Genomic DNA, 113,537 nt, shown 5'->3' with positions numbered 1-113,537 from the left:
ATGAAATAGTATATATATATATATGATATATGTAATATATATTATGATTATTAGCTCATGCTCACATGAACATACATCGAGGGGTAGTAGGTTAATTTGAAAATAGTACAAATTTTAAAAAAGTTATTGTACTATACCTTTTTTTTCAATCAAGTTCTTTACATTTTATAAAATTTTTTAAATTTTATAAAATGTTTGAATAAATCTTTCGATTTAATAAAAATGTAATCACTGTCAAATCTATAGTCTATTGTCTTTTTTTACCAACATGGTATATAACCTGACTAGCTAACATGGCCACTTGGCAGAACAAGATTTTGGCGTTGATAACTAGATCTTGATTTTGTTTTTCAAAAAAATGAGAAAAGTGGTAGAAAGAGAAAAGAGATTTTTTGAGAAAACTAAATCAATTAATTAGAGAGAGAGAGGCGTGAGGAACTGAAATTAGGTTTTTCCTTTTTTTCAAGTTTAGTCGACGTCAGATAATGGACAACACCACTGATAGGTGACGACGATGGTTGGATTCTACGTAGACCATAGAAAGAGATGGAGAGGGAAGGTGAGGATAGAGAGAGGGAGAAGAAGAGAAAGAAGAAAATGAGAAGGCTTATATAACCTCCACAAAATGACATAGTTTTAAGGAGGGTGAGAGAAAAAAAAAAAAAAAGAAAAATTCACATTAGCTACCACATGGTCACATTATTTATATGTCGTGTGTACTAACAAAACCAGTTAGCTAATGGTGATTAATTTTCCGTTAGAACTAAGGGTTTTTTTATTTCAAAATAAAAATATAAGAATTTATTTGAATATAATAAAAGTTGATAGGTTTAGTTGAATAAATGGGTATAATGCATGAGCTTTTTTAGGATTTCAGTCTTTGGAAATCAAACATATCAAGATTTCCTGTAATACCTTATCTCACTTCAAATGTGAATATAATTGTTAAGATTTTTATAAAGATTTAAATCAATCACTACTAGCAATTTAAGTTTTAATTTTTAAAAGTCACATAGTTTAGGCTCAAAAACTTTGTTGGGTTAGTGATGCTTGAATTTAGATTATTATAATTAATATTAAAGCATGTGTTAGTTTGATGTGAGCTTTTACATTGTGCTGGTGAGTTTTTGATCTTATAGAGTGGTCTTTGATTGTGATTGTAATTGTAATGTGTAGCTTTGATAAAAATATCAATAATTCGAGTGAGTGGGATTATGATATCTATCTCATACTAAATGTGAATATAATTGTTAAGATTTATATAAAAGTATAAGTCAGTTATTACTAACAACTTGAATTTAAATTTTTAAAAGTAAGTGGTTTGAGTTTGAAAAGTTGTTAAGTTAGTGATTTTTAAACTCAAATCATTACATTTTCTTAATGCACTGATAATGCATAGTGCTTGTACACTACCATGTAACCAAATGTTGACACTTTGTTAAATAAATAAATGCAAAAGTTGGGGACCTTAGAAAATAAATACTCATAATTTTAAAAAGGGCTACAACAAATAAAAATTGATTAAGGTCCTAATTAACATGAAATTTACCGTAACATCTTTATTTCTTTGTTTTTCTTTTTGAGGTATGAATCTTGAATATTATAGTAGCAATGTCTTTCAAGTCTAGATTGAGGCGGACGTGTTGCTGTTTCCATGATTAGAGAAGACAAATCGGTTTTTATTATTAGAGGTGAAGATTATGGGAAAATATGCCAGCATTTGTTTAGGTAGGGGCGTGTCGGAGGGAACTGCCCAACACTTTCAACATAATACGGCTTGGATTGCGCCCGAGGATTCATTTTTGTTGACTTTCCAATCTTTCATTTCTATTTTCTACGATTTGTCGGGTAAACTTCTATAACAAACCACCCCCCCACTATATCTTTCAACTACAAAAATCCCCTTCCGGTTTTAAGACACTTTTCTTTGTTGACCATCTCTATATGTTACCGTTAATCAATAATTAATTAATGCATAATTTTTTTAAAAAAAATTAATTAATGTGTAATTCTAGAAAGACATGATTGCTATAGTGAAATGTTAGCAAGTCTCTTTAGGACATTTAGTAACAATGTGTACTTTTTTAAATTATTATATTAAATAATATTTTTTTTCAATATATTGAAATTCATTTCAATAATTATCAACTACTATATTTAATTAATTAAACTTAAAAAGTACTTTTAGAAATATGATGTGGAGCCAATTAACTTTAATGTTTCTACTTGTGTGAGAGCATTGAACTAAGGGAGTCTACTTAAGTGCATAGTTATATGCGGATAGAATTAAGTAAAATAATTACGGGGAAATGGAAGTATTGAAGGGAAGTTTGAATAATCTTCAACGACAAGAAGGACATGGAATTTCGTACTCGGTTCATCTAGATTGGTTAAAACTAGACTTTGGTTATGCTGACGATTGCTTATAACATCCTCCTCCGTCTTCGCACGTCGATATCAATATTTCATGTCCCCTTCTATCCCACCTATGTTATGTAAATGCACCATGTATATGCATGTGCAACAGCGTTTTACTTATCTCCCACGTTAACTCCAAAACTATAACTTTAATTTATATTATAATAAAATTTTTATCTTTTATGCGGTGATATCTTTTTAGAATTAAATATTGATGCTTAATGATTTTTAATGTGAAAAGGTAAAAGAAAAAGGAATAAATTTATAATGTAAAAATAAATGTTTTACTTGCTTAAAAATGAAAAGTGTACTTCATTTTGGTATCTCCAACAGAAAATATGGCCGAAAACAAAATTGAGACACGTTCAATATTAGTCCATCCCAATGTTCATTCTGGTTCACATATAGACTACTTGTCGAATGGGCTTTAGGATTTATGTTCAATATGGATTAACAAGCTCCAAGCATCAGGCCCAAGGTGGTGGACCAAATAACAATTACACCTTTAAAAGTCAAGGCCCAACCCAAGTGGGCCATTTTTAGGTACATTGGGCTGGCTTATTTTTAAATTCTTCCTGTTTTTAGGTTGATATTTTATTGTTTATTTAGCATGTTAAATTGTTTAATGTCAAATAAATGATTGTTTAACTAATTTCCTGTGATGGAGTTTTATTTAAAGTATGTAGAGATATATTTCAAATTAATTTTTTAGAGTGTAGAGTAATTCAGGACTCCATCAAGATATTGAGAGAGCTCCCTAATTTTATTCCAATATTAAATTAATTCAATTCAAATAATCATTAGTGATAAAATAAAGGGTTAGGTTTAAATAATATGGGTCAATAAAAAAACAAAAAACAATAGGATAGAAAAATAATTGCAAAAATTAAATCCTTGTACTTTTACACAAAGGCGTAATCTTTTCTAGGATTATAATTATTTGACCCATTAGTGCTTTTATAAAAAAAAAATCTATTTAAATAGAGCCATTCTAATCTACTAGAAAAAGAAACTAAAATAACGTATAGCAGATTTTATGTAAAATTGTTGTAGAATAAAGAAAATTAAAAAAATTATAATTTTTATTAAATAAAATAATAAAAAAACTTAACTTTATTTCACCAAATATAAAGTTTTTATATATTATTGAAAGATAAATATTTGTTATTACAAATTAACACTTTTTTAAATAGTTTTATATTTATAATCTCCTCTAAAATCTTAGATGAGTTTCTCGAACAAATTAAAAGTTTTAAAATTTTAAAAACTAAACACGTTACTTCTATTGAACTTTTGTATTAAAAAAACTCTTTCTTAAATTAGACCAGATACGCGTTAAGTTACAAAAGTATAATGAGAAGCTTATGTTGGGAATTGACGTTGTAAAAAGTTGTAAAACAAATTCAAAGGAGCTAAAACTTTGATTATAAAAATTAATGTTTAAAAAACCAAAAGTGAATTATCCAAAAAAAAAAGAAAAAGAAAAGAAACAAAACTGAACCTTCTTGTTTAAACATTCTAAATGAAATGTAAGAAGTTGTTCATCAATTTGTGACAGAAATTTATGAAAACAAAGAAAAATTCTATCCAAAATAATTATGCTTGTGCATCAAGTTTGGGTTTGGTCATGGGTGTTAAGCTACTCCACTCCTCATTAATCTCATCTCATTGCTTTTCTTCTTTCTTTCTTTTGACAAAATCACAAGTAATAAAGGGCAAACTTAGATGTCAAAACCAAATGTAATTCTTTATTGTTATTTATTGATTGAGTCGTGGTCTCACGTACCCGAAATGATTTTTATTTTTTATTTTAGGTCAAGAAAATCCCAAATGATTTTCTTTTCCAGTACAACCAATAATAATTCCCTCTTGTTTTTTCCTCCATAGAAACATGAATATTTCAACCTTATTCTTGTCAATCTCTCTCTCACCCTTCTCAATGGCAACAACGTTCATTATCCACCAAAACCTTTTGGCTACGTATCGTAGGTCCTGCTAGTGAAAAGTCATTGACTCGATCCGTATATAAAACAATGATCCTCCTAAATGCTAATATATAGAATTGTTAGCTAGCCAATTGAGACGTCTCTTGTGAGATTTTTGCTACGAAATTTGATCTGATGATCATTTTCTGGGGGGCTGACATGGCTGCTGCCTTCACGAACTCACTATGATTGAGGTGACTGTGCTTTGGTTATACAGTTGTTGGATAAAACACATTTGGTCATCTCTTTGTACTAAAGGCATAATAAAAATAAATATATAAAAGAAGAAGAAAGGTTGTTGTCACCATCCCCACGTGATATTATAATATTAAGGGGTGTTTAGTACGAGCTCCATTGAGTAACCGAGGGACCCTCTCAAAAAGCTCTGGATTGTTTAGATCTCAAGTTTGTCTCTCCTCTTGTCCTGCCACACCCATCATAAGCAAAATACGGATATGGAGACGAAATTCGCGGCTGTAATTTCTAATATATATATATATATAATTAAAATCACGTGATATGTGACTATTTTTATATATATATTTTTTAAAAAAATTATAAAAAATAACTCTCTTCATAATCTCAATTCAAAATAATTTTTTTATAAATGAGCTCCATACAAAAAACGTTTCTGAAAATAAATCTACCCATAATTTTAACTATTTTTAGTCAAAAAATTAAAATTAAGATAAAATTACTTTTAATGAAATCGACTCATTTATTTGGCTTCACTCCTCAACCTGAAACCTATTAATGGGTCAAGTATGTTTACAAAGTGTATAACTCCTCAGTTCTCATCGACACTATACATCTCCCTACAAAAAATTCTCTAGTAAGCATTCCTCGTTGGTTCAACTTTTGAGCATTTTTTATAGTGGTAGAAGCATTTTGGAGTGATTATTTTTGCATAAAGGTAGTTCACATACTGAGCAATGTGAGGAAGTTCACATTACGTGGAGAAAGGTATAATATATTTTTATTTTTATTTTTAACCATGTGGAGAAATGTTTTTAGGACTATTTTTATTCTTTATGTTTTTCATTTTTGGTTTTTGAGCATAAACATCGGCATATTACTTGTTCATATTGATATTCTAGTTGTTTGAAATTGTTGAATATAAACATGAAGTTGGTATTGTTAGTGTCTTTGGGGTCGAAAGGTGACAAGGCATGCGTGATTGGTTGATATGTATGCGTTATCACCTTTTGATAGGAATTGGGTTTAGGGTTTAGGTATTGCGTGATTGAGGACTTGCGTAAGTGGTTGACACTTTATGCATAACTGGATTTTGGCATGGTGTCACTTAGGGTGTGCGTGATTCTGTTAGGCACTGCGTTTAGGGTTTAGTATTGTATGACTAGTTGATAGGTCATTGCATGAATGGTTGATAGGTCATTGCGTGAATATGGTTCAAGCATGGCATCACTTAATGTGTGCGTGATTGGTTTAGTTCCTCTTAGCATTGTGTGACTTGTTGATAGATCATTACGTGATTTAACGTAAGTAATTGCATGACTTCTTGATAAGGTATTGTGTGACTGTTATCTATATGAAAGTGTGCGAGTGTTATAATTGCATGAAATTTATCTGTATGGCATTGCATGATAGACATTGCGTTCATTCTATATTATTTTGAGTCAATTGTAATGCTTTAATATGTATATGTTGATTTACTTAATAATCCATGCTCGACACGTGCATTAATTATTCTATTTCAAGGTTGTCTAAAAACAGTTAAAATTATCGTGAAAGTAATTTTTGGAGTGATCTTATGAGGAGGGCTATTTCTCAGAAATTCCTTTTGTTTTTTTAATCTATAATGATCATATTAATTAAAATGAAAATGTTATATGTTTTATGTTGCAGATGGCCAAAACAGGAACAAAGTAGGATAATGTGGAATCTTTGATTTGTGTGCCGAGACACCAATGGGGATTCAACACTGGTATTTACATCCACTGTAAATGGTCACATCTGCATGTGATATGTGAGATGCTGTGTGAAGTAAATGAGTTGAAAGCCTTGAAGAGAACATGCTTTGGGCATATGATGGATGTTGAATAAGATAAGAGTTTATTCTACGTCAGTCTCATGCACAATCTAATGCTACGTAGAATCAATGAACCCAGCGCCATCGGAGGTGACTTAGGGTTTGCCATAGGCAAAACGAAAACTCGATTCTCGAAGAAGGAGTTTTGCCTAGTGACAGGACTGAAGTTTGGTACCCTATTGACCCTTATGGTCAATCCCTACAAGACCGTCCCAAAAGGAATTCACCAGCGATATTGGGGACAAAGGAACGAGGTGAAGATACAACAAGTTATAAAGATTTTTAAGGGAGAGCAGTTTCAGTAGGATGGAGATGCAACCAAGATGACCCCAATCTTGATCGCGAGCAATGTTTTATTTGGTCAAGATTATAGACGATTAGTGATTCTATGGCTGTTGTCGCTAGTCGAGAACATCGACAACTGAAATATGTTCTCGTGGGACACATACATTTGGAGTTTGACTGTCGATTACTTGATGAGGGGTTTCGAACCTCCAGCAGTGGGAGTAGCAAAGAAGAAACGTTACCACCTTTACGGATATATATGGGCGTTTCAAGTAGTGTGTTAGACCCTAATGTTTTTCATTATTTTTTTCACATAATATTTTATGAGGTGAGTAAAATGTTTTACAATTGATGTGTAGTTTTAGGCGTTGGAAGCAATTCTTGATATCCAAAGCTTGTTTGGAAGGCAGCACCAGTCTAGACAGGTTTGCTCAAGAATGCTGAAATGGCATTATGACGAGAGGCCTATAGGCTTCCACGTCAATATTGCAGGTTTAGAGAGAGAAGGCAATGTGAGTAAAGAAACCATATTGTTTTTATTTTATTTAATTTTATTTTTTTTCATAGGGTAGCTAAGGTTCAACCTAATGGCAATGTATGTTTTGGTGCAGTTGCGTGAAGTCGGGACCTTGAAGCCAACTGCAAAAGAGATATTGATCGCATATTGGGTCGACATTGAAGTCAATATCTCCGAAAGGCAGCAATACGTTCCATTATGGAAGCTGGAGGATCGGTTAGAATTCGGTCCCTAACAAAGGAGGAAAATAATGGACCGCAAATAAAAAAGTATGGTAAGACGAGGCGTTAAGCAAAGTTGCACCACGGACTAAGAGATCCATGCCCAGTTCGTTGCTACTTAGGCTCTTAGTGCTGCTGAGGGGCCTGATTCTCCTCTTGCTGCTTCTCATGCTACTTTTCCTACTGCTCCTCTTACTACTCCTGATGTTGTTTCTCCTCATGCTGCTCTCGATGTTGTTTTTTTTATTGTTCCTCATGTTGCTACTCTTGCTGTTTTTGTCATGACTCCTTAAGTTGCTCCTCTTTTTATTTCTACTACTGACTTTCATGATGCTCCTCATGCTTAAGCGTGCAACCTGCCACTACGTCCTCATAAGACTACAAGCTTTTAAGCGAGAGATGCAACAGATGCAGACACAGTGAAAGAAAGACCTACAGCTAATGCAGACGAAGATGCAGATGGACATGCAAATACAGATGCAGTCATTACGGATAAAGATTGTGTGAGACATGCAGATGCATATGCATGCAATGTAGTTGGAGATCCAACAGGCAATGTAGTTGGAGATCTAGTGGGCAATGCAGTCAATGCATTTATGTATCCAATAGTCACTACAAGGGCTAGAGGATTGGATTGTCAGTCTGTCAATCGACTGTTATGAGGTATGAACTTCTATCTTTTTTCATTGCACGAGTTATAACATGTACGATGTGTATACTGTTTTAATGTGTTTGATTTTTTTCACTATGTAGAATCAATCTAGGGGTGAAGAGGATGGTGTGCATAATAAAGAGGGTAGCAGTACTAAGGTTGATTTTAATGAGGCAGGTGGCATAAATCAGGTAATTGCATCTATTGGCATAAATTAGGTAATTGCATCTACTCCAAGCTTACTTCCTACTGCCCTGATTGAAGACCATCCTACCAGTAGTCCAACTATAACTTCCCCACATCCTACTCCTATCTCAATTCCACTAGAAGCCCCTCAGCATTGTCAACGCACACCTTTTCTTGAGGCTCCACCTCCACCTCAGGTCGAAAAGGCACCTCTTCCTATGAGTAGTTCAACTACAACTTCCCCGCATCCTGTTAATGTCCTAAGTCCACTAAAGGCCCCTTAACATGGTCAGATCACAACTTCTCCTGATGCTCCACCTTCACCTCAAGTCAAAGATCCAAGTGTGAGCATTGCCAGCAAATACCTTCAAAGCTCATACATTAACCCCGTTATGAGTCTAACGTAGAGGGAATGATGATTTAAAGGAGAAATATGAGTCCTTCATGAAAAATGAGCAAGTTAGGTAAAATAGTAACAGTACACGATATTAAGGTTAACGGTTCTAGATTATTGATTCAATAGACCTGTTGACGTGGGTATTATATATATGCAGGTTTAACACTTTGAGCATTGAAGGGCAGGGGGGCCTTGATTTTTTCCAGTGATTGGAGATGTCGAGTGAGTTGTTAGATAACCAACACATTGACACATGCATTAGCGTCATGTGTAAGTGAGCATGCGAGCAACATCCATAACTTTACAATTAGAGAATATGCATTGTTGACAGCTACTTTTATGTAAGTATATTTTAATGAGTTGTAATTATTAAAATGTATTTGGTGTGTATTAGTTCATGGCATCAAACTATTGTGCGCAACTTAATTGACAGCTTATTTTGTTAGGTCTAAGCAAAGAAATGTGACCTCTCTCAACCGATAAAATACTCGAGCTGATTGAGGCGATTTTGCTAGAATATGTACTTGAATAAGCGAGGGATGAGAGTCCTCCGTGGGGTTTACCATGGTACGAGGTTGACTCAATTCTCGTACATTGCTTTTTCTACAATCACTGAGTGGTAGTACATATCAACTTACTGAAATGGAGTATGACATTAGTTGACTTATTGTACAGTCAGACAGATGCAATGAAATCCAACTTGCATGATACGCAAATGGATCCACTAACAGCATTGTTTTCCATTATATGCACCGGGCCGAGTACTTTGTCAGCTCGTGTAGTCAAAAGCGACCTTTTATGTGGATGAGGTATAAGTTAAATGTAAAAACCCCAAAACAGCAAGATTCACACAGTTGCGGGGATTGGGTTATCACTTCATTGCAGTGGTTGATTAGTTTAGAGGATTATACCTTGAAGGCATATGCCATAGGCGGCCTTAGAAAAAGTTTTACCCCAGATATTTTTGCAAATAGCGTGATTTGTTAATTTTTTTTAATTTGTTTATTCTTTTTCCTAATATGTAAAGTAACATTGTTGTGTATCATCTCCAAATTATTCTTTGTCGAATCATTTACAAATTATTATTTTTGTATCATTTAACAAAGAGAAAGCAATAAGAACAATTCGGTATTTATTGATGTGCTAAACAGATAGGTCCAATAATAACATTGTTTTTTTCTTATTTATATCTTAAATTCTATTAATATTTTATGCAATTTACATGCCAGAGTTTATGAGTTTGCATATGTCAACCTTGTGCCTTTATGGATTGTATGACATGTTGATGTGAAATGTGTCATGACCCAGTACTCCCCTCGAGCCCGTGACAACCGCCGTGGTGTCCCGATATACACTCGTTATCCGGAATGCCAATCGGAACCCCACAAGACTTTAATATCAGTTTCTCATTTTTCCTGTGAGTGACCGTTGCCAAATATCATGTTTTAAAATATTTTAACTATTTCCAACTTAAAACAATAAAAAAATGATTTTTGTCTCACAGGGGTATTTTTGTCACTTTTCTCTAAAAATTTTGAAACCAGCTAAAAATATAGTATGCGAGTACAAAATACATAATTCATAATAAAAAATAAGTTTAAACGTCTAAAACCTTCATTTAAAATAAAATTATGATTATTTAAATAAAATAAAAAAAATAAAAGAAATATTCAATAAAATATTCTATTTTCTTATTAAACACTATTTTTAGAGTTATACGTAAATAATTTTTACAGCGTAAAAGCAAAAAAAATTCATACATACTGTAATACAGTAAGCTAGAGTATTTAATTTAATTTACAATAACTAGTGGGCCCCCGAATAACTAAAAGTAAGGGAGATTGTGAATCTACAGTTTGGAGGATGCAAACCCAATGGTAACCTCGGAGAAATTAGCTATCTACAGCCTATTTTGAGCCTGAAATGGGTGGAAATGAGGGTGGTGAGATTATATAATCCCAATGAGTAAACAAACATCATCAAAAATATCTAAAGTTGAGTAAATGGAGACGAATAAAATATTCCATCGCAATATGTATTTTATAACATAAATATTCATTTCATTTAAATAATCAACATGGCTTATGAGTATCTTAAAAGCTTGGCTCCTGCCAAAATCATTCTCGAGAATACCTTGGTCGAGGCATTTAACCGAGTCCACCAAGGCTGTTAAAAAGTTTTGTATACACATAAACATATTTTTAGTTTGAAAAACACAGTCGTTCTTTGGCGTTAGCAGAGTTCATCATCACAAGGTGGTTCAACGTGACATGAACTCTAACCATACCTCAGGAGATACCCTATGCGCCTCTCCGACCGAGGTATATATATAAACAGATTCTGTGCCCCTCTAATAGGCTGGTCCACAGAACCCGCCCACTACAGCAAGCTAAACCCACCATACAATAAAATTTTGACAGTATGACATGACTAATATTATATTACCCAGCCTGTAAATGTAAAACAGAACAATTCATACAGTTCACAAACCACAATTTCAGCCAATCATGCCAACACATTATCATAAGCCATCAATTAGAATCATAAATTACAACACATCAAGTGGTCTCCAGTTACTCTATTTTCAAAGCCATCATTCAATTTCAAGACAATTTATAAAATCTTTTTATTTAAACACATTTTGTTTATAAAACCTAAAAATTAACCATTTAAACTCATTTTCCATAAAATTCACAAAAATCGAATAAAAAGACCACTTTAGATAATTAAAATGATGATAAGGTTATTCACTATTTCGGAAGTCGAATTTTTAGAGTACTTCGACTATCAATCCTCGGGTATAATTTCTTTGCCTTTATCAGAGGATTCATCACCTAGACATAATGCAAAATCAAGCAATTTACCACATTGGTGCTAAATTGTTATAAAACTATATGGATGCATGAAATGGAATGCAAATTGTTCGAATTATCGTCCAAACACGGTGTTCTACACAAATTCAATTGTGTACCTAAATAAAACAGTATTGGCTTAATTCGATCTATCACTCGATTAATTGGTCAATATGTCCAATTTAACTCCAATTAACTCCCTTTTTCTTTCAATTCTCCAAACCGTCAAATACAAGTCAAATAGCATAAAATTTAGCAAAATTATCTTCACATTTTTTCTTGGAAATTTCAGTCATGGTGAGTGCATCAACACTATGATTTTTCCTACTCGATTTTCTCACCATAATTCATCATTTCCTCATCAATTCACTTGAAATAAAATCAAAATCATCATCAATATTTCACATGGAGAATTCGACCAATGATGGGTGATTGGAGAAAATGAAATTTTCTTGTTGGTTTTTCATGCTGCACATCATGAACTAACTAAAAACATTAAAATATCTTAAAATCTAACCAAATCAAGCATCAAAACTCGTCCCCCCATGTTCGGCCAGCAAGAGACCCATCATGAAACCATGTGATTCAACCATGGAAAATGCTAAAGAATGTATGGGAAAGGTAGATCACAAGCTAGAATTGAAAAATCTTACCTTTTTTCACTTGTTTTCTTGAATTTTCACACTTTTCCCTTGAATTTTTCCACCTAGGGTTTTTGTTTTTCTTTTCTTCCTTTGTTCTTCCTTTTGCCGGTCATAATGAAGAGAAATAAGCTGATTTTGTGCTGATTTTAAAGCTAAATAATAAATGGATATAAACTTGACACATGTCACCATTCCATTGGTCCATGTGTCATACTTACCCATTAAGTAATCTCTCTCCACTACTTAAATTTTCTCAATTATCCATGATAATATTGGGTAAAATCCATGTGCTGGACAAGTGTTGGGTGGTGTAAAATTACAATTTTACCCTTGAGGTGGCAAAATGACTATTTTACCCCTATGCTTAAAAAAATATCGAAATTAAAATTTTTCACTTCTCAAACTCAAATTATGTTCTAAATAGTCAATCTTGATCAAAAACTTCTTCCAACATTCACATCTTAATCTCGGGTGGCAAAATGACCATTTTGCCCCTAGATCATGAAAATTCCAATTTGACTCCAAATCGATCCTCGAACTCCGTATCACCATTTTAAGTCATTCTGAGGTTTTAAAATTCTCAAGTTTATCTTAAAATCTCTATTTGGTCCAGTTCGAGACTTAATTCAACTTAGTTGCACCACTAGATACACTACTGACTTTTGACAATTTTTCGAGACTTTTCAAGTATGCAAGCATATTGTCAATCACATGAATGACATGGCACGTATTTTATAAGATCGGGCTTGACAAAATGCATGACATAGGCATGTAACACAATACCTGCACTAGTCGATACCGTGGGGGGGGTCACAAGTTGATATGGCATTGCGTGAATGGGGTATAGTTATAGCGTGACATATGCATTGTGTGAATGGTGTGTATGAAATCACATGACTAGTTGATATGAAATTGCGTGACTAGTTAATATGAAATAACATGACTATTTGATATGGTATTGCATGGCTTCAGGTATGATACTGCGTGACTCACTTATCGTGTGTCATGTTCATTGAAATAGGGTAAGGCAATTATGATGGACAATATCAAACTATAACCCAACCCTAAAAACCATCAAAACATAATATCCAGTTGAATACCCTAAACCCTCAACTAGAAGTATAAGTAAACACATGAAAGTTAAACCACATATAGCAAAAAAAAAAAACCGATAAACCACAAATTGTTTAGCAAACAAATTATAGTATCCCTAAACTAGTTAATAATTTGTTCATCCTTAATCACAAAATGTCAATCTTCATTTACTATGCTTAACTCAGCTCGAACCAATGACAACTGACTTCCCTTTTCTCTGAGAGTCTTATTAGAGAAACTCATCTTTGTTTGTTTCTTTAGGCTACGCTTCTTGTAACATCCTGTACTCTCGTTAACCATCAATAAGACCCTATCGATAAAATGAAGAGTCACTTGATGTAAATTAAGGGTAAAAAAACGGTTACGAGTGAAAAAAATATTTTAAAATAAAATATTATTTTATGAATAAAATAATATTAAAATATTAATATTTTATATATTATTGGAATTAGTCATGAAAAGTGATTATATGATTGATCTAAGTGGGGGAGAAGAAATAGGAAAGAATTTCGAAGAAAAACGATGATAATTGTGCCTGCGTGATTTTATTAAATCGAGTTAGCGCGGGTAAGTAAATATTTAAAATATTATAGTGACACCGCGTTGAAGCGCAATTTCAATATTCTGGTTGTACGCGTGTAAAGAAAGAGAGATAGATGGAAATTAGAATTTTTAAATGCATCGAAAAGATCGAATTTTAAGTGCCGAATTTTATTCCCTTTAATTATTAAAATTTACATGTAAGTCCTCAATTTCATTTTATTTACTACACAACCCTTCAACTTTCGTATTTTAAATTCGATCTTTTCGATACATTTAAAAATTCTAATTTCCATCTATCTCTCTTCCTTTACACGCGTACAACCAGAATATCGAAATTGCGCTTCAACGCGGTATCACCATAATATTTTAAATATTTACTTACCTACGCTAACTCAATTTATTAAAATCACGTAGGCACAATTATCATCGTTTTTCTTCGAAATTCTTTCTTATTTCTTCTCCCCCACTTAGATCAATCATATAATCCTTTTTCATGACTAATTCCAATAATAGATAAAATATTAATATTTTAATATTATTTTATTCATAAAATAATATTTTATTTTAAAATATTCTTTTCACTCGTAACCGCTTTTTGACCCTTAATTTACATCAAGTGACTCTTCGTTTTATCGATAGGGTCTTATTGATAGTTAAACGAGAGTACGGGGTGTTACAATCTCCCCTACTTAAAATGAATTCGTCCTCGAATTCAATTCAACGTACGGCGAATAATTAGAATTGTAAAATTCTTCTACATCACTTTCATCGGATATTCTTAATATAGGATCTCGGTCTTATGAATTTTATCAATTTCCAATCTTTATAAAAAACTCAACAATGTCATAATACATTTAATTATAAGTACCACACTGCTTGAATTAAATCAATATTATTCTTCATCTTATAAAGAGAAATTAAATATATCATTAATCCCAATCACACCTCAATCAAATTATTCTTAAATTATCGATTATGCATGTTTCATAACATGAATATTCAGTTTATTCAATTAATCAACATGGCTTATATATCTCACAAAACTTGGCTCTTGCCAAAATCATTCTCGCGGGTACCTTCGTCAAAGTATACCACTGAGACCGCCAAGACTGTTCAATGTCTTATACCCATAAACATGTTTTCACATCTGACACACAGCCGTTCCTTGACGTTGGCTGAGTCTCACTCTCACGCGGTAGTCCACGTGAAGCGCACTCAAATCTTTACCTCAAGAGATACTTCATCCAACATCTCCCCTCGGAGGTAAATATATAACTGAGTTACCGTGCTCCTCTCATAGGCAGTCCACGGAAACCCCCACCACTGTAGTGACTATGGATTATTTTATCTACCACCTCATTTATAAAATACTTATCAACATGACATGGCAATTTATCGCAATCTAGCCTATCAAGGCTGAATACATAGTATATATAATTTTTGATGCAAATACCAACTTTGCCATTCATGCTCACATATTGCTATAAGCCCTATAATTTAAAACACAATTTATAACACAAGCAGGCAGTCTCCAATTACTCTAATTTCAAAACCATTATTCAATTTTTCAGAAAATTTATAAAATTATTTTATAAAATCATAATTTTTCCTAAAACATAGCAATTTACCATTTAAACCCATTTTCTATAAAATCACACAATTGTATAAAACTACTCTAGATAATTAAGACGATAATAAGTTTACTCACAGTTCTAGGAGTCGATGTACTCCTAATCCCAGTCTTCAAGTACAATCTCTATACTTTTACCAGTGTAATTTACTTACCACCTATCCACAATGTACAATACATAATTCATCACATTAATGCTTGACCATTATAAAATCAATTCAGGCTTGGTGTATATGCATGATATGATATGCAACTTATCCGACTACCGCTTAAATGTGGTGTTGATCTAATTCAGCCTATTACCCGATTAAATGACAATTGTGTCCGATTTGGCTCCAAATTGCTCCATTTCATTTATAATACCTCAATTCACCAAACATTATTCAAATAACACCAATTTCAGCATCAAAACCTTCCCATTTCTTCATGAAAAAATTCAGCCATTACAGTGCACTAACACCGTGATTTTTCCAACTTAATTTTCTCACCATTATTCATCATTTTCTAAGCCATTTCTCTTGAAATAATAATAATCCATCACCCACACACATCAAGGAAGATTCGGCCAATGAATATTCATGGGGAAAATGGATTCTTTTCTTATTATTTTGCTTTTAAATATGCTAAACTAACTAAAAATACTAACATATCTTAAAATCAATTCAATCCAACATCTTTCTCTCTCCTTACCTATTTTGACCAGCCATGAATTCATCATGAAAACATGTAATTTAACCATGGAAATTAAGGAAAAATGTATGGGTAAGGTAAATCACTAGCAAAATCATAGAAATTTTACCTTTGCTTGATCAAATCCTTGAATTCCAATACTTTCTCTTTGATTTTTTCCACCTAGGGTTTGTTCTTCCTTGGTTTCTCTTCTCTTCTATATCACTTGACCGGCCCCTCTTTTTTTTTTGTTCTCTCTCCCTTGTGTTCTTAAGTCGGCCCCTACCATCATTTAACTTAAAAAAAATATTACATTTTGGCCTCCTTATCCCACACATGGGCGGCTGCCCATGTGATCTTTTATAATAATTTTTTTATTATTGTTGTTACTATTTATTTTATTCCCTTTAATTATTAAAATTTACATGTAAGTCCTCAATTTCATTTTATTTACTACACAACCCTTCAACTTTCGTATTTTAAAATTCGATCTTTTCGATGCATTTAAAAATTTTAATTTCCAACTATCTCTCTTCCTTTACACGCGTACAACCAAAATATCGAAATTACGCTTCAAAGCAGTGTCACCATAATATTTTAAATATTTACTTACCCGCGCTAACTTGATTTAATAAAATCACGCAGGCACAATTATCATCGTTTTTCTTCGAAATTCTTTCTTATTTTTTTCCCTCCCTTAGATCAATCATATAATCCTTTTTCATGACTAATTCCAATAATAGATCAAATATTAATATTTTAATATTATTTTATTCATAAAATAATATTTTATTTTAAAATATTCTTTTCACTCGTAACCGCTTTTTGACCCTTAATTTACATCAAGTGACTCTTCGTTTTATCGATAGGGTCTTATTGATGGTTAAACGAGAGTACGGGGTGTTACACTTCTGCTGCCTAATTTTTATGTATATGTTCTTTACATTTGAAAATTCTTAATATTCTGTATCCTTAATTCCAATGTTTACATTCTATCAGTTTGGCTGGTGAGTTTCTCATCAATTCTCATAAGCATATTATTTATCATATCAATCAAAACAGGATCTGGAATAATTCTAGATGGATCAGTGGATGGAGTATCATGGGTAGGATGAACTGGGCTACTTTCGAAAGAGTTGAATGACTCATCAACACTAATCTCATATCCCCTTTTCAAGAGCCATCCAATATAAAGAATACAAGGCCTGTGACTGGTCCAATCAACTAGATATCTATTACTCCAGATCTTCTTAACAAAAGCTTATATGATGTTTCCATATGTTAGATTCGTCTCATCCCGTAGGGTGACTCTTATCATTCTGCTGATCATATATTGTGCAATAGTCACACCCAACTAGGTTCTAATTGATTCCATCATCCACAAGTCCTCAACACTAATATGTTTTAAATGATTGATCCTTCCTTGTAATGTGGATACTAGAAAATTATGTACCAACCTAGCTTTTGCGGATTACAAATGACAAGCATAACATGAATTTGTCGTGAATGGTTCTATTCTTCTTGTCACTATGGCCCATATGCAGGACAACTCATAAAATGGGAGAAATTTGTCATGTCCCTTTCTGTACTCCATTTTCAGGAGCTTCCCAATGAGAGACCTTGACCTTTATAGACTCGTGGATAAAAGTACACGCGATATCCCTGATCAAGGGTAATTTTGTCATTTTCTTAGTAAGCCCCTAAAAGTAAGTTTCAAATAATATTAAGGCCTAAGTAGGCATAAGGCATAAATGAATCATGAAAATATGGGTAAAATGACAAGGAAACAAAAATTTTGATGATTTTCACGATAGGGGTAAAATGGTCATTTTTCACCTCGGGTTAGAATTTTTAAGTTTTCATGAACCCGAGTATTTCTAGACCATTATGGACCTTGTCCTAGTGTCAAAAGAGTAAAAAGATTGCATAAAGGATTGGAATAGAACAAACTAATTTGTGAAAGGGCATTTTCGTAATTTAAGTGAAGTGGATAAGCATGGGCTATAAATATCTTGTTCTTCCAGCAGCTTCTTCATTTTCCAGCAGCTTTTCTCCTTCTTCTTCCTCTCATATCATGTTGTTTTCATCCTCCATGAAAGTTTGATATGAAAGCTCCATAACCTCCCTTAAAATAACTCCACTTTTCATGCCTTGGTGCACTCCTTTCATAAACCCTTGTGCTCTTCCACTCTCTCACTTTGAAACCCTTGCAAAATTTTATTTTCATACTCTCTCTCACTAGTTAGGTGTTTTAAAGAGAGAAAGAGGAAGCTTTAATAATAACTTGAAAGTTGTTGGGAAGAATTTCAAATACAAGCTACCAAGGTGAGTAGTACATTAGAATTGAGTTTTTATGTTGAAAATGATTAGTGGTTAGACTTGGGGGTGATTTGGTAGTTGGGGTTGTTCTTTCACTTTAGAGTGATTAAGATAGTGAACTTAGATAGCCACTTAAATGGCAATTTGAAAGCTAGCTAAAAGAAAGCTTTTAGAATTTATAAGTATGTGGCTTGAATTAATGGTGATGCTAATGTGATAATAGGTTCCAATGAAGCCCCATCGCCCCATTTGGACAATTAGAGAAGTAGAGTCGACTAAAGGTTCAACAAGATACCAGTGAGTGAACTTGCATTTCAAAATTTGTTTTGGGAATATAAACTTATTTGCACAATAGACTTGAAGGATTTTATCCAACTTTCCTTAAAAACAAGTGCATTGGGAACAAGCCTTTGATAAATTGATTTTATGTTGTGACATGCGGTTGTTATGGATTCATGCACTATTACATTATGTTGGTATATATATAGATATATATATATTGTGCATGATAGTTGATATTGTGTAATGATTATTGTGAGACCCTGTCAAGCTCGATTAAAAGACGGTATTGTACCAAGTGGTACAACTAATTTAAATCGAGTCTCAAACTAGTTCAAGTAAATATTCTAAGAGGAAATTGAAAATTTTGAAACCCACAGAATGGCTTAGAATAGTGATTCGGAGTTCAAGGTCCAGTTTGGAGACCATCAGGAAAATTAACCGATTAGGGACAAAACGGTCATTTTATCATTTGATGATTAAATGGAGATTTCTAGCCAAGATTTGATCACATTTGACCAAGAATAATTATATGAAATATAATTATGATTATTGGAGTATAAAATGATGTTTAGCAGTGAAAAATTGTGATTCCCAGTATTTTTGGAGCACAAGGGTAAAATGGTAATTTTGCCATTAGAGGACTAAACAGGAATCTTTATAAAATGATTTTTTTGCCCCATTTGGTTAATATTGATCAATATTAGTGTTATTTGAGGTTGAAAAGTAGAAATAATGTGATTTTCGTATATTTCAGAGTATAGGGGCAAAACGTAATTTTTTTGTCCCAAGGGCAAATTGGTAAATTTTTCACCCCAGCACTTGTCAAGACCAAGGGATTTTAAATGTGGTAGGATTGGATAAATACCCGAATATTTGTGGTGGAAAATTAAGAAGAAAAAGTCAAAAAGTTAAAAATTGAGCCAATAAGCATGTGACACGTGGCATGCTTGATTATTTTATTATTTTGTATAGAAATCAGCCCATTAAATCCCCAATTCCCTCACCATATTCGGCCTAGACATCCAGCAACAAGAAAAAAGGAAGAACAAAAGGAAAAACAAGAAAACCTAGGTGGAAATTCAAAGAAAAAGTGAAGAAATCAAGGAAACAAGCTAGGTAAGTTAAAATTTCTTTAATTCTCCTTGATACCTAGCTTACCCATGCTTTTGTTCTTGATTTCCATGGTTGAATATTGAGTTATCATGATGAATTCAATTCTGAAAAATGGGTATGGAAGAGGAATTGTTGTTGGAATAATTTGATTTTAGACTATGTTAGTGTTTAGGGATAGTTAAGCATGGTTATGAATAAAAACACAAAAGAAATAATCAATTTTTCTAGGGTTCCTTGTTAGTAGAACCATGAGGGCTGAATATCAATGGGCGATTATTTTTATTTCAAGGAAAATGGCTTGGAAATATGATGAATTAAGGTGAACGGTTATGTAGAAAAAAAATTTCGGTGCTAGTGCACCAAATGACCGAATTTTTCTATAAGGAACTGTGAGGGTTCTAATGCTGAATTTGACTTTATTTAAATGGTATGTGGTAAACTAAGGTATTAGAGGAGAAATGGATTAATTTGGAGGTGATTTGGACATAATCGTCAATTAATCGGGTGATCGATCGAATTTAATCGATACCGCGATTAAGCAGTAATTGGACGTATCTTTGCATTTACGTATCAAACATTAGTAATTTAAATTAGTTTATATCAATTTAGGGACAATATAGTAAATTCCTCGACTTTGTTATTTGTCAAGGTAGTGAGACGTCCGAAAAAGACAAAGGAATTGCGCTTGAGGGCTATTAGTCCGAGTGCACTCGAAATTCGAATTTTCGATACTGGTGAGTGGATTTGCATTTCAAACTTGTTTTGGAAAATATGAAAGATTCTATCCAACTTGTCTTAGAAAATGTACCTTGGGAACAAGCTTTTAGTACAATGATTTTATATTGTGAAAATGTGCTATACAATGGTTTATGTGTTATCACAATATGATAAAATGCATGATATGCATTTGATGCTTCTTTGCATGTTGATTTGGACCTGGCTATGTGCGAGTAGGAGTGCACATAAGCCGTTGCTGACCCGGCTATGTGCGAGTAGGAGTGCACACAAGCTATTGCTGACCCGGCTATGTGTGAGTGAGAGTGCACATAAGTCGTTGCTGACCTGGCTATATGCGCATAAGCCGTTGCATATGAGATGATGATGATGGGATGGTGTGCATGTTGATGATGGGTATATGGTTGAAAATGCAAATATGTAAGCGTTTGTTTTGTTGAAATTTAGAAGTTTACATGTGTTACATGTTGTTATTGTTATTTTAGCAAGATGACTTGTTTTAAGGGAAAAAGGGTTTGGAATAATAGTTATATGAAAATGGCCTTATTTTCAACCGGTGCATCATGATTGTCAAATTTCCTAGCTGAGATTGCTTATTCCCTTCTAATATTCACTCATTGAGTATTGTACTCACGTTTTATAAAAAATCATGTTTTTAGATCAGGTGACTGTTGGATCCAAGATCGAGGAGTCTCCGTAGTGCATCTCCTAGGTATGTGTTTGGCATTCGATAGTAATCCCTTTTATTGTAAATGTCTCCGCTGAAAGTCATGGGTCCTTTTGTATTGTAAATACAATCTAACAATGTGAATATGTGTATGCAATGTAAATTGCTAAATACATGATTGGTATAGTGCATGTATATTATTATCGATAATGCCATTGTGTTTTGGCTATGTTCACACTCGGGAAAAGGTGTGTGTGTATGCATGATATGATAAATTTGTTAAGCAAAGGTAAATGGATAGGCTTGCTTGGGCTTAATGAGCTATGCTCATTGAGCTCTTGCGCCGGTCATGGCCCGAGAAATTAGGTCGTGACAATTATAACCGTGTGTGTGCACAATGTGGGGGAATGCACATGCCGGCAATGGTGATGGTGAGGGAAATGGATGATGATAGTGTCCGTGTACATGATGTGGGGGGATGTACACGATGACACTGATTGTGCACGATGTGGAGGGATGCACACGATGACTTCGGCTATGTGCACAATGTGAGGGGATGCACATGAGCTAGATGTGATGACAGTGGTATTGGTATTTATCCATGTATGTATATGTATATATGTCTAGAGAGTGAAAACTCATGTATATGGTTTATGGTTGAAATGCATATGAATTTGGCATGTTGAACTTTGAAAATCTTTATGTGTTTTATGTTAAAGTTTTCACTCTCCAAATCCTTTGTTGAGCATGGACCCTTTTCATAAAGTGATTTACTCATGAGGGGTTTTAATAAGAACTAAAACAAATTACATTGTTTTGAAAAATGAATGCATCATGATTTCGTTAAACATTCCTTAATGTTTGTTTGTTCCCTTCTTGTTCACCCACTGGGTTTATACTCACCGTTTTCAACTTCATGTTTTCAGATCAAGAGGCAGTCGGTAATTAGGTCGAGGTGACCTCATAGATTCGACTATTGGTAGGTGTCTCAGCATTCAATAGCTATACATTTACCCCGAGTCTCTCCCCTAGAAGTTGAGTCTTCTTTTTGAGATGTATAGACAACCCTGATGTAAATTATTAAGATACATGTTATAGACAATGTATATATATATACTTGATCAATATGCCACTATGAGTTGGCAATGTTTAGTATTACTTTGATTCAAAGTTATGAAATATGACTTCAGTAATTTTGATGGAGTAATGAACAGATCATGTAAATAGGCTTGCTTGAGCTTAGTGGGCTATGTCCATTAGGCCGATGCGCTTGTCATGGCCCGAAATTTGGGTCGTGACACCCAATGTCGAAAGCAGACACTGTAAACTCTATTCCTTCCAAAAACACGTTCAAAACATATGGATTAAAATGACGAAGATTTTCAAATTCATTTTTACTCTTGCACATGCTGGAGTAAAATTCCCTAACAAAAGTCGAGCTATAATCCATATTTGGAAAAGTACTTAGACCTTTAAGTTTACTCATGTCAAAAAACATATTTAAGTCATGCTCAAGGTCTACATATTCATTAAAGCTTTTCCAAGCTACCACTTTTTAACACGACATGATGGCATTCTTTGTTACCCTATACCAAGCAGCATCTGTGTTGTTCCTAAACCGTGAGGACAAGGACGGAGCATTACCTTGTTCAATGGAAAAATCTATTGATACGATAGGCAATTTAAGTGCCAATTTCCATTTCTTCCTCGAGCGTAAAAGAGAGTATTCATCATCACTCCTAATTTCGTGGACATTCTTAATGACATTGGGTGTGCAAGAATATACAACCATTGATTTTGATTATGTAAGAGGGTTCGGGTTTGGGGGTTGAACTTACAACTAGAGAGAGGTTTGAGAGATTTTCATTGAATTATGGATTAGGGTTTTTCTGTATTAAAAATTAGGGTATGCTACATTTTGATTATTGATATGTTAACCCGTTAGCCCACGATTTAGGGTTGATGTCAGCTTTCTCGCCCCTCTCGCTTCTAAAAATTTTTCACCTTTCAAATTCCCCCTTTCAATTTTAAACTAAGTAACGATCATTACTTCAGATAGTGTATCGCATGATTGGATTTCATACAAGACAAGTGAATCAGGCTATACGTGATTTGTTGTTCAAGCATTGTGTGACCCTTTATTAGGCATCGCGTTACCTCATATTAGGCACGTTACTCGTTCAAATAGTTTGATGTCCTATTAGAAATTATGTGACTAGTTATTATGTATAGCAATCCAACTCTCAAGATAGTTAATGGTGTTTAAAGAATTGTGTATTGTGTGAACCAACGTCTTCAACTGCATTACGTGACTAAGCCCATATCTTGTTGGCCTCCATCTATGATTGGAAAGCAAGATCAATGGTAAACTGTAAAGTTGAATTTTACACAACCAAACCAAGTATTTTGCTAAAAATATCGTGATGAGTAAACATACAATGATAAAATGTATCTACACTTTCTAAGCTATGTGACACACTAAAGAAGCCAAGAATATCAAAAGTTCACCTCCTTATTGACAGATTGACCCATCATGTCTATCTTAAAACAAATTTCCCTTATCATTTAAGCCATATGAAATTTATTGTGATTTTATTTAATTGTTTACAAAAATAAACAAATTATGAAAGAGTACAACGCATTTAATGATCCCACAATATTATCTTCAGAGGCATACATCTTGATGTTGGCTGTTGCCAGACGTCAGAATATCATCTCCAGACTCGGTCAAACTCAAGTTCAAATAGTATTCTTCAATGCAAAACTCGATGGCAGGTTGGAAACAATCCCTGACAACTGACGTTTGAGGAGCCACTATCTTCGGGGTATGACACGCAACATGTTCTTAGAGTTTCTAATCCGCATTAGATAGCTATTTTGTGTGTGCTTGGTTTGTTTACAAATTGAACATGCCTTGGGTCATTGTTGTCGTCGTTAAGCCATCGGTTGAGTAAATGACTTTTTTGGATTTGTCGATGGACCTACAATCAGAGTTTGACAATTTTGTCTATTATAACCATACCTTTTGCATTGTGAACATCTATGTCGTCGACTGCCTTCCCCTGCTGATGGAATCCGTTTCCTACTAAGTTTTCCCACTTGACCTCACCAAGTTGGTGGTAAAACAACAATTTGTTGAATGCCATGGGGGATGTCCCACTCACTAGGATGCCCAATCGGGGGAATGGGAACCTCATATACCTCCACCCAAGATCGAGTCTTGTAATAGTCTAAGCAAAGTTCAATGGTTGCATGTTTGCACTTACTACTAGGATAATGAAATCACAGTTGACGAACAATTTAAAATTTCAATTCATCATGTACAAAATAAGAAAACATGAATATTCATACCTTATTCCTACAATGGCATGAGTGCAGGGGAATAGATCGGCCTAGAAATCACCGCATGAACATGTCTTGATGGACAGGTTGATGACTCTGTCCTTATTCCTACCTATAACTTGGAACTTCACTCGATCGATTAGTTGTGTGAAAAAGTGACATGCTTCATTGAACCATGTGTTCAATAGATTGGTAGCCCAAACGTTGAGGGACGTGGTCAAATTCAATGCTTCATTGTGCCGGTAATGGAACCAATGTTGGAACATGCCTCTGATGCACTCGATCAAGATGGTGATTGGCATTTTGTTGCTTGTCTTAGACATAAGTTAATACACTCCGCAATGTCGGATATCATGAGCTTGTAACACCTTACCGGTGGCATTGCACGTGCCCATCTCTCAGGCTGTAATATCATAAGGTGGTCGTTAGTAGGTTTGCAAAGCTGTTTTAGCTGATTCATATGTTTGTTAAAATCAATGAGCTTGCAGTAGTTGACGACTAAGGTGAAAATCTTAGCAATATCTTCGCGCTTGAACCTATTTTTAACGTTTTTTCCTAAGTGGTAATTACATAGACCGTGGTGTGCGTCGTCGTACACTTTCTCAATTGTATTCTTAATGCCAAGACGCTAATAAAAAATGAACATTGCATTTTTAGGACAACCAATCGCACGACGCAATTGGGAAAAAACCACGACCAAAACTCTTTGTCCTCCATGTGGCCAATGCCAAACATAACTGGATATATTTGCTCATTCGCATATTTGCATACCACAACAAATAGAATACCCTTAAATCTGCCTTTTAGATGTGTGGAATTGATAGCAATTACAAGCCGTATTACAGTACTAAACCCCCAGATACATGCCCTGAACCCTTAGAAACAATATTTCAATTGTTGTTCCCCATCCATAGCAACAGCTATGACAACATCGAAATTTTTACATTCCAACATGTGGAAATACGAGGGAAAGAGTTTGAATGACTCCTCCGAGGGACCAAAAATAAGACTTTCTGTATACTCCTTGTTGTCGATTCTATAGACTCAAGTATACGTATCGAACAAGTAATATAATGATGAAGTAGAGTATCATTCCCACGGAGATTTGTACCTAAATTTTTACTAAGTACTAAAATCTTATAACAAATCAATCTTATTTAAGTAATCAAAATTTATAGAAAATTAATTAAAACAAAATTAAAATAAACACTAAATTAACTAATAAACTAAATAAGTTGAGAAAAGTAGTACATTAAAAACCTAAGATTATGGGTTCATTCAACATTTTATCTAAGACTAGCTTTTCTTATTATTTATCTTTCTTGAGTGGTTTTACTAACCTAAAATCCAAAGTTATGGATAAGTCTCCATTGAGTTGCTTGTACAAATACCGAACTTAATTAGTTCACTAGATGTTTATAGGAATTAATTAAATTAAGTTCATTAAGCAAGTGTCCTAATGTGGCTATGTATGGCAATAAGCGTATGTCTACCCAAATTGTGAACCAGATCATCTAAGTGACGTGAACATACATTATTCAAACCTTAGCCCAATCTAAAATCTCTCTGTCGAGTCTCAATTAGATTCACAAATCAGTTAATTGTTGGCCAAGCAATCAAAAACATTAAGAACATATTTGAATAAACAAAACTACACTCATTCATGATAAATAAAAAATAAACTAATATTCAAACTACATGTTCAAATCCACCACAATCCTAGAAAGATAATTTAGTTCAAATAACAAATAAAAACAACATCTAAAGAAATTTAGCCATGAATCCAAGTAAAAAAAATAAGAAAAACACAAAAGTAGAGAAAGAAACTAATTATTGAAGCTTTATGATCTCCATTCTCTCTCAAATTCTCTTGTTTTCTTGCTTAGTTCTTAGCTCCAAATCTCCAGAATAATTGCTTGCTGCCTCTTCCCTAAAACTTATGAAAAAGGTTTCTTAAACAAGCTCTAAGTTACCTAATTTTCAATATCCTGTCAAATTTTTATTTTTGGAAAATCGTTTAATGCCGCGACCTTAATTTCTTGGTGCTGCGGTGCTCGTTTTTTTGCTACAGTATCACTATAGTACTACTTCTCTAGCGCTGCAGCGTTGAGCTTTTGGGAAAATTGTATGGTGAGCTTCCTTCCTCTCGCGCTACAGCCTTGTTCTCCCAACATTATGACGGTCTATCAACTTTGAATGTGATTTTCACACTCATCTAGCTTGAAATGGAAAAGTGGTCAACATAAAAATTGTATCTTTATCTCTTAAATTTCAAATAGCTTAAGAATCATGTCAATTGGACTTTTGGATTGAAAGATATGTTCCCAATATTGCATCATGTTTAGTCCATGCGTACTACAACAGTACTCTGATTTTAATAAATATTTTGACCACGATCCAATTTGAACTAGGTGAAGTGGTAAACATAAAAGTTGTAGCTCTTCCTCTTAGAAGTCTAGTGGTTAAAGAATCACTTCATTTGGAGTTCTATAGATAGTGATATGGTCAAAATAACGTAACATATACGAATAAAATTATCACCATACTTGCACGAATTTTAATCAAATGAGCCATTTTCATCAAATTTCCTACAAAAGCAATAAAAGAAACCAGCAATAACTACTCTCAACATAATTTAAAACAAAATAACATAAAATTTAACTAAAATAGCTTAAATTAACTACTCAACATGTACTTAAACTTAAACTAAAAAAACACCTAAAGTATTAAAATTCGAATCCAAAATCTCAAAGATCTAACTACTTAAGCCTTCAAAATGTGTTAAAATAACTCTATATAATAGAGTTATCACTCCTTTGCTTGATAGGCCTTACTATATAGGCATTGCAATCCCCACTTGCGATTCATCTATTCCATTATTTTCCTTGGTCTTAATGGGGTTATATTGTTTCCTTGCAGCCTAAGGGAAATAAGCTCACCAATTAACCTCGCACTCGCAGTTCGGTACCCACTTTGCAATTCATTAACAGTACACGTGTGTACCTTCTAGAACATCCAAACTTGCCAATATTCTCCCTCAAGTAACTTTGTTGTACGCAAAGCAAACTTACATGCTTTCTTTTTACAAGCAACTTTCAAACGAGCATGACATTTAACTCTAATATCAAAATGCTCTTTTAGTGCCAACATGCTCAAATCGCATTTCAATTTGGCCTTCGATGGAAATACTTTTCTGCAATATAAGTGGTTGTTCATTGATCTAGACTCCTCAGTCGTAACCGTTTGGAAAGATATCATATGTACCCTCGAAATAATCCATTGATGAGATACCCCTGTATTTACCTCTTTTGATCACTGTTATTAGGGGAATGAATCCAGTTCTTAAGTGCGATGGGGTTGTCGTAAATAGGGTCGGCACCCTCAACATCTTCTAATTCAATAGTTGTGGCATGGTCATCACACTGAACAACTTCTAACACAATAGTTGTGGCATGTTCTATACTATCATCTAGATGATTGCAATCTAGAATGTCGTTGTGCTCACCCCTATCGTCATTTGAATAGTCATCATGTCGACCAACGTAATCATCTTTGCAATCATCCTCCAACTCATCATTTCAATCAGCAATGTCGTCTTCTTCAACATCATCTTCAAACTGATCAGATCCATCATCATCACTCACAACCATCATAGTGTCGTATGCGAATGGCAAGGGACCCACTACATTTCTGAGCCATGGTTGCGTTTGTTGCAAAGTACCAAGCATTTTGTTTGCTGCACATTTTGATCAAAATTGTGTAAACATCATGTGCAGACACCTCATGTATGTATCGGGCTACTCAAACTCATGTGCATACATCAATGGTGATTGTCATTGTTGTTTGTTAAGAAATGCATGGTATGGTATGTCAGAATAATTAACATTCTGTTGTAGGTGATTACTATGTTGGACACCATGTTCATGTGGAATATCATTTGCATTTCGTGCCTTAACTATCATAAACATAACAATTGCTCTTTCATCTAGTAGAATACTTGCTACATCTTTATCGTCCTTGATAACTATGCACGAAACCCTATGGCATGACTAAGCAATGCATGTAGCTCGATTTTGTTATTATGTGAGTTGACCTTAACAACCTTTTCAACCAGCTTCACTAGGCTCAAAAATGACAAATGACTTCCAACACTCCTCACCCGTGTCTCACCACCCTTGTAAGTGTCATTGACCCAATGACCACCATATGTAATAATAAGCTTCACATTTGGCAGACCACTGAAATTTAACAAAAAATAAGTGTCACAATCAGTCAATTTATGAAAAATTACCTCTCAATGCATAAAAACCACTTACGCAATGCCTAAGTCACAGAATAACATAAAGTCAGTCTCGCAATGTCTAATACACATTCACGCAATGCCTAAAAACTAATGAAGAAATGCCTCAAAATAAGAGATGCATTGCACAAGTCACGCATCGCCAATCTCGTAATACCTAATAATAAATCACTCAATGCCTAATATCCATTCATGTTACGCCAAAATAACCAGTCACGTATTGGCCCAACGTCACGCAATACATAACAACAAGTCACAGAATACATAACAACTAGTCACGCAATGCTTACAAAGTAGTCAAGAAATGTCTCAAAATAAGATATGCATTGCACAATTCATGCAGCGCCTATAAGTCAGTCTCGCAATACCTAATAATAAGTTACGCAATGCCTAATATCCACTCACGTTATGCCAAAATAACTAGTCATGCATTGGCCCTGCATCACGCAATACATAAAAATCAGTCATGCAATACATAACAACCAGACACGCAATGCTTAATATCCATTCATACAATGCATAATATCCATTCACTTAATCCTTATAAATAAAATAATATTCTAACTTTTGTCATCATACCTTTGCTTCTTTTATATAAATAGAAAATTAAGAAATTAGGATAAGTAAACAAGTTATTCAACATAATAGAAATTAAAGGTAGTAACTCATTTTATAGAAAATATGTGATAAATCAATATTTTTATTCATTAGCTGAAAAAAAACAGATGATACAATATATGAACCATGGTTCATTTTTTCCTAATCTTTTCTACTATTTCATAAATTTCAGCTAGAATCTTGTTATTACCCACGATTTTTGTCTCCAAGACTTCTATCCTAAGTAGCACTTTATCCATCAACCCACGCATGTCCTTTACCATGTTCTCATTTTGGTCCATCAACTTGACCAAATATGCTACAACATTGTCAAGGATCTCTTCCTCTATAGCAGTAACCCTTTTTCTAGTTTCGCCTCTAGAACATTTGGAAGCCATGAGAATGTTGAGATTTTCCCTCAGATGATTTTGATTAAAATGGATAATGGTTCCCTCTATTTATAAGCATGAATGCTAATTCTTGAAAGGATGTTCAACGGTTTTAGGCTTATTTTCTGATAAATATGGTTAGTTCGTAAATCGATGCATTAAGTGCTTTAAAGAGAATTTCAGAGTTCTGTGTTAGTTGAATCGACTGATTTTATGCACCGATATAAGTGGAATTAAGGAGGCTGAATTGGTTATTAAGTATTACTAATTCTCTTCTAATTTTATAGAATTTGTTATTAATGGGATTGAATTAGTAGATATTCAACTTCAGCATTAGGTAGATAAAGCAATGCAATTACTAAAAATCAGTCACGCAATGCCTACAAACTAGTCAAGCAATTCCTAAAACCTCGTCACGCAATTCCTAAAATCTAGTCTCACAATGCCTTTTATCTAGTCCCATATTGTCTAATATTCAAACATGTAATTCTAAATAAATAAGTTACGATTCCTAATAATCAGTCATGCAATACCTAATATTTAGTCACACACCTTAATATCCAGTAATGCAATGCCTAACAAATATTTGCAAATCACCTATAAACTGATTGATTTTGCTATTCCCAGGTAGATTTAAGTTTTCAAAGTTATATAGTTTACCCATCACCTTTTGTGTTCTATGAATATAAAAAAAATCAAAGAAATCATAACAAATACCTTGATGTCATTTGTGTACTTTGGGATGGTGAAAAAGTTGGATGGTGATATAGACCTCAATGGCGTTGGAGAGCTGAAAGGCGAGATATAGACCCTGAAGGTATTAGAGAGTTGGACGGTGAGATAGCTAAATCGAGATTTAATTTTAAAATTTTTATCTGAATGGCCGAAGAGGAGAAAGAAACTAAGACCACTTAATTTGGATTAAATGGTTTAAAGGGTATTTTTGTTAAGTCATGCCAAAAACTATCTAAAAATAGTTAAAATTATAGTGAAGGTCATTTTTGAAGTGAGTTTATTAGAAGGGTTATTTCTCACAATTTCTTCATTCAAAAATATCCTTATTATAATCTTAATTATTTTTAGCCAATTTTTGGCATGACTTAACAACAATGCCCTTTAAACAATTTCAAACAAATTAAAACGATTTTGGTTTTTTCTATCCCGCCATTTAGACAAAAATTTTAAAATTAAATCTTGATTTTTCTCTTTAGCCAAATACTGTCTATCTCGCCATCCCAAAGAGCAAGATGATATTAAGGTATGTGTTTTAGGTTCTTGGGTTTATTGGTTTATGCATAGAACCTCAAAGTTAAAGAGATGAAATTGATTATACATATCTGTAAATTAGAACACTGTATGACTTTGGCAACTTAAACCTGGCGTGAGTAGACAAATTAATTAGTTATTAGGTATTGCATATTGGTTTTTAGACGTTGTGTCACTAGTTTTTAGGTATTACGTGACTTAATCATTACGTATATGGATTTTAGATATTGCGTAACTAATTTTTAACTATTACGTGACTGATTTTGAGGCAATCCCTAAGTCACACAATGACTTAAAACTAGTAACGCAATGCCTTACCTATTAGTCAAGCAATGCCTTACTAACCAGTCATGTAATGTCTAACAATCAATCACACAATGCCATATCAACCAGTCATGCAATGCTATATCAACAAGTCACGCAATACTTAAAAACTAGTCACGTAATACATAAAAATTAGTTACGTAATGCCTAAAAACCATCAAAACTATTGAATTTCATTTAACAAAATCAACAACTTCAAACAATACACTATATTCCATTTAACAACATAATCAACGAATATGCCTACTTGGCGAAGAATACTCAAAATGCTTAAAAGTTTTTCTTCATGTATCAAAAATCACTCTAAAATACTTAAAAATACTCAAAACGCCCAAAGATTTTTCTTCATATATCAAAAACTATTTCAAAATGCTCAAAATGCTTAAAGATTTTTCTTTTTGGCAAGTAATACTCCAAAGATTAATGGTCTTGCGAGGAAAGCTCAAAGAATATGAATCAGTTTGGAGCACAAATCTAAACATATGAGTTGATTTCATTAAGGATAATTTTGTTCAAAATTAATTTCTCTTGATTAAAAATAATTAAAATTATAAAGAGACTTATTTTAAAAAACACTTTATGTACAAGAGGTATTTTTAAAAAGAACCCTTTTTCTTCGTCTATGTAATAATGTAAATCAATTTTATTCGATGATTCGTACATCTCACTTACTCAAATGATAATTGATATTTATGTGAAAAAACCTAAATCAAAAATGCAAATTAACTTGATTAATTGAGTATTGTCATATGTGAGATATTTTATTCAACCGTCTCAATTAAAGGCTTTGATGAGGCAAAAGTTATTGTGCTTGGCACATTTACGATTCAGAAAGGCTAACATTACCAAAAACTGTGATGAGCAACACAGATGTTTACAATGTATTGATAGCAGTTTGTTTTTGTTTTTCTTCCTTGGCACATTAGGTGCTTAATTAGTTAAGCTCAATAAAAGCAAAGCAGCAGCATATAGAAAGTATACAAGTTGAGACAACACATGTTAGCCCAACCATATCATTCGAAAGGAGCTGGCCAACCATTTGCGTCGATGATTATGAATCTTATGATCATAAATCCATCGAATTGGCATTGTCTCGATGGACAGCTGCCTCATTCAGTTAGCACCTGAGTAAAGATGGGCCTCATCTTTTGAAGATGGTCAGTTAGCAGCATTAAAGTGAATTCGTTGCTCTTATCTCTATTTTACATTTTTACACCATCTTTCCAGTCATTCCCCTATATATACCGCTTCCTCCCTTACCTAATTAATAATATATATAGACACCAACTATTGGCGTAGCAATTGGAGAGGAAAAAGATGACGATTATCTAAACTCATATACCTTCGTTGAATTACAAATAATTTTACATGTAAACAAATGAATAACAACTTGGCTTCAAATCTGCAATTGAAAATAAAATGCAAGACACGATACCAAATCAGATGTTGGTTCACTTTGAAAAAGAAATGCAATCAACATTAGACTTTCCTGTTAATAAACATTCAGTCGTTCAAAAACGGGACCCACAATTTTCACGTAGATTTCATGACGATGGCCAAAACCCCAAGCTCCGTGCACAAGGTATCCAATTGTCCAGTAGAGAGAAGACCGCAAAGCCTGCAATTGAATGCTTGAATTTATTTATAAAATTAATTTTTACCCGATATCCCCGCCAACGTTTAACGAAGCTGCCTACAAATTTAGTGTCTGGCAGACATAAACCTGAACATACTTTGGGATATTTTCTGTTTTTTGTGGCATAGGAAAAACAAGTGCAGCCCTCGTTCGGACACGTTGTCTTTAGTACATGAGTTTCGACACTGTTAGGTCGAGACAAAGTGGCACGTGAGATTTTCCATTTTCGAGCGCTTAGAGGTGTGTGTTGGGGGCCCACAGCTTTTGCCAGCTCGCCACAACTTTCGGGCAATCATTTTTTGTGGGTCACAGCCTCACAGTGTGTCCTTAGGCGTCAATTACATTCATGTCCTTTCGGCTGCCCACTGTCCAGTTACAACATATTTCTTCATCAAAACGCGTCCACATCTTTTGCATACCAACACTGCCCCTCCTTTGTTTTTCATTTTGAAAAAAAACAAAACAAGTCTTACCTATCTATTAAATCAATCAATATTTATACGTATAAATCGACAATCTAAAATGTAAGATGTTAAAAAAAATTTTGACGATGGAAATGATCGTATTTTTTCATTATATTTTTATATTATCATATTAAATAATTTTTATTGATTATATAATTTTAATTATAATAATAAATTAATATCAGATATAAAAATACAATTCTAATTTTATTGAATCACTTTCATTGAAATTTAATTCACTTGATTTAAAATTCTTTGCTCATTATATTTTTAAATAATCTTAGTAAATATTTGTATTCATATATGATTATTATTTAAAAATAAATAAAAATATAAATATATGTGCAATGTACGTGACAACAAACACTTGTTTGTGAGTGTATGTGTGTGTGTGTATATATAAGTATTGAATATTGGTAAAATTTTTGTTGATAAAAATGGATATTTTTGTGCATTATATTTTAAAATTATCAATTTAAATTTTTTGTTATAAATATTAATCAGATTTATCTTATTTATAAATAAGAAATTTAATTACATTGAATAACTTTCATTGAAAAAATAATTTCTTAATTCTAATAGTATTGAATAATTTATAAATTAATATTACAAAATTTCATTTATTTATATTCCAAATTTTCTATCACAAAAACATTTGTACTTATATGCATAACTATCATTTAAAATAAATAAAGAAAAAATTGAACAAGTATTCATGTGCAAAACACATGACAAATAAACTAATTTATATAAAAGTATGGATGTTAGTAATATTTTTAATTGATGTAAAACTTATTCATTATATTTGTAGATTATCCTTTTAAATATCTTTATCACAAATAATAATAAGATTTGTCTAATTTGTGAACATACAAAAATTCTAATTGCATTAAATGACTTCTATTAAAAATGAAGTAGTTCTTGATTAATATTATGAAATTTATAATTATTTATACTTTGAAAACGTTTGTATTTGTATATAGTTATTATTTAAAAATAGATTAAAACAATTGAATGTCACAAGAGATATTAGTACATATAAAACCATGGATACGTACAACTTTTGATGGAAAAAGACATCTTCTTTGACTATATATCTAAATTATTATTTTGAATAATTTTTGTTGATTATAAATTTTTAATCATAATTATAAATTCATATAATAAATTTATCTTATGTATAGATAATAATTTTAATTTAATTAAATCACTTTGAGGGAAAATGGTCAACTTGGTTTAAAGTGTTTGTGCATTATATTTCTAAATTGTAGGCATATTAAATTAAAAAATAAAAATTAATTTCAAATATAATGAAAATTAAATTTAATTAAGATATATATTAAATTATCGCTGCTTTATATCAAACCTATCATAAAATTTGGTCAATTTTATGTCCCTCCATAACCAATACCGATATTGATATTTAATTCCTTAATTTGTGTAGAAATTTGGTGGTAGTCGTGTATTTGAGTTCAGTTTAAGTGAGATTGAATACCCATAACCTTAATATTGGATGATAAAATAAGAGTTGATTTTCAAACAGTTTTCTTTTATGGGGAAGAAAAGATTCCCTCAAATTAAAGAAGGAAAAACAAAGAAATGGAAACATTTCAAATAGCAGGGAAAAACAGGGCAGCAAACCAAGGGGCATTGCAGTCCACATGAAAAGAAATAGTTGGATTGATTTTCAATGCTAAAACCTACCAACCGCAGCATGCCCTACCAACGCTGATCAACGTCTCTTTCTCTGTCTCTGTCTCTCTCTCTCTTTCTCAAGCCTTATAACGTGCCAATAATTATATTTATTTTTGTTGGAAAAAAGATATTAAAAAATATACCAAAGGAACAAAACTCCATTTGTTTTTTAATTTCCTTCCCTTAGCAGTTTGGGTATTTTTGAGTGATGAGAAAGACCTCAGATCACGTAATATATTGTTATCTGTTTTTCTACGTATTTTTCAACCTTTGATTTTTACCCAACAGTTGATTTGGTATCTTCTGTATCCTCGTAACTTCTTTTCTTTTCTTTCAGTCATCCATTTCTTTGAAATTATTAAGAAAACAATTCCACCTCCTTTTTTTAGGAAAATTTCGTTTTGCTTTTATCTCTCTAACCTGCAGAACAAAAGACTCTGTTATCTCGGCTTGGCTTTTCTTCTTTCTTTCTTTTTTCTTTACGTTGTTTTGGAAAATAATTCCATTTTTCATTATAATATTAAAAAAAAAAAGAGAGTGAGAGGAGGGACTTTCATGGCCATATCCAAATGTGAATGTGGTAGCTTTTTCCTTCTATCTTGTTTGTAACTCTTCCTCTCATCAATTTCTTTAAATAAAACTCCTATTCAAGACTCAGCCTTTCTTCTAATTTCTAAGCTTGCAAACTTCAAAAAATTGACCATTTCATGGTTCCAAGCTTGTAGCTTTTTCTCTTTTTGGACAAAGTCCTTGTAACCCATTTCTTCCTTTCTCTTGATCTATCAAAGAAGAAAAGAAAATGTTTGGTACCCAAAGCAAAAGGGACCTTGCCTTGGAATTGCAAGCACAATTTCCAATCTTGAGGCCAAGCATCCATGCAAGAAGAGCAAATCTGACAGTTAAATTCCAAGACCTTTATGGGTTCACAGTAGAAGGCAATGTGGATGATGTTAACGTGTTGAATGAGGTCAGAGAAAAGGTAAGGGAACAAGGGCGTGTTTGGTGGGCACTTGAAGCAAGCAAAGGGGCTAATTGGTATCTGCAGCAACAGGTTTCTTCAATATCTGAAGGAATTGTGTTGAAATCTTCGCTCAAATTGTCAGCTTTGGCTAATTCTATTACACTGAAGAAGCTTATTAGGAAAGGTATTCCCCCTGTGCTTAGGCCGAAGGTTTGGTTTTCGCTTTCGGGTGCCGCCAAGAAGAAGTCTACGGTGCCTGAAAGCTATTATAATGATTTGACAAAGGCGGTAGAGGGTAAGGTTACAGCTGCTACAAGGCAGATTGATCATGTAAGTTGCTGCATTGGGGGCGTTGTGCATTTGCTTGATTGAACTTTTGGTGGTTCTTTTTTCTGCTCTCTAATTTTTATTTGGATCTTTGTTTAGACTGTTGGTTTTTTTAACCTGATCTTTCTCTGGGCTTTTTCTAGAGGTTTGGTTAATTTTGAACAATGAATTTGGAATTGAAAGTATATTTCTGACAATGGACCCGAATGCAAGGATGATTTCTTAGGTTAATGTTGGGGTTTTGAGATATAATTCACCTAATATTCTTTTCTATTGACGAACTTAAAAGAAGTACTCCTGTTTGAGTAATCACCCCATCAAAAGGTTTTCTTCCGTTGACAAAAGGGTTTCTTTTGTAATGAAATCTCAAGAGGTTGGAATTGAAAACATATACTGTTGATAATGCAGAATTGGAAGTTATATCAATGGTTGTAAATGTTTTATTAAATTTGAAGATCTGTGTTGGAAGTATTTTAGCAATTTCAGTTTTCCTTGTTTTTCAGCAGCAATTGCATATAAGTTAATGAGTAGTTTATGAATGGAGACATGGAGTTATGCCTGGACAAAGATCAAAGATTTACCCAATGCACTTGGTAATATCTTGGGGGTGAAGCTCTCAGTGCTCTGAGGACCCAGACCCAAAATTTCAATACAACCTCAACAGAAGGGTAGTTTTATCATGCTCATTTCTTTCAGCCTAGAGCATGTGAACTTTTCTCCTTAGATTTGTGCAGGCAAGGTTGTGCTCTGCCGATTTGAACCTTTTGAAACCAAAACAGAAGAATTGACAATATGTCTTTGATAAAGTACTTGTGAAAATTCCATGAATGTGAAGATCTGACACCAATGTTGATTGGTTATAAACTAGAGTTCTGATGTTTGAGCATAGAGTTAAGTAGATGAGCAATTAAAATTTAAGTTACTGTGTGTTGAGTTGTAGTTTCTATTCTAGTTTTCGTGCTTATTTCTGTTAAATTATGCGATTTGGCTTGAACCTTCCTCATATATACCCGCAGGACCTTCCGCGAACCTTCCCTGGTCACCCATGGTTGGACACTCCAGAGGGCCATGCTGCTCTCCGACGTGTGCTTGTGGGGTATTCTTTTCGTGATTCTGATGTAGGCTACTGTCAGGTGAGTTCATCAACACTTGTGCGTGTCTTGCAGAATTTTTTATCAGCCTCTTTAGTAACATGGGAATAAAACGTTATATATTATACAAGTACACATGTCACTTCTTTATTTATTGTGTAAAAGATGCCATTTACTAGTTGTTTTTCCCCTTAAGGATTTCTCTTCCTTTTCTGTGAGCGGGTCTTGGGTTCAATTATGCATGTATTAGTTTGTATTTTTCAATCTATGATGATAGTTAACATGTTACAAGGCAATACTCTTATTTTATGGTTTCAACAAAGTGAAGAATGCCTTATTCTATAAAAATTCTGCATTTGATTTTGGCAACAAAGCTAGAATGGTTTCACAGTTTAGCATAGCCAAAGTTGTTATTTATTTAAGCTTGATAAGTAAATCTTGCTTTTGCATTTTATGTCTAGCTGCCATAACTGACTTAAGAGGAAAATAAAACTTTTCCATTTCTGTGGTTCTGTCTATTTCCTTAGTATTTCTCTTTATTTATAGTGACTTAAGCTTGAACCCTAATCAAATTTGATAACTTCACAGGTTTCTTTGATTACATTTGGTTACTAATCATTTGTATCCAATTTGACGTGGAATATTTAACATCTAACATGAGATATATAACGTGTGCTGAACTATGTGGATTTTTAGTGCATGCTGTGATTCGTTTCTTCTTTTTCCTTATTCCCTTTTATTTTTTATGATATCAATTAAATAGAAAGTACAAATTGAGGTACATTTCCCCTCATGGATAATTTGTTCAAGTCACTGAAATAAATGTCCCTAATATTGCTGACTTCAACTGCTAGTACTTCTTTCTTTGATTTTTTGACTAATCACCTTTTTTAATTTTTTGTCTAATTCTATTTTTATTAAAGAAAAAATGTGTTCTTCGTGTAGGGCTTAAATTATGTTGCAGCACTGTTATTGCTTGTTATGAAAACAGAGGAAGATGCATTTTGGATGCTTGCTGTCCTCCTTGAAAATGTTTTAGTTAATGACTGTTACACAAATAACTTATCTGGATGCCATGTTGAGCAAAGGGTTTTTAAAGATTTGCTTGCTAAGAAGTGCCCAAGGTATTCGTTTGAGAATTAAACTGTCTTATCTTTCTTTCTTTCTTGTTTAATAAATTAAACTGTTTTAGTTATATGTTATAGCCAGGGTTTATCTTATTAAAAAATGGAGAAACAAAATTGCAGGATTGCTGCTCATTTGGAAGCATTGGAGTTTGATGTCTCCCTTGTTGCTACTGAGTGGTTCCTGTGCCTCTTTTCTAAAAGCTTGCCTTCAGAGGTTTGAACAATACTTTGTTAGCACCTCCCTCCTGCTGGCATCTTTCATTTTCTCTTTGTAGATGGTGTCAATTTTATATGAGGTTGCTTTCTGACTATTTTATTTTTCTTTTCGTTGGGCTATTTGTCCAGACAACTCTGCGGGTGTGGGATGTCCTTTTCTATGAGGGGGCAAAGGTTCTTTTTCATGTAGCTTTGGCTATATTTAAGGTGCAAATGTCATTGCCATTTGGCTCTTCACATTCCTGGTCAAGTTGGAAAATTTCTTCAATGCTTGTTCTTAAATTCGCCTGGTTGTTAAAACAATACCACCAGAGGTAATTGAAGCTTGAATTTGCTTGTGCAGATGAAGGAAGAGGAGTTGCTTCTAACACATCAGGTTGGTGACGTTATTAACATATTACAGAAACATACTCATCATCTTTTTGATCCTGATGAGTTATTGACGGTAAGACAAGTCATCATTTGTCCCTCCTTTTTTCTTCTCTTGTATAACTTTGCATGCCTGTTTCCTCACTTTCTGCAGAGAAACGAATCAAAGAGTAAGAGACCTAGTTCCGGACATAAAATTGGATAACAGTTCATTTAAATTTGTTTTATCTAGGCATTTCAAGGAATTGGCATATGGATTATAAAGATAATTTGAATCAATAATATTTTGTTTTTTCTTTTAAGAAAGAAATAAATTATCACATGGAATGAAGATTTCTGTAACTTAGGAGAGAAAAGATTTGAACATGGTAGATTTGATTTCCTTGTTGCCACCACATCCCTTAGTTAGCCCCATTCTTGCCTCCTTGGTCTGGTTTGGTTCAAGAGTATGGACTTGGTGTATGAATCTGAATAATTCTTCCACCACAAACTTTGAAAGGTGACCTGAACTGTATCTCTACAGGTTGCATTTGATAAGATTGGTTTTATGACAACGAACACAATATCAAAGGAAAGGAAAAAGCAAGAACCGGCAGTAATGAAAGAGCTTGATCAGAGATTGAGAAGACTAAACTCTCTGAGAACGGATGATGACAAGCAACAATTGGTTTGAGAAGACCAAGTTGTACATCAAAATATGGAACTGTTGCCCTTAATGTAGAAGAATATGAATTGAATGCCTTATTTATTGTGTGTCTCAAGGAGCAGGCAAAGAGAGTCTCTCTGTTGTTTTCCAGGATGTTGTGGGTGATAAAATGTAAATTTTGAACCCATAGCATCTACGCAGCTCAAGTTACTTTGCAAAATCAATCAGGGAACTGTTGAATTTTCCCGGCCCATTGATTTTAATGGCCATTGGCTGCTTCCTCGGAATGTTTCCAGCTCCAGGGCTACTTTAAAACAGTTTCTGACCTGTTTTTCCTTCTCTATTAAAAAATTTAAAAATGATTGCAAGCAGCTCCATTGCCTACTATTCCTAGTAAAGAAAACGAGGAAGTATTTTCCTTGCTTTGCTTGTCACAAGTATGGAGCAAGGGAGAAGAAATTCTCCAATAGAATGTCAGCATCTCTTGGAAATCAATCCTTGCTGTGTAACACATCAAACTTCTTAAAGGAACTGTGAAAATACTTTAAAATGTGAGTATTTGGTTTCACTAATTTTGATGGTAAGCTTAATTAAAAACATTAGTACCTCAATTTGATTCAAGTTTTGAAGAGGGAACAACTTCTTGGGTTTCAAGCAACCAAAAATAAAGATCGGAGACCTTATTTATTGGGATTATTCGATTCTGAGCCGAATACGAGATCAACCAAGTTGACAATTGAATCAGTAAAATTCAATGTCACCTCATCAACTTGGTCGAACTAATTTTGTCAATATCTAAAACAAATAATCACTTTACATCACCTATTTTTCTCACTTAATTTGATCAATGAATAGACAAGGTCGGATCATTTGATTTCGGATTCGAATCACCTCGAATTCTTTTCAAATTATATTGTTTTCAAATTCTTTTTCTCATTGTGGATTCAATTGTTTCAAGTTCAAATCTTTAAGTCGAACAAAATTTTACAAGTTTTCGAGTTTGAATTTATCTTGTCACCTCTTGTTTGTAAATTGTGATATATGAAAACAATAGTTCCAAGAATTGATTTCCAAGTCTCAAAAGAAATTAAAAATTTATGTAATGGTAGGGGAGATGAAAAGAAATTTGTTAATTTGAAGCACGGCCCTAACATGCTTTATTAAAGAATAATTTTTTTTTTTAAAAAAAAAGTTTCATTAAAGAATAAACTATCAAGTTTATTACTCAAACTGGAGGATCCGATCTTGGGTAAAGTTTAAAAAGAGTAGTTATTGTCCCATGAAAACACCAAAGAGCAAAACTCAGTAGAGTTTTTCACCATTTCATGATTCATTCTCGCTTTTTGACTTCCTGAAACAAAAGCCATTTTGTTCCAAGTTTTAAAATACTTTAAATAGATAACAATATGCATTACTCTTTACAGCGTAGTGTTACATTTAAACCATTTGATATGTTGTTTGTACAGCGAAAATATTAAACAGGAAAGTGGCCTTCCATGTGCTTTCCATGGATACTTCCTTCAGATTCAAATCCATCCTTCACTTCAGGAACACCGTCAAATATGCTAGAAATACCTCCACACGCGTTAACGTCTTTGGAGAAGTCACCATAGCAATCATGTGTCTCCTCCATAAGATAATTATATCCATCTTCTTCTTCATTTCCTACCATCTCTTCTTCCCCATTATATTTATATGCATACGCATGACCATGCTCTTGTGCTATTGCCCTGTGCCAGCCCGTCCAATCATTGCGACTCCAAAGATAAAGCGGTGGTGCCTTCACATTCCATTGCTCCAACTGCCTGTCATGTACGTCAACTGACCCTGGCAGGTAAAATGACTGCAAAGAAGCAAATGCATAATAAGCCATGTAATAAGTTCATTTACATCCAACTTCAGTGACAAGTAGCATCAAGGTAACGATAAATTTTATTAACCTTGCCAGATAGAACTCTGTCATCCTCCCAAATCAAATCATATGCTTCTGTTTCATCAAGTCTGTTAAAAGACAAAAGCAACAAAGAGGGAGAGAAAGAGCAACATTACCTTATGATTACATTTGAAATAATAAATGATATAGGAGAAGCCCTAACCTTCTGGTTTCCTTCGGAACAATAAGAATAATAAGCTTTGGTTTGAACTTAAGAGCCTTGTTAATGAACTTGTTAGCACGAGATGCTTTGACCCCAAAAGGAGGGTTAAGCCCCATAATCTACTCGAAACAGGAATGTCAAAGAGAGAAAGAGAGAAGTGAAGCTCATGCATATCAGTTTTGGTTCTTGAAAATCTCGCCGAGTTGTTTAAGTCTTTTAAGTTTCTTACCAGTTTAGAACCATCAGGTAATTCGTCCAAGTTAACGCTCATCCAATCTCTCTTTTCAAAATTAAAATCATTCTGCCAAAAAGACGGATCAGTGAACCCTTAAATGACATACCCTGGCAGTACTAGAGAAGAAAACAGAAAAGAGAAAGAGAAGAAAATTGGATAGCAATAACCAGGTAAGCTTTTAACTCTTTCAGATGTTAACATAAATGGAAGTAAAACAACACAAATTAATGATGATTAAATAACATCAAGGTAAAAAATTTGGCATTTAAGAAAATATGTCCTGAATGATCAGATAAATCTGTTTGATATTCGAAACAGGCACCATTGTAAGAAGCCAATGGGTGACCACAAGAAATGCTCAACCCAGCACATATCTTAGTCATCGTTCTTGCAGAAACTGGGAGGCAACTCAAAGCAGGCATCATTCACACTGTTGCAATGCAACCATTTCCATAAGTTAAAATTTTACCATTCAATTTACAGCTTGTCCTACATCATCAGAATCCTTTACAATCAGACCATATCAGGAGTTCTGTAGTTTATTTCATACCATTCATCTGAACTCCCACCTTTCCGTTTAGAGTTAACAATGATAGTAACAACTGCATTGCAAAATGGCCCATATTGATGGCATAGTGCTCATTACTAATGCAGTAGATGAAAATATATGCTAAAAATAAGGGTGTATTCAACTACTGTGAGTACAAAAAATTACAAACTAGTAAAACTACAATTACTACAGTAATATGAGAAATGTTACAGGGTGTTAATGCTTGAAATCCTTTGGTTTAGATGATAGAGTAACAACTCATTCACATTAGAGATCTCCAGTTAATATTTTGGGAAATGTGAGGTTTCGTTATATTGCTTATAAACCAACACAAATGAAGCAATAGGCGTTCAACGATTGTTGATAAAATATTTTGAAATAAAATAAAAATTATAGGTCAATCTGTATAACAAAGAGAAACAATTCTTAAAGAAAAATATATTACACATAGAAGGAATTTATCGAGACCTTATGTTTTTAATTCAACCCTTTTGGCTTGACATGAGAACCTTACTTGACATTGAACACTTCAAAGAGCTATAATTTCTGCTAAATTCTTTACAGAAGCACATTTTCCCAGTAAAGGCAAAAAGATTGGTGCAAACAGAAAAAGAAACTGGAAAAACAATATATATGATTGACAAATTGGAGATAGAGAAAAGGAAACTGGTTTGCCTTTCATCAAAAAGATTTTCAAACTTAGTTTGAGAATAAAATGATATTCACCTGCGTAAAGGACAAGGAAATTTATATTTTTCTGCAGCATGAATATTTTTATCAGATGGATAAACAATGCTAAATAGAAACAGTCCATCATGAAATTCAAGTTGCAACTGAGCCTTCAAAATTTATAAAAAACAAACAACACATACTAAGAAGCAGTATCAATTCATTTTTCAAAAGGACCTCAGATGAAAGAAAGACTAACAGTACCTTAGGCTGAAAAAGATCATAATTTTTGAATGAGCATGACTTCCCCACTTTCTCTAGCTTCTCTCTTAATAAACAACTGAAATCATTGGAACCACAGCAGAAGTCCACTATCTGTTCATGTAGGGTTCATGTGTAAATAAGATGACTATGATGTTAATTGATATTAAACATAATATATACAAATGGAAATCTAGAAATTAGAAAGAAGAATCAATGCCAAGTCAACATGTGGAGGGAAACAACAGAACAACAAAAATAAGTGAAACAGGATGAGGCTTCTTAAGCAATTCATAAGACAGTCAAATATATCCCAATTAAGCTTGTGCTAAAGGAATGACAATTCAGGTAATCTGAAATTTTTTTAATTTCAAATCAGTGGCATCTTTTACCTATTACTATTCTATTTCCGACTTTAGATGTGTTGCCAAATTCCCAATAGTGGCAAGTGTGAATCAGAAGATACGCAAGTGAATTTCTAATCAAAGTCATTGCATTCCCAATTTCAGATTCCAGTGGACGATGGTTACACATTACTTAATCCAGCATAAATTATTCTCCCCAAGTATTCTAAAACTACAGAATGCCTATGAGCAGAGATATTCCAAACTCTTCAAGAACTTTGAGATCCCTGCCGCTCTAAACTAGTTTTGAAACTAAAGGGAAAAGATGAAGCACAATCATAACAATGGGATAATTCCATGAATTGCTTCAGGTGAACATGTTGAAGCATGCAAAACAATACACATTGACTGTTATAGATACAAGGTGCAAGATCACAGTTAAATTTTCTATTAAGCTTTTAAGCACAGTGCATATGTACCCATTATCTTATGCTTTTTCACTAGAACATCATACATTACATGCGATGATGAAGAAATTTCTTAAAGTGAACTAAAGCAAAAAGGAGAAGAATAGTCTTACAGTGTCACCATCTTGCACATACCAATGGAGCCTACCAACTACCTGCAGAATAAGCAAGTGCTATTAGCTCAATGCTATATATCAACCAAACATTTAGATATTCATGGAGCAAGTGCAGCACTGAACTACAATACATTTATATAATAAATGTAAGTGAAAACATTCAGAAGTAGATTTATAATGAACTAATTCTCTAGGCCATTGATAGAACTACAATCATTGTTCGTGGACTCTCCCACTTTTCTCTTTTCCAGTTGGAAGGGAAAACGTTAAATTGCACCTTTAACTTTAAGTATAAAGGGCCTTGTAAAATCAGTATGATAACTATAAAATCATGGGAGAGACAAAAAACAGCAACAACACTTACTTTCCTATCATATTGTATTTGTGATTAGTCTCTAAGAACTTCATCAACTCAATGCCACATTTATTCATCAGTACAATTTAAGTCTTCAAGTAAGCTTCGACTACTTATAAGTCCGACTGTTTTGTGTTGTTTTCTTCAGGGTTTTGGAAAAAATGTGACCGGAACTTTAATTAGTAGGCAACATACATTCTAACAATGAGTGAATTTCTTAGAAGAAAGTCAACTCTAAATCTACTTCAATTGCTTAGAAATAAGCAGAAAGATAAGCATTAATACCTCTTTAAGCTTCTCCACTTTTGTGAAATGGCGACCAAAAGATGTATACCGCATTCCATGGAGAAAAGGTCCAAGATAGACAGCAAGATTCTCCTATAAAATGTAACAGATAAGCATTTAGCTTGGCAAAAAGGTCTTTTTTTGGTAAATCTAATACAAGCATTATCCACAATGTTTAGACATTTTGTAAGTGAACGTATTCACAGCATACACTTAGCACATAGCTTGCTAAAATATATAAGCATCTCAAAACCACAAGGATTCTTCCTATAAATGGTCAGAATTTTTGTCAACACAAACAAGTTATTTGAAAGGACTTGTAGAAGTCCTGACAAGAAATTATTCAAGGGATGTTAAATTAACCAATTAGGCATGTGAGTAACCAAGTTATTCATTTATATTAAAAGTAAACTTAATTATCATATACAGATAGTAAAACCCACAGCTCTCAGCATCAGACTGCTTTTCTCTTTACCATTTTGCTTGGAATGTTCAGTCGTAGATATGTGCCAGACAACCAAAGATGCATCACATGATAAAGGAACAAAGTCTTGAGTCCATGCTAGAAAAACTATTCAATCTGACCACTTGGAACAGAGATTGAAGTTCTTTACAATTCAAGAAGCAAGCACCTATAAAATCCTAACATGAAAATAAGCAACCCAAAGTTTCCAGCATCAAAGTTAAATTGAAAGTGCAAGCCCTAAACACAAATAGCTAAAACTACAGAAAAAATGGCTTAAAACCTTCCACTTGAATATCTGCTTGAGAACCTCAGGACCGCAAACAGTTTTTGCATCCTCAAGAGAATCCCCTGCTTCTAACTTCTGTAAGGCAGTTCTAACAGCCTATTACAATGGTGACAAATTTACAGGAATGTCAAGAAAAAGAATCTAGCTATTTCAGACTACTTTATCAGCCACACTTAACAAGAAGTTAGTAAGATATACCCTCACTGAGGCTTCCACCCTACCCCATGTAATGGTCTTGTCCACTACATTCCTAAAGCCACCTGCATCTGCAGTGGAAAATTGCTGATGTCTTTTCATGAATTCTTCAGCATTAAATGAAGAATCAGCATCTTTCATTAGAGCCAAAATTCTGTTAACACAGAAAAATGTGAATCCAAAACCAGAAATGATGTCAGCATCATGAATTTTTGGGTGAAAAAATGAAGACTATGGTTCAGATTATAAAGCGAGAAAATTACCCATCCTCTATTTCTGCATCAATTAAAGGCCTTGTGCTTTCCGCTTTCTTCATCACAGGCATATTTTGATTGGTATTCTTGATTTTACAGCCAGTTTCATTTGCCTGCTTGGACATACTTGCATGGAATTGCAACTTCACCTTCAAGTTACCTTTTGGACAGGATAGCTTGTCTTTCTCTCTTGCAAGAGACCTATCAAAGTCAGAGCTGGAATCCTGCTTCAAGAACTTTCTACCAGTGATACATGTATTTGGTTTGTTCAAAGAAGAAAATTCTTGTCCGGAATGATGTTTCTCAGTTCTTTTACTAGAAACACCAGCTTGAATAACACCATAGGCCTTTGGAACCAGCTTTGGCTTCTTCAAAAGATTTCTACTTGTTGCAAAATCTTCATAAACCTCACTTCTCTTTGAGGCCAAATTCTTTCCTCTATAAGATAGCAGCGCCAGGTTGTGTTTCTTTTCTTTGACTTTAACATCAGGAAATACCAAGTGGTCTCTGCTTGGAGTCCCAAGCTCTCTGATGATCTTATGCTCCCTTGTCAGCAGATTTAGAAGCAATAAGGCCATTGATAAATAATCCATAAGTTGGGTAACAAGTTATCGGAAAAACTAAAAGAAAAAAAAATAACCTTACATGCAGTATATTAGAATCCTGTTGTATGGCAAGAGACCATCCCACGCCCTTGGCAAAATATTTTTACACATGTTATATTCAAAGCAAATATTCCTGAAGACAAACAAAAGCATCACATATGTCAACCTTCCTTTGTAGGCATCAAGTCTTGATAGAAGAGGTTCCAGAAAACTACAAAAAGTTGCTAGAGAGTGTGTACTTGGGTAAACATTTCCTGTGGTACACCTTAGGGCAACGCCTACATACAGCAAACTGCAAATCATGAACCTCTACATCTTCACTTTGCTTACAAGCAAAGCATTTATGGATAGGACAGGTAAATGCATGCCCTGAAGCAATTTTCTCTTTAAGTGTTTCTGCTTCAGCTTCATTGTCAGCATGCAGCAATTTTGCAACACATTTTGGATGATAAAAATGCCCACAGGTTGCAGATATACATGCAAAAACCTTGAAGAAAACCCCAAAAAAAATTGATTGATGATAGTCCAAATTAAAACTGCAGTTATTAACACACATAAATATCTACTTTAAAATGATTGCAGAGTGGATGGTGGTAAAATGGTTTAATTAGACAAAAGAATCCACTAAGCATACGATTGCAATGATCAAACGTAACTACAGAAATGTAGTATATGAAATACGAAGTAGTCAATGGTGAAAACAACAAAAGGTCCGGGGTAATCCAAGAGCAAGACTTTTAAATAATGTTGTAACAATCTTTTGGTTCCCAAAGCTCACTAACTTACCTCTTGACCAGAAGAATTGTTGGAGGAGCCTAGTTCACCACAAGCATAACACTGATGCTGCTTATATAGACAATTTTTGCACAAGAAGGACAGAACAGCCTACAGACATACGAAGCATGGCAATAATATATAAGTAACTAGAAATTGGAGCAAAGGAACCTGCAAATCACATAATTTATGAAAACAAAGATATTCATACATCAACTTGAGCATTATTGACAAAGCCAAGAGAGTCACAGAAAGAATCAATCCCATCAGCTTTTGTTGGGTGAAATGACCTCAGGCACCTTCCTTCACAACTATATCAAAACCAACCAAACAAAAAAAACCAAAGTAAATTAAAAAATCAATACATCAGCAAGCAACAACAGTGGAAGAGAAGCAGATCTTGATACCAAAAGGACCCATGTAAACATGTTAGGTACCACTTGAATCTAAAAGCCTTAGTTATTGGTTTCTTGGGTCTTCCATGTATATATGCCTCTTTTACATTCCAAAACTATCCAATGTTGGACAATCAAACTCACATGTGAACCTCAACAAAAGACAAACCTAGGAAAATTAATGTTTTCTAAGATTATTAACTAGAAAAAAATATGACACATTATAATAAGAAAAAAATTGCTCAAGCTGTTACTCGTGCACTGACAACATGGCACATCAAATAGCGGAAGCCATCTAAACAACCAATAGACAAACTGCAAGCACATGAATGAGTCTCTCTTATTGTTTTCTGGCTTTTGAACCTCAGTTTCAGTGATCTTCAAAACGAGATGAAAGTCCAGCTCAAGATCAGAAATAACATTTTTCACTTGGAAGCCATTATCCATCAATTTGTAAGAAGCAAATTTTAATGTTCCATCAACATTAAATGCAAATGAAAGGAATTTCCTCAACAAATAAATTTGGGATTACAATGGAAGGAAACTTGTAAAAGAAATAAATTAAAAAAACTTGCCTAATAAATTAAATGTTCATTACTCTTTGTACTGAAAAAAAATGTACTCTATAATTTCATGAAAATATGCATATAATTTAGACATACCTTACATCTTCATGACTTAAAAGTCAATCTATACTTTTCATCTTCATAATAAAACCAAAATATTTGGTTGTCTATGAATTATCACCTATCAAAGCTAGTGATGAACATCAGTCAGATCATGCCTTTCTTTCTAGAATTTTCCAGTATTCTCCTTGCTTTCAACACTATTTTAGATCAAAAGGGCTGATCTATTGGTTCAAATTCTACTACCAACCCAAAATCTTATAAAAGAAGTGTTTTGATTTACATTTAAATAAGCCATCTGGTATTCCAAGTGAATCTAAAAATTTGCTAGCTTCTCAAGGAACTACAAAGCCACCGGCTACTAACTATGAATGATGTGTACATACACCACTAAAAAGAAGCCAGTTAGAGGTCAGAAAAACTTAAAAAAACAAAAAAACAAAAAACAAAAATGTTCACCATAAAGATTTCCAGAACCATAAAGTTAGGGCATACCAAAGAACATTGCCACCATTATCACAAATTGCACAGACAGGATCAAAAATGGACTTCCCTACACCATCAAATTCTTCACCTATGACATCATCATCATCATGATCCTCATCTACATCTCCATCAACTATAAAGTTATTTTTCTTAGGTGTATGGACATCCTGTTAAATCATGCCCAAGTCTTTGGGTAAAGTGGGGAAAAGAAAAAAATACAAGACTCAAAATAAAGGGTAAAAGCATGTAACAGAGATAGTGCACAAGGTAAGAATAACGTGTTGGCAGACCTGATGAAAAGTTATATTGGTCTGAGGCACCTGCGAAAAATTAAGCACATTCTGTTCCAAATAAATTGTTGATTAGTTTCTAAGTATCAGGTTGCTCACATACACACTTATTAGAGCATGAGAATCAGATTGACATTATTTGCGCATGTTGGCAACTCTATATGTGCTTTCAGAGGCTGCAGATACAGGCAGACCTCTAATATGAATAACAGTATACAATCATGTTACAATTAACTTGGCAAATTGATTATGAAAAAAGATAGTTTCGAGTAGCTAACAAGTTCTGGTTGTTAGCATGTAAAGGGTAAAGTGGGGAAAGGGAAAAATACAAGACTCAAAATAAAGGGGAAAATGCTTGTAATAGAAATAGTGCACAAGGTAAGGATAACGTGTTGGCAGACCTGATGAAAAGTTATATTTGTCTGAGGCACCTCCAAAAAATTAAGCACATTCTGCTCCAGATAAATTGTTGATTAGTTTCTATATATCAGGTTGTTCATATGCATACTTATTAGAGCACGCGAATCAGATTAAAATTATTTGTGCATGCTGGCAACTCTACATATGCTTTCAGAGGCTGCAGATACAGGAAGACCACTAATATGAATAACAATATACAATCAGGTTAGAAGTAACTTGCTAAATTGGTTAAGAAAAAAGATAGTTTCAGAGTTGCTAACAAGTTTTGGTTGGCAAAGTGTAAAATGCAGTTGTCATTTAAAATGTAAACAAAGATTGGGTGGTTATAGGTAGCAACTTAGCCTCACCAAAAGTGAGTTATCTAACAAGATAAGAAATTCCAAAGAAGAACCAGCTTTATTCATCCTACTTGAATTGAATCCTAAATCTTATTTATATGGCAACTATTACTGGAGTAATAGAATTGCATATTGAACCACACTTCTATCAATGGTAAATTTCACCAGGAAAAACAAATTCCTTAGCTCAGCTAAAATAGATGCCACAGAACTGACAGCAACTAAATATGTTTCCGAGGTCTTTCCGTTCATACAAAGTGAAACTCTTAGTCCTTGACACGGCTAAAAATATTTAGGTTATGATGTCCTAGACAAATATTATCATGTTTGTTTCAGAAGTTACAGCTATTCAAGACAAGTAGCCAATAAAAGGGAAAAAATAAAGCAGAGAGAGAGAGAGAGAAACTGATCTGATAATTGATGAGATTTTGCAATTTGAAACTAAAGGCTTATTTCTTTTTGGTCAAAATCATAACTTTAGGCCCAAGAACTACCATATTCAATCTTAAGCTATATACCCAATTGATGACTCAAAAGACAAGTACGAGATTTTCATTCATGTGTGTGCTTATTACATGCATATATGAATTTATACAGATTAATTTAGAGTGTAATTGTGTATATAAACCTAATGAGAGATCATTGTCGTGACATGAGTAGAGAGATATGCCCATAGTAGCACGAACCTGAGACTTGGCCAAGTTTTTATCCCTTTTCACAGCTTCACCAATTAATAGCTTGTGACACAAGAGGTCACCCTCGGAAGGTTCAAACTCATAAAAGCTGTACGTCACCCAAAAAAATATTAATATGAACAAAATTGCACACAACTTCAAACCACCTTTTGTGAAAATAACTAGCTAAAAATTAAAAAAAAAAACAAAATTAAAACTTTGTGCGCACAAAGAGAACAACAGAACCATTTAGAGAGGAGCGACCTGAAGACTTTTTGCAAGTGGTTCCATACAGATTTTGCTGATACCTCTGTGTTCTTTTTCATGAAATGCATCCAATGAATGGTGATCAGGATTGTCCTAACCGTACTTTGGAAACTCTTCCTAGGCTTTTGGAGTGTTATCCATCTCTTGTTCTTGGAAAGCACGAAAATTTCAGGCAGCACATAGGATAGCTCAAATTTCCATGCAACAACTTGCTTGTAAATCTTCTGAAGCCCATTGTCAGCGTCTCCGTGTATGAAAACTTGGGTTTTAAGGTCATCTATGACCTCATTTTCACTCCATTGGAGAGGCAAAACAGCAAATGAAATTGGTGCACCATTTTGATCGACGAAGTCATATTCCGAGACATGAATATCTGGAAAAATCTCACCTTCTTCGTCAGATGATGCCATTATACTTATCTGGGAAAAAGACAAAGAAAAAAACTGCATTAACTTCATTAAAAATACATTTAACTACATAAAAAAATAAGATTGTAGCTGCAACTTGAACATTAAGGCGCCATTAGTGCTAGTTTTTTAGCTTGATTAAATATGAGAAAATAGTCAAAATAGCACAAATTCATCTCTTATATACAAAGTAAAATCACCTGTTGTGTCATTCAGAAAAAATAAATATATTTTTCTAACAGTCTAAAAATATTAGTTACTTTTGCATCTAATTGCACTTTCTGCTTTTCGCTTCCATAATCAAGAAGTAAACAACAAAATTAACAACCAAACAAAACCTCAGCTAAATCAAAGACTAGTCTTTTAAAATAGTTAAAAGATAATTTAACACAAAAGGTAAAATATATTAAATCCATAAACTATTCCATTGTACCCCATCAAAGTATGTAACTAGAAAAAAAAAACACCATAACATATATTGATAGAAATACTATTATTTTCCTAGAAATTAAAGGTGAAGAAAAGCTGCTCTCTTGAGTTCCAAACAAAGCTTAAACCCTCAAAAACCCTTACTCATTTTCCTTTTAACTTTCTTAACAACCAAAAGAAAAAGGCAATGCTTGGTAAACACAAACAAAAAAAGGAAGGAAATGATTACAAAAACCTTATAATTATCCTAAGAAAAACAAGAGCGTAGTAATGAGGGTTTGAAATGAGAGGAGTTCAAAAGAGAGAGAGAGAAACGTTCGATTTTCAGTGAAAAATGAAACCCTAAAAAACTTGTTTGGAGAGGGAGACAATTGGGGTAAATGCAGGAGAAGTGGAAGGTGGCAAGATGAACGCTGAGTTGCTGTGAGTGCATTCATAGGTGGTAGGACTGGGAGAAAGAAAAAGCTGGGAACTCAACCGTTTTTGGCAAGTACGGAGTTGTTATCTTCTACGGAAAAAGCTTAGGTTTTTATCATGCTGTGTCTTGCTCTTATTGGTTTTCTTATAGCTGATCCCATTACTTTCATGACACGTGTCACTGAATTTCATCAAGGGCTGTGGTAACGCGCATGAAAATTCCATGACCTTGAAAATTTATCCGACTTTAATAAAATGTATAGTATTACACAAAAAAAACCAAATTCTAAGAAATTTTAAAATATTGTCGTACCAACTTTAGAACGTACTATCCAGGCAATATATATATATATATATATATATATATATATATANATATATATATATATATATATTAATGTTTTGAGAAAAATAGCTAACTGGCCAAATTATTCATTTTTAAATTTAGATAAAATGTTTTAATTTGTAACATAGAGCACTTCACCAAAAGAAAGAACATAATTAAGTATACCAATTTATTTTATTATAAAAGCACAAGTAAGGTATCTGTTTCTCAAAGTTTCAAAATTTTTAATTTAGGTAAAAAGTTCATTCAAGTTTTTAGATAAAACTATAAATAATTCATTAAAAAAGTGTTATTTATAAATATTTATAAATAATTTTAGGATACTTTTACATGAAATTTAGCTGACAATGTTATAATAAAATGAAGGAGGTTGTCTTGATATAAAAAAAAAAAAAAGTGAAAATAGGTACGGCACGGAAGGAATCCGTTTCCGTTTGGACAAAAAAATAATTAATCCAACCATTAAAACCCAAAATCTCAGCCGGAAACGGAAAATCATCCTCCGAGACTCACCATTTCCCAAATGCCCCCATCTCCACCTCATTCCTCCTCCTGGACCATCTCCGCCGACCTCGACGACATCGACCTCGACGCTTCCGACTTCACCGCCTCCGTCCCTCTCAAAAAGGTCCCCAACGGAGACATCTTCGAGGCCTCTCGTGCCGGCGACGTCGACCGTCTCCGTTACCTCCTCGAGTCCGGTGTCAACGTTAACGCCCGTGATAACTGGGACTCCGTTGCCTTGTATTACGCTTGCTTAGCTGGCCACTTGGATGCCGCCCGTATGTTACTGGAGAATGGAGCCATCTGCTCCGAACATACCTTTGATGGGGACAGGTGTCACTACGCTGCTTTGAACTTGAAGGTTCGGAAACTTCTCAAGGCTTTCGAGGCCCGTCCTCCGCCTCTTGGGCCGTTGCAGGGTGCCCTTAGGGATACTTTCTTGAGCTGTGGGGCTAATCAGGCTTATCTCGACCAGGCTGCTGAGAGTGGATTACATTTTGAAGTTTCAGGTCAATTTACCCTTTCTTTTCAAATTTATTTTTTGCTTATTGTTAATTTTTGATATGGGACTATTTGGAGCAAGCTAGTGGTATTTAATTAAACTTGATTATTGATCTTATTTAGTGGTGAAAGGTAGCTTGGCTAACTTAGTAGTATTTCTGTTTTTTAAAGTTGGAATTGCTTGAAATCAGAGCATGCGATTAGTATGGACTCAACGTTTGGGAATTAAAGTTAAAAAATCAAATTGAATTAAGGTTGCATCAGTAATTTTAACAAATGAAGTGATTTAAGAAGGAAATCTAACAAACTTTGCACTAAGAGTTTTGTTCAAGTCTTACCATTTTGTGGTGTGATGGTGCCTACACATTTAGGTGTGGAAATTATGATTTATAGTGTTTGGATCGATGGAGGAGAAGAGAAGGGAAAGGCTTGATAAGATAGAAGTGATTTGTAAAGCAAAGGCTTGATAAGATAGAAGTGATTTGTAAAGTGAAAGACAATTCTTTCTACTTAATTTGGATTGGATAGAAGTTGATTCTGAGAAATGAGATAATGAAATGACAATGGAATTTTTTTTTTTTGTCAGTATATTATTCATGACTTTTAGGGATGTATATATAAAACTACTAGGAGTTGAATAGCATGCACTATTTCTCATTACTAATTATTGAAAGATTTTCAAAATTGTGGATAAGAGTTGCTCCTCTGTTCTTGATTTTGCTAAGTAAGAGTAATTTCATCATTTCACTCATCTTCTCTTTATTTCTGTCAATTCAAAGATGATGTTATAATGCAGAAGAGAGAAGATTGGTTTAAGGTCATCTGCTACTAAAAACTAGCATCAAGAGTGCATTACTGATACATTGAGGTTCCCCCTTTTTGATTTACCAGAAATTCATGTCTGACCTCTGGCTGCTGAGATTAGAAAATGATTGCAAATTATATGGTGATTGATGGTAACTGACTAATGAAGAGTCATGGGGTACATATCCAGAAAAATAAGGAAAGTCTTAGGCACTGATGGTCTTACATAAGTTCTATCAGCTTGTTGTTAGTTATTTCGAGTCAAATCTTTAAATTAATTTGAACAATGGTGCTTTTAGATTATTTTTCTTTTTAATGAGCGTGCAGCCATAAATGGCTCAGAATTTCGTTATATTTATCCTTAGAGTCAATCTATTTCCTTAATGATGTGAGTGTGACAGCTAGCTTTGAAAGAGCACTTTGCTTCTCATAATTTGCTTTTCAATCATTTGGGAAGGCTTTGCAACTATGAATATCAGAAAACAGTAGAACACTGTAATATTTGATGAAATCTTAAGTATGAAACTTGAAGTGGTTGCTTTTGTGCTTTATTGGGCCCAAAAATATCAGCCAAACTTTTGGTTGCTAGTATTTTGCTTCTAAGAACAATATGCATATATGAATCTGAGACCTAACATGTAATATTCAATTAGGTCTTGCATCAAATGGGGCATCAAGTTCCTATCAGTTCCCCCCAGATGTTGTATTTTTTGTGCAAGGCAGACCCATTGAAGCTCATAGAGTTATTTTAAGTGCCCGGTCACCATTTTTTAAGAGAAAATTTGAAACAGATTGGAAAGATCGCAGTGAAGTGCGATTTTCAAGAGAAAAGTTGTCTTATCCTGCTCTATACAGCCTCATCCACTTCTTTTATTCTGACAGACTAGAGGTTGCTGTAGATGATATGGAAGATCTTGTGAGAATTTGTAAAGTATGCAAATGTGATTCGTTACAAAGGGTTCTAGAGAAAGAACTGATTCACCAAAAATATGCTGAATACAAAGCACTGAGAGACGTGGACAACTCTCAAAAACGGTTTATTTTACAGGGCCTGTCCCTCCCTGAGGAAGACCGGCTTCCTGCTGCCTTGCATCGGGTCCTTCAAATTTCCCTGGCAAAGTCTCCCAAGGAATGCAACCTAGACAATGGTGTTGATACATTACAGTATTATGTTGGTGCAATGCAGATAAGTGACTCTCTGGATGATCTTGCAGATGTTTGTGTTAGAGTTGACAAAAGGATTTTTCGTTGCCATCAAGTTGTTTTAGCATCAAGATCAGAATATTTTAATGCAAGATTATCTCGTATGAAAGATTTTCATGAATGGAAAGATGAGTTAACTAGTGATACCCTTCCGTTTCTGGAAGAACATGACTTGAGTGCTGAGGCATTTGAGAAAATGATTGAGTATATGTAAGGTTTTTTTTTTTCTTTAACTTTTTATGTTTTTCTTCATTATTGTAGCTTAATTTTGGATTTCTTTTTATTATAATGCTGAAACTATATCTGAATTGGTCCTGTGGTTGGAACATTACTGCTACTGGAGTAGGTCTCTAAGCTGTCTAGGGTCACAGATCATGTCAGTAAAGTAATGAGAGATTATTACCAAAAAAAGTAATAATCTCTTACCTAATATTCTTTGCAGCATGATCAAGCATGCTTTAGTTCTTTGAACCGTTATGTATAATGTGGTTAGTCAGCTTTAATAACTTGTCATGGAACTTATTATAGCTCCATAACTGCTTCAGGTACACTGATGGTTTGACAGATATAGATCCAGATCAGGTATTATATATTTTTTTTATTGTTTGTGGCTCGTGGACATTAGCTGAATGGTACCTAATATTAATTATTCTAATTGACCAGGCAGAGGAAATGTTTGATGCTGCTTCTCGGTATCTATTATTTCCTCTTAAGCGTGCTGTAGCTGATGTACTGCTCCCACACCTAGAGATGGTCTCACCAGCAGAATTGTGCCATTGGCTAATATTGTCTGACATGTATGGTATATCTACCTTATTTTCCTTCAAAATCTGAAGTAAGAGATCAATTCTTATCTGATTAAAAATCATTTAAATTAGATAGCTAATATTAGATTAGATACATTTTCTGGTCTTGGTAATGAAATTTAAACTTGTGTGTTATTATTAGAATGATTCATTGATTGTTGAATGAAACTTTGGGAGTTGCAGACTCTTGATGGACTTGCAGCTTTTACTTAGACTGTGTAATGTGTTGACACTCACTTTGCAGTTTGTAGGCTATTTAGATTTCGATATTATCTCATAGAGGCGATATCTTATCTGCCTCATTAAGTTGGTGATGCATGGGAACTCACTCAGTAGGCAGAATTGAATCGAAAGATTTTATAATGAATTCGAAACCATTTTGAAGTAGTATCTTTTATTATAACTTTTGCAATAATGCCATTATTAGCCTTGGACTAGTAGTTGTGACCACAAAGCTTTTTCATTTCAATTCACATGTGTAGGTATGGTGTTCTGAAGATAAGAGAGTCTTGTCTAGATACCATTGCTTGTAACTTTGAGACATTTGCTGACATATGTGAGTTCCGAGCAATGCTTTTGACACTGCCGCCACCATCTGGAGATTCCTCACTCCGGACAACTGTTCCAAGTGCCCCAGGAGCTGCAATTAATACAGACCAAGCAAATCTTCTGGATGATCTTCGGGAAAAATGGCTTGAAGCAGAAGGTGCTGAGCTTGACAAGAGAGATGAGAGCGCTTTACTCTTTGATAAGCGCCTAGAGATGCTTATGCTTGTAGCAGAACAAGAAAAATCTGTTCCCTCTGCCGAAGATGGCGAAGATTGCATTATTTGAGCTTTATACTTTTCATCCCTGCTTTGTTTCAAATGAACAACACATAAATGTTAAGCATAGACATTTTTTTCCCTTAGACATATAAATGTCTCATTTGTAGCCTGGCTATATCCAAAAACAAAAAGATCTCTGGGTGTTTTTGTTACCTCATTTGCTCAAATACTATAGTATCGATGATAGCACTGACAAGACTTTCTTGTATACTTTTTCTCAAATGCATAGTTTTGATGATAGCATACACAAGACCTTGTATATTCTTGTACCATCCACTTTCTTAAATGATTGAATGGGAACAGATAAGTGGATAATGTCATCTCCTAAGATCTCCATGATGTAATATTTGGGAGATTGAAATGATAATTTAGTGGATATAAAGTGGTTTTATGTGAAAACAGGAGTCCATTTGGTCTTCTCATGAAATACACAAAGCACCTGGCAACACTTTTGCACAACCATATTGACATGTTGTTTTGCAAGAGAGGAGTAAAATGAAATTCTTCTTAGGAGGGAGAATTTCAACAAGTACGAAGTTCAAGATGAAGATTTCTTCCACCAAATTACAAGAACGAGTCAAGTGACTCTTATCTTCAACAAATCCGACTGCTAATCAAAGCTGTACAAGTGATAAGTGAGAAGCAAAGCAAAGACTTTTGAACACTATTTCTTTTACCAAAAACCAAAGTTGTAACATCTCGACAATTTACATAATTTCTATGCATGAAATCTGTGTATACCGCTATACAAGGAGCACGGCTTCAATTGAAATTTGTCATCAAGATTAATACAAAGAAGGCTGTCGTTATAATGCTTTCTTCTCCTCTTGCATTATTCAGAATAATCAATTCAATGCAAAGAATATTTCTAACAGCAGGTAAATTTACAGTCCCATTTCCTTTTCTCCTGTGGTCTACGAAAAGCAATATGCAGGAACAAGGCCTCTTTTAGTTCCACTTCTCTAATAAACCAAAAAGAATTACAAAGCTGCCTATGCTGATTATTCATTACCATCCTTTTCTTCAATCTTTGGAGATTGTTCTTCGCTTCCATTATCTTTGGGAATTTCCTCATTTTTGACATGGGGGGATAGAGCAGTATCTGAGACTGAATCGTCAATAGCCAAACTGGAGACTTCACCAGCAAGAGCTGTCTCATTCTCACCTTCCTTTGGTGACACACAGGATTCATCAGGAACCTCACCATCTTCAGACTCTGCTACCTGCTGCTGTAGGCTCCAGTACATGATGCTGGCAGTCAAAGTAAGCATCATTTTCTGGTTTACCTGTTACGATTATGCAACAGATATTGAAGTTAGAAGTTACATTAAGCAAAGCAATATGCCAACCTCACAACAATACCAGAGGTCACGTTTATCCAGTTCAGGCATAAAAAATTCAGGTCAGCTCAGTAGCATTCATCTCAAGGGTTTGCTAGGCAAAAATGGGAAATTCAAGCATCTATAGACAACAATTTACTTGAGTTTTGTATATGATTGACTTAAGTTGATATCAACCCAATGAGGGACAAAGTATGTCTAACCAGTTTATCAGTCTAGGTTAGAAATTGTTCTCAATATTTGGCCGTTCTTTTATGTAAGGAATAATGTCATATGGAACCTGTACTAGTTTAATATTATTTTATTTTTCCTTTCCTTCTTCTGAAAATCATTTTATTTCAATAGAAGATTGACTTTCAAATCTCTTCAATATTATCACCAATGTTAAAATCACTCCATTTTCTGCAATATTAACTATCGCTTGTTTGTTTCCATAACTTCGTGTAAAGAAAATCATGTTGATCTGACCACAAGCAAAAAACAGACTCAAGATATGGCAAATCATTGATAACATTAAAATCAGAAATGATTCTAAGAAGGGATTAGGGATGTTGAATTTCAGAACAAAAATTACCTCTATGACATCCTCGGGCAACAAGAAAATGGAGCATCCAAGCTTCCGTGCGACACTGATTATATAGGTTGCATTCAACTTCTTATCTTCATCTACAATGTCAATAACAATAAAATGATACATCTCTTCCATTGCATTTATGTACATAGTATCATCTATCTGTTCATATGGGTTCAACTTGAACAAAGTTTCCTGTGTGAAGTCCGTAGCTTTCCCAATAAAATCATCACCATGAATTAAAATTGCCAATGGAACAGTAAAGATAAAAGTTAAGGTTCAAAGCAGGATTAATGCTATTTTAGTGATTTTTTATTGAGGAATCTAAGGAATTTCACAAGAGGAACCTAAGTTCTATCCTAATTATATGTTCTCTGTAAAAAGCAAAAAAGCACTTGGCAGGTACTTCATTTTATTGCTCACGTGCCATATAACACTATGGCCAACCAAGCTTCAAAGGAAAAAGACAGACTTTATATAATAATAAAATATTGCCATACCAGTTTCTCCCTTGGTAACAAGACTCCAGTTAACCACCCTTGGTTCCACTGCACTAAGAAGCTCAAGGAAGAATATACCATTTGAAAGATTTTTATCCTAAAAGCAAGACTCAACAAAAACCAGAGTGTTAGTATATGTGTTACGATCAAAATTTTAACATATGGTTTCATTTCATTCCTTGTGTACCTTGAAGCTGTCCATTTGAGAGGTTCTACCTGCCTTCTTCACTTTATTGTTAGCCCAGTTCAGAATGTCAGCATCTGTAATTTCTTTACCTTGAGAGTGAGATCTCAAGTTTTTCAGGAGTTGAAGCATAGAAAACCTCATGAGTTGCCACAAAAATGCTGGAAGTGATGAAGAAAAACAAGTAAATGAGAAGAGTGAAGTCATTTTACAGAACATAATGGAGAAACATAGAGCTTGGAGCCATATCAAGGCTTATATATGTGCCACTCAGATCAGTAAGATCATATTACAACTCCGAAACTAAAAATTTCTTGGCATATACATCCATTTAAAAGCCATAGGAATGTATAACAGTGCTCTATATTCAAAAAACAAAATAACAGACCTCATCTTTACCAAAAAAAGAAAAAGAATAATAACAGCTCTCACTGAGTTGGATAACAGACTGCATAGAAATAAACTTGAGAAATAACAAGTGAAGTTGATCAAGTGTTTGCATTGTAGATGTGCTCTCAGCATGTAAGAAGGGAAAAAAAGAGAGAGAGGATCATGTAAAATGATTATGCCATTCTGATTACATAAATGCATTCCTTAAGTGCAGCTTTTCCAACCAGTGAAAGTTACCTGTCAATTTCTAGCCACTAAAGCACTTGATGGACATCACAGGCTTTCAGCATTTAAAATTATAAATCAACTTAGTTGAGAAATCACTACAAAAGAATTGACTTGAAGATATGAAAAAGACACCTGAGAAAAAGAGATTATAACATATATTAAATGCACATGATACCCTGTTTTGCGGTGAAATTTCCTTACTTCACACTAGAGACAGCATAGAAAACATAAAAAGTGTGCCTCTTGAACCAGATATCCCATTAACAATAAGGAATAGATGGCAGAAGTTCTATGGAAAATGTAAGATAGAAGATCTTACCTAATATAAGTTTCTTGTTTCCTTGCACAACATCATTGCCAGCTACATTCACAAGTGAGAAGTTTAACTCTTTCCCAATCTTTATAACTTGATTGCAATTCTCAACCTTTTTAAAAGGCATCTTTATAGGAGGCTTATTTGCATGCTTCCAGTTAACTGATCCAGGAGAAATTTTGTCTAAAACCTCCAGCAGAACCCATCTGCAGGCACAAAAAGGTGAACACCAAACAAGATTCATCAACTGCTTGTTACTGCTGGGACAGCCAAAATTGTGAAAGAGAAAAGAGCACATTACCCATTTCTAACATCTTCAAAAAGATTGTTGACATACATGGCAACTCCAAGACTGTTAATCCACAGTCGAAAGCATCTCTCTTCACGAGAAGTTTGTGCATCATCAGTCATCATCTCAGCAAAGGACATCTTTTTGCTGTCAGTGGTCAAACCATTCCTGCAGGAGGTATTATATGCTAGTTAAACTAATTTGGACAATCATAAGTACATGTCCCAAGGAGACACCCCAGTGGTTAGAACTTGAGACTCCATCTTAGAGATCTTGCGATCAAATCCTGGGATGGGAAGGGTGGGGTTTATGGGACGAAGAGAGCTACCTCTTATTGTGTAGCCCAAGAACACATTTAACCCAAGAAAAAAGCAATTATAAGTATATGATTGAGTTAGCTTTTCCCACATGCATATGCAAAAAAACCCAGACAATAAATATTACTAAATTACCAAGACTCAGAAGAAAAGAACAGTTAAATTTAAACAAGGCACTGATCAGTTCACTGACAAGTTGACAAAATCAATGAAAATGAACAGGGAAAAGTTAATATGAACAATTATGAAAACTCAATATCACAGAATTTTTTCAGACAGAAAGCATAAATTATTTCTCACCTGTGCTGGAATATTTGTGCAACAAATGCTAGATTGAGATTTGGTGAGCCCTCAACAATGTCCTTAGGGGTGAGATATCTTTTGCAATCCAACTTCTCTGCCTGCTGAAGAACCATGTTTGCTCTTTCTGTTGGATCTTTTGTATCCAAAGTTGAGGGGGTACTGTGTTCAGGGGCAAGTGCATTAAGCAGGTATGCATATGCCTCTCCATCCTACGAATGAATAGGTTTATGATAGATCAGTCACACTAGAAAACTGAAAATAATATAGACAATTCGCAATATATACTTTATACATTAACAACTACTTATTATCAGACTACAAGTAACCATGAATTAAATCCTCATGCATATGAGGAGGCATCGTCTGTCAATATATTAAAGTTTGAGACACTGAAAGATATTTAAACATTATCCTGAAATTTTTCACCATTTCATGGAACTTAAGGCCCAAAACTAAAATTTAGTGCAGCACTGAAAACCATGATAGGAATTATCTTTTGTATAAATTGACATGCCATAACTAGAATCAAGAAACTGATGAGTTTTCTCACCTTCAAATCTGAAGAGAAGTTTGTAACCTGCTTTTCATATCCAACTTTCTTCAGATGAAAATTCATCCATTTCAGCAAAACCTTTTCAGGTGGTAAACCCAAAAGCTCCTCCACATCCTACAAAATTTATAGAAAAGCAAAATAAAATTTGTTTCTGACATGCAAAACAGAACTTATCCACTATCTGTTATGATCAAAATATAGAAAGGAAGCAAAACTGATTAAGATTCTCTGACATTGCTATCATCCACCAATTCCACAAGTTGAGGAGTTTTCTTCAGATTGAGATCTGCTAGTAGTTGAATCTGATGTCATCGCCATGTTAACATTATCAGCAATATAATTAATAATGTATCAGTTGAAACATCTATAGATGTAGAAAACTGATATGATCAGTATGGTTTCCATGAATTACAAACACAAGATAAATGAGTTTGAAGGAAGTTTGAGTTGAATACCTTTATAATTTGGGAAATCAATCCAAGTACAAGATGGGGCTACAAAATAAAAAAATCACCAAAAGTAACAGACGATAGAAAAAGTTAAAACCTTCTGCAAATCTGTAATAAAAAGCAAGTATAACACCTATATTGGTACTAGGAAGGAGCATTACTTACTCTTCCTTCAACAAGGTCTTGCGTGCCAATATTAACCACAGTGCAACCAATAGCTTTTGCAGAATTAAGGCAAAGAGTGTGATTCTCATTCCTCTCCCAGGGATTAAGAACTTTTTTTGTGTTAATAGCTCGCTCATCTATGGTCCCAGGAACAGCTACATTGATAAGCTTACTGCATGAAAGCAACCAAAAGCATCAACAAACATCAAATCAGGAATCAAGACAAATGAATAAAGCATTGCCAAGAAGGTCTTGCACCAACCAAAGAAGAACTCCATTTTTAGCAAGATCAAATAAAGCATTTGTGGCTGGATCAATTGGAAGAAAATTTTTCAAGAATTTATCTTCTGCCAGGTAGCTGTTAATATGGGCAACATAGGAGGCCTTCTCGGATTCATTAATAGCATGGTGAACAGTGGTTGTTGTTGCCTTGAGAAATGAAGATTTTGAACCCCCTGATTTTGCAGTTGCACGACCTTGCAAATCTAAAAATGCCTGCCAATTCACCAAATCCAACAGATTGCCACTAAGCAAGAAATATGGAGAACATATGCAGAAAAAGTGAAAACACATACAACAGGTGTCCTTACACAAATGCATCGGAAATATTAATTCACAACATTTGACTTATTGAAATTTTCTTTATCATTAGCAAGGCTATATACTGGAAAAATAGGGAAGCCCTGATATTGGAAACTGAAAAGACTCACCCGTAAGAAGGCCTCAAAATCAATTTCTTCACCCATGTCATTATTTGACTCTCCCAAGATAGTCTTAATCTCATCCTCATTGAACATTTCACTGAAAGCCTTCAACTTTGCAAAAACCGGTGGCAAATCACCCCCAGTAACACGACCATTTTGAGTCCTTACAGAGAGAAACTAAAAGCAACAAAAAAGAATATCCATGTCACAGGTCAAACATAGATTGCTAATTCACTTTATAATCTTGTAAATAAGATACCGTATAGTTGTTTCTCCTAGTTTCATAAGTACATTTGAATACAAAAGCAAACATTATTTTGAAGAATTAAAAATCAGTAATTATTTTTAGAACAGACTGCAAGATTCCACTTCCGAACAGAGGAATTACGTCAGAATTGATGTTACATTTACACCCCCAAGAAAAGAAATGGAGAAAAGCAAAAATAAAGCCAAAAGAAGGAGAAAATGAAGGTTATACCTTTGATTTGAGGGTGCGGAGCTCGACTTGAGTGAACTGGCTTTGAAGCCAAGGATCAGAAACAATTACACCTTGATAACTAGACATTGCTTGTCTTGGTTTTTGGGCCAAATTCTACCCCCTAATCACACAAAAAAACAAAGATTATTACACGTTCACAATACAAACTACTTAAGCCAATGAAAGTTCAAGAAAACCAAATCCAATGAATGCAGAAATGAGGAGAAACCCAATTGAGAAACATTATTTACGTTTGAAATTAACGTGCATGCATACATATATAATTCAATAGGAAAATTACACGATCAACCAAACTAGGAAGTATTAACCCAAAAGAAAGACAATCATATTTATCAAAACAGAGATTAAAAAGAAAAAGAAGATGACCCAAGTAGGAAAAACAAAGAATGGTAAAAGACAGAATTACGAGGAAAACGAACCTAAAGAGAAACAAAGAGAAGGGATAGAACAGCTAAGATTGAAGGGTGGTTGCCTCGTTCATATGTTTCTCTTGTTTGTTCGTCGTAGGCTCCTGACAGTTGTTTGAGAGAGAGGCGTTTGGGATATGTTGCGAGTAAATTAAGTGAAGGAGAATGAGGATGAGAGAAAAGCGTGTTGCCCCCAGAGAACCCGCGAACACTGCCGATTGCAAATGTGAATGAGAGAGAGAAACAGAGAAAGCCAAAGGCTATATTCAAACAGAGGATGGGCTTCTCTTTTCTTTTCTTTTTTTCTCTTTCAAAAATGAATAAATCAAAAGGTTTTAAAATAGCTCTTTTTTCTATTATTTATTTTTCGAAAGAAACGTTTATATATAATAAATATATATGAAAATTAAGAATGTTGAAAAGTTTTTTAATCGGTGAAAATGAATATTTTTGCGTATATTAAATAAATAATTTTTTAATCATAAATATTAATAAAATCTATCCAATATGAAAATAAAAATCCTAATTACTTTGAATGATTTTCACTAAAATATATAATATATTTTTAATTTTAATAATACGAAGTAATTCATAAATTAATATTACAAAAAATATATTTCTAAATTTCAAACATTACATTTTAAAGATATATATATATAAACATATAATTTTTATTTTAATAAATAAAAAATAAATATTGACGTAGGAGACATATACTAACAAATGCAAGTTACATTGGAAAGGATGCAAGATTTGCCAATAGTGGCTGATGTCGTGGCTTATATTGATTGGTGATTCGTCATTTAGTTCCCGTATAGGAGAGCGTCAATCCCTCCCCTTTGCTACATTAGTATTTATATGATACGTGCGTTGCACACAGACTTCTTTTTAGTTATTTTTTTTTTCTTTTTATTTTTCTTCTTCTTTTCTTTTTCTCTTTTTTCTCTTCTTCTTTTCTTTTTTTCTTTCTTCTTAACCCTCCACGTGGCTAAAGGAGGAAGCTCCTTTGGGGCTTCCTTTTACTTATATTATAGATTTTGTCTTCTCTTTTTAATAATTCAATTTCATATGCTACCTTTTGGAACCAACCAGTCAATTTGAGTTTCCATATACTTTAATCGATTTTTGAATTCTAAGTATTATGCCATAACAACAATAAATGAATATTTGCCGCCCTATGGCCACGGGCCACAAGCTGTGTAATGAATACGCATAGAATTTAACACAAAACTAACACTATGAGCGAATATATATCAAAACAAAAATGGGAAAACAAGTGCATTGGTCGGTGCCCTGCTGACCTGCTTAGCCCACCTTGGAGCATTTCGGATTTGACTAGCTCTCCCGAACCTTTTCTAGCTCTCCCAAACCTTTTTTGTTGTCGGTCCATTATATTTTAATTTACAAAGACTATATATATATATATATATATATATATTTAAGCGTTTCATAACTTTTCATAAGATTTTAATTTAAAACTTATGAAATAAAACAAAATTTATTCAAATTCTTGGGGTATTTCTTTTATGCACGATGTAAATGGAAGAAATGAGAAATTTTTTTTGTTTTATTTTATTTTATTCTTGGGGTTTGGTGTTAACTTAACCAATGTACTGTATTCATTGTAGATATACCGAGGAGTATGTGGCCAAAATAAGAGTGGAGATAGGAAAAGATTATCTGTTGGACTGTCCTGAAACACCAAACGTTACCCCGTAATTTGTTCCTTAACGAGACTGTGGCCCCAAGTTAGTCAAACTGGGCCGAAACAGGCCGAACCCAAGTTAATCAAACTGGGCCAAAACAGACAAAAACAGGGAAAAAATTCTACCAATGGCCCATGCAGGTCTCGAACCTGCGACCTTCGCGTTATTAGCACGACGCTCTAACCAACTGAGCTAATAGGCCTTTGGTTAAGTGTTCGAAAATTTATATAAATATCGTTTATATTTTAGGAAGTCGTAAGTTGCCTCTCCATTTTTCCATCACAGTACTTACATACTAGCAGGGGCTACCTTAATTGTCATCATAAATAATGTTGCTCTACAAGAATAAGCAACTGATACTCAGCTGCAAGTTTTTTTGACCTTTTTAATTTGTTTGTCACCGGTGGCCAAACTCGTGAAAATATTAGTTGCAGTGCAGCGTAATTATTTTGAGTGGTCCTTGTAATGAGTATATCAGCATGATTTTCGAGGGCAGTGTCAGCGGAACACAGAGAGCCCCCTCCCCACTTCTTATCTTAAAGTCCATGTGATGTATACCTTTTCCCTTGCTCTTTTCTTCATTTACCAGTCGTTTTGTTTCCCTTTACTTTTTAATCTTTATAGATTTTAGCCCATTAATAATGATACCACCAAAATTTGGGTTTCAACTTTCCAACCTCGTAATTGAACTCATCCACCTCGGAGAAGATGCTACTACTACTACTTGGCATTTCAATGGAACTTGAAAGTATTGCTATTACTGCAGGAGTTAGCACCAGCAGCGGAACAAATCTTGGTGCACCAACTTAGCCATATGGTTTACCCCTGTGTGGCTGGATAGTGAGACTGCTTATTGCCTCGATGGAGTTCCATTAATGACAATACTAGGAAATTGGGCAACTAAGAACTCGAATTTTGCGTGTTACTCAGTGTTTATATAGGAGATAAGCTTGCTAAGCTCTCACCAAATTGCTCGATATGCAAAAGAGATTGTTCATTTTAACAGCTATGCTACCATGAACAACTAGTTTAGATGGGGCAAGAAAGCAAAAGTTAAATACAGTAACAAGTATGATCAAGTGAAAACGGGAATTCCAGCAAGAGGCCATTTAAATTGAAATAGTAATTATAACACAAAACTCACATTCTTAAGACATAATCTCAATAAGATATAAATCAAAAAATGGTTTTAAAAATCAAAGTAAATTGAGAAACCAGATATGCTCCCCATGTGAAGATAAATTAGGCTCAATGGAGTCCTCTTTTAGAAGAGCAGGACCACCCCACCCAAGACTGCCAAAACCAGCTGACTCCCAATGCCCAAGTTCATAATCCTGTGAGATGATGAGTTTGAAGGTGAAGACTTGGGTGAAGACCCACTTTCTTTGGATTTTGCTGCTGGAGTATCTGCAGCTGGGCTAAGATCAGGAGCTGGGGCTGGAGCAGGAGTTGGAGGTATGTCAGTTCCAAAGATTGCCTCAGGAAGAAGGACCTTATCGACTTGATATATTGCAACAGGATCAGTTGAATGTACAGCGCTGGTAATTTTGGTTTTGCTCCATCCTGAATCAAGGTGCACGGTGCCAGAATTATCTGTGAAATTCAAAGTGTACTGGCCACCAGCAAGTGTACTAACAGGACCTTTAGCACTGAGGTCATTGAAGTCTGCCAGGGCATAGAATTTTGGCAAGGCATGGAAAAGGAACAGTGATTTAAGCTGGTCATCACTGATATTGGATAAAGAAGGCTTCTTAAGAGCCTTGAAGGCATTGTCTTTCGGTACGAAAATTGTAATGCCTTGTTCAGTGTTGTTGGCTTGGTTTTGGAAGGTTTCAATGACTTTAGTGGACTCCAGGTAGTCAAGGAAAGTGTGAAATGGACCAGCCACAGAGAGTAAATAAGTGAGGTTCACATATGCCGGTGCTGGTGCTGGTGCAGGTGTCGGAGTTGGGGTCATTGCGGCAGGAGCCGGCGGACTAGCAGCTTGACCATACGCCAAGGAGGAGCATAAGAGCAATACAGAACAACAAAACATAAAAATCCTGGAGAACTCCATCTTTTTCCAGAAATTTGGCTTGGCTTCAGTAATGACCACTCCCCAAATTCCTACAAGAACCAAATTTTACAAGTTTACATTGCAGCTAAACAAGAAGAAACCCATGGCAATAACCCAATAAATCAACATTCTGAACAAAAAACTAATAAAAATTCTCTAAGTTCAAAACCTCATTTCACAATCTAGATCAGAATCTTAGCGATCCATTTTCTGTATAAATAAGAAATACATTGTAAATAAAGCCAAAATCTACAACTTTCTGCAAGAATGGAAAGTAATGAAAAACAGATCTTGACTAGCTCATCCAGCAAAGCAAATAATGAGAACACTCGTTAACCATAATAAGACAAAAAGCTTAAAACTGGATCTAAGACAATGCAATTACAGATGACATGGAAATGTGGAGAATAAGAAAAATAAAAGAGAATTCAAAAATATGATCCATTTCATGTTCTTGAGCTCCTTCAGACAAAGCACAACTTACCAAATCCCCAAGTGATCAAATTTCAGACCCAAAACCCAGATCAAAATCTAATTTTTCAGTTTGCATTACACCTTGACTTACATTGGCCTGAATTCAAGTTAACTTCTGGCAGGGTACTTCACACCAGAAGTTTCCCAGACAAGCAAAGTAAAGTAACCTCTTCAAGAACAAAAAAAAAAGAAAAGAAATGAAAAGAGAAACAAAGAAACCACAGCCACATAACGTACATCAACAAAAAGCAAACAAAGATCTAGATTTAACTAACCATTCATTTTACTTGAAAGAAAATGGATCAGTAGAAGTCTTAAAGGACGGAACTTTAACAAAAGCAAATTCCAATGAGGGCTGACAGATGAAGGATACTAACCTGACTAAGAGGAATTCAGAGAGAAAGTTTAGTGCTTGGGGTACCAATGCAGCTGATTGGAATAAGCAGGGACAGACTATATAAAGGTTGGATTTTTTTCCTTGTAAGATATGAACCAAAAGAAAAAAACAAAGTGAGTGTGGGGTTGTACCAGCTGTTGGTGTTTAAAGGAGGGCTGTAGAGGGTAAGAAAATAGTAGGTGCAAGAGATTAACAAAACAAAATACTACTAAAAATGATAAAAATAAAATATTAAAAAATTAAATTACACCTGGGATGGGTGGATAATGGGGATGGTACTTCCTTAGAGGAAAAATAATGTATTTTTTATTGGACAAGTCTTTCAACGAAAGAGGACCGTGTATGGTAGCCTTTCTTAATCACTTTTCAACTAATTAGTTATCTAATCCTTGAGACACCAACCATGTGCTCTTCACCATCCTTTACATAATCCTTCAGCTTCTCATCAAAGGTTTTCCTATTATCATACATTGGTCTTGCTAATATGTATTAACTAAACCAAAATTAATCAAAAAATAGATGGTTGTAATTAAACTTGGGGCCAGAGATTAATAAACTCTTTTTTTAGAATAAAAATTCTTTAAAGAAAGAAAACAAAGATTTTTGTTCTTAGTTATCCTTCACATGTGTAATCTAATAAGTTTATGGCATGTTTAGCCACTTGTGTAAGTTCAAATAATCTCATCAGTTAATGTAATATTTTTCTGTTATGTGTCACATTTTGCTTCATCGATAATAATATTAACAAGTTTTGTTAATAGTGTTATGGGTTTAGAAAGATTAATATATGAATTTAGAAATTAGATATTACATTGAACATTCTTTTAATGCATATAGATATTTTTTTAAAAGTATAATGGTTAAATGTACATAAAATAGGAGAAGGTTTGATAACGAACAAATATAATTAAAAATTAAATGATTGAGGTCTAAAGTTTGAATTTTTTTAAACTTCTTCATTCATATGAAAACAAAAAATTATGTATCAAAATCATCCATGTCATGTTTATTGAAATTATCAAACATATTTAATTGAAATTGGATTTGAACTCTCTCTGTTGAAAACCAACAAAGTAATACAATACACCAAAAAAAATTGTGGGTAAATAAGTTATTATAAAAGTAAAAGTCTTTTGGTCTTTATATATTACAATGGTGAAATTGGTGACTCCACGCAGCCCACCTATCTTGGGTGGGTAAAAGAGACAAAAATAAGGGAAAAAAAAAGATTAAAAAAAAAACACTTTCTGGTATTACCAACCAAACGAACATGAAATAATATTTGTGGCATTCACTGTAGGCGGAGGCGGGGGTTAACTTGAATGCACATTGAAATGTATGGAAAGGGAAAGGAGAAGAAGCCCTGAAACAAAGAAGCGAAAATATCAAAGGAGTGGAAAATAAGAAATGAAAAGAAACAAAGGTGTGAGAAACCAGGGAGAAACGAGGTGGGTGGAGGTGGAGGAGGGGTCCACCATGAGATTAGAGCCAACCAGCATTGGCTGTCGGATCGTTGCTGCCACGAGAAGAAGCCAGCCCATTGCCCACTGTTGTATTGCCTCTGCGTTCCATTCCATTCTGACTCTTTCCAATCATGAGCCAAACCTGGGCACCCACCTCCAATATTCCTATACAGCTGATTCTCGACGCCCGAACGCCACCGTTTTTTTCCTGACCCTGGCCTCTCGCCCACGCTAAGCATAATTAGTAATTACCAAAAACCTAAAAAAGAAAAGAAAGTGTATATATCTCTAGAATAGAAGAATTAGACGTTTTCTTGCCACGCTGGAAAATAGATGCTGCATGCCACGCCGGGTACTTAGGAATATAATAAAATATATTAAATGAATTTTTTAAATATATGTTTAAATAAATTTTACTCACAGATTTTTCAGGTGTATTTATTAAGGCCTAGTATATAAAATACTTATTTTAACATATTAATACATTGAAAACCACCACTTAATTGTTAATTATTGTGCTGAATGTGAGAAAATCAATGTAAACGACACCTTAACAACTGTTAACAGAGGGTCATTAACCAGATCCATTTGTAATTGCTTGTAATAATTAAACATCATTACAGAATTAATAATACTTGTTAGTTACAGGATTCATAATTTTCCTTTCTTTGTTTTCACTTTTTAGAAAAAAAAAAAAGCTTTCGGTAATATATATTCATAATTCCTTTAATATTAGAAAATATATGTGTTGGTTATAATTAACATCATTACTAGAATTTTTTTTAGGGCCGGTGGTTAGAGAGGTCAAGATCTTTGAAAGAGCACATTCCACAGATTAATGGACATAATCATATATAGTATAAATTAAAAAAATTCATAATTATTTTTTTATTTCTTTTGAAATTGTACTCAATGAAAAATTAAATAATTAAATTGTTCAATCAAGAATTCCGATTTTTGAAAAGCCTCAGCACCTACCATATATTAGTAAATTCTAATATTTCTTTGACACATTTGGCATGGTATTAATAACGTTATAATGTATTTATATTTTATGCATCCCAATAATGCTTATAAAAGAAATATCTTGGGCTAATTGTTAACAAATGCTTGAAGCCCTGATGAATGCTAGCACGCACGTGAAAATTCATTGAAATCTGCGGTCAAATTTGAGTTAGAATTTGTTTATTACTCCTTTTACGCAATTGATTACGGATAAGTAAATTAAAGATTTTACTTGGAGAAGTGGGATTTGTCGTTTTACAGAGGGAATTAGGTGCAATGGCAATATCAAATTCTGTCCAAAAATTAATGCTTGTGTTTAAGATTTGAATTTCGGCACATGAACCTTGTTTTACAATAATCTAATCCTTGGATTAACTCTAAATCAGCAGCGTATGGATTATCAGCTAATCCATTTGATTATAGAGACCGACATCCTTTTCATGATATATCCCAATCAATAACAAGATTTGCATCATTTCGTTAGTCGTGAAAGTGCAGTTGAAAGGGTTCAATCAGAAATATGCTTCTTTAAGTTAATTTTAACTTTGCGATATACCAACCGATTAGTCATATTCTAAAACTTTTAATTAAAAAACAAAATAGGTGCAGCTGTTTTCAGGGTCATATTGATTAAGGACTCTAAACAACTATGCCGACAATTCACATTATGAATCACTCAAAAAAACTAACATCAAATAAAAAAAAATCTTACAATCGTATAGTTTTTATCATTAAAAAGAAAATTTAATAACCAATGATTTAATGATAAAGTGTATGCATGATATATTTCTCGTTCCAAAAACTAATTAGTTAGAATTTTGACTTTCCCTGAAATTGTACTTGGATAGAAAGTATTTCAGAAGCTGAATGCATGATAAAAATATATCTATATGTAAAAAGCATGCATGGAAGCTTCTATAACTAGTTGGTGTAAACAAAGTCCAGCAGGAGGCAAAGAAAAGAGGTGGGACGTTGAGAGGTTAGCATCAAATAACTATTGGCTAGAGAGTAGCAGCTGCCATTGCCCTTTCAAGCAGATCCCTTGCTTAAATGTTTCGGGTCTTGACTTCACAAACTTTGCTTAATTCCGAGAGAGAAATAAAAGTGTTGTCAATTGATTCGGTCAAAACTCAAAATAACTTGCCATGTCCTTCACCTAACTCTATCTTTTCAATCATATCTTCATAATATATTTTTTTCTAAGAAATAAGAGACTGTCCAAACTCCAAGGCTTCTGGCTTTCTTTGGGAGCACTATATCATAAGTACAAGTTTGTTCAAGTAGAATACATGATCTTGAGTCAACGGTTTCAGCTCTATTAATATTTTTAAGACTTTAAACAATGATATCCCTGTTATTGAAACAACTCCCTAATTGACGGCACAAACAATGTCAACACTTACCCAAAGAACAAAAATGTGGGGAGCCACCCTTCACATTGTTCCATAAGAGGGACAATTGAATTTCATAATTATTAGGCCAAAGAGCCTTGACTATGTCCTCAAAAGTCATGCCTCAAAATTTTCCTCAAGGACTTGCTTAGCTGATGGGTGTGAGCACAGCTCATTTCATACCAATATATGCAATTCTATTTGCAATAGCTGTTCCCAGCTCCTGCTTTTGTTTCGTGTAAAAGGACAAAAAGCCTCCTCCAAAATTCAGTTCAATCTCTTTAGGAATGCCCCTCTCCTAAATTCTGTAATCAGGTCAGAGTTATTCGCAGTAGTTTCAGCCATGATACTTTAGTTGTGCAGTTTCATTCCCATGCATGTATTAGATGAGGAATCGTAAGCTTTCTACTTTCTAGCATTAGCAGCAAGAAGATTCGGATAAATAGGAGACTTAGCAGCTAGAAGATTCGTATAGTGTCTGGTTAAGCACTTCAAAAAATAAAGTAAACAGACTGTTTCACTCTAACATCAATTAAGTAAAAGTTTGTGAAAAATTTATGAACGTTAGCGCTACACACTCTATTCCGTTAATCTTTTAGAAAGACAATAATAGTTCCGTGACAAAATGATATTAAAGTGAAGTTGACTTGATTCGCGTCAAGCACCTAGTTGGCAACGAAAACGTTGTCTTTGTACACTTTATCAAGTTAATCTTTTGAAAAAAAGCAATGATCCTATGATTGATTAATCTCTTATCTGGTTTCAAAAAGAGGATAATGACTTTTGAGAGAGGATAATGGTCCTGTGACAAGTAGGATCTAGCTCATTACTTACGCTGCTTACTGGTATTTTGTATTTTACCATCTGAATGGTATATAAATCAACAACACTGAATTTAGGGCAGTTTGATGATAAAAAAGGAAAAAAAATCATTGACTCACTCCCTGTTTTTATATATGCACATAGAAGAATTGAACAAGAACAATACCTAGACATCATTATCAAAATGTCCCTAAGAAATGCTAACTCTGCTCTTAATTAATAAAGCTTTGCCAAGTGAAACCTTTCTCTCACTTGCCTTTGTCATGGGAACTGGTCTAGGCAGAAAAGAAGTGGTTAAGATAACCGGGAAACTAGCAGTTGAAAATGTCTGAAAGGGGATAAAACTTATAGCAAATATATAATGGCATAAGAACATCTGGTGCATAAAGGGTGCTAGAGCTCATCAGGTTCTTCTCTGTTTACGGACCAGAAGCCCACTCTTTGCGTATGTCAAACGTATAGTTGATTTCCAAGTAGCACTTGTTATCATCATCAAGAAACTGAAACATAGAGAAACAGTAAGTAACTAGCTGTAACAACTTGATTTTGAACTAGAAAGCATATTAATAAAATGTACAATGCAAAGGGTACAGATGCAACAAGGATATTATACTAGAAAGCTAGGACAATGATATCTACATCAAGTAATTAATCTGCAGTTCAGCAAGGGCCATATATCTTGCTAAAGGTAGCTCAACAATGATCAATTAAATGAACGAATTCATGGGCTACATGTACCTTATAATAACCTAAGCAAGTTAGAGATGATTGACCATCATTCATATGAAGGTATGTAGAATAACTGAAAGCTTGAAAATTATGGATTTCTAGTGAAAGAAACAAATAAAAACTATGAATACAGTAACAAGTTTAAGATAAAAATGTTTAAAGTAACCTAGAAAATGCAAGAATTTGAAGAATACTCAGAACGACCTCTGAACAGGTTGAGAAATCATTGAAAAGAACAAGCTTTTGGCTTAAAACAGTATCCACAAGCCAAAAACAAGAACAGGGTTGGGATTCAGTGTACACCTTCACCGATGCACTATTATGATTCCTCTATTTACTGTTATTCAGCCCCAAAGTAAGAAACCTTTTACTGTTTACATCAGACCTCATTCATGCCTGAGAACTCACTTCACAAGGGTAGTGCTTCTCTTTCTTCTTTTTGCCCCTCCCATTCGGAGATGATTTAATAAAACCAAAAGGTGACAGCACTTGACACCGATTAATTAAATTTGTAAGTAAGTTCAAGGAAGAAAACTATGCAAAAGCTTCAAATGGAAAGAGAGGCCCAAATTGTGGATGTTCAAAAAGATACATTCTACATAAATACTCAAGCAGAGCAAACATTTGCCTTCTGTTCTGTGTATTTCATCCGTTGGAAAGGTAACTAGTATCTTCGGCTGAACCTAATTAAGTATAGCATCATAATCATTAACCTCTAAATTCAGAGCCTCCATGCACGGGAAGAATGTTAACGGCATAATGAAATGAGGTTTAAGCAATTTGTAGGAGGACGTAGAACGTACAGGTAAGAGATAAAACTTAGGTGAACAAACCTTTGATTTTGCAGTATATGATCCTCTAGCAAAAAAACCAGAAGGGGCTGTCTCTTCAGGCATTTCATGTGTATAAGGCTCTAGCTGAGGGCTAAAGGTTCCAATCATCTCTTTTGTGCTGAAAACTGGAAAAAGATTCATTTTAAGGCAGACTTTCAAGTGTTTTTACCTTCAAATTTTTTTGCTAGAATTATGATTTAGGAGGCTTACCCTTGACACCTGTTTTCCAAACAGTATTGGTGTACCTGAGCCCAGATACAATGTTGTTTCCAACTTGGAAGGAGAATTTCAAGCGATAATGGCTACCTTCTTTCAGTGTAAACCATAAGCCCTGAGGGTTTCCATCTTCTGGAATTGAAAGAACTATATCAGTCCTATCAGGAGACACGATTGACACGCTAAGGAACTTTACTTCTGGTTCAAGTGTTTCTGCAATGAAAGGGAGAAAACTATAGTCAAATAAATGCAAGGTCTGCTTAGGAAAGACTTTTCATTACTAGTTCCTTCAAAGAACGAAACTAGATGACGATTATATTTGAAACTACAGAATTCTCAATAATGACAGTTTAATATATATGAATAAAGGGGCACACCATGCAGAAAAGCAACAAAGTCTCAACATATATATAATGCTACCACCACCATGGTAGGAACTGCTAGATTAGAAAATATCTGTTGAAGTTGGCAAACTGCTTAAAATCTAGTGATTGACAAAGTTCTTGTCATCTTGCACAAGAAGTACTGCTTAGAAATTCCATTTGATAACGTTGTTTTCTCCTGACTTGGTAAACAATTAAGCTATCATGATCCGTTTCACTGACGAAAATTTCCTTCTTACAGAAGCAATCCTCTGGCAGGTAATTTTCCAACTCAGAGGAGTAACCATATCTGAGCATGTGCAGTGACCTGAGTTTTGGTGGGTGGTTTTTGCTAAGGCAAATTCCATAATTGTACAAAAATCCAGATTCAAACAACTCAGGATGCTTCCGAAGGAGAGTCTTAATTTTGAACAGGTTAATTCTATTGATTTTTGTTCATGTCAAATCTGCTGATTCTTTAGATCAGCTTATATATATACTAACATTAGAATTGAAAGGAAATGCAGAATTATATTCAATATCATGGACCTGCTTCATATTAAATTAGTTCACATAAACAGCTATTAAGAGCCAGTTGGGAAAAAGATAGTTGCCATTTATCGAGAGTCAGAACAATAGAATGTGAACAACTTGATCTGACCTTTCTTCTTAACATGTGATGTCAATGGAAGACTATACCAAGCAAAATAAAAAAAAGTAGCAGTTTGAAATATGTTTCTCATTTCAATTAGATTATGTGGAAATGTTTGACATTTGAAATTTTATTATCATTACAAAATACTTGATCATGGAACTGACTTGACAATGAAAGCTAAAAAAGAAATTGATTGAAAGAGAGGGTAAATAAATTAAAAAAAAAAATCAAATCTGCTAGGCTACAGATTTAGTTGGTTAAAGAATATCAGTACCTCCAATGTTGTCAATATCCACACTTCCAAGAAGCTGCTCTTTCCACTTCCTTAAGCTCTCATCATCCTACACTCACACAATGATTATCAACATACGTGTGTGTGTGTGTATATAATGATAAACTCTATGCATGTCCATGACTCAATTAACCCATTATTGTTGAAAACAGACCTTGTCTTTCTCAAGCTGTTCTTTGAGAGTGCACTGTGGACCCAACTGAATTGAGGTGCGATGCTCATCATCATTATCATCATCCTCAGTTGCATAGAAGGAGGATTCGCTCATCTGTCTGCTGCCTATTTTCCCTCCTCCATCATCATCGCTCTCTTCAGGATGTGTTGCCTTCTTTTCTAAGGTGTCCCTCTTGTCTTCAGCTGCCTCCTTGTCGTCATCAAACCCCATATTCCTGCAACTTGGTACAGCTCCAACGGTCAAAGACATCAACTCATCAACACTGGAGAGAAGAAGAAAACCTAATCACTTTGGACCCTCCCCAAACCACGTAGAGGAAAGCAGGAAAACAGACAAAGTGCAGAGAATGTTGACAGGGAGACTGCCTGGAACCGGTGAATGTGTATATATGTTAGCGTGCAAAACAATGGTATGAAATTAAAAAGGTAAGAATTGTCTGTGGCTAAGGCAGAAAGAGTCACAAAGAGCAAAGGACAAAAAGGAAAGCGGGATTGGTCTTGTCTCCTAGCTTTCCGTGGTGGGCTACCTGTTCTGTTGAAAAACTCAAATGCACGAGGGAGGGAAAAGCCTAAAAGAGAGTAGGGTAGTTTTGTGGATATGGTCTTGCCCTTGGTTGTCGGAAGGGTAGGAAAGGGTCATGTGGTGATCCGAAATATTGTAAACAAGAGAGACAACGTGAAGGACGCTAATAGCAAATGGAGAGCATTTATTATAGTTCACAGGCAGCGAGGGCAGAGCATGATTCAGGGGGAGAGAGAGATAGAATATCAGAGAGAGACGGCCTGAAATTGCGCTTTTGACTCCTGTTTATAGAAAATATGGCAGGTACTAGCGCCATCACACTCAAATTTTGAAACCAGTGGCGGAAGGAAATTAATGATACAAGAAGAAAAGGGGTTGGGTTCGGTAAGCTGGTTTTCTCAATCACAGTGGTCCCATGTTTTGATTTTTATGACCTTTTGAGGCATTCAAGCAGTGGTCCCTCGGCGCAAGCCTAGCAGTGCTCTCGGTTTGGCTTGGAATTCGACAACTTTGAGGTTGGGCCCAATGTCCCTTCTACTCCTGCAGAGGTTGCTCAACATTTGAGGGACTTTGGACCTCTATTTTTTGATGAGTTGGATTGGATATTTTAGACAGAGGGGACCCGGCAGCCCAAATAAGCAGAGGCAGTATCGTAGGCTTTTCCTTAATTTGAAGAAAGGGGTTAAGCACAGACTCTTTGAATAAAGGAATATTTACCTTCATTATTGAACCAAATATCTAGGTGCGGCAATATAAGAGATATAAGGTTAATGGAATAATTCATGTATCCATTTGTGATATATTTAATATGAAATCCTATGTCCAATATGGGTTCAACTTGTTCACTAAACTCTTACCTTTTTAACTTTTTAATACTTTTTACAAAATAATTTTGTTAAGTTTTAGAATGTTTTAACACAATTCATGAAAGTAATGTTAAGTATATAATTTTTTTTTGGAAGAAGAAGGTGCATTTTATTAACACCAAATCATTGTCACAATACATCCAATCCACAGATAAAACTTTTAGGCGCACTAATAGAGAACTAACTCATTACACTTGCATACTAGGTCAGCCTCATTAAAAACCTTCCCTTGAAAAACCAAAGGGGCAAAATTCATAAAAATGGAAAAAAGAGTACTCATCCTAATATACACCTATATTGCCCCCATTTACCACGACAGGATATTACAATGAGTCTTGATCCTGACTCACAACACGGCCTATCCAATAAGGCAATTGCATGCTCTCTTTCCATAGCAGTATACCTTCCTGTGTATATTTTGCATGCTATGCTATTGTATGAGCCACCTTATTTTCCTCCATTGAGTAATGACAAACATGTGTACACCAAGTTTTCGCTCAATAACATGATGCAGTCTTCCACTATGTGTCCCAATCTTCCATTGCTACACTTGTCTTTCAACCATTTGACCAGTTGCAAACAATCTATCCCCACTTCATCAATTCTTAACTGCTGTTGATCACAAAAAGATAATGCCCAACTCAATGCTTTGATCTCCGCCTCTACAATGGACAGCTCCTTTTTATATGTATTTAATCTAGCAAGCAGAACTTCTCCATGATTATTACGAAAAATGAAACCCCCGTGTTAGGAATTTTGAGAACATGGTGCTCTGGAAAGCAAGTATATTCTCATGCTTAAATTCATTAAATTTATTTGTAATGAAAATATATTTTGATAATAAGATGAAGAGTTTGTTTTAGTAAGCATTCATTATCTAGTTATTAAGGTATCAAGATTCTATTGAGATATTAAAATACAGTTGTATGAAGAGTCATACATAGGAGACATGTATTTTAATTGAATCTAAAAATTGTTCACAAGCATATAACAAAGCTGGTCACTTTATTGTGTTAAGGATGTAGTGTCCAGATTACTCCCAACGAAATGAATGTGATTCATTTCAAGGGAATGATGAGTCTTAAATCATCGAAATGGTTGACTTCGAGTAATGACACTATAACATGAACTGAAATCATGTGAGAATCAAATTTAAGTTTTACAGTTACCTAAATCTTGATCTCACACTTATACATTTGCTTATAGTAGAACTGAAATCCTGATGGATAATGGACTCGTGTTTAATCTTCTTATAATATTTGATTTACCATGAGCATGATCATAATAAAGCGTTGATCTAGATTCTGTATTTTGAAATTATAATTGAGATGAACATCTGGGAACATATATCCAGATAATGGAGTTCATAGTATTAACATCACTTCTAATGATTTCAAGAAGATTGGTGATTAATCTGAGCCCAGTGGATTGATGAATTAGCTACTCATCACATCTGGATACTCAAAAGATTATATTTAAAGTATTGAATCACTAATTTGATGAAATTTGAAACTATGGGACAAAATTGACATAAAGGGTAAAACGTTAATTTCACCTTTTGTCATTGGATGGTTATGAGGGTTCACAATATAAGGTTTGCAATTGGACAACTAATAATTAATATCAAGTATTGAATTGTTTCTTGTAATTATAGTTAATCCAAGAGTGCAACCATGAATCTATGGTGGAGTGATTTCATGGTTAATAAGCTTGAATTATTTTTAATGAGATTAAGAATAATTCTAAGTTTATTGGAGCTTGGAATATCTATGTCCAAATAGATTCCCCACTTAGCTTCGTAGAATTCAACTCGTTTAAGTTGGAATGCATGTTTTAATTAAATTGTGTACAAAAATGACAGCTTTAACATGTTTGTCTTAATTTAGATAAGAAAACATATTTGGTCTTAATTTAGACAAGAAAATATGTTTGTCTTAATTTAAGACAAGAAAAATATTTTTTGTCTTAATCTAGACAAGAATACATATTTGTCTCAAATTTAGACAAGATCAAATATTTTTTGTCTTAATTACAGACAAAAGTTGTCTTAAATTAAGATAATTTTAAGAGGATTCTTGTAAAATAAACCTAGACATTCACGTTGATAAAGAAAGATTCTATGTTTGACTATTACTCTTTTATTTATTATTAATTCTTTTTAAATAAAAATAGATAATAATAAGATAAGAGTTATTATTCAATAAGGAGTTTTATTTTATCAAGAACTCTAAATGATAATTAAAAAATTAAATTATTTATTCTTTAATTTTTATTTTGATAATTATGGAGCATGTTTGATGCTTCCATAACTCTGAATGGATGATCAAGATTGATTCAAATGTGTTTTATTTTGATTAAACCTTTGAAGCAAGAGTTTTAATAAAAAAAGAAGAGATTGGAAGAAAATTATAAAACATACTTTTCCTTGAAAAAAGTTTCAGCTGTCACTTCTCTTCTCCTCCTCTAAGCTTTTTTTTTAAAAAAAAAACGGTTGCCATCTTGTAGTTTTTCATTCCACACCTTGTTCACTCAAGGTTCAAGTTGAAAGTATTTTTGAAAAATAAGTGGTAAACTTGTTTGGTCGAGAAATCGTTCATTAGTATGGTGGAATCCGAAAATAAGAATCTCAAAATAAAATGTATGGTTTTTCTTACTTAATAGATTCTTATTTTTTTGTGTGATAATGTTACTTGCAATAATAATAATGTGTGTTTCCGCTTGTGTAATTGGATTGCTTGCTTCCTTTATAAAATAAATTTTTGAAATCCATACTTTACACAATCACATTAATTCACTAAGATCCTACTCCAATAACCCGCACCTACCTTTACCTCACCATTTTATTTGAAGATAGCAGCATCAACATTAGCTTTGGACCTCAATGGTTTTCTCCATTTAATCTCCTTACTTCTGGCACCAGTTGATCAGCTTGGGTTTTTAGTGGTTGGAGATGATGAAGAAGAACCCTAAATAATAAATTGAAGTGTACATGTGTAATCTAAATTGAAATATGCATTTTGGTGTTTTATAGTCATGAATAATTTGGTATTTTTTAATATTCATTAATGAGATTTGAATTTTTAAGATAAAATGTTCATTTTGAACATTAATAGACTGAAGATGAATTAGAACGAAACTTTAGATTTGAAATAATTTACGTAAAAAAAAAAATATAGTTCAAGTTCAAGTGTTACATGTCCATTGTACTTTAATTTGATTTGATATTGTGATTATGTTGTAAATTTGTGGTTTGCTTGGTACTATAATGTAAAAATTGAAAACTTAAAACCCCATATTGAAGTTTTAAGTAAAAAAGACAACAAAAAATCTTTGTACCAAAGTGTTTCGAAGCATGATTTTGTAGTTTGTCGCAATGTTAGACTAATTCTTATTGAATTTTTATATAAACTCTTTATTTGGACAATATTTTTCAAACTTTACACATTGTTAATTTATACTTAATTCAGGATTTACCATTATTGATTTTTGATTTAGTATATTAAAATCTTCTTCTTCTTTAATCTAAAATTGCTTTATGTGCAAGAATATTCTTAATGTTCTCTAATCAGAAAATGAGACATAACTTTACGAGTTCTTTTATAAATGGGTCCCATGTATAAAGCGTTTCTGAAAATAAGACTCTATAATTTTAACTGTTTTTAGTCAAGAGAATTAAAATTTAGATAAAATTTCTCTTAATGAAATCGACCCATTTATTTGGCTCCGCGCCTTAACCCGAAACCTATTAACGGGTCAAGTATATTTAGGTTTGAGTCTCAAACCGACTCATATGCTTTGAGCTTTCCTCTTCAGATCATTCATATTTGGAATATTCCTTACCAAAAAGAAAAATGTTTAAGCATTTTGAGCATTTTGGAGTAGTTTTTAATACATAAAAAAAACCTTTGAGCGTTTTAAGCATTTTTAAGCACTTTTGAGTTATTTTTGATATATGAAGAAAAACGTTTGAGTATTTTGAGTCAAGTAAGCATATTCGTTAATTATGTTGTTAAATGGAATATGGTGTATCGTTTGAAGTTATTGATCTTGTTAAATGGAATTTAGTAGTTTTGGTGATTTTTAGGCATTACGTAATCAGTTTTTGGGCATTGTATAACTAGTTTTTAGGCATTGTGTTACTAATTTTTAAGCATTGCGTGACTGACTTTGGACATTGTATGACTAGTTTAAAGCATTACATGACTAATTTTTAGGTATTGCATGACTAGTTGATATAACATTGCGTGACTAGTTAATAGACATTCATGACTTGTTAGTAAGACATTATGTGACTTGTTAGTAAGGCATTGCATAACTAGTTAGTAAGGCATTACGTGACTTAGGTATTGCTTAAAAATCAATCACGCAATGCCTAAAAGCCAATCATGCAATGATTAAGTAACGTAATGCCTAAAAATCAGTCTCGCAATACTTAAAAACCAGTGATACAATGTCTAAAAACCAGTAATGTAATATCTAATAACTAATTGATTTGCCTGCTCGCAACTAGGTTTAAAGTTACCAAAGTCATATAAAGTTTTAATGTATAGAAATGTCTAATTAATTTCAACTCCTCAACTTTGGAGTTTTGTGAATAAACCAATAAACCTAAGAATCTAAAAAACTTACTTTTTTTTTTTTGCTAAGCCATGAAATTGTGCATTTAATTAAAGAGAGATTACAAAACTCCATAACCCTCCAAAGCAAGACAAAATATATTCCTATCGGGAAGGCCTTACTCACTCCCTTTATGCAAAAACAAAATATACTCCTTTTACAAAATATTTTCTGAATAATTCCTACTCAAAATCCTATAAAAAGAAACAAAATTTCCAACAAACATGCTTAACAATTATCTCAATCCCAAACACAACAAAATCGTGAACCATCATAAAACTCATTAAACATGCTTTAGTTGTTCTTTCTCCATGAGCCCATCATCTTAACCAATCAGATCCAACTTATCAACACAGGCATCTCCAAAAAGCATCCAGTTACAAAATTCATCATGCTGACTGAAATTACCATAGAATAGCAAAATCGCTGTTCATCGCCCTTGAAAACCTCAAGATCCACCATAAAAAAAAAACAAAATAAGAAAGAGTTTGATGTCATTTTTGCTCTTTGGAGTGACGAGATAGACAATATTTGATTAGAAAGAAAAATCAGGATTTAATTTTAAAATTTTTATCTGAATAGTGGGATAAAAAACACTGAAACTATTTTAATTTATCAAAAATTGTTTAAAGGGCATTGTTGTCAAATTATGTCAAACATTAACGAAAAATAATTAAAATTATAATGAATGATATTTTTGAATGAAACTTATGAAGAAGGTTATCTCTTACAATTTTCTCTAACTTTACGTTTATATAATATGTAAACATTATGATGGACATTTAGTTGGCTAGTGAAAAATATGAAAGGAGAGAGAGAAGAGAAAAAAAAGGTGATGAAAATATAAATGCAAGAAAATAATTGCAACAACATTATCCGTATCATCCTTACATTTTGAGACTTATTTCCATGTCATTAGTCCACTTGTCCTGTAAATTCCACGTTGACAAGAGTCTTAGCCGATGTTATGTCCACTTCTTCATTTTGACTAAATAAGGGATCCAATAATGAAAAATAATATTATGAAAATTTAATTAGATTCAATAGAAAGCAAGAATTTGTTAAAATTATTTAAAAATAGTTTAAGAACTTATTTATCATTTTAGCTGATGTGCATTGGTCATGATATAAACGTATATATTTTTTGTGATTAACATGATGATTAAGTTGTCGAACACGTTAATATTTCTCTGTTAATAACTAATTTGGCCGTGATTAAACCTCTTTGAGGATCAATATTTCTATAATCTGAAATTAATGTGGGGTACATTTGATGAACTTGAATTAATATAAATTACATGTGTTGTGCTTGACTTTTAACGTGCTGATAATAAGGTAAATGCCACTTTGGCAATACCACCGAAATGAAGAAATTACCCTGATAATCATGCGTGGCGTTGAACATAGAGGGGTTAATTCCAACAACAGGTTCAGATGGTGATGTACCCACACAAAAGCCTTTCGATCATCAAATCCGTCAACGGATACATGATGCACGGCCACCGTAGGGTCCCACTCCGACTCTCCCACCCAGGGGTCTTGGTCGTTTTCTTCCTCTAAAACCACCCAATGAAATCCAAGTAAAATGACAAGATCTGGTACGGAGAAACATCATCCCACGTTGTCGGTGATGTGCATGCAACGTGTCACATTTCCATCGGTGGTGAGCAGCAGCAACTGTCCCATGTGGGCTCCAGTTTTGGTGGGTCCTCCACCGCCCTTGCAGGAATTAGAAACAACCCAAAAGCCGAGTTGGCCAACTTTACAGAGCAGCCGAAGGAGGACAAGAGAAGGAGATTTGTTTTTGCTTCGTTGGATTTTGAATTGGAATGGGAATTGTGAACCAGCACGTAGGACTGTACTGTAGCTGGTAGGAGGCCAAGTCACCACCAGCCAGGAGGGTCCGACTTTTACGAATCTCGAGGCACTATCAGGTGCCTGCTATCGTACGAAGTTTTCAGTTAGCAAGCATGCATGTTGCTTCAGGGATCCACAACATGCCAAGAATAATCCAGACTGAAATTATCGAATTGCTCGCTTCAACTTCAACACCACCATATTTTTGGTCAATTTACAGTTTCGGAGATTGTTACCGTTTATATCAATTTCTTAGGAACCGATTCAATTTAGCTCCAGCCTACGATTTTGGGATTTAAAAAGTAAGTGCCAAATAGCAATATTATGAATATGTTAAATTATATATAACATATTTTTTAATCCGATTTTGAAATGTATATATTCATGTCATTGAATATAGCTTAGATGCAAACGTATTAAAAATTTTAAAAGAATAAAAAAAGTCAGAATAATATTGATTTTCATAATTAATCACTTTGCAGATGCATTATTTAAAAAAAAATATGAATTCATCAAACATGTTCAGTACGTGTTGCTGATTGAAAGTAGAAGGAGCTATGTCATTTGTTAGTTTATCATTTATGGGTTGTTTTGTAAATTTTTAATGATTTTTAAGTAAAACATATATAGTAATGTAATATTTTTATTCTCTTTTTAAGTGTTTTGTATCATATGTTTTTCTTTGCAGTTTTTTATTTTGAATTGTGAGACTGTTTAAGTTTTTCTATTAATAAAAATAAATATTTTGAAGAAAAAAAACAGTACTTTCGAGTCACATGATTTATTTACAAGAATTGGAATAGATGTCTTCACACATGCTTAGGTTATTAAAGAAAAAAACAAATTTTAATGCAAAAAAAGTAATTAAAAGTGTATAATTAATAAACCTATTGCTGTTAGCAATAGTGGCGTTAAACCTCAAACCTAGAAAACAGGCACCCATTATAGGAGGGCGGTGCGGTGAATTTGAAGGGGCCAAATCTAAGTGGCCGAAGGTTGCGAGTCTAGCATTCAGACCACAGGTCTCAAGTGCTCGTATTTAAGATCTTACCCTGTTGGAAGTGAATGAATTTATTCATTTGAAACATCTATTTTTCATACTATACAGAAAGTAAATTTGGTAAGGCAAGTAGAGAAACTGTAAACTCGTGTCCTAAACACCTGACAATGCCCCGGCTTTTATTGAAAGAACAAAAAAAAAAAAGGAGTTATTCCAACTAAGCCAAGAGGGCCGAAAACTATAGATCCTCAACATGACTCAACAGCCAGTCATGAATGTCAGCATCAGGGTATGTCCCACGTGGGGGCCACGGCCATCTCATCAGATGGCGAAAGGTTTGCCACTTTTAACCAAAAGAAGGCGCAAAGTCGTGGTCCATGTAACCTGCCACATCAGAATTTGATTCGTTTCTTCCAAGTAAATCATACCTATTGGTTTGAATCTTTGTGCGGCCTGGTCGGCCAAACTTTCCATATCAGCTGCGCTGCCTCTGTTGATCACTTGCTTCTCCAATCTAATATTATTTAATGGCTCACCTGTTTCGGTCCTAAAGCTGAAAGGGGTCTCCAGCAATTTATGAGTAGAAAATAACACTTCAGATTTACCTTGTTATGGCTGATTTTTAGATAGCCTAGTCCAAGGCAAGAACAGGAAATTTTATTAAAAGAAACTGTTTATTGGATGATTTGCCGACTATAAAAAGAGTTGGAATTGCTAGTGGCATAGTTAACAGATGGTAAATGAATAGTAAATTGACTAAAATGTGTGTGCTGGAACATGAATGGATGATGGTCAGGTCACCTCCAAGCCCGACTGCACGAAGCACACAATTACAAAACCAAGAGAAGATGATGGCTTAGCTGAAAATGGCTGCCATTATTAATTTGGCTCTCCAATCAAAAATTTACAAACAAGTGTAATTAAATATAGCATAACCTCATCTCTAAGACAGACCTTTAACATTATTGCCGAACATGCTAATTACCTTGTAGTCAGTGAGATGAGGTGTCAAATCCCAAGATTCTTCAATTGCACACGCCCCCCCTCTCTCATAAACTTTTCGGCCTCTACACCTCTATATAAACCACTCTCTTTTGATCATCTCTGCATATCTCAAAGCGTTCTTTCTCTCTGCTTGCCTTCAATTGTTTGCCTGCTACCAAATTTATTTGTAGTTCTATTCACATTTCCTTGGGAATCCTATGGCTGCTGCTGAGGTATTGAATTCTTATTAAGTTCTCCATTTGAGATTGGTTTTTCAATTCATTTGCGTTCATTAGCTCATCTATGCACCTAGTTTTATACCATTTGTCACCTGATCTAGTTTTAAGGATGGAGCTGATTGGAATAGTGAAAATGAAGATCAAGTCAAACGATTATGATCTTAATATTCGTTATTGAAATCCCTTTTTGCGCTACGTATTTTGTTAGACTTCATCTTTTAGAAACTTGATTCTCTTTATATACAGTAAGACAAGGATATAATGCAATCACTTGTAATAGTTACTAGCTGATCACTATACTAAAAAGCTTAGTTCAAACAAGATTTACAAGACTGTTTGTATCCAATTCACATTTCTGACTCTTCACTTAAGTGGCAAATGATTCTGATCGCCCAATAATCAATTCAGTAATAAGTATGTTTTCTTACTTGATGTGTTCTATAGGTTGCATCAGTTCAAACTGCACTTCATGAGGAGAAAACTGAAGAATCAATCAAGGTTCAAGAAACTACAACAGAAGAGGTAGCCGCCGTAGCTCCTGCAACGGAACCTGTTGCTGAAGAGCCAAAGGAAGCAGAGCCTGAAGCAGCATCTGAACAACCCGTGGCTCCGGAGCCTGAAGCCTCGACCAAAGTTGAAACCAAGGAGGTGGTAGAAGAGGCCAAGGTTGTCACTGAGGAGCCAGAGGTTGAGAAAAAAGAAGAGGACACTCCTAAGGAAACAGTACCGGAGCCAGTAGTTGTCGAGGAGAGCAAGGAGACCACTGAGCAACCTGCTGAAGAAACCAAAGAAACTACGGAGTCTGGCGAAGCGGCAGCAGCAGAACCAGAAGCAGAGGCCCCAGTTGAAGCACCCAAAGAGGAAGTTGCTAAGGAAGAAGAAAAACCAGCTGAAGCTGAGGAGAAGGTTGAAACAGAAGCCCCAGCTGAGAAGACTGAGTAATAAGCTTGTGAGATACAGATCAATCATCAATGGAAGTCTGTCTAGTGGCTACTGTTAGCTAAGTTTGCATGTCAAGTCAATTAGTTTCTATGTAGTTACAATAAGGATGGTGTCATGTGGGTGAGGCTTGGGACCGGGGAATGGAAATGACCAACCAATGACAACTTGCCATGTGGCTAAATATACATTGGCATGTGGCACAGTGTTAAAGTTGCATTGGGGGGGTTTTTATGCTCATCTGTTCTCTCTTAAGGGATGGTTCTTGGTCCCAAGCAAGTTGCTTAAATTTATTATTTTGCTTGTTTGTTTATTAGAAGAGGCAGTGTGCGTGTTGTCTTGATAATAATAAGTCCTAGTATCTTTTGTTCAACAATTGTCCTCTGTCCAATTTCATCCAATTGCTCAAGTATACCCAAAATCCGAGATCAGGATTGGTTCTTTAAATGATTTAATTTTTAGTTTGTAGGAAAAATATACGGATTTATAAAAATTAAGAAATAATTTTACTTTGATTAAACTTGTACCAGGCTTCGACTTTTTCAATAGTAATGCAAAGTTATTTCAGAATTCTGATTTTGGACATTTTATGAACCTATTGATCCCTAAAAACTCGAGGTGAAAAATTACTCTAAAATCAAGCAAGAAACACACTTTTCATAATATAAAAACCTTGAGATTGATTTTTTTCTAAGGAAGGGAGACTTTGGTTTTCACCTTAATTTTTTTTTTGGTTAGCTGTAGTTCTATTTTAATGAAAGACCTTATACCTACTTACAGTTTGCATTACCAAGATAAAATGGTAAAGTATATTCCTATCCAAATAGGGTGATTATCATGGGTGTTATTCTAAAAAGTTCAACATCTACTGCGTGCAGATGATGGCGAAGTCCTCCAACCACTCTCTTAATTGTCCCATTGCCAAGTTCATATTTCCGAAAGAAGCATATGGAAATGACTTGTCACGGCCTCCCATTGCCAAGTTCATATTGGCTAATTGATTGCGTGATAGTACTTCATTTGAATTTTTGAGAGCTCTATTCTAAAACCTCCTTAGAGCTAGCATAGAGCCATCATCTCTTTAAAAATATAGTATCTTGTATGCCCTAAACTTATTTGATCACATTAAGTTGAGTATCTCAAATCCCTCGATAAGCATACTTCAACTTTTTTCACTTTGTAACTCATATTTACAATTATTTCATAGCTCTCAGAAGCAACATCATGTGTCAACCTTAAATATATTGCATTGATACAGTATCAAATAGTCTATCCTTTGTCTTTATGTTGGTAGTGTAAACCTTACAAGCCAATCGTTTTGTACTTGTAAAATGTTACATTAATTAGTTATATTTTATGTTAAATACATTATGGATATTTTATATAATGTATGAGGTATTTTTTTATCCATAAGTTTATTTATAAAGAGTTATGAGAGACTTATATAGATAAAATCCTTGGAATATAATAGCCTTACAAAGAAATTATAAAGATTACAATTAAGAGATTTTTATGCATCAAAGCCTTATTCCTAAATATGTTCTTGGTCATTGTATTGTAAAAAAAAAAAGACATTGATAATGCTCAAAGGCTGATACATGCTAAGCCTCCTTATTTTGGAAGTAAGCAACTGATCTCACAGGTTGAAGTATGCGAGATACTTGGAGATATTATATGGGTACTTGTTAAGGAACAAGTTCACTAAATATGACCCGCTATGAGAGTTTCATTTGGTATTTTACTTAAGTGTCTATGAAAATACTCTCTTGTATCAGTAGTGTAAGTAATCCTTCAACTTGTGATACCAGATCATCTTGTATGTGAATTGTCATGCTTTAATTTCACCTCTACGAGTCTGAAGGCAATCAGATGCCTAAACAAGATGCTTTTGGGTATAGCATGAAGCATGCGAAGTGAATAAGTAGTCCAAAGAGGATTCATCACCCCAAATAATTTGAAAGGGACATATCTCATTTGCTCATAGCTTATGTTGACTAAAAGTCCTTGGCCACGGCAATCTCAATAGGTTAATATGGAAGGTGTAGGACTAATAAAGATAAGTTAGAAAGTAGACACCGAGTCAGAAGTCTGTTTGGGATATATGATGAAAAGATTCAATTACATTGAAATACTGTACACTAAAAGATTAGTCAAACCATATTGACTTTCCTAGCATTTGGGTGGTCATGATGTATTGTTAGATGTTGCTGATGATCTATAAATGTAATTATAAATTTTTAATTGAATTAATTTATATTTATTACTAACATGTTGAGTACCTAATGGGTCACACACATAAGATGAATTACAGAAATTAATTTGAGTTCAATTAGATGTGATTTAATTGATTTTATAAAGGCTTAATCCAATTAGGTATTGAGCTAAATCAAATATGATTTGATGGAGTATTAAATAAAGGCCCAATTAGCCCTAGACATTTTTTAATCCTTGTTGGATATGAAGTAAGTCAATTCACTTTACAAAAGAATCCTTTAGCCTCTTCTTGAACGTACAGAAGAGTCCTGTTTTATTTCTTATGTGTTGAGAAAAGATCATAGCCAAAAAGAGAGAAACGCAAGAGAGCTCAAAGTTGAGAGTTTGCTAGTACAAACTGTGGCTTAGTGATTCACACACTCTTAGTGAAGAGATTTCGGCAAATCATTGTGTGGATCACCATTAGAGGCAGGACAATTGTGTTGCTATAGTTTGATAAGTCCTAGTTGATGTACAAAAGTCAAAAAATGAAAAGCCAAGGAAGACTCCACCGAAGAAAGCAGACATTAAACTTTCAAGTATGTCATAATCTTTCTCTTGTGATTTTTTTAGATTAGTTTCAATTAAAGTGATCCATGCTTAGGGGATTAAAATTGTAATAATATTCCGCTGTGTATGATCACCTTAGCATGATTTGAATCCCTTTCACATGCCACTTACTTTAGAAAAACCATTTTTCCAATAATGTCCTGTATAATCGAATCATCCATGGTCTTAGCTAATATACTAAAGTAACAAACATCCATTCCTCACTTTATGACATAGTTAAATGTCATAAAAGGTATAATGAAGTTTTATTAACCTCTTTAGAACTCACATGATGAAGATATAGGGATCCATTTTTCTACCTCTTGTGTCATTCATAAGACACATGTAGTATGAAGTACATGCCATGGTGGAAGGTCTCTTTCTATGTCGGTATGTCAAACTCCAAAACATCGTACAAATCTTAGTCTAGTTGCCCTTCAACAACCCTTAACTTAATTTCTCCATTTGTTCGCCATTCTAGGCGTTAAATTAGGTCTCACAACTAGCTTACTGTATAGGCTGGATTGTGGGCTAATCCACTGTTGGTCCCTTAGTTATTATTTATTGAATGGACCTCATCTTAGAGTTTGTTTGGCTTGACTTCTTTTTTTTAGCTTAAGAGCTATATGAAGCTCTTATGAAAAATAATAATTTTTAAAATTAAGCTAAAACTGTTTGGTAAATTTATTTTTATAAATTTTTTTTTATAGATAAGTTGTTTGGCAAAACAACCTATATAAGTTCTAATTTTGATTAAAATTACGATAAAAGGTAATGTTGAGATTATTTTTAATAAATGAAGACATTTTTGGAAAAAAAGAAAAATTTTCCTAAAAAGCTGGTGAGTTTTTAAAAAAAGAGAAGAGAATGCTCATCTTTGGAACTTTTCTTCAAGCTTTTTTTTTTTTTTTGTTTAGATTTTGTTCTTTAAAAAAAGCTATGTTTTTAAGAGTTTCTCAAAATCCTGTTTGGCTTGACTTTTACTTTTAAGAGATAGATAAGCTAAAAAAAAGTCAGCCCAAACAGACACTTAGAACCAATCAAGATGACATTTCAAGCTCTATTTGCTATATAAAGCATTAGAAGTTTATCTTTCATCTTTGCTTGCCTTTAAAGGTGCCATAAGTGATTTCTTATGTGAGTAAGCCAATCTCAAGCTTGTTGATATATTTTTTACATCTTTTGTGCTAATTAATATATAGACATAAATGCATCTTTATGGAATAAAAAATGTATACATATTATTAATATCTTAAAAGTTGAATACAAAGATTGAATAAAAAGAACCATTTATGAAGTCCTAAAGAGTTAACATGTGTCACATAAGCATAACTCAATTTGTCAAAGGATCTACAACTATATGACAAGTGAAAATATCTTTTAAGATCAATTTTTTTGCCTAATTAAACCTCTAATGAAGTTGTTTTGCGTATCAATGTATGTTAGCTCTGTAACTTTCAAATTGATCTCTTGTTTTGAAATGACAAAAAAAATGACCAAAATTATCTTTAAGTATTGATAAATCAAGCCTAGACATTCTTTAGTACTCTCAAATGAGTTTGAAAAGAAGAACAATGAAAAAGGACTTTAAAAAGTACTTTCTTATCTAAATATATCGATACATGTTCATTATGTATTGATACATTTGGACAAGTATCGATAGAAATAAAAATATATCGATACATTTTCTTGAAAAAAGTCAAAATTTGCAAAGTTAAACTCAATCTATCGATACATTCTCAAAATGTATCGATAGAAATTTTACAAATGCTCACTATCTCAAAAGTATCGAGACAAATGTATCAATACATTTTGAACAAAATGTTCAATCCTTTGCAGCCAAGCCCAAAAGTGTCTAAGGTTGTCAACGAGTAGGGTACCCGTTAAATTTGAGGTACCTGAACCCTAATTCTATAAAAAATCAAATACCTGAATCCTATTAACTACCTATATAATTTTAAAATTTACTGCCTTAACCCTAACCCTAATACATTCTCACTATCTTATAATTACCCTAACCCATTTAAAAACCCTTATTAGTAAAAAAATTATTAAAATATTCTTCATGGGTATCCAATTATCCAAACCCGAACCCGTATCCATATACAAGGTAACATAAAAGGTGAAAGATACATAGTTAATTTATTTTAGAAAAATGCATGTAACGTTTTTATTATGTTATGATCAATGCTATAAATAATGTGAATGGGACGTGAGCCCTTGTATTGTATGTTTTGCCTTCAACTATGTTTATATTGGAAGTATTATTAATTTGTTAGAGAGCCATTAAATGTTAGTAGCATATATGGTTCTATAATCAATTTACTTTATGAAATAATATGTGTGGTATAAATATACTATTTTTGTTCATGTTGGAAATGGAAATTTATGGGAAAATGTTTTCAATGTGGAGCACTTAAGTGAGGACTTGGGATAGCAGTAGTTCTGCTAACTATTGTACAGAATAGGACCACCTTAGCTAGCAAGGGAAAAAGGGGTAACTGGCGCTAGCCTTGTGGCCGATGGATGGCAAAAGTGATATTGAAGTCAGTAGGTCCGAGTGCACTAGCTATATGGGTTGGCCACTTATCATGTGTGATATGTTTGTATTTTGTACTTTTTAAGTTGCTCCACTAGTGTATTAAATTTTAATCATGATGCTTGGATGATTTAATTTATATTTTTTAAGCTTTTCATTACTTTAAAGTTGTATGAATGTGTTGAAAATTAGAATATTTATTGAGTTGTGTGATTAGATCAAGTGTGGTAAAGTTTTGAAATGAGAAAAACACCAAAGCATACAGATTTTGAATGAAGTCCCAAGGCTTGTTTTTTGGTGTATTGATACTTATCCCCTATTTTTGAAAAAAAATTATTCCTTTTCATATGATTTGAGACATAAAGACCTTGGTTTTCCAGAACATGATTATATCAATGTTTAATAAATAAAATATGATGGATTTTGAGTATGTGCATTCATAGTTTCATATTTTCAAATAAAATTGCATAGTTTCAAACTAGTGGCATGGTTTATTAAATACTCTTCTGTTAATGTTCATTTCCTTCCTTATCCTTAACTGAGTATCTTGTACTCACTCTTTTTAAAAATCTCATATTTTTGTTTTAAGATCTCAAGTTAGATAGAGCTTATCTCTGAGGTGGATCCTCTTTCGACAACCTTGGTAGGAATTTAAGGTATTCACTAGCTGCACCAGTACCATACCAAATGGGTTATTTTGTTTTGTTCTATTTTGTTTAGTTGCAATATCCTCTTTTGTTGTTCATAGACAGGGGCACCAATATTGTGATGAAAGTTTATGTCCATTGCGCTTTCGCGCTGGTCATGATTTGGCAACGAGATGTGACACTTAAACACGTACATGGATATATTTAATAATCGTGTAACATGACACGATATAGCTAATATGTTTATTAAACGTATTGAGTTAAATTTTATATGACACGACATGATTAAAATTTATACGAGTTATAACTTGTCTACACGATTAACATGATTGATACAGTTAACACAGGATTAATACGATTAAAACAATTAAATTAAATTATGTACAAGTAAAATAGAATTCTATTTTTCAACTTTGCAACAAAAATTATTAATATCATAATATTTTTCAAATATCCTAAAATTCAATATCAATAAATCTTAATTATCATAAAAATATTAATATATAAATGAGTCACTAGTTATACAGATACACGATAACATGATTATCTAATTGTGTCTCGACACACAATTCCAAATTATATAAATAATATATCATGGATTACTTATCATACAAGAATTCCATCTATATAAAAATCATACGTGAAAATTCATTGATGATAGAGAGAAAAATCAATCAAAGTTTCAAGTCAAACGATTAGTGTTTTGTAATTCTCCCTGTTTAGTCATTACATAATGCTCAAAATTTTCATATTTTGTTAGGTATTATGTGCATCATATCATGAAAAAATGATACTCTGAAACATGCCTTTTTATAATTGTCATTAACATTTCATAAGAGCTTTAAAAACGAGATAATCATGAAACAAAGGCATAATTAAGGATTTTTAGCATGTTAATCATGTTTTCTAAAGATCAAAACAACATGAAAATTCTTGAATTAGCTATGATATCGGTGTAGGAAAAATATATAGATTAAGAAAATTACAGAATAATTTTACTAATGCTGATCATGAGTGACTCTAAGATCTTGATTGTGGATGTTTTATGAGCTTATTGGCTCCCAAAAACCCATGGTGATATATACTACAATCAAGCATAACCATCCATTGGACAATACAAAAACCTTAGTCTTACAAAAGAGAGTGGTTTTTCTATGGAAAGAAGAGAGTTTGGTTTTCACCTTAGTTTTTTGACTAACAGTATTCGTGATTTGGGAAAAGACCTCATGCTTATTTGTAGACCTTCTTATTAGGTAGTCTGTTAATTTTAAGAAACTAGACAATTACATATAATACTTAATTTAACATGATAAGAACGTAAACCATAGACGTTCTAGCCAGGTAAGATAATGATCATAGGCAGGGGCGGAGCGTCCCTTTGGAATGGCCCTCCCAAAAATTTTGAAATTTTTTATATATTATATATTTTTTAATAATTTTTATTAAATAATTAATATAATTAAAAAATAATAAAAATGACTTTACAAGCTCATTCAATTTTACTCAAATTCTTAAATTTTTTAAATTTTTTAAGTTTCTCCACTCATCTTTCTCTCTTTTCTTTTCTGTNTATTACTATTATTATTTATATTTTTTTAGTTTTTTCAATTATATTCTATTTGCTCATATATTTTAAGTTTCTATAGATTTTTTGTTTTAAATTTTTACAAATCATCAATTATATTTTTTTTGTTATATAAATTATATCTCCTACTTGTCATGATTTTTTTTCTGTTATATGGATTTTTTTAATGATTTTAATTTTTAAAAATTAAAAATTAATTATTGTATATGTAATCTCAAATATAAGTTCAAGTGTTGTATTATTGGTTATTGTTTAAAATTTCACTAATATATTATTTTTTATTAATCCTAATTATATAAGAAAAAATTATCTTAAGTATATGTTTTTAATGTGCTTTATATTTTATATTTAGTTGAAAGAAAATTATCTTGAGTATAAGAAAAAATTATTAATTATGTATATCATATTTAACTATTTATATTTTATGCATTATAGTTTAATATTTTGTATTATAAACTTAAATATAATAAAATAAGAATATTAAATATTGACTAAATTAATTTTTTAGTCGTTTATATCGATAAAGACAAGACTTCGAAACAAAATTGATGATAAGTTTTTTATAAATAATTTAGTTGTTTATACTTAAAAAAATATTACCATCGTCGAACAAAATTTTTCTAGAGTATTATTATAAAATTTTTTTATTTACATGTTATATAAAATTATTATTTATTTTAAATCTTTTGATTATTAATGATTAAGTTTAATATATTAATTTTAAAAATTTTTAACTTTTATTTTTCTTAGCCTTTGACCCCTCAATAAAAATTGGTTAGTTCCACCCCTAATCATAGGTGATTACCTTTGGAGCCTCGCTCTAAGTCTAGAATCATAAAACCAACAAATCTCATACATGGTCATAGTCCGTTTCCAACTTCCTGATCTGGAAAAATGAAATTACAATATCATCCAATTTCACTTGCCACATTTGTTTCTAGCATTGGGCATTTTAACTTAGCATAAAATGTGGTCTCTGATTACATGATAGTGTGATGCAGTGTGTTGACAGTTGGTGAGTCTCGATCTTTTATATTACAAATTCTGCTGGTTTAATAGTATGATTTGATCTCCCTCCTATTGCTTCCTATTTCGAGCAACTCGAAGACTTAATGAGAATTTTAGAATGCAACTTTCATTTTCCTTTTCTTCTACTCTGTTAGAAGTAGAAATATCAAAAGAAACTTTTCTATTTTAAGAACAATTGTAAATAACCAAATTAATACGTTCATTAAGTATGAAAAAGATCCATCATTAATATAATTCAGTGGTTGGTCATGCCAATATTAAATTATTAAGTTGATCAGGCTATACCGAGTTTTGTATTTAACGCTTTCCTAAACCGAGCCAATTGGTGTTGACTTCATCAAATCAGTCATTTCCTCAAGTGTAAACACTGCCATTTTTCTGTCTGCATCAGAAGAAATCAGGCTATAATTTTCAGTCATCTTCAAGACCATCTCTAGAGAATTGCGAGCAAACGAGTCAGGCACCACCCATACATTGATACATACATAGACCAATGATAATAATAGTTTATTTATGACTCTTGGAGGCCCATTAGGGGCCTTACCTTGTTTGGGTGGATACTCTTTACTGTACTCAACTCATCTCTTTTTCAACTACTTTAACGGTTCATTTCCGTATTCAGTATCTAAAATGTCTTCTCTTTCCTTCACAAAATCAACACTGACAAGAGGCAAAGATGAAGTTTATGTGGCAGCAGTGCCACTAAGAGCTACAAAGGGCGTAGCCCAGCTTTTCATGTCTACCGCGTACTCCCTCAATTTCTGGGACTTGCAGCACTTCATGGTCATCGTCAAACCCTCTTCTTCTCCTCTCCCTTCTCAGGTTCCTTCCTCTTCATTATCCCCATACTAGTTTTATTGCGTCTCTGTTTTTTTTTTTTCTTTTTGGGCCTTTGCTGTTGTGTTAGTAGGACCTAGCTTTGTCTCAAAAACCTATCTGAAGTCGGCACTATGTAATGGCATTCTTCTTGCTCTGTTAAGATTTCATTTTCTGGTAGTTGGGATGAAATCCTCTTGCAAATTGTTTTTAACAACTCCCTAACTGATTGCGGTGGCAAGCTACAAGTTTAGGCAAAATTATCTTCTACTAGAATTTGACAGAGTTCTGCTGTAATTTAGTAGTGCTAGTTCTTAAAGTTTTCCTATGGGTAAATGAATATTCTAGGTAGAGCAGCTGCAATAAGTGCAGCCCTTACCGCTTGCAGTCATCTCTTTCCCTTTTGATCCATCTTAGTGCCAAAACTGGCTTAATAGTCACCTACACGGAATGGTCCTAGAAATGTAAATGCCTCTCAAATAGTGAAATTCAAGCATTTACTTGACTTTCGAATCAAGAGCACATGAGAATTCTGATCCCATTATCTATTGCCATACCAACTCCTGTTCTGATCACTTTCAATTCCAGTAATGTTATCTTGAATTTTATTTTCAAGTGTCCTGGTGGCATAGATTTTAGTTTAACTGTCAGCTTGGAGACGCATTTTTGTTCGTGGACACTTAGGATTTAGGATGTATGATGATTTTAGTTTACATTCTCATGTCTCGTTGATATATTTGGTTAACATTGAAGGGATTTTCAGTCTTCTTTCACTGATGCAGTCTGAAAATTATATGCAGGCCTTTGTTTTTGATTTTCAACCTGAAGATCCAGAAAACATATACACAGCACTTGCAGCTCTATCTGGTAGAGCAGTACCAGGTGAGCACTGTCAAACATTATTTTTCACAACTTAAATGATCTTTAAGGAAATTTTCAACCCTAACTATTTATGGACTACTTGGCTTATAAATTTATCAATGTATCAGATTTGAAAGTTCAGCAGCCCTCCAAGGTATGTCAGTCATATCACATCCTTTTCATATTGCTTGCCTGCTTGGTTCATGGAGACCTCAAAATCAGAAATCTCCCATTGGTTTCCGAAGAATGTTTTGTTCAGCATTAACTGTGATCTTCATTCTGTTTTGCCTTGTTTCTGTGGTTCAAGATTATTTGTTTAGTTGCATGCAGATTGTCATCACTCTTCATGTAACTTGAAACGAATGTATGAGTCTGATTCTCAAAAATCGAAGAGGGATGTAGGATTTATTTTTTGGTTAGTCAATTCTGTGTTACCCATAAGAAGCAGTGAAAATTGCTACAAATACAACAAGCTGTCAAGACAGCAACAAATACATGCAGCAAGCTGCCAGGACAACAATACAGAAACTAATTGAAAATGGAGCTAGTTAGTCCCCATGCTGTTCATATCCCTATCAACAGAATTATAACCAATATTCTTTAAACCATAAAGCCTCAAATGAACAGCGTCTACAATATTGCAATAAATCTGTGAACTGGTCCTTGCAATGTACCCATAAAATCTGTTGGTTCTCTCCTTCCAAATATGACAAACATAAGCGTTCCCTTTGAGTCTTTTAACCACCCAATGCAGCTCTTCCTTCCAGCCAGAGAGCTCTCTGCAAATATTACAAGCTGGCAGGTGTGTTTTTAGATAATCACATGTCAAAAACAAGTGATCTTTTGTCTCCAGCTCATGTTGGAACAACAAACAAACCCACTAATGGAAGTTTCCCATGAAAGCAGTCTGTCTTTAGTAGGAAGTCTGTCAAGTGCAGCCATCCAAGCAATCAAAGCATGCTTGGGAATGTGACATTGAAACCATACAAGCCTATGCCACTCAATCTTCACCTGTTTGTGCCTGATCTCATTCCATTCAGAGGCAGCAGAGTAATCAACTCCAGGAACCTCCACATCGTTTTTTTTTTTTTTTGCTCAGCAAACCTTCCATATCTCTCCCCCATTGTTCTGCTGAATAAACCTAGAGGCAACCTGTCTGAGTTGAAGCAGCTTTTTCCAGCTCCCGCTGCATCCTTAAGAAATTGGGATCTGCCATAAATTTCTGCCTTTGAGCACATAGGCCTCAATCCAAGCAATCTACAAGGAGCTTGATTGAGTGAAGACAGACCAGAGATTTTAAACGGATTAATGAATCCAAGCAATCCATATTTCTGAAAAAGGGATATAAGATTATAGATTGATTATTGAACTGGATTTTCTTTCTAATTGAGTTGCTTATGTTAGATTTTCCTCTTAGTTAGGTTCGGTATACAGCTGGCATGCTTTTTCTAACGGGTTTTGAACATAAGAACTTATATTTCTGCTAGTCACACTTGTTGCATTTTGAGAATATTTTATAATTTGGGTTACAACATTTGATGGAATATCCATAAACTGCCAACATTTAGGGACAGATGTGTGAACATATATTGTGAAGAAACAAATCAAATACAGCTTAAACAAAACAGAGAATGAAGAAGCAGGAGAATAGCTGTTTTCCTTGATAAAGTCTGCAGAGAAAAGGAAAGAGAGAACAAGAAGAAAAGATGCAGAAAACTTCTCACATTTGATTCATCTGCAAAAGCATACATATACACCAGTCATTTGCTTACAAAATAAGTACAAATATCTCAGCATTAAGTCATCACTTCTGCTGGTAGTCTGGCGTAGCAGTATATCAAGCTAACCTACTCCCACTAGCTGTTGTATTGACCACTTAAACAAAACTTGCTTAGTTTTCTGCCGCTATTTTGCAGAAACTAAAGGCATCAACAAGAGTTGGATTTCACCTAGAGGAGTTAAATCTTTAAAAACAATCTCAATTCTAACATACATAAATCCACAAAAAGCAAATTTTCCAATTTGGGTTGCTGGAAACGTTTATTGTGGATTAGTTTAAAGTTTGGCATTGCTTTGTTATTGATGACACCAGTACTTTTTTCCTTCATAATATGTACTACAATAACACTTTCAATAGGTGTTGTTCTAGCAAGGAAGTTAACAAAACTGCCTAGGAGAAAATGTTGGTTTGTTGGATATTCCAATGAGGATGCTGTAGCTAAAGCCTACAAGTTCAACAACACATGGGGAGCTGATTTGAGAGTGGGGCTTCATGACTGTCGAGATTACACTAATGGTAGTAATCTGAATATAATTGTTCTTCCTTCTTTTTAATGTTATGTATATTTACTTTTAACTAAATGACCTAGGTGTTAGGGTATTAATGTTAATTTTATTAATATATTCCAATTTGATTATTTGGGCTCTTAATTTAGTTTCTCTGAAATGGAAGGATTGGTTGAACACCTCACTGGTGAAAAACTCGTGCTGGAGCACCTGAGAAGGACCATGGATGGTCAGAGTTAAATCATCATTTCTGTACACTACTTGATCTCCATTGTCTGCAAATACAAGTACAGTAGCAATTTCAATTTTGGTCTTAAAGGACCATTTGCAGATTCCTTAGTTATTATAAATTTCTTAGAGTCCAGATTCTAGAAGTCTCAGGTTAAGTATGGTTTATGTTGTCTGCATGGTAAAGGTTCTCTTACAAGGAAATATATTTATTTCTCTATTTACACTAGATTTTCTGTTTTTTTGGTTTCTTGACCTCCCAACTGCCACCTTGTATGCAATATGCCAAGTCCATATTTTTTTAAGTATATGAATTTTGTATATTGTTCATAGATCATCATCACTTAATTTCTCTCCACATAATTGGCATTGAATTCTTTTTTTTTTTCTTTTTTGATTGAAAGAAGGAGGATTCAAACCCCATTTTTTTTGAGCAAGGGATACATTTAGCATTGAGCCAAATTTTCAGATATAATATTGAATTCCTCTTTGATTGGAAGTGGTGAGTTTTTATTGCCTAACCACTTTAACCATATATATTTCAACTTGAATCTTCATATTCTAACTTGTGTGAAAATTGGAATGTATGAAGAACTACTTAACATGCACTGCTGTGCTATTAGGAAGTTTAAAGCAAGTTGGATTGTGTTAGCAGCTATTAGGGGGCTTGAGAAGGCACTTGATTGTAGGTATAACACATCAAGGTGTATATAGTATAGTATTTATAAAATTCTAGGCTAAACTTTTAAGTATTAAATAAAATTATTTTATTAAAATATTGTTTATAACCTCAACTTGTCAATAGATTGTAATGTAAGGGATGTTATTGATAATTATCTTTTCTTTTCAGGGATTAGTTGCAATGTGTTGATAAATATTATTTCAATTAGCAGGTAAATAAAATTTTTTAATCAATTTAAAAAGCTTAAATAATAAAATTATATTAAAAAAATTTCAAATAAACTATGAAATAAGATGATATGGACTTGAATCTACAACCATAAAAAAAGAAAAAAAAAATCTTTAAGGATCTCCAACATACGCTTCTTTTAAGCTTTCTATGTTGTGTTAGAATATGAATCAGGTCAAGTGGACCCAAATCTTTGAGTGCATCCGCATAGGCATAATTTAACTCCTACTAAGAATCGAATTAGTGTTCTATTCCTAATAAGATTTACATATGTCCTATATAAATAGACAAAAGTTACTACTTAATTATCTGAATTATTTAGTAACAAGTTTCTAACACCTTTCAAAAGTAAAAAAAAAAACCGAGAAATCTTTTGAAAACAAGGAAATTGAATCATTTTTTATGTATTTTTATATTTATTTAACAGTTTTTTTTTTTATAGATCATTGACTATTATCATAATATAACAATTGATGTTATTAAATTAAAAATTAAACTTTTACATCTTGAAATGACTTTCAATATAGTCATTCAATTAGAATTTGAGTTTTCTGGCCAAGCCCGCATACCTAGCCCACTCGAACCAAACTTGTACATAAACTTTTAAGCTCAAGTCCAACCCCATTATATTATTTTACTAATAAATTATATTTTTTATCTAATTTGAATTTTTGAAATATATTAAAACATTAATATAAAATAATATTTTATTATTATAATAATGAAATAATAGTTAAATCGGTGGGTTAGGTCAAGTCCGAGCTTGGTTTTAAAAATGGGATATCTCTGTAGATAAGTGATGATTAATTTTTGTGAAATTATGTATATAAATAAAAATTGTAATAACAATCAATACTTTTTAATATATATTGCACTCCATAAGTACCTTTTTAAAAAATATATATTGCATTACTATTACGTTTTGTACAAAAAATATATATAAATGAAAAATATGAATATGTTATTCTTTTTTTATATTTATGAGGTGGATATAACAGCATTTGAATTTTACAAGTGCAATGTCATCACTTATACCATCTTCAAATCAATTTTCAAGTGTTAACAATTTAAGTTTCAGAGGAAAGGGTTATACACAATGTTCTTATTATGAATTTTATGTCATATATCAATGAATTATATGTTTATAGTTTGACAAAAGGTGAATATGACAAAGGAAAAAGGACGAATACGATCCAGGAAGAGAGCAAGAAATGTCTAGAATTTCTCATTCAAGCAAGGCTTAATAACGAGTAGCATATATACAATTGATTAAATATAAAGGAAGAAAGAGAAAAGACTATAATTACATCTTAACTACTTGAACCGATTTTTAAAAACAATTATTTACAAATGGTACGATGGGTTTAGCATACTAAGCCTTTCCTTCTTGGCTTTTATTTGTACGGTGCGTTTGTTTTGCTTCTTGTCCCTAAGTCTGTATCTTTCTTCTCCAATTCCATATTCATCGGTCTGCTGCACAATCAAACATATGGAACCTGGCTTTATTTATCTACAATCCTTCTAATACTCCCCCTCAAGAGAAAATGTGATCATTGTGAACATTCATCATGCTCAATAGGTTGTGAATTTGTCTTGGTTGTAGAGCTTTGGTGAAGATGTCAGCTAGTTGGACATTAATGGAAATGTGTATTGGTTTAATTATTTTTGCCTAAACCTTCTCTCGAACAAAGTGACAATCTATCTCTATATTCTTAGTCCTCTCATAGAAGATTGGATTTTTGCTGATATGGATTGCTGAATGGCTATCAGAATAGAGTACTATTGCATATTTAAGACAAACTCTAAAATTTGATAATAATTTCTTTAACCATATGATCTCACAACATGTGGAAGCCATTGAACGATGCTCTACTTTAGTTGAGCTTCTAGCTACCATTGACTGCTTCTTTGACTTCAACTTATGAGTGAATCTCCAATGAAGATACTAAATCTAGTGATTGACCTTTGAAAATCAGGACAACTTGGCCAATCACTATCATGATAAGCTGATAATTTCAAATTCGATGTGGACTTCATCATAATACCTTGACCTGGTGCCCCTATTAGGTATTTTAATACTCTATGAGCAACTAAGAAATGTTGATGACCAGGTTTGTTCATGAATTAAGACAATATCTAGACTACGTAGGATACGTCTAATTTGTTGAAAGTAAGGTAAAGTAGTTTCCTAACTAATTGCCTGTAAGTTGTGGGGTTTACTAATTCATCTTCACTTTGAACCTTGTGCAGTTTTTGATTGTAGTCAATAAGGGTAGAAACTAGTTTTGCTCCTAGTAGTCCATGCTCTGCCAAGAGATCCAATGTATATTTTCTCTGGCAAATGGAAATACCTTTAAGTGATTTATCAATCCATAATCCCAAGAAGTATTTTACCACTCCAATATCTTTCAATTTCAACTGTGAACCTAGGTAGTGTTTCTCATCCATTGTTTCTTGAGATGATGTGCTTCCAATTAGTATATCACTTACATAAAGTAGTAATGCAACAAAATTCCCATTACTTGTGTTCATAGTGAAAAGAAATTGATCTGTTGAAGATTGATGAAAGCCATGTTGAAGAATTGATGAAGTAAAATTGGCATTCCACTGTCTAGATGTTTGTTTGAGTCCATATAAGGACTTGTGTAGTTTGTAGGCTAACTTGGATCCTTTTGGATACTCCCCTTGGATGTTGTACCCTTGTGACATCTCCATGTAACCTTCCTCTTCTAGACCCCCATTTAGGAATACATTATTCACATCAAGTTGTGATAATGACTAGTTGTATGCTGTAGCTAAGGAAAAAAAAAACTTTGACAGTTGTTTGCTTAGCAACTAGACTAAAGGTTTCTTGGTAGTCAAACCTTGCAATTTAATTATAACCCTTGGCAACCAGTCTTGCTTTATATCGTTTAATATCACCATTTTCATTCAACTTCACTTTGTACACCCACTTCCACCCTATCACTTGAGAATTTGCACGCCAAGGTACTATGCTCCACGTACTATTTTCTTGTAATGCTTTTAGCTCAACCACCATAGCATTTCTCCAATGAGAATGGTCAATTGCTTGGTGGTAAGTACTTGGTTCATAAGGTTTTGATAGTGAAATGGTAAATGCTTTATGTGCAGGTGAGAGTTTACTAATTGATAAGTGCTTTGATATTGGATGTGCAATGACAATGTTTGAATGTGAAGGAAAGTATACATGATAGGCATCTAAATGATTAAAAGTGTGTCTGATTCTAGTACTTTTCCTAATTGGTAAGTTGATATTTGCATCACTATTCAAAAATCATTGTCACTATCATTTGCATTAGGCTCATTGTTGGTAAAAGTAGGCATACTAATTGTGATAGGTAAATTAGATGACAAATTATTTGAATTTAATGTATTTGATGTTTTTGACCTTAAGATAGGTTGGGATGAAGTTGACTAAGTAGGTACTTGGTTTTCTGATGGAAAATTTTCAAGTTTGAGTCAAAAATATCATAACATTTATTATGTAAACTAGGTGTTTGATGGAATGCATCTGTTTCCATACTCTACTACGTAGACTGAAATGGAAATATTCTTTCATGAAAAACAATGTTTCTAGATATTAAAACTCTTTCTGCATAAAGATCATATACATTGTAACCTTTCAAATTACTTGGATACCTAATGAAGATATATTTAGTGGATCTTTTATCTAATTTTTTTTTCTATGATGAGATAGTGTTGATACAAAACATATGCATTCAAAAACTTTAAAGTGTTCATAACTAGGTGACTATTGAAATAACAACTCGAAAGGAGATTTAATTTGAAGCACTTTAGTTAGGATTTTATTGATGATATGCATTGTAGTTAGACCTATCAATATGGGCCAGCTCGGCCCAACCCAGCCCTAACCCTCGTGGGTTGAAAAAATATGGGTCGGGCTAGGCCAGTCCATTTTTTATATGAGCTATGAAATCCTCAACCTAGCCCACCCTTTGCTAGCCCATGGGTTGGGTTGGGCCAGGCCATTTCNAATTTAAGTTAATAAATTTTCTATTAATAAAATTATTTTATGATTTAATTCATAAATTAAAATTGTTAATTTGATAAGTAAAGATTAAACACATTAAATATATAAAATAAGTAATATTATTGATAATTAAATTATAATATTATGACTTATAAAATTATTAATTAATTAAAATTATGAATTTTTTAGCCCATAGGGCTGGCCCGCCCTAGCCCACCCTAACCCACTGATTTGGTGGGCTGGCCCATCTAGGCCTAGTCTAAATATGGGCCTAAATTTTCCTAACCCAACCCACCCTATATTAAATGAAAAATAGGCTGGCCCAATGGGCCAAGCCCATTTTGACAGGTATAACTATAGTTAGTATTGCATCTCCCAAAAAATGTATCGGTACATTAGATTGGTGTATTAGGGTTCTAGCAACCATAAGGATATGTTGATGTTTTCTCTTAACAATTTTATTCTGTTGAGGCATGTCCGTAACAAAATAAATGATGGTTATTCTAGTATTATCAAAGAAATCAGTGAGCTTAAACTGTAAACCATTGTCTGATTTTATGCATTTGATTGAAAGATAAAACTGTTTTTTAACATAGTTATTGAAAAAAGAATAATTAGCAAAACATCTGACTTACTACTCATAAGAAAAACCGAAGTAAAATGTGCGAAATCATCCATAATTATAAGAAAACACCTTTGACTAGATAGTGTGGGGGTCTCATATGGACCTCAATATAAACATGAATAAGTTGAAAAGCACAAGTAGAACTCTGAACTTGAATTGAAAATGGAAGCTTTTCTATTTTGCCAAAAGAACACTTCACAAACCAGCTCATTTGAGCAACAAACATCTAGAAATTGTTTATGTATGATGTTAATTCTCTCCAAAAGAACATGACTTAACCTAAAATTCCATAACTCAAAACATTTGTACTTTGTTTTACAAGCATTGATTGTAGAACTAAAAGGAAACTTGACTAGTTTGTCAAAACAGAAACGTGATATGTCTTGTTCATCTAATTTATCTTGAATGAAGTATAGTTCTGAGAAATCCTTAGCAACCCCAATCACTATCCATGAGAGAATGTCTTGTACAACACAGTACATATCAGTGAAAAATACACAATTTTTCTTAGTTTTGGTGAGTTGACCAATTGAAATTAAATTGAACTTGAAACTTGGGACATATAGAATATTTTGTAAGACTAATTTTGGATTTAAGCTTACTATTCCTACATGAGACACAAGAACTCTTTTATTCTTAGGCAGTTGGACAAAGCAATTGTTGACAGTTTTATAGTGAATGAAGCTACTTAAGGAACAACATATATGATCACTGGCATTAGAATCCACAATCCAATAACTTTATTTAATCATAGTAATATTTACATTTCTAAGTCTAATAGACAAATTATTTGATGAATTGAAGGAAGAGTGGCCTGAAATACTACTTGTAAAGGTAGAATTAACAAACGAGTAAGCATTGATTGTAAAACTAAAAGGAAACTTGACTATTTTGTCAAACTAGAAACTTGATATGTCTTGTTCATATGATTTTATCTTGCATGAAGTATAGCCCTGAGAAAATCCTAGCAACCTCAATCACGATCCATGAGAGAATGTCCTATACAACACAGTACATATCAATGAAAAGTACACAATTTTTTCTGGTGAGCTAACCTATTGAAATTGGATTGAACATAAAACTTGGGACATACAAGACATTTTATAAGTTTAACTTTGGATTTAGCCTTATTGTTCCTACATGAGACATAAAAACTCTTTTATTATTAGGTAGTTGGATAAAGCAATTCTTGATAGCTTTAGCATGAATGAAACTAGTTAAAGAACAACATATATGACCACTGGCACCAAAATCCACAATCCAATATTATTTAATCATAGAAATATTTATATTTCTAAGTCTAATAGGTAAATTATTTGATGTATTGAAGCAAGAGTGACATGAAATAATACCTGTAAAGGTAGAATTCACAAGTAAGTGCTTTGTCTACTAAATGTTTGATGAAATGCCTTTACCTTCATTGTTGCTTATACCATTCTTATTTAAGAGCTCCATTAGCTTGTTAACCAGTTCTTTGATGATGGATATTTAGGACATAGGACCGGTACTAGCCAACTTTTCTTCTTGCTCAAATTGATGCTTATGCTTTGCTATTACATCAGAAATTACAAATACAATATTTTTGGCTTTCTTGAAGTTCTGCTTACCTTTCGTGAACTTGAAATCCTCAGGAACCCCTATGATCTTATAACACTTGTTCTTATTGTGTCCTTTTTCTCCACAATGATTACAAATTATATCCTTCCTCAATTTTTCTTGTTGTCAACTGTGGCTAGCATAGCAAAAGATTCAAGGACATGCTATGCTCAAACAACAAGGTTTCTTTGTGTTTCTTCCCTTAGAACTAGGCTATAAACCATATCTAAGCTTGGAATAAGATCCATTAATATAATTTGTGATCTGACAACAAAGAGAGACTCATTTTAGTCTATTCAAAAACCTGAAAACTATTTCTTTTTAGAATTGATCTAAGTATTTTTTGAAGCAATTGAGGTTATATTTACCACATTTACAGTGTGGTAGAGAGCGATAGCTTCTCATTTATTCCAAATGCCCTTAAGCTCATTAAAATAAGCATAAATTATCCTAGTACCTTAACTAATTTTCCCAAGGGTATATTGTAAATTGCATACCCTAGTGTCATTGGGTTGAGCAAAGTTTAGCTTCAGTGTATTCCAAATTTCTATAGCTAAGTCCATGTAGAAAATAGTTGAAGCAATAAGTGGTGAAATAGAGTTAAGTGGCTAGGCCATTATTAGGGATTTGTTATCTTAGGTTTGGTTATAAATCCATTGACAAATCTTTTCTTGTTTCTGATAGAAAGTGCAAGTAAAAAAGATCTACTCCAAGCCACATAATTATTAGTGGTTAACTTGGGGTTGATAGATATTGTACTAGGGTGGTTAGTGCGATGTAGACAATATGGTGAAAGGGATCTACTATGGGTAAAACTCTACTGATCTATGTACTAGATTTTGATTTGGTTTCAATAAACTCAACCATGGATAACTAAACAACTACTTAACAAGTAGATTTGAATACTAATAGAGCTAAAAAGACAATGAAGAGCTTATCGTGTGCAAATGAATTTGCTACATTAAAAGTTCAAAAACGACAACCATAGAGTCCAAGATTCCTTCATGCACTGATACCATGAAAAAAGGTGAATAAGAAAAAGGAAAAAGGACAAATGCAACACAAAAAGATAATGAGAAATGTCAAGTTTTCTCATTCAATCAGGGCTCAATAATGAGTAATATATATACAACTGATTAAAAATAAAGTAAGAAAGAAACAAGACTATAATTTCATCTTAACTACCTTAGCTAATTTTGAAAACAATTAGTTACAAATGGAACGATGCTTTTAGATTATTAGGCCTTTCTTTCTTGGTTGTGTTTAAAATGTTGTGTTCAGTCATCCTTCTTGCCTTTTATTTATACATTGCATTTGATGAGCTTCTTGACCCCAGGTTTACTTCTTTCTTCTCCAACTCGATATTCATTAGTCTGTTGCACAATCAAACATATGAAACCTAGGTTTATTTATCTTTAGTCCTTCTAATATAAATCATGAACTTTGCGTAAATGTGATATGCGATTCAACTTATAATTTACTAATGAGTGTGATTGAAACGATTTAGAGAAAGTCCATATTTATATCAGCATTGTAAGATCTCAAATATCATATAGTAGGATTTCGATAACAAGTCTTGAGCAATGCTTTGCCTTGTGTTTGTCAACATCTTTTAAGTGGCTTTGACACAAGGCTTATGGATGCCACATGTCAAAACATCAAAATTTTAACAAAAAAAAAATCAAAGTTTTGGAGCATATGTTCTTATTTATAAAAAGGAAACAAATATTAAATGTTATATATATATATATATATATTCTTTATTTTAAAATTTGTGTTTTACTTTGTTAATAATATAGTCATTATATATGTAATTTAAAATATTTTATTATATAGAAATTAAATTAATTTTGTCAGATTATAATAACAATTATATATGCATATCTTTTTATTTTATTTAGTTAATCATATCAAAATTATGATTTTATCTTTATCTATACTACTTATTAAGGCATATCATATCAACACTTATATATAGAAGAAATCCCAAGAGGGTTCCAAAATTGTGCCATGTAGATGGCCTAATTGAGGGCCACGTGGATGGGTTTGGTGCTACCGCATATAGTTCAATTGAGCCATTTACTGTTTGATTTGTGACACGTGTCACTTGGTTTAGGCTTTCAATTGAGGCAACCAATTGGGTGCCACCTATCTCGAGTATTAATTGATTTGGTGAGGGTGTTTGTGGTGATGTTGATTGATTTGGTAAAGATGTTTGTGGTTTTTTATTTTCTTGGTGGTGAAGAAATAGGAGGCATTTAGAGATATAAACGAGTAAAGTATTCGTTATTTTTGAGATATTTAACCTAAAACTGATTAGCTATCAGAATATCCAAATCCTATTAAAATTCGTATAAAATTACAAAATATTATCCATAATCGAATTCTAATAGTAAACAATTATCCGTTAAGTGTCTAAATCCGTTAAATACCTGTTTAAGTTGACAAATTTGGCAAAGACTTGGAGTGTTTCCCATCCTTTTATGAGTTCAATCTTTACTACGATTTCATCATAGTTTAACTAATATAAATTAATATTACATTTATTAATTTATGAAAAGGTAAGTTGATTACAAAAGTTCAAATCCCACAAAATAAATTTTTTTTGTAACATTATATATAATCGGGTTCGAGTTTGGGGTATCTTAAAGGTGATACTTGAATCTGTGTCAGATTTTAAAAGCATCACCCTAATCCATCCTATAACTGTGATACCTTAACCCTATGTTATCGAGTTGGATATATATAGGTACCCAAATAACAATAACCCATTTACATCTTTAGGGGCATTCTTGGATTTTCATAAAATTTTCATGACATTTTTTACTTTTGGCCCTCAAATGGTCCATATTCTTCTTCTTTCCTCTTTGGTTTGCCTACCCTCCTTATTCCTTTCCTCCCTCTATCATTTTTTGGTGTTTTGGACACTAAAGGGGTTGTTTTGGTTTTTTGCATTTGAACTTTGTGCTTTGCCTAAAGAGAACATTTGTATTTGCCGAAAATTAGCATGCCTTTTTGGTTTTTACGCCTATAATCCTTCTAGATTTTTCTTCTTTCTTAGGTTTTTTCACTTTCTTTCTTATCTTTTTCTATGTTCTTTTCTTTCTTCTTCGATCCTGCTGGTGATTTTTTTTTTTGATTTTGGTTTTTTCCTTATTTTTGTTGCATTATTCGTGTTTTTATTTTGTCATTCATTTATTGAGGTATTTTGCTTCTTCTTTTTTTTTTTTACTTTTGATTTCTAATTTCATTTTTATTCTCTATTTTGGTTGTGGTTTTCTTCTCCTTTGCTACCGATTCATATCTAATTTCTTTTTTTTTTTGCCCCTTTATTCAAGTTGTGTTTTCCTTTATGTCTTTATTCTTTTGCTATTAACTTATATATTTTTTATTTTATTTTTTTGCTTATTTTGCCTGCATTCTTCATGCTTTTATTTTGTCTTTCATTTATTCAGGTAATGTTCATTTTTGATTTTTAGTTACTTCTTTTTTTTTCCTTTGTGAATGTGATACAGATAATTAGTTGTATTTTTTTACTTATATCTATTGCCATTGGTTTTTCTTTTTCTGCTTTCAAGCTTCCTTTTGTAAGCGGGTCAATTTTTCTTTTTTCTTTTTCCTGTTTAATTTATTTTTCCTATTCTTTCTAACCTTTTGCTTTGTTTTTGGATAGCTATGATAATTGATTTATTAAAGACTCTTATATGTTACAAGAAATTATTTTTAGCTTTTGCGGTTGAGTTGTTGTGTCCAGAGTACATGATCATGCTAAATTTTCTGTTTTAGGAGTTTTAGTGATTAAATGGGGTTTTCAACTTCTTTTGAGTATTGGGTAATTTCGTTTTTTTTTGTTTATTATGCTTTTTTTTTGGGTGCTTCATGATAGTTCTTTTGTTAATGTTATTGCATGATATGCACAAAAGCTATATTACAGCTGTCGTAACGTGCGGGTCCGGGAACCCGTCCGCCAGACGCGGGCAAAAATTAAATGGTTAGGGAGTCGCCACCAATCTTTTTATCTAAGGTGTGATTGGTCACCTATTAATCTGATTCTAATCGACGAAGTCCTAAATTAATTTTAGGCCCGTCGAAAGGATGAGAACTGGTCCACGTCTTTTAGAGATGGGTTCGGGAGTGCGATTACGCACGGAGAAGGGTTAACACCTCCGTGACGCCCGTTCTACGAACGGTACCATTTAATCTTAAGTTATCTTAATATATAGCCTTCTCTTAAGTTAATCTCTACTTTATTAATTAAATTTTTATTGAATTGACAGACTGAGTTTTTCACTTGGTTTTACGTATGCATATGATGCAAGCGTAGAATGATGTCATAACTTATTCGTTTTAGATGATGGAGTCGGTAATCTTTTATTGGAAAATTATTCGAAGACCATCCCAACGCTTTGGTGAAGTCTCGAAATTCTCCTCACCTAGAGATATCCCCGGAAGAACTCATCTCTACAAGCTCCTCGGGGAAATCCCATCATCGGGATTCCCACGCCATTTGCAAAATAAGAGTGGCGTGCAATGACAGTGTAAAATGATGGAATCTATATGATCGTATTTATTAATTAGTTGATTGGTAATAATAACATGCTTAATAATTTCAGGTAATTTATTGACTTATTCATATATTTATCGTTATTATTTAACATTATTGTTTATCATATTTTTTTTAAAACAAACATTATTCAGACTAATGGGTATAGGGGTATAGAATCCGGATTTATCCCGACGCTTCGGTGAAAATCCGTTTCGAATTCCGCACTTAAGTGACCCACCCGAAAGAGACAACTCTTTGCCCCTTTTAGGTGGTAATGCTCAAATAATTGTTCCATTTATTTTATTTATTTATTTATTATTTTATTATTATTTTATTTATTTATTTCATATATATATATTTTTAGAAATATATATAGTTGCATCATGAATTATTATTATTGTTATTATTATTATTATTATTTTATCATTTGCAAGCCTCGAAATATACTTATAATATAAATATTTTTTTTATTGACTTATTATTGTTATTGTTATTATTTATATATGTATTTTTAATTTATATATATATATATATA

At 33.4% G+C, this 113,537-nt stretch overlaps 8 protein-coding genes, 1 long non-coding RNA gene and 1 other non-coding gene across 18 annotated transcripts; 5 read left to right on the top strand and 5 right to left on the bottom strand.

The window, feature by feature from the left end:
- Positions 19,823 to 20,841, top strand: LOC108661704. Its single transcript, XR_001927481.1, has 3 exons — positions 19,823 to 19,861; positions 20,508 to 20,592; positions 20,813 to 20,841. It is a non-coding gene; the product is annotated as an uncharacterized LOC108661704 (long non-coding RNA).
- On the top strand, positions 35,653 to 40,349 carry LOC18612395 (TBC1 domain family member 2B). Its single transcript, XM_007049175.2, has 7 exons — positions 35,653 to 36,564; positions 37,578 to 37,694; positions 38,598 to 38,776; positions 38,900 to 38,993; positions 39,125 to 39,202; positions 39,339 to 39,440; positions 39,888 to 40,349. The coding sequence occupies exons 1-7, from the start codon at positions 36,073 to 36,075 to the stop codon at positions 40,035 to 40,037; spliced, it is 1,212 nt and encodes a 403-aa protein (XP_007049237.1). The 5' UTR covers positions 35,653 to 36,072; the 3' UTR covers positions 40,038 to 40,349.
- On the bottom strand, positions 41,304 to 52,791 carry LOC18612394 (protein ENHANCED DOWNY MILDEW 2). Of its 6 annotated transcripts, XM_018119102.1 has the most exons (20): positions 52,536 to 52,791; positions 51,462 to 51,883; positions 51,210 to 51,306; positions 50,167 to 50,217; positions 49,766 to 49,816; positions 49,485 to 49,642; positions 48,180 to 48,279; positions 47,981 to 48,079; positions 47,434 to 47,681; positions 47,235 to 47,327; positions 46,599 to 47,135; positions 46,339 to 46,489; positions 46,135 to 46,236; positions 45,389 to 45,481; positions 44,746 to 44,787; positions 43,825 to 43,935; positions 42,336 to 42,407; positions 42,107 to 42,225; positions 41,951 to 42,011; positions 41,304 to 41,853 (listed from the first exon to the last, which is right to left on the bottom strand). In XM_018119102.1, the coding sequence occupies exons 2-20, from the start codon at positions 51,872 to 51,874 to the stop codon at positions 41,485 to 41,487; spliced, it is 2,967 nt and encodes a 988-aa protein (XP_017974591.1). In that variant the 5' UTR covers positions 51,875 to 51,883; positions 52,536 to 52,791; the 3' UTR covers positions 41,304 to 41,484. The 6 variants fall into 6 exon arrangements, with proteins under 6 accessions (XP_017974591.1, XP_017974581.1, XP_017974597.1 ...); XM_018119092.1 differs by lacking the exon at positions 52,536 to 52,791 and having other exon boundaries at positions 51,462 to 52,148; XM_018119108.1 differs by lacking the exon at positions 52,536 to 52,791 and having other exon boundaries at positions 44,746 to 44,753; positions 45,412 to 45,481; positions 51,462 to 52,148.
- LOC18612393 (BTB/POZ domain-containing protein At2g04740) lies at positions 53,452 to 57,977 on the top strand. Its single transcript, XM_007049170.2, has 5 exons — positions 53,452 to 54,076; positions 55,526 to 56,285; positions 56,621 to 56,657; positions 56,739 to 56,872; positions 57,364 to 57,977. Exons 1-5 carry the CDS (start codon positions 53,587 to 53,589, stop codon positions 57,713 to 57,715), a joined length of 1,773 nt encoding a protein of 590 aa, XP_007049232.2. The 5' UTR covers positions 53,452 to 53,586; the 3' UTR covers positions 57,716 to 57,977.
- LOC18612392 (fimbrin-5) lies at positions 58,447 to 65,196 on the bottom strand. The gene is made up of 15 exons (XM_018119131.1): positions 64,933 to 65,196; positions 64,493 to 64,613; positions 64,021 to 64,191; positions 63,573 to 63,805; positions 63,311 to 63,482; positions 63,152 to 63,190; positions 62,930 to 62,998; positions 62,694 to 62,810; positions 62,141 to 62,352; positions 61,536 to 61,691; positions 61,241 to 61,440; positions 60,307 to 60,464; positions 60,120 to 60,216; positions 59,623 to 59,714; positions 58,447 to 58,994 (listed from the first exon to the last, which is right to left on the bottom strand). The coding sequence occupies exons 2-15, from the start codon at positions 64,577 to 64,579 to the stop codon at positions 58,710 to 58,712; spliced, it is 2,088 nt and encodes a 695-aa protein (XP_017974620.1). The 5' UTR covers positions 64,580 to 64,613; positions 64,933 to 65,196; the 3' UTR covers positions 58,447 to 58,709.
- TRNAI-AAU lies at positions 66,755 to 66,828 on the bottom strand. Its single transcript has one exon. It is a non-coding gene; the product is annotated as a tRNA-Ile (tRNA).
- Positions 67,699 to 69,725, bottom strand: LOC18612391 (fasciclin-like arabinogalactan protein 7). Of its 3 annotated transcripts, none has more exons than XM_007049166.2 (3): positions 69,534 to 69,659; positions 69,167 to 69,325; positions 67,699 to 68,732 (listed from the first exon to the last, which is right to left on the bottom strand). In XM_007049166.2, the coding sequence occupies exon 3, from the start codon at positions 68,680 to 68,682 to the stop codon at positions 67,891 to 67,893; it is 792 nt and encodes a 263-aa protein (XP_007049228.1). In that variant the 5' UTR covers positions 68,683 to 68,732; positions 69,167 to 69,325; positions 69,534 to 69,659; the 3' UTR covers positions 67,699 to 67,890. The 3 variants fall into 3 exon arrangements, with proteins under 3 accessions (XP_007049228.1, XP_007049227.1, XP_007049230.1); XM_007049165.2 differs by having other exon boundaries at positions 69,248 to 69,325; XM_007049168.2 differs by lacking the exon at positions 69,167 to 69,325 and having other exon boundaries at positions 69,534 to 69,725.
- On the bottom strand, positions 74,325 to 78,331 carry LOC18612389 (rho GDP-dissociation inhibitor 1). The gene is made up of 5 exons (XM_007049163.2): positions 77,476 to 78,331; positions 77,304 to 77,370; positions 76,007 to 76,225; positions 75,797 to 75,921; positions 74,325 to 74,734 (listed from the first exon to the last, which is right to left on the bottom strand). Exons 1-5 carry the CDS (start codon positions 77,743 to 77,745, stop codon positions 74,654 to 74,656), a joined length of 762 nt encoding a protein of 253 aa, XP_007049225.2. The 5' UTR covers positions 77,746 to 78,331; the 3' UTR covers positions 74,325 to 74,653.
- Positions 87,404 to 88,896, top strand: LOC18612387 (major latex allergen Hev b 5). Its single transcript, XM_007049161.2, has 2 exons — positions 87,404 to 87,575; positions 88,026 to 88,896. The coding sequence occupies exons 1-2, from the start codon at positions 87,561 to 87,563 to the stop codon at positions 88,521 to 88,523; spliced, it is 513 nt and encodes a 170-aa protein (XP_007049223.2). The 5' UTR covers positions 87,404 to 87,560; the 3' UTR covers positions 88,524 to 88,896.
- On the top strand, positions 97,668 to 101,647 carry LOC18612385. 2 transcript variants are annotated; one of them, XR_001927445.1, is made up of 4 exons: positions 97,668 to 97,944; positions 98,739 to 98,820; positions 98,928 to 101,095; positions 101,252 to 101,647. XR_001927445.1 is itself a non-coding variant. In XM_007049158.2 (4 exons), the coding sequence occupies exons 1-4, from the start codon at positions 97,753 to 97,755 to the stop codon at positions 101,323 to 101,325; spliced, it is 507 nt and encodes a 168-aa protein (XP_007049220.2). In that variant the 5' UTR covers positions 97,668 to 97,752; the 3' UTR covers positions 101,326 to 101,647. The 2 variants fall into 2 exon arrangements, 1 of the variants encoding a protein (XP_007049220.2); XM_007049158.2 differs by having other exon boundaries at positions 100,937 to 101,095.

Source organism: Theobroma cacao, chromosome 1, assembly GCF_000208745.1.
Source record: "Theobroma cacao cultivar B97-61/B2 chromosome 1, Criollo_cocoa_genome_V2, whole genome shotgun sequence".
Classification (NCBI taxonomy): domain Eukaryota; kingdom Viridiplantae; phylum Streptophyta; class Magnoliopsida; order Malvales; family Malvaceae; genus Theobroma; species Theobroma cacao.
Note: the sequence above shows the minus strand (reverse complement) of the source record. Positions and strands in the feature narration are given on the sequence as shown.

Excerpts from the sequence above, each read along its gene's own strand:
- LOC18612395 (XM_007049175.2), top strand. The coding sequence starts at position 36,073 with ATGTTTGGTACCCAAAGCAAAAGGGACCTTGCCTTGGAATTGCAAGCA. Across the intron at positions 36,565-37,577 it reads CTACAAGGCAGATTGATCAT|GACCTTCCGCGAACCTTCCC; the intron begins GTAAGTTGCTGC and ends ATATACCCGCAG. Across the intron at positions 37,695-38,597 it reads CTGATGTAGGCTACTGTCAG|GGCTTAAATTATGTTGCAGC; the intron begins GTGAGTTCATCA and ends TTCTTCGTGTAG.
- LOC18612394 (XM_018119092.1), bottom strand. The coding sequence starts at position 51,922 with ATGAAGTTAATGCAGTTTTTTTCTTTGTCTTTTTCCCAGATAAGTATA. Across the intron at positions 51,307-51,461 it reads CACTTGCAAAAAGTCTTCAG|CTTTTATGAGTTTGAACCTT; the intron begins GTCGCTCCTCTC and ends GGTGACGTACAG. Across the intron at positions 42,408-43,824 it reads ATGATCTTTTTCAGCCTAAG|AATGATTTTAATTTTGAAAA; the intron begins GTACTGTTAGTC and ends TCTTTTTGGCAG.
- LOC18612393 (XM_007049170.2), top strand. The coding sequence starts at position 53,587 with ATGCCCCCATCTCCACCTCATTCCTCCTCCTGGACCATCTCCGCCGAC. Across the intron at positions 54,077-55,525 it reads ATTACATTTTGAAGTTTCAG|GTCTTGCATCAAATGGGGCA; the intron begins GTCAATTTACCC and ends ATATTCAATTAG. Across the intron at positions 56,873-57,363 it reads TGGCTAATATTGTCTGACAT|GTATGGTGTTCTGAAGATAA; the intron begins GTATGGTATATC and ends TCACATGTGTAG.
- LOC18612392 (XM_018119131.1), bottom strand. The coding sequence starts at position 64,579 with ATGTCTAGTTATCAAGGTGTAATTGTTTCTGATCCTTGGCTTCAAAGC. Across the intron at positions 64,192-64,492 it reads TCCGCACCCTCAAATCAAAG|TTTCTCTCTGTAAGGACTCA; the intron begins GTATAACCTTCA and ends TGTTGCTTTTAG. Across the intron at positions 61,692-62,140 it reads GCACAAATATTCCAGCACAG|GAATGGTTTGACCACTGACA; the intron begins GTGAGAAATAAT and ends TACCTCCTGCAG.
- LOC18612391 (XM_007049168.2), bottom strand. The coding sequence starts at position 68,682 with ATGGAGTTCTCCAGGATTTTTATGTTTTGTTGTTCTGTATTGCTCTTA.
- LOC18612389 (XM_007049163.2), bottom strand. The coding sequence starts at position 77,745 with ATGTCTTTGACCGTTGGAGCTGTACCAAGTTGCAGGAATATGGGGTTT. Across the intron at positions 77,371-77,475 it reads AACAGCTTGAGAAAGACAAG|GATGATGAGAGCTTAAGGAA; the intron begins GTCTGTTTTCAA and ends GTGTGAGTGTAG. Across the intron at positions 74,735-75,796 it reads CATATACTGCAAAATCAAAG|TTTCTTGATGATGATAACAA; the intron begins GTTTGTTCACCT and ends TCTATGTTTCAG.
- LOC18612385 (XM_007049158.2), top strand. The coding sequence starts at position 97,753 with ATGTCTTCTCTTTCCTTCACAAAATCAACACTGACAAGAGGCAAAGAT. Across the intron at positions 97,945-98,738 it reads CTTCTCCTCTCCCTTCTCAG|GCCTTTGTTTTTGATTTTCA; the intron begins GTTCCTTCCTCT and ends AATTATATGCAG. Across the intron at positions 101,096-101,251 it reads CTGTCGAGATTACACTAATG|GATTGGTTGAACACCTCACT; the intron begins GTAGTAATCTGA and ends CTGAAATGGAAG.